Below are 144,179 nucleotides of genomic sequence, written 5' to 3' on the forward strand. Positions count from 1 at the left end.
ATGGCTAGCAACACTATCAGACTCCGGGTTAACGAGAGGAAAAACGGACACGACCGTTGTCGTGCAGAGATGGGTAGTAATAGAATCCTGGGTGATGCTGCATTTGAACCTCGATATAACAAAGCTCGACAAGGACCTCAAATGCGGCAAACTGGACAGCCTGAGAAGCGGTGGAGGCGTAACCGCTCCGAGAAGTGCGAGTGTAAGAGCCGGAATCGGAACTGGAGCGCAGAGTAACCACTGCGTGATACTCATACACTGAGTCTGCTAGATGCTCCTGGTACACACGGTAGACTGGTTTGTCTCTGTGAGGGTACAACCGACACCACACGTTGCGGAGAAGGTGCGGTGACGTGTACGGCATCAACTGCAACTGGCACGGATACAGCACCGGAGCCATCTACACTCACAACCATTAACAGGTTCGCATAAAAATAATAATCAAATGACTACAATGCAACAACCAGCTATAACTGCTACTGACACTCACATTTACTCATGTCTAGCGTCCAGTTAACACGTCATAGTCTAGCGTGTCCTACAGTCAGCGCGGCTCTGGTACCAACCGTTGTGGCACCTCGGCTCAGAGCGACCGGTTTACCCTGCATTGCCAGCCCAGAGATCATGTCTTCTGGCAACACACACCATATTGGTACAGAAAAGAACTGCTTTATTGATGCTAGCGGAACAGAGTTCATATTACAACAGTGGTCGAGGCCAAGCGGCACACTCGGTGCGGCGGAACAATATGTACATTATTTAGTGAACATAAAGGGGCCTCGACTCGAACAACTACGTGGCAGCGGAATAACGTCGTAGCGGAAGCACCATATCACAGGGACACTGATGTGGACACGATCTAGACTCGAACAGCGCTCCTTTCCAACGAGACTTTCCTGAAATCTGGCATGACACGCCAGGTCAGTACATTGAATGTACTTGCAAGCTCACAACAAGCATACTCATAATGACAAACAATATCATGATATTTAACCAATTATTAATAATGCAACATTATATGTCAACATGCTGTGATCAAGCCCGAACGTCCCTCAGGACAGCTTACCAACTGTGATCATCTCTGGACCACAAACACACCACCATAGTGGTCTTTCTCAAGAACAACTCGTGATCCTTACGGCGATCACAACCACGACCATCATTTGGTCCCAAATACCTCGATGGCCTTTCTACCATCCATTGACAATGCAAAGTTCATAGCTTAGTGTACAATTTTTATTAAACGTTGACTCATGGTGGGACCTAGTACGAGGTGTCCGTGACCGTGGATGCGGCTATCGATAGATTATACACTCTGCAGAGGTAGCACACTGTACCCACACCACGGAACCCATGGCCTCACATTCCCATTCGGGTGGACCAACGGCATTCCAACAAAACCCCTCCATTGCCACAGCACTCTCCCGGCCACTCCGACCCAAATCCCCAACGGGCTGGTCCTGGGTGGCCCCGTGTCTACCAAAGACACCCCGACCACCGTCGTGGTAAAAACACTCCCACTCGGGGACTCGGTACCATAATCTCATCAACGGGCACACAAAATTATGTGTGCTTACCGGGCCAGGGCAAACACGACATAATCTTCCCTAGATGGAGGCACCGACCAGAGGCCGTGTCAATGGACCGAATCAAGGCCTTCCCACAAGGAAAATGTGGTTGCACTGGAAAGAAACTAGATTCAGCGGCACCATGACCCAGTCAACGGTATATTCAAGTTGAGTTATATTCAGGATTAACTTTAAACTAAAAATGACCGGTGTCATAGCATGCCATGAAATGCAAAACAACACATGCATCACATATTGATAAAAATGACCGACGTCATCCATATGCACACCAAGCATAAACGTCAACAACTCATATTACTCTACTTGCTCAAAATGACTCACAACTTAACCAAAATATTTTGCAACAAGTTTTATTAATTTCCTACGCAAGAAGTAACTCCGATAAATTTTTCATATGCTTGACCCAAAGATATCATTATCAACAACTCTTAATTTCTTTATCACTAAGTTGGGTTCAAACATTCTGTAAGACAAGTAATATGATTAAACACATATTTAACAGAATATTTTCTCACAATTTTTTATCAATTTAAGAATGCAAACACAAAGCTTTAAATAATTACTAACATGCATAACAAAATTATTTCTAACATCACCTCAAATAAATTTTAACTTGCTTTACCCACTTAAACTAGTTTCAACTATTCTGTAAATCAAGCATAACAACTGACCAATACTTAACAGAATACAAATAATTCAATAATTATTTAAATGCATGGGTTAATCATTTTGTTTAAGTGAGAAAATCACAAATATTGAAATGGCATCATAAAAGTGTTGTTGTGGCTTGCCTTAGTGCAGATGAGGTTCACAAGCCTCCTGGTGATCCTCAAGACAAGCCTCACCTTCTGAAAATAATTTTAAACACAAAAAGAGAATATCAAGAACACTTCTGAAATTCACCAGAAATTCTAAACAGCTCAAAAAAATCTCATCTTTGGTGAGCTGTTAGATTTCCTTTCAAAGAACACAACGCAAAAAGAATCATCTCATTTGGACTTATGGTTAAAAAATTAAAATTGTTTGAAACTCTCTAGAATATAAATGAATTTGAATAAAAAGAAACAGCTGGGGGGGTGACGTCGAAGGCGTAAAGCCCAGGGCGCCACCACTCATACCGCTTCGCGCGTGTACTGAGTGCTTGACTAGCGGGCCCCGCTAGTCAGGTGGGGGAAGAGGGAGAGAAACAGAGAGGTCCGCGGCTTCGCCGGAGCTCTCGCCGGTGATGAGGGCTCCTTGGCCCAAATGAGAGGGAGGGATTGAGAGAGGGGACGATGGCGCACCTGCCCGTACCCGTAGTGTGGCTAGGGGTGGTCGAACGGCGTTAGAAACTAGCTCGCAATCGGAGGCAGAACATGGAGGTCGCCGGAGTTGAGGAAGACGGCGAACAGAGGTCACTCCAGAGGCTCCAAGCGGGCGAGATGGCCTCACCAGAGAGAGGCGGAGGCCTTGGAGGAGTCGCCCAGTCCTGGGAGGGGTGGAGCTACCGCGGCGACCAGAGGGGATCGCCGGCGAGCTCGAGCTCGGGGACGGCGGCCCGAGGCCTGCCCGGCCGGGCTACGGCTTCCTACTCGATCGTGGGGTGTGTGTGAGTGCTGGATGGTGCTCGAGGAGGCTGGGGTGGCTCTATTTATAGGCGAGCAGGGAGGGTGCTTCGGGCTCCACCGGTGGACACCTGTCCACGGCGCCCAGCGACAAGCGGTGTCAGTGAGAGGGGGAGAAGGCGACAGAGGTCACGCGGCCACTGTGGGCGAGCGGAGACGAGCACAGGATCAAGGGGATGGCGATGAGCACAGTGCGCTCCGCACTGTTGGGCTGGCCGGACCTTGCCCGTGCTCGCTGCGGCGAGCTCCGGCGTTGGCGAGTGCCAGGGAGGAGTTAAGGATGTCGAGACGATGATGGTGGCGGGGTTTGGCATGGTTGGGCAGGCGGGGGAAGCGAGCACGCTCGAACAGAGCACTCGGCGTCACCCAGAGCGCGTCGACACGCATGCCTGGCATCGTGGACACGCGTGGTCACCGCACGAACTCTCTCCTCAGGCCAGCCTTTGTCCAAAAATCATGTCTGGCATGTTGTTCGTGGTAGTTTTGAAGTTTACCACGGTTTCGTTTGGATCCAGGTGCAGTAGAGAAGATTTTACAAGCCAGGTAAGTTTCTGGTCAGTAACTTTGTGATGTTACTGTGGTCAAATGGCTGGGAGTTTGGGGCTGTGCTTTGGAGGCTAGTTATAAGTTAGTAAGGTAAAGATGCACAAGAAATTTCAGGTCAAATGGAGCAAGTAAAATGGTAGTTGCTGTAGAAACCACCATTTCTGTCCAGAACAGAAAAGATTTTCTGTAGCAAAAATGTTCCAAAAAGTGATGGAATATTTTTGCTCAGGGAGGTGCCCTAGGGTCCCTAGAATATTTGTGAATTATGTTAGAATTTTCTGAGCCATAAAAATTAGGGTTGCCTTGAAGCAAACAGATCTGGCTTAGGGTTTTGAGAGAAAATGAATATTTTTCATTTAAGAAAAATATTCCAAAGGTTATTTTGTGGTGGAAGAAGTGAAGTGATGGTTTGGGAGAGAAGTGAACACTTGGGTGAAAGCCAAGGATGCCCAAGTGTTGAAGTCCAAATGAAAAGATTCAGAAACTCCAACTTTCAAAAACTTTCGAATGAAATTTCAAGCAAATAAGAAAGGGCAAAAACCAGGCCGTCACAAGTAATAGTAGTAGATGCAGGCAGGAGTCGGTCTACTAATCTTGGACGTGATGCCTATATAATGATCATTGCCTGGATATCGTCATGATTATTTGAAGTTCTATCAATTGCCCAATAGTAATTTGTTTACCCACCGTTTGCTATTTTTCTCGAGAGAAGGCACTAGTGAAATCTACGGCCCCCGGGTCTCTTCTTTAATATATTGGCCTGTGTGATCTATTTTATTTGCCTTTTATTTTCAGATCTATTAAACTAAAAATACAAAAATACCTTGCTGCAATTTGTTTTATCTCGCGTTCCCGCGAGATCTATCTAACCAATTATTACAACTTTCTCACGTCCGTTTGCCAATTTCTGGCGCCGTTACCCGAAAGGGATTGACAACCCCTTTAACACGTCGGGTTGCGAGTATTTGTTATTTGTGTGCAGGTGTTGTTTACGTAGTGTTGCTTGGTTCTCCTACTGGTTCGAAAACCTTGGTCTCATCACTGAGGGTAATACCTACCGTTGTTGTGCTGCATCATCCTTTCCTCTTTGGGGAAATACCGACGTAGTTCTAGCAGACATCAAGGTCATGGTGAGATTCAGACCTAATTAAGTTTGAGCACATATATTATGCACGCATGCATGCATGAATCCCTGTCGTCGGCTTGAAGTGTGGTGCAACATACATATGCATCGTCAACCTAATAACCGTCACTCAGTGTGGGGATTTCTAGTACAAAATCATGGTGCCACATCAAAGTTGTTCCATCGTGTATTTGAAAACACACCTCTCCATACATATATATGTTAGGGCCACATGCATGCAGTGTTTGTCTTCGGGGACTAGCTACTTTCGTGATTATTGGCGAGCTAGCCCATCTCCAGGGTCGCATGGACGGCCATCACTTTCACCAACAACAACAGAGAGGTTGTACGACCAAGGTGGATTATTCTTGGTCCATTTTACGATCCACCTTGGTGAGATGCCTCTCTGGCCCGCCGACTGAAAGTGTGTGTGTGGGGTGGGGCTGCTACTTTGCACTTTGCTAGGTGAACCTCGGTTGGCGGGGCATGCATTCATAGCTTAGGATTCCCTTCGTGCCAACACGAGGGGGGCTTCTAGCTACTTCGCATTGTGCTAGGTGAACCTCGGTTGGGGGGCATGCATTCATAGCTTAGGATTCCCTTCGTGCCGACACGAGGGGGGCATGCATTCATAGCTTAGGATTCCCTTCGTGCCGACACGGGGGGGGGGGCATGCATTCATAGCTTAGGATTCCCTTCATGCCGACACGAGGGGGGCTGCTAGCTACTTCGCACTTTGCTAGGTTAACCTCGGGGGGGGGGGCATGCATTCATAGCTTAGGATTCCCTTCGTGCCGACACGAGGGGGGCAAGCAATATCGTGCACTTTGCGAGATAGGTGCCACATCGAAGTTGCATTTGGTAGTTGAACATCAAACCACCCTTTTCATACATAAATTTGGTCCACATGCAAGCGTGTTCGTGTTCTGACCCCCTCCCGCGTCATTTTTTGCCAAATTTATGAACATTAGACAAGTTGGATGACACAACAGACACAGTTCACTCAAACTAACCGTGTGCCACGCCCGTGCCCCTATCACGCACACATCCGCACAGTACATTGGGCTCCACGAGGGCACGAGGCTTCCCCTCTCAAAAATATCTACCCGCCTGCAGCTTTTTTTGTTTGATAACACACAATTATTGTGTCTCGACCGTGTGTGATGTTTCTTGTTCCCAATCCCGCCTGCATCCCTCTAAAATATCTGCCTGCCTCGAGGGTTTTTCTGTTTCATAACACACGGTTGTTATCTCAGGACCGTGTGTGATTTTTCTTGTTCCCAATCCGGCCTGCATCCCTCGGAAATATCTGCCCGCCTCGAGGCTTTTTCTGTTTCATAACACACGGTTGTTATCTCCGGACCGTGTGTGATGTTTCTTGTTCCCAATCCCGCCTGCATCCCTCAAAAATATCTGCCCGCCTCGAGGTTTTTTCTGTTTCATAACACATGGTTGTTATCTCCGAACCGTGCGCGATGCACCATCATCAAAATTTTCAATAGCCCCGGCATTTCACTCCCGCGTAGTAAAATTTTCAGTACCCGCATCATTCCTCAAACACACCCCGCCCCCCGCCCCCTCCACACACTGACACACACACACACACACCATAACCTCCTCGGGCGCGCACACACACACCCCCTCCCTCGCTCGAAACCATAGCAAGGTCCCCACCGCCGCCGCTGTCGCAAGGCCTCCATTGTCAACATCTGCTGGTTTGCCCGTGCAGCTTACCCACCGATCTCCATACCCAGGCCGCTCTGAGTTTCTTAGATGATGCCTGCCAAACGCCCCCTTTCCCACAGATCCCCATCCCCCACTCTAGAGCGTCGCAGCCTAAGCCCGGCTACGCTTCCTGTGGAGCTCGAGGAGTGACTGGACCAAAAGAGTTGTATCGCGGTCTCTTCGCCCGACGTCACCGAGGAAGCTGACAACCATTACTGGTCGTAGGCACTCAAGAATCGGGCTAGAGTATGCGGGTATGTCTCGGACGCCGGCTATGGCATCGAGGTCATTGACAGCGATGGCCTCGGGCGGGCTATCACAGGTTAAGTGGCCCACCCCCAACCCCTCGGGTTCAACCACCGTCGATCTCATCCATGGCCCCGCCGCTGATCTCCTCTGGCTCGCTGTCAACAATTTGCCATCCTACATTGCCATCGAGCCCCTTTTGTCATTTCTGAAGGACACGTTCTGCGACGCTGGCTTGGGATCCACAGCTTCCAAGTCAGACCTCATCGACGGCGACAACGAGGAGGGCACCCTCTCCGGCTCTTCCAAGGGGAAAGAGCCCATCTGCAACATCAGGGAGGGCACCCTACAGCCGTGGTCTTCCAATGGGAAGGAGCCCATCTGTGACAACATGGAGCGCATCCAGGGTCCGTGCTCTTCCCACGGGAATGAGCCCATCTATGACAAGTGAGGAAACCCATGATTTGTTTTGCCGTGCCTCTTCACAGGGGGAACCCATGATTTGTTTTGTCGAGTCCCTTTTGTAGTGTAGTGAGAATATGTCCCGTTTTAATTGCTATATTTGGTTATTTGCAGTATGCCTTGTTTATTTCAGTTGTTCACAATGTGATGCTCTATATGTGCAATTATTTACCGTGCAGTACATTTCATCAATCCAGTTTTAAACATATCGATAGGAATGCATATATTTGCTTGTTGTTAAGCATGTTATAGCTAGCATATGCCTCTCTTAAAGTTTTTTGATTGTTCGGTTGTTTGTAGTTAGCATATGTCCAGTTTCAAACGCTATCTTTGGTTGTTCGTAGTATGCCTTGTTTATTCCAGTTTTTCACAATGTGATGTTCTATATGTGCAAGTATGAACTGTGACGTTCAATTTCATCTGTACCAGTTTCAACAATACCACTATGAATGACTAGATTTGGTTGCTGCATCTTGTAGTTAACACGCCTTTCCATTTTTATTTAACAATAACAAGTGTACTTAGACCGGCACAATACTAGTTTGAATGACTATGTTTTCTTGTTGTTAAATGTTAGGCCTGTTGCAGTTAATACACCTTTCCACTTGTTTTGCTTTACTAGCATGCTTAAATCTGCACACCGAAGCTATCTTTTGGAGATTACTTTGTCTGCCATGGATAATTTTGGTTGATGTTTAGCCTGTTGTGCTTAACGTGCCCCTCGATGTACCTATACAGGACAATTTTGGGAACGACTGCTGTTTTCCATTGAGGTTAGTTTCATCCCATGGCTTATATATACTCACCGTTCAGGATATCGGTAGCTGGTACCATATAGGCCGGGGGCAGATAAGGGACTAATCGGTGAATCAGACTTTTATCTGAATGTATCTGTAACCCATTTATCGATAGGTTAACTAGGGCCATATGTAATATATTTGAGACTACATAGCAACAAGCACTGTACTTAATGTCTAATGCAATCCTAGGCTACATAGCAATAAAGAAGAGTGTTAACTTAATGTTCTGGTGATGTCTAGATATACGTATAAGAGCAGCAGCAACAACAACAACAACAACAACAACACAACCCTGTTTGGATACTCAACTTAGCTAGAGGTTAGAGTTAGTTTCTAGCTCATGACTAACCCTGAACTAACTCCATCCAAAGAGGTGTTTGGATGACAGGGTTAGATTGACAATAAATGCACTAGGAGAACTAGCTCCAATTAGCACCTCTTGGTTGGATATTTTTTTTGGGTGGGTTAGATGCAACTAGCTCCAACTAGCCCTCATGTTTGGGTATACTTTAGGGCTATTTGAGCCCGAACTAGCTCAAACTAACTCTAACCCATGGATACAGCAACAGCTAATCAACCGATAATTTGTAAGAATGCAATAAACTCCTTCCAACCCATAATATAAGATGTTAATTCAACTAATATGTGAGTATATTGGATGTTATAAGATATTATAAAAGAGTGTTGTACTACATCATTGTGCAATTGCTGTTTAGCTTCTAATATTAACTTGATGCTTTTAGGTACATATGTCGTTGGTAAAGATATGCGCATCTACCCTTTCTGCATATGGGGCAATGAGATATCGATGAACCAACATCAAGTGAGGAAGCTGATAAAGATTTTAGTAAAATGGGTCAAAAGATGGCAATTAAACTATTTATTTAAACTTTATCCAAGACAATAGCGAACTGCAGGATGGTAAGTAAGAACACTACAACCTTCTTTTTACTGCCCATAATGAGTTGTGTTAGATGACAATGTCTGAATCTTTTCCTTTCAGTGGTTGCCAAAGCAGTTTTCTCGAGATTACCTCTCAAACTACATGATTGGTGGGCATGCAAAGGTCAAAGTATTTCTACCAGAACACGATGATTATCTAGATGTTTTCATGAAGACTGTGAAGGATGGGCGGTCGGCCATCACAAGGGGTTGGACTAGAGTGGTGCGTGCCTTCTACATGGAGGAGGGCACTGCTACCTCTTGAGCTTGCGTTGGTTTTTCCCTTGAAGAGGAAAGGGTGATGCAGCAAAGTAGCGTAAGTATTTCCCTCAGTTTTTGAGAACCAAGGTATCAATCCAGTAGGAGACTACACACAAGTCGCCTAGTACCTACACAAACAAATAAGAACCTTGCAACCAATGCGATAAAGGGGTTGTCAATCCCTTCACGGCCACTTGCAAAAAGTGAGATCTGATAGAGATAATAAGATAAATATTTTTGGTATTTTTATGATATAGATTGGAAAGTAAAGATTGCAAAGTAAAAGTAGATTGGAAACTTATATGATGGAAAATAGACCCGGGGGCCATAGGTTTCACTAGTGGCTTCTCTCAAGATAGCATAAGTATTACGGTGGGTGAACAAATTACTACCGAGCAATTGATAGATAAGTGCATAGTTATGAGAATATCTAGGCATGATCATGTATATAGGCATTACGTCCATGACAACTAGACCGAAACGATTTTGGATCTACTACTATTACTCCACACATCGACCACTATCCAACATGCATCTAGAGTATTAAAAGAACGGAGTAACGCATTAGGCAAGATGACATGATGTAGAGGGATAAACTCAAGCAATATGATATAAACCCCATCTTTTTATCCTTGATGGCAACAATACAATATGTGGCTTGCTGCCCCTGCTGTCACTGGGAAAGGACACCGCAAGATTGAACCGAGAGCTAAGCACTTCTCCCATTGCAAGAAAGATGGGGCGCCGGCGGAGCGCCGGAAAAGGCCCCAAGATGGGATCTCACGGGTACAGAAGGTTGCGGCAGTGGAAATAGGGTTTCGTGGTGCTCCTGGATGTTTTTGGGGTATATGAGTATATATAGGAGGAAGAAGTAGGTCGGTGGAGCTGCGAGGGGCACACGATGGTTGGGGCGCGCCTAGGGGGGGCAGGCGCGCCTCCCTGCCTCGTGGCCTCCTCGCTTCTTTCTTGACGTCCACTCCAAGTGCTCTGGATCACGTTTGTTCCAAAAATAACTCTCCCGAAGGTTTCATTCCATTTGGACTCCGTTTGATATTCCTTTTCTGTGAAACACTGAAATAGGAAAAAAAACAGCAATTTGCACTGGGCCTTCGGTTAATAGGTTAGTCCCAAAAATAATATAAATGTGTATAATAAAGCCCATTAAACATCCAAAACAGATAATATAATAGCATGGAACAATAAAAATTTATAGATACATTGGAGACGTATCAAGCATCCCCAAGCTTAATTCCTGCTCGTCCTTGAGTAGGTAAATGATAAAAACAGAATTTTTGATGTGGAATGCTACCTAGCATAATTCTCAATGTATTTTTTTTTGTTGTGGCATGAATGTTCAGATCCGAAAGATTCAAGATAAAAGTTTAATATTGACATAAAAATAATAATACTTCAAGCATACTAACAAAGCAATCATGTCTTCTCAAAATAAAATGGCCAAAGAAAGTTATCCCTACAAAATCATATAGTCTGGCTACGCTCTATCTTCATCACACAAAGTATTTAATCATGCACAACCCCGAAGACAAGCCAAGCAATTGTTTCATACTTTTGATGTTCTCAAACCTTTTCAATCTTCACGCAATACATGAGCGTGAGCCATGGACATAGCACTATATGTGGAATAGAATGGTGGTTGTGGAGAAGACAAAAAGGTGAAGATAGTCTCACATCAACTAGGCGTATCAACGGGCTATGGAGATGCCCATCAATAGATATCGACGTGAGTGAGTAGGGATTGCCATGCAACGGATGCACTAGAGCTATAAGTGTATTAAAGCTCAACAAAAGAACCTAAGTGGGTGTGCATCCAACTCGCTTGCTCACGAAGACCTAGGGCATTTTGAGGAAGCCCATCATTGGAATATACAAGACAAGTTCTATAATGTAAAATTCCCACTAGTATATGAAAGTGACTACATAGGAGACTCTCTATTATGAAGATCATGGTGCTACTTTGAAGCAGAAGTGTGGTAAAAGGATAGTAACATAATTATTGCAAAAATCTATTAGTTATCGAAACGAAGTACTACGCGCATGCTCCTAGGGGGATAGATTGGTAGGAAAAGACCATCGCTCGTCCCCGACCGCCACTCATAAGGAAGACCATCAATAAATAAATCATGCTCCGACTTCATCACATAACGGTTCACCATACGTGCATGCTACGGGAATCACAAACTTCAGAACAAGTATTTCTCAAATTCGCAACTACTCAACTAGCATGACTAATATCACCATCTTCATATCTCAAAACAATCATCAAGTATCAAACTTCTCATAGTATTCAATGCACTTTATATGATAGTTTTTATTATACCAATCTTGGATGCAAATCATATTAGGACTAATTTTATAGCCAAAGCAAACTACCATGCTGTTCTAAAAGACTCTCAAAATAATATAAGTGAAACATGAGAGATCAATAATTTCTATAAAATAAAACCACCACCGTGCTCTAAAAGATATAAGTGAAGCACTAGAGCAAAATTATCTAGCTCAAAAGATGTAAGTGAAGCACATAGAGTATTCTAATAAATTCCGATTCATGCGTGTCTCTCACAAAAGGTGTGTACAGCAAGGATGATTGTGGTAAACTAAAAATCAAAGACTCAAATCATACAAGACGCTCCAAGCAAAACACATATCATGTGGTGAATAAAAATATAGCCTCAAATAAAGTTACCGATAGACGAAGACGAAAGAGGGGATGCCTTCCGGGGCATCCCCAAGCTTAGGCTTTTGGTTGTCCTTGAATTTTACCTTGGGGTGCCTTGGTCATCCCCAATCGTAGGCTCTTGCCACTCCTTATTCCATAATCCATCAAATCTTTACCCAAAACTGGAAAACTTCACAACACAAAACTCAACAGAAAAATCATATGAGCTCCGTTAGCGAAAGAAAACAAACCACCACTTCAAGGTACTGTAATGAACTCATTATTTATTTATATTTGTGTTAAACCTACTGTATTCCAACTTTTCTATGGTTCATACCCTCCAATACTAGCCATAGATTCATCAAAATAAGCAAACAACACACGAAAAACAGAATCTATTAAAAACAGAACTGTATGTAGTAATCTGGATCAAATGTATACTTATGGAACTCCAAAAATTCTTAAATAAATTGATGGACGTGAGGAATTTGTCTATTAATCATCTGAAAAAAGAATCAACCTAAAAACACTCTTCAGTAAAAAAATGGCAGCTAATCTCGTGAGCGCTAAAGTTTCTGTTTTTTACAGCAAGATCATAAAGACTTCACCCAAGTCTTCCCAAAGGTTCTAGTTGGCACAAACACTAATTAAAACATAAAACCACATCTAAACAGAAGCTAGATGAATTATTTATTACTAAACAGAACCAAAAAGCAAGAAACAAAAATAAAATTGGGTTGCCTCCCAACAAGCGCTATCGTTTAACGCCCCTAGCTAGGCATAATTTTCATTGATGCTCACAAGGATGATAATAATTGAAACACCAAGAGAGCATCATAAAACATGTGACAAACACCTCTAAGTCTAACATACTTCCCATGCATAGGCATTTTATAAGCAAACAAATTATCAAGGAAAGCAAAAACTAGCATATGCAAGGAAGAAGAAAGAAACAATAGCAATCTCAACATAACGAGAGGTAATTTAGTAACATGAAAATTTCTACAACCATATTTTCCTCTCTCATAATAATTACATGTGGGGTCATAAGAAAATTCAACAAAATAGCTATCACATAAAATATTTTCAACACGATCCACATGCATGCAAAGTTGACACTCTTCCAAAATAGTGGGATTAACATTAACTAAAGTCATGACCTCTCCAAACCCACTTTTATCAAAAATTTCATAAGATTGAACATTCTCCAAATATGTGGGATCTAAAGTTGACACTCTTCCAAACCCACTTTCAATAATATTGCAAACATTATTATCAATCTCATATTCATCATGGGGCTTAAATAATTTTTCAAGATCAGAAAAAGAATCACCCCAATCATGATCATTGCAACAAATAGTAGACATAGAAAAACTAGCATCCCCAAGCTTAGGGTTTTGCATATTATTAACACAATTGGCATTAAGAGAATTTATAATAACATCATTGCAATCATACTTTTCATCGAAGGAACTACCAAGTATGGGTGCAATAGCAACGATCTCATGTTTAACATGAGGAACTATAGCAAATTCATCTTCATAAATATTGGCATCATGGCCACAAGAATAGCAAGCATCATGTTCATCAAGGGATATTTCAATCAAAATCAGAATCATCATTATCTATAGATTCATGCATATCATTATTTTCTTCCAAAGCAATGGTCATTCTCTCAATAAATTCTTTGACATAGGAATTATGAGCACAGTTTTCATAGCAATAATTAAGTATGTCAAAAAAATTCAGATTCGTAGAGAGTAATATCATTCTTTTCAATCAAAGAAGCAACTTGATACGCACCCTTAAAAGCAACAAATTCTTCAATTTGTTCGATATCATAGTAACTAAAAACACCCTTTGCATAAGAAGATAAGATTTCATTATCATTAAACTCACATAGGTAGGGGAGGTGTTTTTTAGGGTTCTTAGAGCAACAAGTAAAATCATAAATTTCATAAAGATTCCAAGCATAACACAACAATCTGTTTATTTGATCCCAAAAGAGTCTCCCTTTTTCAGACAAATGGTGACGCACAAAATGAGCATGCTCATCTAAAGATTTCCCATCAACTAGGCTAGTTGGGGTTTCAGCACGAGCTCATAAGGATCGAAGATGATTCAAGTAGAACACTTTAAGTGGATCCATATCAATAGATTTTTAGCAAGCAAAGATGCAAGCAAATAGAAGGCACATAGTAACACAAGCAAACAATAGATCTAGCGAGAAAAAGGCAAACGAAAAAGAAGGCGAATAAAACAGCAAGGGTGAAGTGGGGGAGAGGAAAACGAGAGGCAAATGGCAAATAATGTAATGCGAGGGATAAGAGTTGTGATGGGTACTTGGTATGTCTTGACTTGGTGTAGATCTCCCTTGCAACGGCGCCAGAAATCGCGCGTTGGCGGGAGATCAAATCTTGACTCGACTTGGTGTAAGCCTCCCCGGCAACGGCGCCAGAAATCCTTCTTGCTACCTCTTGAGCTTGCGTTGGCTTTTCCCTTGAAGAGGAAAGGGTGATGCAGCAAAGTAGTGTAAGTATTTCCCTCAGTTTTTGAGAACCAAGGTATCAATCCAGCAGGAGACTACACACAAGTCGCCTCGTACCTACACAAACAAATAAGTACCTTGCAACCATCCCGATAAAGGGGTTGTCAATCCCTTCACGGCCACTTGCAAAAGTGAGATCCGATAGAGATAATAAGATAAATATTTTTGGTATTTTTATGATATAGATTGGAAAGTAAAGATTGCAAAGTAAAAGTAGATTGGAAACTTATATGATGGAAAATAGACCCGGGGGACATAGGTTTCACTAGTGGCTTATCTCAAGATAGCATAAGTATTACGGTGGGTGAACAAATTACTGCCGAGCAATTGATAGAAAAGTGCATAGTTATGAGAATATCTAGGCATGATCATGTATATAGGCATCACGTCCGCGACAAGTAGACCGAAACGATTCTGCATCTACTATTATTACTCCACACATCGACCGCTATCCAGCATGCATCTAGAGTATTAAGTTCATAAGAACAGAGTAACGCATTAGGCAAGATGACATGATGTAGAGGGATAAACTCAAGCAATATGATATAAACCCCATCTTTTTATCCTCGATGGCAACAATACAATACGTGCCTTGCTGCCCCTGCTGTCATTGGGAAAGGACACCGCAAGATTGAACCCAAAGCTAAGCACTTCTCCCATTGCAAGAAAGATCAATCTAGTAGGCCAAACCAAACTGATAATTCGAAGAGACATGCAAAGATAACCAATCATACATAAAATAATTCAGAGGAGATTCAAATATTGTTCATAGATAATCTTGATCATAAACCCACAATTCATCGGATCTCGACAAACAAACCGCAAAAAGAATTACATCGAATAGATCTCCAAGAGAATCGAGGAGAAATTTGTATTGAGATCCAAAGAGAGAGAAGAAGCCATCTAGCTAATAACTATGGACCCGAAGGTCTCAGGTAAACTACTCACACATCATCGGAGAGGCTATGGTGTTGATGTAGAAGCCCTCCGTGACCGATTCCCCCTCTGGCGGAGCGCCGAAAAAGGCCCCAAGATGGGATCTCACGGGTACAGAAGGTTGCGGCGGTGGAAATAGGGTTTCGTGGTGCTCCTGGATGTTTTTGGGGTATATAAGTATATATAGGAGGAAGAAGTAGGTCGGTGGAGCTGCGAGGGGCCCATGAGGGTGGGGGCGCGCCCAGGGGGCAGGCGCGCCTCCCTGCCTCGCGGCCTCCTTGCTTCTATCTTGACGTCCACTCCAAGTCCTCTAGATCACGTTTGTTCCAAAAATAACTCTCCTAAAGGTTTCATTCCGTTTGGACTCCGTTTGATATTCCTTTTCTGCGAAACACTGAAATAGGCAAAAAAACAACAATTTTCTCTGGGCCTTCGGTTAATAGGTTAGTCCCAAAAATAATATAAAAGTGTATAATAAAGCCCATTAAACATGCAAAACAGATAATATAATAGCATGGAACAATCAAAAATTATAGATACGTTGGAGACGTATCAGGCACAATATGGTCATTCTGCTTCACCTTGTTTAGCAACCAGAATATATTTCGCCTCTTTCTTTACCGTCTTTAATAGTACAAGATACAACTATGGTTCATCATTCTTTATTTGGTTCTTATGTTATTCTTGAACATATGTACCTATGAATCGAATAATGCATTGGTTGTTTGAACCTGATGGATATGAATAAAGCTACAACATACATTCAAATTCAAATCCAAATCCGGTACAATTTGAAATAGCAGCAAATAAATTATGGTGAAATTATGCCCTCCAGGTCGTTACGGCACACACGGTTGGTAAAACACAAACGTTTGCGATATACACCATAATCTGACATGGTTCACAGAGAGGAAACGTATGCAAGCATGGACACAGTTGCCGTTTGCAAAGCATGTGCAATGTCAAACAATATCACAAACGGTACAAGCAAACTAAACGTTTGTGTTAGTTGCCTTATCATACACGATTCGCAACCATGAACTGTTTCTGATGAAGTATGCATTGTAAACATTGCACCACAGAATAGCTTGTGTGATAGTTGTCGTGTACGACGATGTTACGATGGTCCGACGTTTCGTAATCATGTACGACACTCGTACGATGATTAGCTAATCTTCTTAATTAGTTATCGCATACGGTTTGGGAAAAGTGAATGTGTGTGATTGTATGCTTATCATACACATTCTATAATAGTGAACCGTTTGTGATGGGTTGCACATCGTAAACGTAGAAGCGCAAAATACCGACTGCGATGGCAATGTGAGCACAAACGAGTAGGAGTACTGTACATGGATCATGGCTCCCTATCCCTGACGGTTTTTGGGTCATGTGGGAAGGACCCCCTATCGCCCACACTCACTTGCCGACGGTTCCAAATGCCGTCACAGATAGGGGTTAAAAACCGTTTGTATAGCACCGACGCGTACCAGTGTTCCCTCATTGAGAAAACCAAGGTATCAATACGTGAAGGTACGAGGGACCTACAACAGTTGTATGCCCTACAACACAATAAAACCTTACTTTGTCCCCAACGATTCTAACAAGGGTGCCGCTCCCTGCTAGTATTGCTAGTTGAACAAGGATATTAAAAGATAATGTGTTATAAATATTTTTGTTATTTTTAGAATAAAATGAAACTAAAAATAAAACAAATGTATAAATGTTGTTGGAAGGTGATTCTCGTGGTGGAAATTCGATTGGGGTTCATAGGTTCACCAAGTGTAACTCTCTAGAGCATAAGAAGTGTCATGGATGATTTTCTCATATCTATAAATGCAACATGGAACACTCATATTCATGCCAGACAAGTAAATGTTGTGAGACATAATACTAAAGACCAAGACCCCTCATATATCTTTAGCTAAATAGTCTGTCCATTGACCGAGACACTCTGCATCATCTAGATGTTAAGTGTAAACACATGTAATTGCATTTAGAACAATGACATACTATTATTGTTAGGAAATTATTCATTGTCTACCGACCCTTAGCCTCAATTGATAATCATCTAGACTTTTATGTTTTCTGTCAGTATGGTAGATTATTTATAAGATCTGAACCCAACTAATGCACACCTCTTCCACTACTATCTACTAATCTAAACTGGCTAAGAGAAAACAAGCAACCAAAAAGAATTATTCATCTGTATATTCTCTATAGCACTACGCTGCGTAGTTTTAAGAGAGGATCAGTTGAAGCTATTGATTTCGATTTTGGTCCTTGATTTTGACCTGGTCAACACAACGGTTTGAAGGAGTTATCTGTCGATGTGTGGGCCTTGTTGAGTAAGGGACCGGGTCATCCACCTGCCCGTCCATGTGCGTCTGTGGCAAAAAATCTCTTCTTGCACGACCTCATCTCCCATAACCTGAGCCATGATACGTCTCCAACGTATCTATAATTTATGAAGTATTCATGCCATGTTTACAACAATTTTATATGGTTTTGGTATGATATGTATGGAACTAACCTCGTCTGACGCTCTTTTCAGCAGAACTACCGTGGTGTCATTTTTTGTGCAGAAATACAAGTTATTGGAATGGGCTGAAACTTTTTGGAGATTTTTTGGAACAAAAGAGACCCCCAAAGCTTCGTGGGAGGACTAGAATACATACGAGGGCACGAGAAGCTCGCTAGGCGCGCCCTCCCCACAAGAAGGGGCTGTTGGGAAACATTGCATGGAAAACAAAAAATTTCTACGCACATGCAAGATCTATCCATGGAGATGCATAGCTACGAGATGGGGAAAACATCTACATACCCTTGTAGATCGCTAAGCGGTAGAGTTTATCAACGCGGTTGATGTAGTCGTACACCTTCACGATCTGTCCCGATCAAGTACCGAACGTACGGCACCTCCGCATTCAGCACACATTCAGCTCGATGACATCCTCGCGTTCTTGATCCAGCAATAGAGGCAAAGTAGTAGACGAGTTCCGGCAGCACGATGGTGTGGTGCCGGTGGTGGTGAAACTATTCCACAGGGCTTCGCCAAGCACAATGGACGTGGACGGAGGAGGAACTAGAACTAGAGGGAAAGGGGGTGCCGCACACGGCTTGAGGATTCATGGTGTGTGGTGCCCCCTCCCCTCCTCACTTATATATAGGTGGAGGGGGAGGGGAGGCTGCCTAGGCGCACCCCCAAGGGGTCGGCGGCCGCCCTGGGCTCCTGCCCTAGGTGCCCCCTTTCCTTCTTTAGGGGGTGGAGGAGATGGCAGGGGAGGGGCCAGCGGCTGCCCTACCTTGGCCCCCCTTTCCTTCCTAGAGGGCCGGCGGCCAGCAGGTGGGCACGCCATCCCCCTTGTGGGCTGGTGTGCTCCCTCTCCCTTGGCCCATTTGGCCCAATAACTTCCTGGGGCCTCCTGGAACCCCTTCCGGCACTCCGATAAATATCCAGTGCATTCCGTAACCTTTCTGGAGACCAAATACCTTCATCCTATATATCTATCTTTACCTCCGAACCATTCCGGAGCTCCACACCGTGTCCGTGATCTCATCCGGGACTCCGAACAACATTCGTTCACCAACATCCATAACTCATATAATACTTTATCGTCAACGAACGTTAAGCGTGCAGACCCTACGGGTTCGAGAATGATATAGACATGACCGAGATGCTTCTCCGGTAAATAACCAATAGCAGGACCTGGATGCCCATATTTGTTCCTACATATTCTACGAAGATCTTTATCGGTCGAACCTTTATGACAACGTACGTAGTTCCCTTTGTTTGTCCGTATGTTACTTGCCCGAGATTCGATCGTCGGTATCTCAATACCTAGTTCAACCTCGTCACTGGCAAGTCTCTTTACTCGTTCCGTAATACATCATCTTATAACTAACTCCTTAGTCACTTTACTTGCAAGCTTCTTGTGATGTTGTATTACCGAGAGGGCCCAGAGATACCTTTCCAACATATGGAGTGACAAATCCCAATCTTGATCCATGCCAACTGCGCAAACACCTTCAGAGATATCTGTAGAGTACCTTTATGATCACCCAGTTATGTTGTGACATTTGATAGCACACAAGGTATTCTTCCGGTATCTGGGAGTTGCATGATCTCATGGTCGATGGAATATGTATTTGACATTAAGAAAGCAGTACCAATAAACTGAACGATCATATGCCTAGCTAACAGATGGGTCATGTCCATCACATAATTCTCCTAGTGATGTCATCCCGTTATCAAGTGACAACTCATGTCTATGGTCAGGAAACCTTAACCATGTTTTGATCAATGAGCTAGTCTAGCAGAGGCTTACTAGGGACTTGGTATTTGCTTATGTATTCACACATGTATTTAAGTTTCCGATCAATGCAATTATAGCACAAATAATAAACCTTCATCATGATTAAGGAAATCTAATAATAATCACTTTATCATTGCCTCTAGGGCATATTTCCAATAGTCTCCCACTTGCACTAGAGTCAATAATCTATATTACATAGTAATGAATCTAACACCCATGGAGTCTTGGTGCTGATCATGTTTTGCTCGCGGAAGAGGTTTAGTCAATGGGTCTGCCACATTCAGATCCGTATGTATTTTGCAAATTTCTATGTCTCCATCCTTGACCTTTTCATGAATGGAGTTGAAGTGTTGCTTGATGTGTTTGGTTCTCTTGTGAAACCTAGAATCCTTGGCTAAGGCAATTGCTCCAATGTTGTCACAAAAGATTGTCATTGGACCCGATGCACTGGGTATGACGCCCGGATCGGATATGAAGTCCTTCATCTATTCTCCTTCATGCGCTGCTTCTGAAGCAGCTATGTACTCCGCTTCACATGTAAATCCTGCCACGACGCTCTGCTTAGAACTGCACCAACTGACAGCTCCACCATTCAATATAAATATGTATCCGGTTTGTGACTTAGAGTCATCCGGATCAGCGTCGAAGCTAGCATCGACGTAACCCTTTACGACGAGCTCTTCGTCACCTCCATAAACGAGAAACATAACCTTGGTCCTTTTCAGGTACTTCAAGATATTCTTGACCGCTGTCCAGTGATCCACTCCTTGATTACTTTGGTATCTCCCTGCCAAACTTATGGCAAGGCACACATGAAGTCTGGTACACAGCATGGCATACATTATAGAACCTATGGCTGAGGCATAGGGAATGACTTTCATTCTTTCTCTATCTTATGCCGTGGTCAGATTTTGAGTCTGACTCAATTTCACACCTTGCAACACAGGCAAGAACCCTTTCTTTGACTGGTCCATTTTGAACTTCTTCAGAAATTTGTTAAGGTATGTGCTTTGTGAATGTCCTATTAAGTGCCTTGATCTATCCCGAGAGATCTTCATGCCCAATATATAAGCAGCTTCATCGAGGTCTTTCATTGATAAAAATCTTATTCAAATATCCTTTTATGCTATCCAGAAATTCTATATCGTTTCCAATCAGTAATATGTCATCCACATATAATATCAGAAATGCTATAGAGCTCCCACTCTTTTTCTTGTAAATACAGGCTTCACCATAAGTCTGTATAAAACCAAATGCTTGGATCACCTCATCAAAGTGTATATTCCAACTCCGAGATGCTTGCACCAGTCCATAGATGGATCGTTGGAGCTTGCACACTTTGTTAGCACCTTTAGGATCGACAAAACCTTCTGGTTGCATCATATACAACTCTTCTTTAAGAAACCTGTTAAGGAATGCAGTTTTGACGTCCATTTGCCAGATTTCATAATCATAAAATGCGACAATTGCTAACATGATTCGGACAGACTTAAGCATAGCTACGGGTGAGAAAGTCTCATCGTAGTCAACCCCTTGAACTTGTCAAAAACCTTTTGCGACAAGTCGAGCTTTGTAGATAGTGATATTACCATCAGTGTCCGTCTTCCTCTTGAAGATCTATTTATTCTCAATGACTTGCCAATCATCGGGCAAGTCCACCAAAGTCCACACTTTGTTCTCATACATGGATCCTATCTCAGATTTCATGGCTTCAAACCATTTATCAGAATCTGGGATCATCATAGCTTCTTCATAATTCGCAGGTTCGGCGTTGTCTAACAACATGACTTCCAGGACATGATTACCGTACCACTCTGGTGCAGTACGTGTTCTGGTCGACCTACGAGGTTTAGTAGTAAATTGATCCAAAGTTTGATGATCAACATCATTAGCTTCTTCTCTAGTTGGTGTAGGCATTACGGGAACAGTTTTCTCTGATGTGCTAGCTTCCAATTCGAGATAAGGTACAATTACCTCATCAAGTTCTACTTTCCTCCCACTCACTTCTTTCAAGAGAAACTCCTTCTCTAGAAATGACCCATTCATAGCAACAAAGATCTTGCCTTCAGATATGTGGTAGAAGGTATACCCAATAGTTTCTTGAGGGTATCCTACGAAGACTCACTTTTCTGCTTTGGGTTCAAGCTTATCAGGCTGAAGCCTTTTGACATAAGCATCACATCCCCACACTTTAGGAAACGCCAACCTAGGTTTCTTTCCAAACCATAGTTCATACGGTGTCGTCTCGACGGAGTTAGATGCGGTGCCCTATTTAACGTGAATGCGGCTGTCTCTAATGCATAACCCCAAAACCATAAATGCAAATCGGTAAGAGACATCATAGAACACACCATATCTAATAAAGTACGGTTACGACATTCAGACAAACCATTACACTGTGGTGTTCCAGGTGGCGTGAGTTGTGAAACAATTCCACATTGTTTTAACTGAAGGCCGAACTCATAACTCAAATATTCGCCTCCATGATCTGATCGTAGAAACTTTGATTCTCCACTTCACTCTGAAATTCTTTGAACTTTTCAAATGTTTCAGACTTGTGTTTCAACATGTAGATATACCCATACCTACTCAAATCTTCTTTGAAGGTTAGAAAATAACGATACCCGACGCGTGCCTCAACACTCATTGGACCGCATACATCGGTATGTATTATTTCCAGTAAGTCATTAGCTTCCATTGTTCCAGAGAACGGAGTTTTAGTCATCTTACCCATGAGGCATGGTTCGCAAGTATCAAATGTTTCATAATCAAGTGATTCCAAAAGTGCATCTGCATGGAGTTTCTTCATGCACTTTACACCAATATGACCTAAATGGCAGTGTCATAAGTATGTTGCACTACCATTATCAACTTTGCATCTTTTGGCATCAATATTATGAATATGTGTATCACTACGATTGAGATTCAACAAGAATAGACCATTCATCAAAGGTGCATGACCATAAAAGATGTTACTCATATAAATAGAACAATCATTATTCTCGAACTTAAATGAATATCCGTCTCATAATAAACAAGATCCAGATATAATGTTGATGCTCAACACTGGCACCAAATAACAATTATTGAGGTCTAAAACTAATCCTGAAGGTAGATGTAGAGGTAGCATGCCGACGGCGATCACATCAACATTGGAACCATTCTCGACGCGCATCGTCACCTTTTCATTAGACAATCTTCATTTATTCAGCAGCTCCTGTTCGAGTTACAAATATGAGCAATCAAACCAGTATCAAATACCCAGGCGCTACTAAGAGCATTAGTAAGGAACACATCAATAACATGTATATCAAATATACCTTTGTTCACTTTGCCATCCTTCTTATCTGCCAAGTACTTGGGGTAGTTCTGCTTCTAGTGACCATTTCCTGTGCAGTAGAAGCACTCAGTTTCAGGCTTGGGTCCAACTTTGGGCTTCTTCACGGGAGCGGCAACTTGCTTGCCATTCTTCTTGAAGTTCCCTTTCTTTCCCTTGCCCTTTTTCTTGAAACTAGTGGTCTTGTTAGCCATCAACACTTGATGCTCCTTCTTGATTTGTACCTCCGCTGATTTCAACATTGCGAAGAGCTCGGGAATCAATTTTGTCATCCCTTGCATATTATAGTTCATCACGAAGCCTTTGTAGCTTGGTGGCAGTGACTGAAGAACTTTGTTAATAACACTCTCAACTGGAAGATCAATTCCTAGATGAGTCAAGTGGTTATGATACCCAGACATTTTGAGTATGTGTTCACTGACAGAACTGTTCTCCTCCATATTACAGCTAAATATATTGTTTAAGACTTCATATCTCTCAACCCGGGCATTTGCTTGAAATATTAATTTCAGCTCTTGGAACATCTCATATGCTCCGTGGCGTTCAAAATGCTTTTGAAGTCCCGGTTCCAAGCTGTAAAGCATGGCACACTGAACTATCAAGTAGTCATAACATCTGCATCAACTCCCACAGCAGGTCTGTCACTGCTACTTCTTGAGCTTGTGTTGGTTTTTCCCTTGAAGAGGAAAGGGTGATGCAACATAGTAGAGATAAGTATTTCCCTCAGTTAAGAACGAAGGTATCAATCCAGTAGGAGAAGAACGCACAAATAACCAATACCTACAGAAACAATCAAACACTTGCACCCAACGCGATAAAGGGGTTGTCAATCCCTTCACGATCACTTGCAAAGGTGAGATATGATAGAGATAGATAAATAGAAGATAAAATATTTTTGGGTTTTTTGGTTTATAGATATGAAAAATAAAAGACTGCAAAATAGTACATCAGAAACTAATATGATGGAAAATAGACCCGGGGGCCATAGGTTTCACTAGAGGCTTCTCTCATGAAGGCAAATAATACGGTGGGTGAACAAATTACTGTTGAGCAATTGATAGAAGAGTGCAAAGTTATGCCGATATCCAAGGCAATGATTATGCAATATAGGCATCACGTCCGTGTCAAGTAGACTGACTCCTGCCTCCATCTATTGCTATTACTCCACACATTGACCGCTATCCAGCATGCATCTATAGTATTAAGTTCATAAAGAACGGAGTACCGCCTTAAGTAAGATGACATGATGTAGAGGAATAAACTCATGCAATATGATGTAAACCCCATCTTTTTATCCTCGATGGCAACAATTCAATACATGTGTCGCTACCCCTACTTTGTCACTGGGTGAAATCACACAAGATTGAACCCAAAGCTAAGCACCTCACCCATTGCAAGAAAAACCAATCTAGTTGGCCAAACCAAACCGATAATTCGAAGAGAAATACAAAAATACCAAATCATGCATATAAGAATTCAGAGAAGATTCAAATAATATTCATAGATAAGTTGATCAGAAATCCACAATTCATCGGATCTTTACAAACACACCGCAAAAGAAGATTACGTCAGATAGATCTCCAAGAACATCGAGGAGAACATGGTATTGAGAATCAAAGAGAGAGAAGAAGCCATCTAGCTACTACCAATGGACCCGTAGGTCTGAGGTAAACTACTCACGTGCTTCATCGGAAGGGTAATAGAGTTGATGTAGATGCCCCCCGTGATCGAATCCCCCTCCGGCAGGATGCCGGAAAAGGCCACAAGATGGGATCTCACGGGAACAGAAGGTTGGGGCGGTGGAAAAGAGTTTTCGTGGATGCCTCTGGTGTTTCTGGAATATATGTGAATATATAGGAGGAAGAGCTAGGTTAGGAAGGTCACGAGGGGTCCACAAGGTATGGGGGCGCGCCCTCCACCCTTGCCGCCGCCTCATGGCTCTTCTAACTTGCACTCCAAGTCCCCTGGGTGTCTTCTGGTCCAAAAAATCATCATGAAGTTTTATTCCGTTTGGACTCCGTTTAGTATTCCTTTTCTACGAAGCTAAAAAACCAGGAAAAAACAGAAACTGGCACTGGGCTCTAGGTTAATGATACGTCTCAATTGTATCTATAATTTTTTATTGTTCCATGCATTATATTATCCGTTTTGGATGTTTTATATGAATTAATATGCTATTTTATATTATTTTTGGGACTAACCTATTAACCTAGAGCCCAGTGCCAGTTTCTGTTTTTCCTTGTTTTTTAGTTTTACAGAAAAGGAATATCAAACGGAGTCCAAACGAGCTGAAAAATTACGGTGATTTTGTATGGACCCAGAAGAAGCCCCCAAAGCATGAGAGTTGGGCCAGAAGAGTCCCGAGTCAACGACAAGGGTGGAGGGCGCACCCACCCCCCTAGGGCGCACCCCCTGCCTTGTCGCTGCCTCGTGGACCCCCCTGACTTGTTCCCGACGCCAAAAATTCATATAAATATAGAAACCCCCAGAAATAAACCTAGATCAGGAGTTCCGCCGCCGCAAGCCTCTGTAGCCATGAAAAAGCAATCGGGAGCCCATTCCGGCACCCTGCAGGAGGGGGAAACCATCATCGGTGGCCATCTTCATCATCCCGGCGGTCTCCATGACGAGGAGGGAGTAGTTCACCCTCGGGGCTGAGGGTATGTACCAGTAGCTATGTGTTTGAGCTCCCTCTCTCTCGTGTTCTTGATTTGGCACGATCTTAATGTACCGCGGGCTTTGTTATTATAGTTGAATCATATGGCGTTTCTCCCCCTATACCTTCTTGTGATAAATTGAGTTTTACCTTTGAGGTTTCATTATTATTAGATTGAATACTATTATGGATTTGAGAACACTTGATGTATGTCTTGCGTGGAATACCCGTGGTGACAATGTGGTGTTCTATTGATTCACTTGATGTATGTTTTGGCACTCAACTCGCGGATTCCCGAGGTGACATTGGGGTAATCTATGCATAGGGGTTGATGCATGTTTTCGTCCTTGTTTCTCCGGTAGAAATCTTGGGGCATTCTTTGAGGTTCTTTGTGTTGGATTGAATATTATGAATCTGAAGTTGTTTGATGCATATCGTATAATTGACCCATAGATACTTGTGGTGACATTGGAGTATCTAGGTGACATTAGGGTTGATTGATGTGTGTCATATGGTGTTATTTTACTATGAACTCTAGGGCTGTTTGTGACACATATAGGAATAACTCAATGGATTGACTGGAAAAATACCTTTGAGGTGGTTTCGTACCCTACAAGCAATTTCATCTTATGTTCTCTGTGATAGGAACTTTGGAGTGACTCTTTGTTGCATGTTGAGGGATTGCCATATGATCTAATTACATTATCATTGTTGAGAGAACTTGCACTAGTGAAAGTATAAACCCTAGGCCTTGTTTCCAAGCATTGCAATACCATTTTCGCTCACTTTTGTTACTATTTACCTTGCTGTTTTTATATTTTGAGATTACAAAAACCTATATCTACCAGCCATATTACACTTGTATCACCATCTCTTCGCTGAACTAGTGCACCTATACAATTTACCATTGTATTTGGTGTGTTGGGGACACAAGAGACTCTTTGTTATTTTGTTGCAGGGTTGTTCGAGAGAGACCATCTTCATCCTACGCCTCCCACGGATTGATAAACCTTAGGTCATCCACTTGAGGGAAATTTGCTACTGTCCTACAAAACTCTGCGCTTGGAGGCCCAACACGAGTCTACAAGAAGAAGGTTGCATAGTAGACATCAAGCTCTTTTCTGGCGCCGTTGCCAGGGAGGTTAGTACTTGAAGGTATATCTTTATATCTTGCAATTGAATCTTTTAGTTTCTTGTTTTATCACTAGTTTAGTCTATAAAAGAAAACTACAAAAAATGGAATTGAGGTTGCCTCATATGCTTCATCTTTTTAATATCTTTCGTGAAAATGATGGAAAGGAAAATTTTGCTGAAGTGTTAGAAGAAGAAGTTCATAAAATGTTTGGCATAAAATCTTTGAATGATGAGCATGATTGCAACGTTGTTAGTATGAATTCTTTGAATATCCATGATGCTAATGATATGCAAAGCCATAAGCTTGGGGATGCTATGTTTTATGAAGATGATATTTTTTTGTCCCACAAGTTTTGATGAGCAAATTTATTATGATGATAGCATGCCTCCTATTTATGATGATTATGTTGATGAAAGTGGGTTTGGAAGAGTTTCAACTCTAGTTAATTATCCACTATTTTGGAGGGTGTTGAATCTTTTCACAATATTGATAAAAGTGGATTTGGAGAGGTCATAACTTTATTTAATGATGATTTCACTATTTCGGAAGAGGTTCCAATTGATTATGAGAACAAAGTTGCTATCTATGATGATTATTGTGATGAATGTATGCTACAAAGAATAATGATAACCATGAAACTTGTCATCATGATTTTAATTTTCAATTGGATTATGCCTCACATAATAATTATTTTGTTGAGTTTGCTCCCACTACTATTCATGAGTAGAAATTTGCTTATGTGGAGAGTAATAAAAATTATATGCTTATGCATCATGAAAAGAATGATTTATGTGATAGCTAATTATTGAATTCATTCATGATGCTACTGAAAATTATTATGAGGGAGGAATATATGCTTGTAGGAATGGCAATAATATTAAGTTTCTTATCTATGTGTTGAAAATCTTGAAGTTATGCTTGTTTTACCTACCTATGCTAGTTGATTCTTGTTCCCATAAAAAGTTTGCTCACAAAATCCCTATGCATAGGAAGTGGGTTAGACTGAAATGTGCTAGTCATATTCTTCATGATGCTCCCATTCTGTTTAAATTCTTATTTTTATGTGAGCATCATTGAAATCATCATGCCTAGCTAAAAAGGCATTAAAGAAAAGCGCTTGTTGGGAGACAACACAATATTTATACCTACTATTTTTTTCTATTCACATGATTATGCTACTGTAGTAATCATGTTTTATATCTTTTGTTTCAATAAAGTGCCAAGTAAGACCTTTGGGATGGTCTATGGTGATAGTTGATTTGATCTTGCTGAAAAACAGAAAGTTTTGCGCTCATTTTCCAGAATTGTTAAAAATCACAGAAGTGTGGAAAAACTCTGATTTTTTTACACAAGATCGACATACAAATTTCACAGGTTTTCCTATTTTTTTTAAGAATTTTTGGAGTTACAGAAGTATGGAAAGTTTCCAGATTACTACAGACTGTTCTGTTTCTGACAGATTCTATTTTCATTGTGTTGTTTACTTATTTTGATGAATCTATGAGTAATATCGGAGGGTCTGAACCATGGAGAAGTTGGAATACAGTAGATATGACACCAATATAAATTTAGAATGAGTTCACAATAGTACCGAAGTGGTGATTTCCTTTATTATACTAACGGAGCTTACGAGTTTTCTGTCGAGTTTTGTGTTGTGAAGTTTTCAAGTTTTGGGTAAAGTTTCGATGGACTACAGAATAAGGAGTGGCAAGAGCCTAAGCTTGGGGATTCCCAAGGCACCCCAAGGTAATATTCAAGGACAACCAAGCATCTAAGCTTGGGGATGCCCCGGATGGCATCCCCTCTTTTGTCTTCAAACCATCGGTAAATTTACTTGAGGCTATATTTTTATACACCACATGATATTGTTTTGCTTGGAGCATCATTTTATTTTATTAGGATTTGCTTGCTTATATTTAGAATAATGTTTTGCATCTTTTAGTTCAATAAAAAGGTTAAGTATAGCCTTTACCATGCTTATTTTTCAAGTCCATATGTTGCTGTTTTGAAAACAGAAAGTTTTCTATCATTGTTTGAATATTTGTGAATAGTCAGAACATGATAAAATCTTGAAATTTTCACACAATGAGTAACAACAAATTTTCTACAGTGTGGTAATTTTTCAGAATTTTTGGAGTTAGGGAAGTATGATTCCTCTTGCATTCTTTACTGACTATTCTGTTTAGACAGATTGTTGTTGTGTTTGCATATGTTTGCTTGTGTAATGATTCTATTTGAGGATAGGAGTATTAAATATGCAAATGCATTTAGTATGCAATGTGAAATTATAATTTTAGTGATTTTCTACAGTAGAGAATGATAAGGTTTTGCGTTGATTTATACTAACTTATCTCACGAGTTCTTGTTGAGTTTTGTGTGGATGAAGTTTTAAGAATTAGGGAGACTGTGATATGGGAGGAATTCAGGAGACACAAGAGCTCAAGCTTGGGGATGCCCAAGGCATCCCTAGTTAATGTTTCAAGAAGTCTCAAATCTAACCTGGGGGATGCCCCGGTTGGCATCCCGCCTTTCTTCATCAACAATGATCGGTTATTATCGGTTGAGCCTAAGTTTTTGCTTCTTCACATGATATGTGCTATCCTTGCAGTGTCATTTTATTTTGTTTTGCTTGCTATTTGAATAAAGTACTTAAGATCTGAAATTTTATTTATGAGAAGGAGTCTTCACATTGTTACATAATTATTCAACTACTCATTGTGCTTTGCTTATATCTTTTGGAGTAGTTTGTCATTTGCTCTAGTGCTTCACTTATATCTTTTTAGAGCACGGCGGTGGTTTTATTTTGAAGAAATTGATGAACTCTCATGCTTCACTTATATTATTTTGAGAGTCTCTAAACAGCATGGTAATTTTCTTAGGTTACGAATTTAGTCCTAATATGATGGGCATCCAAGAGGGATATAATAAAAACTTTCATATTAAGTGCATTGAATACTATGAGACGTTTGATTCCTTATGATTGTTTTGAGATATAAAGATGGCGATACTAGAGTCATGCTAGTGAGTAACTGTGGATTTTAGAAATACTTGTGTTAAAGTTTGTGATTCCCGTAGCATGCACGTATGGTGAACCGTTATGTAACGAAGTTGGAGCATGATTTATTTATTGATTGTCTTCCTTATGAGTGGCGGTCGGGGACGAGCGATGGTCTTTTCCGACCAATCTATCCCCATAGGAGCATGCGCGTAATACTTTGTTTTGATGACTAATAGAATTTGGAATAAGTATGTGAGTTCTTTATGACTAATGTTGAGTCCATGGATTATACGCACTATCATCCTTCCACCATTGCTAGCCTCTCTAGTACTGCGCAACTTTCGTCGGTGCATTACACCCACCATTACCCTTCCTCATAACAGCCACCATACCTACCTATTTATGGCATTTCCATAGCCATTCCGAGATATATTGCCATGCAACTTCCACCGTTCCGTTTATTATGACAAGCTTCATCATTGTCATATTGCTTTGCATGATCATGTAGTTGACATCGTATTTGTGGCTGCCTCGTGGATCTCCAAGAACATCGAGGAGAACATGGTATTGGGAATCGAATAGAGAGAAGAAGCCATCTAGCTACTAGCTATGGACCAGTAGGTCTGAGGTAAACTACTCACGCTTCATCGGAAGGGCAATAGAGTTGATGTAGATGCCCTCCGTGATCGAATCCCCCTCCGGCAGGATGCCGGAAAAGGCCCCAAGATAGGATATCATGGGAACAGAAGGTTGCGGCAGTGGAAAAGTGTTTTCGTGGATGCCTTTGGTGTTTCTGGAATATATGTCAATATATAGGAGGAAGAGCTAGGTCAGGAAGGTCACGAGGGGCCCACAAGGTAGGGGGCGCGCCTTACCCCCCTTGGCACACCCTCCACCCTTGTCGCCGCCTCGTGGATCTTCTGACTTGCACTCCAAGTCCCCTGGGTGTCTTCTGGTCCAAGAAAAATCATCGTGAAATTTTATTCCATTTGGACACTGTTTAGTATTCCTTTTCTGTGAAGCTCAAAAACAAGGAAAAAACATAAACTGGCACTGGGCTCTACGTTAATAGGTTAGTCCCAAAAAATATCATATTAATGCATATAAGACATCCAAAATAGATAATATAATAGCGTGGAACAATAAAAAATTATAGATACGTTGGGGACGTATTAGTCACCTAGTGGTGCATCAAGGACATAATTCTTCTGTGCAGCAATGAGGATAATCCTCAAGTTACGGACCCAATCCGTGTAGTTGCTACCCTCATCTTTCAACTTAGGTTTCTCTAGGAATGCATTAAAATTCAAGGGAATGGTAGCACGGGGCATTGATCTACAACATAGATTTGCAAAAACTATTAGGACTAAGTTCATGATAAATGTTAGTTCAAATAATCAAATTACTAATGAACTCCCACTTAAATCAACATCCCTCAGGTTGTCTAAGTGTACATGATCCAAATCAACTAACCCATGTCCGATCATCACGTGAGATGGGGTAGTATTCAATGGTGAACATCTCCATGTTGATCATATCTACTATATGACTCACGTTCGACCTTTTGTTCTCTAGTGTTCCCAGACCATGTATGTACATGCTAGGCTCGTCAAGTTTAACCCAAGTATTCTGCATGTGCAAAACTGGCTTACACCCATTGTATGTGAACGTAGAATCTATCACACCAGATCTTCATGAGGTGCTTCAACACGACGAACTTTAGCAACGGTGCATACTCGGGGAGCACACTTTTATCTTGAAATTAAGGGAAGGGATCATCCTATAATGCTACCGTCGTACTAAGAAAAATAAGATGCATAAAGGATAAACATCACATGCAATCAAAATATGTGACATTGTAGCGATCCGACCTCAAATGGTCAAATCTCTGTGTATAAGTGTCATCCCTGGATCGATAATGCTGAGACACACAATACTTGAAGGATTTATAACAGAGTGCAATCACACACTTATTACATCGAATGTCTCAAAACAGAACTTATTACAATAATATGGCTTATGGCCATCTAAATAAGATAACAGCGAAAGGCTTGGAAGATAAACTGAGTCCATCAACTCCAATGGCATAGCTGAGTGCACGACAACGACCTAGTGCACCTTACTCTTCGTTTGAAAAGTCTGCAACATGATATGTTGCAGCCCGAAACGAGTCAGCACATGGAATATGCTGGCAATATAACACAGTAGAGCAATGAACAGAATAAATGCTATCACTACATGCATATATGGCTGGTGGAGGCTCTATGGTTATATTTTTTGCAAAAACCAATTTTCCCCAACAACAAAGGAATATATTTTGTTTAACTATCATGGTAGTTGTTAAACATTGAGAAGGTTCCTCCAACTCAATCCCAATTAAAAATATTAATAACCCAACAAATTAATTTAGAGTGATGAGATCAACATGATAATCCAAGAACCAGATACTCAACATGTCCATAACCGGGGACATGGCTAACCATGATTAGTTTGTACACTCTACAGAGGTTTGCGCACTTTTCCCCACAAGACTCGATCTCCATGGTGTTTGAGAAACGGATGACCGAGACACAGTCTTTCAGAAGCACTAACTCTTTACTCTTGGTGGACAGTAACACCTACTTTCCCCTACATCTGCTAGCCCACCACTGAAAGAGATCATGCAACCTACTCAACTATGCTAGAGCCCATAATAGCTTGTGGCTGCACACGGAAGTTTTTAGCATGAATAATCTTATGATCCCTTTGAGCCTGGGTGGCGAACCATAGGATGATCACACGGGTACTCCGGGATATCCTAGGAGAACAATGGATTCTCCTGGTGCTCGCAACCACCACCCAGATGTGTATTTAAGTAGCCACCTTAAGTTAACCATTAATTAAGAATCTCACATCTGTCATGGATACACTCAAACCCAATCCACGTCAACGAGCATAGCATGGCAATATAAGCATAACGTAAAAGTAACTCCCAGGGTTTGATAACAAAGGACAATAGGTTCTACCTCATCATCTACTTCCCAGTACCCACAAGTTAATCACATCCTAATCATTGAGTGTTTGAGGATTGTAACTAATGCATAAAAACTGGGTAATAAAGGGATATGATCAATGTGTTACTTGCCTTGCTGATGATCCGCAAACCCTAGAGACTCGTAGTATCACGCTTCGCACTCCGGGAATTCTATCACAAACAAACAATAGCATACATAAGCACTCAAGCATAGATGCAAGGGTAAAACTCAAAGAAGAAGATCCAAATCTGAAATTCCAACTGAAGAACTTTGATTTGCAAAAAGAATCGATCAAAACGGAGCTACGGAACTGAAACTACGATCAAAAGAACTTCGAATTCAAATCTGCTTGAAACCAAATTTTAATTTGTCAAAATCATGCTCAAGTTGGTTAACCAGAAGGAGGGGCTCGAGATGAATATTTTGGCGTTGGTTTCACTGGATTTGGACAAACGGTTAAAAAGTTACGAGGGTTTGAAGATCAGGGGCTAATCCGCGATAAAAAAATCTTGGATAGGTCCCTGGTCGAAAATAAATGGAAAAAAATTATATCGCACGAACGTCCGCTAACAAAGACGAACGGGTGAATTCGTTCGTAAAAACGAACGAACGAACGGACGTTCACAAAGTAACCTAAACCGAAGCAAAAACCAAGAAAACGGAACCGATCTAAATAAAAAAAACCAATCTAGAGTTTAAAAAAACAGCGGTTTTACCTAAAAACCGGAAGAAAAAAACGGGCGGCAAGGTCAACGGCGGCGGCTCGGCGGCGCGGCGAGGCGACGGGGCGGCTCGGGGTGGCGAGAGGGGCCCGGGGCGGTGGCATATAACCCCCCCCCCTCGTGGTCTCTGACTTGGGAGAGGGGCAGCGGCGGCGGTGGCGACCCGGACTCCTGCCAGAGTCCGGCGCAGACACGGTGCGCGGAGGCAGCGCCCGAACGGGCCGGCTGGGCTGCGGCCCAGTACGATCTGGGAAAGTTTTTTTTAAATTAATTCCGCCGAAAGAAAAATCCTAAATAAATATAAAAAATTTCTCAGCATGGCACTGAACTTTGCAAAACTTGATAACCTTGCTGTGGGTAACTCGGCTGGCAAACTCTAGAATCTTGACTGGTTTCTCCTCATAGGTTAGATCACTATCCAATTGAATTGCTTCCAGGGGCACTATATCTGTCAGAGGAATATCGGCCATCTCAGCATGGCACTTCTTCAACTGGGAAACATGAAACACATCATGAACTCCTGATAGTCCTTCGGGTAACTCCAACTTGTAGGCCACTTCTCCCATACGTTCCAAACTCGGTATGGTCCTACAAATCTCGGGGCTAACTTTCCCTTAACTCCAAAACGTTTAACTCCTCGCAGAGGTGAAACTCGTAGATATGCTTTGTCTCCGATTTCATAGACTACCTCCTTGCGTTTTGAGTCTGTATAACTCTTCTGCCTGGACTGAGCTACATTCAGTCTATCTCGAATCAACTTAAGGTTCTCTTCGGACTCTTTGATCAAATCCGGTCCAAACAACTGATGGTCTCCTACTTCATCCCACATCAACGGTGTCCTGCACCTCCTTCTATACAAAGCTTCGAAAGGTGCCATCTTCAAACTGGCCTGGTAGCTATTGTTGTATGAGAACTCCGCGTCGGGCAAATTTTCATCCCAACTGGATCCATAATCTAGCACACAAGCTCTCAACATGTCCTCCAGAATCTGATTGACTCTCTCGGTCTGCCCATCTGTCTGCGGATGAAAGGCCGTACTGAACTCTAGCCTGGTATCCAAAGTCTGGTGCAACTGGTGCCAAAACTTCAAGGTAAACTGCGTTCCTCTATCTGATACGATGGTCCTCGAAACTCCATGCAGGCATACGATCCTGGTCATATATATCTTGGCCAACTTCGCACTCGTATAGGTGGTTTTCACTGGGATAAAGTGAGCTACTTTGGTCAAGCGATCCACTACTACCCAGATAGAATCATATCCCGATCGGGTACTGGGTAATCCGGTGATGAAATCCATGCCAAACTTGTCCCACTTCCATTCGGGTATTGTCATACACTACAAAAAAAGACACATCCGTGACATTTTGGGCCGAACGAAAAAAAATTCTGTCATACTTATGACACTTCTATGACAATAATTGTGACAAAACCCAGTATCATCATAGATGTGGTGGGGTTCTACTTCTATGACAAAAAATCATGATGGAAAATGGGCTTTTTGTGCTGGGCGGGCCGGAGACGCAGCTGCATGACATTCTTTGGGCCGTCCGTGACGGAAAAAACCGTGGTAGAAGGGAGGGCGCGGAAAATATCGGGGAGTCCCTGGTTACGATGGGTGGTCGGGGGCCGAGCGATGTGCGTTTCTCTCGTACATACGCGCGTGTGTGCGAGGCGTTGGGCTCTAACTGAACCCGAGCGAGGCGTTGGGCTCTAACTAAACCCAAGCGATTGCACTGCAGGCTACGCGTTACTGAACCCGAGCGATTGATCTATGGCTGTTAACTGAACCCGATCGAGCGATTCCTTCGCTACTGCTGCTAACTGAAGCCGGTCGATGCTGCCTCTGGATGAACAATGAGCGTTGTGGGGGGGTGGATGAACAGTTCCCGATGGGGGTGGATGACCAGGACACCGTGGCGTTGCCTCTGGATGAACAGTACCCCGATCGATCGAGCCGGTTGGGGCTGGATGAACAGGACCCCGTGGAGGGAAGGATGAACAGGACCACCCCGTGGACGGTAGGATGAACAGTAGACGGTGGAGGGCTGGATGAACAGTAGCCCATGGAAGGGTGGTTGAACAGGAGCCCGTGGAGAGGGTTGGTTGAACAGTAGCCGGTGGAGTAGCGCGCTGCGGAGGCGGGATGAACAGGAGCCCGTGGATGAACAGTCGCTGGTGGAGGCTGGAGGAGGTCGACGGTGGATGAATAGAAGCCCGTGGAGGCTGGAGGGGGTCGATGGTGGAGATGAACAGTGTCCCATGGAGTCCCGTTTTGTGGTACGCCACACCCCTCCTGATGAACAGGACCCCCGTTTCGACCGTAGCGCTCCAACACAAGTCTGTTTCCTCCGTTTTGCGGTACGCCACACCCTCCCGATCAACAGGACCCCCGTTTCGACTGTAGGAGGTCCGTTTCCTCCGTTTTGCGGTACGCCAGACCCCTTCCGATGAACAGGATCCCGTTTCGAACGTGGCCGGTCGAACACAAGGCCGTTTCCTCCGTTCTACGATACGCCAGGCCTCGTTTCCATCGGGTGTTCCGTCCAAGCCCTCCCGATGAACATGACGATGCATTCCATTCCGACCCAGCTGGTTGGCTCCCAATGAACACTACGACGACGCTGTTTCTCCATTCCGACCCAGCCATGTACACGAGCCCTGGTCGTACGTATGCGTGGGTAGGCATTCGAGACCCTCCCCGTATGTACGTACGTGGCCGTATTTTCTTTCTTGCACACTAGCCGCTGTACGTACGTGTACATGCTACGTGGGCGCCTCTACTACGACACGTGCGCGCCTCTACATCGACCAGTATGTACGTACACGTTCGCGACCAGAATGACAACGCTACGTATGCTTCGACCAGGTGTTTCCCGACTGTCATGCACTTCCTTGCCTGCGAAGATGTAGCTGGTGGGTCCCAGCAGTCAGGGGGCGAATCATTTTTTTGGCCGGACGCACTTCCTTGTGTGCGAAGATGTAGCTGGTAGGTCCCAGCAGTCAGGGGGAAACGTATTTTTTCATGAAATACAGTTGCTCATCCGGTGGTTCCCTGCTGTCAAGTGGAGGAATAAATATTTTGCACGTAATAAGGAGGCACTTCCTTGCGGCCGCCGTGGACCCAGCTGTCAGCCTCTCCACGTATAGTACTCTTTCGATGGAAGTCGTTCCTTGATCACGTTAACCATGCTGCGCCGAGAGCACCAGGGCGGTGGACGGCGGCGAGGCCTGGGAAGGGGACGACGCGTAGCCGGGGAAGACGCGGCAGTGGAAGCCCGCACGGAGAGGAGTACGAGGGTTCACTGGTTCGGCTGCGGTGTGAGCTGTCGTCGCCGCAGGGCCTGGCCAGCGGTGGGAATAGTAGGGGGCGGTGAGGCCTCCGCGGCAGCACAGCCGGCCACGGGAGGCAGGAGCATGCGGCACGACCGGCGCTGCTTTGGGCGGCTGGAGCAACAATACCAGAGGTTGAAGAAGCACTACGGCCGTTGGATGGACATCGTACGGTCACTGGAGCTAGAGTCGTTCATATTGACTAAGTTGACAAAGCACTCCGTCCCCGTCAACTTAGTAGGCCCACAAGTCAGCCTCCCACCAAGGTGGGTCCCAACCAGCAGGGGGAGTATTCATATTTTTGTGCGTAATAAGGAGGCACTTCCGGTGGGTCCGAGCTGATAGCGGGGGGAACTTTTTTCGCGCAATACGGTGGCCCGTCCGGTGGGTCCCAGCAGTCAGGGGGAAATGTTTTTTTTGCGGAATACGGTGGCCTGTCCGGTGGGTCCCTGCTGTCAGGTGGAGGAATCATTATTTTCCACGTAATAAGGAGGCACTTCCTTGCTGCCGTCGTGGACCCGGCTGTCAGCCTCTCCACGTGCAGTCCACGTCCGATGGAAGCCGTTCCTTGACCACGTTGACCACGCCGCACCGACAGCACCAGGGCAGTGGACGACGACGAGGCCTAGGAAGGGGACGACGCGGAGCCGGGGAAGACGCGGCAGTGGAAACCCGCACGGAGAGGAGTACGAGGGTTCACTGGTTCGCTGCGGTGTGAGGCTGCCGTCACCGCAGGGCCTGGCCAGCGGTGGGAATAGTAGGGGGCCATGAGGCCTCTGCGGCAGCACAGCCGGCCACGGGAGGTAGGAGCATGCGGCACGACCGGCGCTGCTTTGGGCGGCTGGAGCAAGAAGACCAGAGGTTGAAGAAGCACTACGGCCGTTGGATGGACATCGTACGGTCACTGCAGCTAGAATCGTTTATATTGACTAAGTTGACATAGCCCTTGGTACGCGTCAACTTAGTAGGCCCACAGGTCAGCTTCCGAAACGGTGCGCCCCAGATGTCAGGGGGAGGAATCATTTTTTGGGCAGGTGAAGCTAGAATATGCGAGATTAAAGAAGAAGCACGGCATCCATTGGATGGACATCCAACGGCCACTGCTGCTAGAACCGTGTGTTGACTATAAGTTAACAAAGCCTTGCATACGAGTCAACTCTCTTTTTTTAGGGGACGCGTCAACTTAGTAAGGCCACAAGTGTGTGGCAGAGAACTTATAGCCCATTTGTGATTTGTAAGAATGTGTAGCCAATTTTTGAATTCTAATGGAATTTACTACAGCCCATTTACAATTTGTTAAAAGTATAGCCCATTTCAACCAACCGTTCAAAATAGAATTCAATAAAGTTTCCCACATTTTGATGGGATCCGAAATATTTTTATCCCGAAACTTCTAGTCAGATTAAATACAATTTCAATATAAATTTATATTACGTAAAAATCCAACGAAACATTGCGCACACAACAATTAATGAAATTAAAATTTTCAATATCCAAAAATAATATTTGATAAAGTAATTACGTGTTTGGTGCATTTTTTATAGTTACTGCCCAGTTTTTATAATTACATCCCATTTATTATTTCTTAAAGCCCATTTTCTTGTTAAGCCTAATGCATCCGTCCTAGGAAAGATTTGTAGCCCAGCGGCGCGGAGAATAACAACTTGACCTTGCCTGGGTATTCCTAAAAAAAGTATAGCTGGGCTAGGCATTTTCAGCTTGAAAAAAATTAATATCTGGGCTGGATATCTGGTCTGGGATAGACAGGCCACAGCCCGCCCAGTTAATAGCTGCAGCGATGATTTCATTGTTGTTCAGAGGAGAAAAATTAATATCTAGGCTAAACATCGCTCAAGAAAAACTTTGAAGTGCTCACACCTCAAAAACACAAATACTGCTCGAGCTGCTTGGTCCCAGCCGTCGGCTGCTTCTTGTGCAATTCTCTCGTTTATTGACTACATAGGTTCACAATGGTGTGGGACTGTGATGTCAGGAAACCAGGAGGAAGCAAAAAAATTAGTTTTATATACTAATAAGGAGGCACTTGTTGTCATCCTCTCCAAGTAAAGTCATCTCCTCATCCTCATGTCCGTTGACCATGTTGACAACGCGAAACGGCGGCGCCACGGCGAGCGCGACAACTCGAAGGACGACGGAGAGGGCCTCGCGGGGCCTACAGATGGTCTGATACAGCGCCCGCTGCTCATTCGGGACGCCAGGGTATTGGGCCACATGTCCGCGATGGCATTGTCGTTCGCTTGTTCACCGGTGCTCGAGGAGATGGAGGTTGCAACACAGGTCCTCCTGCGCTGGTAGCTCTTCCGCCATTAGGGCGTCGAAGTGCAGCCGCACCTGCTCTATGGTGAGCATGGCATGAACCGGCTTGGACAGTGGCGCCGGCTCCTGGTCGGAAGCTACGTCCATCGTCTGATTGTTGTCTCTCAGCTCGGCAAGGTAGCTGGCGAGCCAGCATGTCCGGCTGCTGGACCGACCCGCTGCCAAGCACGAGTCTGACTGCCCTGGCCCACCCAGACCGCCTCCCTCGCCCGCTCGCGCTTTCCATCCGAAACGGTCAGCGCCGCCCACCCCGCTTCCCGGTGCATGTGATTGCTCCACCTTCAAACGACACAAATGTCGTCCGTCCGTCCTTCTGCCGCCCACATTAATGATACGCGGTTGCCGAGGAGGCTACTCCGGCGCCACACGTCCGTCCTTCACCCGCCCACCGTTGCTATATAAACTGTTGCGCCGGCCATAGCCGCAGTCATCCGCATCCGTTCCTATTCTCCTGTCCACACCACTACTGCCCACCATGGCTTCCTCGTGCTCCAGCGCTCTTCAGGACGGGCAGACGACGGACCACAAGGAGATGGCAGCCATTGCTGCTGACTGGCTGGCCGGCAGGCAGCCGGAGGACGACGACGTCCCAATGGAGAACATGGTAGTTGACGATCTGGCGCCAACCCCCTCCTCCGCGCCATCCTCGCCGGTGCATTGCACCATGACCATCGGCGAGGCCCGTGCCCCATATATGGACACGGTGAGGCAGAAGCGTGAGGAGCAGTTCCGGGAGGCGCAGGCCGACGCCGCCTACAACCACCATCTTCTCCAGGAGCACCTGCAGGCGGAGGAGCAGATCGCCGCGGAGCGGGCGGAGCAGGAGGCGCTGCTCGACTCGTACCGCTCCGCCCGCGAGGGCCGCCTCGAGCGCTGGCGATACCGCATGCGGGTGGCGGAGGCTGCGGTCGCCTACAAAGAGGGCGATGAAGCGGCCGAGGCGTTGTTTGGCGAGACCGAGGACGAGGCAGAGGACAATGCCAACTCCGACGAGTCCCCGCTCCGCTGGCGTCGACGAGGCCCTGCTCCGCCGAGGCCTCGCGGCGCCAACAAGGAGGCAGAGGACACCGCCGGCTCCACCGAGGCCCCACCCTGCCGGCAACGAGGGGGAGGATTTTCCCCCGCTCGGCCGAGGCGCCGCCCGCCGGCAACGAGACAGAGGACATCGCCGGCTCCGCCGAGGCCCCGCCCCGCTGCCAACGAGGCCGCGCCACACAAAAAACGAGGAAGAGTAGAACACGGTAGGTCGCCGCCGCTCGGGTCTAAGTAAGGCCACCGCTGCTACCCTCCGGTTGCTGGCACTGAGCTGTACATCATGGAGCAATTATATGATTACAGGCTGATTGAAGAGCGCTCTGTGGTTGAGCAAGCTCATGAGATACATTCATTTGCTAGAGAACTTGAGCACTTCAGTTGTATGCTACCAGACAATGTGCGAAGTAAAAAGGAACAGAAGGAGTACAAAGCGTTTGAGCAGCTTTTTAGCGTTCCTGTACATTGCAATCATAGCGATTCACATGTCATAGAGAACATTCAAAACAATCGATGATTATGCATCTCAGCGATTCACATGTCAGAGCCAATATTTACTTCACAACTAAAGAATAAAGAAAAATGGATCGACGCTGCTGACAGCAAAGGGCGTCCCATTCGAAAATATCAAACGCATGTCTTCTTGCTAAAATCAATGAGCAAAATTTGACAAGGTTTTCCCATTCCAAAATATCAAATGCCTACGATTGTGGAATGGGCAGGGTTTGCCATCAGTTCAGACATTGATGGCACCTCGTGCTAAATAAACCAGCTGTTCTTTTTGTGCAGTTCCACCAAAATCAACCAAATTCGCGCGTAGCTTGTATGATTTCGCCCTTATATGTTGCAACGCCTTGAACTTATCGGCACCTCCTTTCTTGTGGTGGAATGAATGATTCGATGTATTCATGAACATTTTGTGCAGTTCCCATAGAAATCAAGTTGAGCACCCCTGTTTGCACAAATACAAAAAAAGTGATTAGTATAAAGCAAACTGTACTATGAATTGACAGTTTAAACAGGCACCTACATGGTCCATGTAGAGCACACTTTTAGAAAAATGGAACTCACTGGAAAGAATCCTAGAACAACATTGTACTCGCGCATCACAGCAAGAAAATGGAGATTTGTCAGTCGTTCTGAGCTGAAGTTAGTTTGGTCTTGTGGGGGGTAATGTAACCATCCTTCAACTGCTCCTTCTGATGAGAAGATAGACAGGGCTTCTTCATCCTGGCATAATCGGAACTAGTCACTTCACGTACTCCATATTCTTCTTCAGAGGAGGATGATCCTGTTGTGCAAAGACAAGAGGATAACTAAATGCTAGCATCCTTGTTTGCTCGAAAAAAAGGAAAGGAAATACTCAAAACAGCACAGATGAAGCACTTCTCAAGGACAATATCACTTTTTGATGACAGCATCTAAACAGTAGCACAACACCAATAGAGATGACAAAGCTCAATCATATGGATGAAATCAGTGGGTGAGTACCAACCTTTGTCAGGAGGCTTATTGTGTAGAGCATACAGATGAAGCACTTCTCCGGAACCATCTGTTGCTATCTACTGTGGTGGCCATGCTTACTATATACTCCTCGATTAGATTAATGTTTCCAACATATTCTTGTGCAGTTCCACTAAAATATATGGTATCTTCAAAGAAGATCCCTGTTTGCACAAGTAGAGATAATTACGTATTACATTAAGAGTGGCATCAAATCAGTGGCAAAACAATTGCTCTTTCCAGCCATAGCAATAAATTAAGATGCAAAACTATATCATTACTTGTGTCATCACAGTTCCAGTGCTTCATTACAGCACCAGGAGTTGATTTTTGTTTTTCTTCCACTTGTTCTTCCCCTTCATCACTTGGTTCAATAACAGACAAGCTTCGCCTTCAATGTAAGATTTGGCATATCAATTAGGTTGCACAAGTATAGCACTAAACAATGACATTAATTTTCTGATGAAAGTGGCAAAATACAGGCCAACAGTTGTGAAATACCCTTATCTTAACTCAATGGGATATTACGGTGCACATACAGATTGGAAGTCTTGTCTCCATTTGTGTAGTTCACTAAAATCAAGCAACATTATTGTACAAGTAGCACAACATATGAAAGCACACTGCAGAATCATGTGAAAGAAGGCTAGTACTGACCTCTCATGACGTGGAATTCAAACAAGTCACAAGAAGAAGATTTGAACCAAATTTGCCAACAAGGATAGGAAGTAAGATCTCCTCTCGTGCAGTTCCACTAAGATCAAGCAATCAAGCAACGTTGTCGGTGTGACATTTTGGTTGAACTGCATAAAACACTCTTAAAACAAAAGTGTTTTGCGCAGTGCAACAAAAGGTCACAATGGCAACGAGGTGAAGTAGATAACCCTGTTTACACAGAGGTGCAAAGGAAACAACTAGTGGTCAATAACGGTGGATGACACAGAAGCCAACAAAAAGAAGCATCTACCTTATCTAAATGGGAAAGAAAGCAAGACAGTAGCATTTCTCAAATGGTGGCATTGATTAATGTTAACAGAGAGATTATATTAACAATAAAATTTGTTAAACATGTAATTTGCTTTTAACTGTGGCATTGCATCAATTTTCTAGCGGCATTATTAGAGGGTGTTTGTTTACAGGGACATTTTGGTGGAGGGACAAAAAAAACTCCGTGTCAGTCACATCTAAACCAAACAGGAGGGACTTTTAGGGACTAAAAGTGGGCATTTGGGACTAAAGAAAGAAGACCCCAAGGGAGAGTCTTTTTGGGACTTTTTCCAACAGTTGGCCTGGCACGCATCGCACCTTGTCTCTATTAGTTCACTAGGGGTAACATGGTCTTTTAGCATGTCATTTAATAACCTCTAGTCCATGTTTAGTCCCTGGAACCAAGCAGGTAGGGACTAGGGAGTTTTTAACCAAACAGGGTCTTAGATTAACAACAGCTAAAGAGTTGCACGGGACAGTGGACGCACCAGCACCATGTGCATCTACCGATGTACTGGGGTGATGCACAGTCTGTTGCAACAAAGAACAAACAACCAAGGAGCATATTTGTGTTGGTCCCAATTTTGTTATCTTTAGATACCTTTCCCTATGTGAGCGCAGCAAATCTAGTCCTGCTCAAACTCTACAGCCTTGTCCCCCAAAACAAAAGATCAGTTCGTTACAGATGTGCGTACTGCGTTTGTCATTGTTTTCCCTTTTCGACCAACGTAGGTGCTGGATAGCCAGTCTGTACTAGTACTTTCCCCACTTCCTTTCCTCTGTGAACCACGTCCTAGATTTATGCTATACAACTTTCCCCACTAGTTTCCCCCATTCCTGTCCTCTTTGAACCACGTCTCAGATTCATGCGATACAACTTTCCCCACTACTTTCCCCCTTCATTTCCTTTTTGAACCACGTCCTAGATTCATGCTATACAACTTTTCCCACTACTTTCCCCCATTCCTTTCCTCTTTGAACCACGTCCTAGATTCATGGTATACAACTTTCCCCACTACTTTCCTGTTTGATCCAACACCTAGATTCGAGTGTAGAAGCGGAAAGAGCCCACATGCAGCTAGAGCAATGCATGTGGAATAATTAAATTATACCTTAAGGTTCTTGGGGTGTGGTTCGGTGGGCGACCGGAGGCCGTTCGACCCACACTATGTACGGCGGCGAAGAAGAAGGGGTCGGAGGCCCTCCCGCGCCGCCGTTGGGTGAAAGTGAATAGCTGCGCTGGTAGTGGATTCCCTCCCTCGCCGACAGCGACAGCGTTAAGCCTCTTTCCCTTCCTGGCGGACGGATCCTGCCGGCTCTTTGACCAGCAGTGAGGGGAGAGAGATGCCAGCGAAGTCTTGTTTAGATCTGGAGAGGGTGAGAGAGTGTGAAGAGAGCAACTACAAGCAGACCAGCAGTGAGGGGAGAGAGAGAGGCCAACGAAGTCTTGTTTAGATCTGGAGAGGGTGAGAGACTGTGAAGATAGAAACTACAAGCGCTGAGGCTCCAGCGTGTATATATATACTGGAGAGAGTGTGAAGAGTGCAAACCCTAGAAAACAAGCGCCGAGGCTGCAGCTTATACGTGATGAGGTGATTATACGGTCACTACGAGATCGTATGGCTCCGTATCCATCCATTTTGACCAGTCAAAGAATCCTCCTGGCACGAATTATGCTCAAGTGTAGTTATCGAACCCGAGACCTCAAGTTTGATGAGCGAACAGGCTAACCAGCTACACAACCCTCCCGTTATGTTCAACGAGAGGAAAATAACCTTTTATACATTCCTGCATTCGTGTGACAAGCATGCCGTGTTTTTTTGTGTATGGGAGTCATTGGGATTTAAATCATAGTCGTTTCATGTGGCTTTGGTGGTAAGACTATCCACAATGGTGCAGAAATAATGCAGCCTTAGTCACCTTACCTCTCTCCACGTAGTACGTTGGGTCCCACCAATCAGAGGGTGAAACAAACAAATTAATAAGAAAAATTAAAAGCGCCAGTGGTGTATCTTACCTCACACATCTCGCTACTGCTCGGGAACACTGTCCAATTGATCCCTCTGTTCGCTCACGTACTATTTTAAGTGAATCCTTATTATAACATGCACACAATTTTGGTCACTTGTATTCGACCTAAGTCAGTGTACCACCGTATCTCATACGACTCCCTCCGTCTAGGTGTAATAAGTCACGTCAGAAGGTGCAGCGGGACCAAGGTGCAAGCAGATTGGAGGAGAAGGAGAAACTTGACCGGTCATTCCTCCAATCAAAGCCCTGATTTCTTTCTCTAAATGCAACAATTAATCCAAACAACTAAGAGATGCCTCTTCTCTTCTTGTACGTACTCCATTTGTATCTCACTTCCTGTGGCTTCGCACTCACACGATTTTCCTATTCTATGAACCTGTGTGTGCGTGAGCGTGTGCGTGTGTTGGTTTAACAGCATGTATGTGTTAGAGAGAGCGACAAATCGACCTACTCCTACAGAGAGATGGTGTGTAGTGTACGATTTTAGCCGCGAGAGTCGGTGCATCCTCTCGTTTCCGAGCGTCCGGTAGGGACAGGCGGACAGCTGCCACGCCCGCTCCGGACCAGCCTGGCCCACCCAAAGCCCCTCCATCGCCCCCGCGCGCTTCCCGCCCGAAACGGTCAGTGCCGCTCCAAAGAATCGGTGCCGCATTCATGCCCGGGCAGAGCGGACGCGACCTCTCACTGGCGCCAGCGTTGAAGGGAGAAGCGGATCCAAGAGTGATGGTTGCTTCATCCGTCCAACTTACTGCTGGGTCTATGTGATTTGACGGCTCATTGATCATTATTACTGAGGTAGTAGGATTGCTGGATGTCCCACGCTTTCGGCGAAAGGAGGTACTACTAGATTACAATTTTCTCCATTCTTATGGCGGAGGAGTGCAAGAGTAGTGAAAACACGCAGGCTCAGTGATTACATGGCCGACCTCACACTATCACAATATTTTCTGGACACCGTGCGACACCTAACTCTTTACATAGTACTCCCTCCGTTCCTAAATATAAGTCTTTGTAGAGATTCCACTAGGTGGACTACATACGGAACAAAATGAATGAATCTACACTTAAAATGCATCTATATACATCTGTATGCGATTCATGGTGAAATCTCTACAAAGACTTATATTCAGGAACGGAGGAAGTACTTGTATAGTACGTACTGTAATTTATCAGCGAGATAGTACAATGCTATGAAGCTTCCAGCTTCTGTTACATGTATCTTGCGTCCAAGGTTGCCCGTTGCAACATTTCATCAAATACAAAGGAGACTAACAAGCATGCTATTGCATCTCAATGATTGACAGATCATAGTAAATATGTACTCCCTCCGTTCCAAAATAAGTGTCTCAACTTTATGCTACATGCGGAGCAAAATGAGTGAATCTACACTCTAAAATACGTCTATATACATCAGTGTTTGGAGTATGTACTAGTAGTTCATATTCAAATCTACTAAAGGACATATATATTCCAAACAATATGATAATCTCTCTAACCAAGGTAGTAGGGACGAGGACTAAACGGAGGGAGTATAAAATTTTCTCCTCGTCCTGGGAGCCACCGCGCGCGTGGGCGAGGGAGCGGGCGTAAGGCGTACAGTACTACTACTACTCATGCAGTCCCTAGCCATTGAAACAGAGACAGCTAAAGAAAAAAATGATCCATGCAGTCCCTAGCCCTTGAACCATAAACCCTAACCAGGCTTTAATTTGCTTGCAACGTCGGCGCTTCCTAAGAAATGAAGTTTGCAACCCTTCGACCATCGGATCAGTTTGTGCAGTTTCACCAAAATCGAGATGAGCATCCCTATGGCAAAGAAATTAAAGAAGCGTGATTAGAATAAGATTACCGGGACTAGTTGATGAGACATAAACTCATCACAAATACAGTACGTAGAAGCCTATAGAGGTATGTGTGGGGCAAAGAAGTAGAGAAATATCCACATGGAGTGATGTGGGCAGCTGGAGCAGTGGTGCAAGCCGGCTGTAAAGGGAGTTGTACCTGAGGGATGTCGGGACGTAGCTCAACCTAGAGGAGGGCGGCGGGAGGAGGCATCTACCCACGTCGCGACAGTGAGCAATGGACGAAGGCAACCTCACCGGCTTTGTGAGAGAGAATGGCGGGGACCCCTGATCGGGACGTGCCGACAGTGGGTTTTCGCCGTCGGCGATGGCAACCGCATCTACACTAAGCATCCACCCCTTCCCCCGACAGACGTGATCCGCCGGGATGTTAGAGATGTGGCCACAGTGGTTTTGTGCGAGAGAGTGTGAAAACTGAAGAGAGCAACCCCAGCAAGCAACCGTGTAGGCTCGTCCTGCCTATGTATATAGTGGAGCGGTTTCCTTTTCTCTCCATATGAACCTATTTATATTGCGTACGTGCCACTAAAGAAAAAACACTTTATTTATAAATGACGCGGTACCTACTACTCGTTCTCCTATAAACCTTGCGCTTGGCATCTCCAAACTATTAACCTTGCGATTCGCTCTTCGCCTCTTCGGGAAGTCGAGCAATAATGGTACTGTAGTATATATCCTTCTGCTATATGAGACCGAATGAATTGTTGCACGTCCACCACGTGGCGAGGGTCGAGGGGCGAGGGAGAGTGCGTACTATTACGTCCGTTTCAATATGGACTACATACAAAGCAAAATGAGTGACTCTACACTCTAAAATACGTCTATATACATTAGTGTTTGGAGTATGTACTAGTAGTTCATATTGAAATCTACTAAAGGACATATATTCCAAACAATATGATAATCTCTCTAACCAAGGTAGGGACGAGGAGTAAACGGAGGGAGTACTAGTAAAATTTTCTCCTCGTCTTGCGAGCCACCGCGCGCGTGGGCGAGGGAGCGGGCGTAAGGTGTAGTAAGCAAGCTTCACCTCATCCTGCGAGCCACCGCGCCCGTGGGCGGGGGAGACGGCGTACTAAGCAAGCTTATCCTCGTTCTGTGAGTTGATGGGACACATCAAAAGTACTCCAGTGTATAGAGCCTTGCCTCTAAGGTAGGCCCCACATGGTTTGCCTCTTTTTTAACATAACGCGTCAGGTCGCAATTTGTTTGTTCACCGTCGTAGACGATCCTCCCTCCATCTAGTGGAAAACCAGTACACGTGTCAAGTTACCACGTGGGCTTCCTTTTCGTACAGAAATGAGCTCCACCGTGTACCCGCGCGGGTGTGGTTGGGAAAGAGACGGGAGTACGTGCGTCGTGCGTGCACCTCTTCTCTTCATGCACGTCCCCCACCTACGTGGGTGTGTGTGAGAGATACAAACCTAGACAAATGGCTAGTGCATTCGTGAGTGTTTCTTGTTTTGGGGGGGAGGTTGATTTTGTGAATGTATTTGTGGGAATATGTGTCGATGACATCTCAAACAAAATTTTGCATGCAATGTGTGTGAAATGGAGGCCTATCCATATCATATATAGAGGGTCGGGCGATCCACGAGAAGAGAGGGAGGGGTCATAGATATCGATAGAGTTGAAGAGAGGATCAAGTGGGTGGGTGCGAGATCGATGAAGAGAGCCATCGAAATTGTGTGTGTGTGCAAGTCAAAGATATAGGGCGACTGACCTAGCTACCGGAACGTCAGAGGGCACAGGTCAAGTTTGTGTGTGGTAGGGAGACATGACTAGAGCGCTCGACGTATCGGTGTGTGTGTGCGAGGGGGTGGGGGGAGGGGTAGGCAGAGGCCTAACTATAGAGGTAGAACGACTCATATATGTGTTGAGAAGGAGAGACCCAGCTATGTCTTGAGGGAGATCGGTCGACATCCATACATAACTGAAGGACGGGAAATAGGATGGAATAGAGAGAGAGGGAGGGAGAGGGGTAGAGTGCTGGATGGGTGATGGAGTTGCTTCTCGAAGATGGTGGGAGAGGCCTACTAGACAAACTGAGGGTGGAACTGCAATATTATGAATAAGAGTGGGGATGTGTTTCTGTGTGTGCCTGTGCGTGATAGATCTGTCGGGACACATCCATGGATGATGAAGGGGAACCATGTGTTTGGTAAGCAAACCTAACTAGATTGGTAGATCAATTGTTGTTTGTCGGAGGAAGGGAGAGACATAACTAATTAGGTAGATCGATCGACGCGTGGGGAAAAACGAGTTATAAGGACCTAGCTAGCTATATGTATAGCGGGAGATCGGTCGGTGTATGTCCATTTGTTAGAGGCAAATAAGGCCCGGCGATACGGATAGACAGAGAGAATGGAGCTAGGAGGTGGTGTGAGAGGCCCAGCTACTAGCTAGATAGGGGGAGGAGTGTGCGGTTGTGAGATCGATGAAAAGAGGGGCGAGAGTTTAGACGTGAGTGGGACCGTATGAGAGACACGAGGCAAGGACACATAAAGGAGGAGATTGAAGGTGCGTGTGTATGTTGTAGGCAGACATCGCTGGAGAGGTTTATCGATCGGTGTGTGTCGGAAAGGAGTTATGGAGACTATGGGAGAACGACCTAAAGAAGAAGAAAAAATGAATGTGCGCGATGGATAGAATGCTGAGGGAGGGGGAGGGCGGGGAGGGTGTGTGCATGCACGAGAGAAAGTTAGTGGTAGCTACAAAGGTTAGAGGATTGTGTGGGTGTAAGAGACTAACAAAGATCATAATTTGACATGAAAGTGGATTCATATATTTGAATAGGAGATCATAGTGTTTTAAACATATGCATGCATGAATATAGCGGTGATACGCGTGTTGTGGTTTTGCACATGTTATACCATAATGTGATAATGCATGGCGTTTGCAACTCACAACTAAATGTCGAACAATCTAAACCATACTATACATCGAACAATCTCACATTTTATTTGAATTTGTGATAATGTGTGGCGTTTTCAGCTTACAACTAAATATCGAACAATCTAAACAATACTATATATCGAACATTCTCACATTTTATTTGAATTTGTGGTAATGTGTGGTGTTTGCAACTCACATCTAAATACTTGTAGGCGTAGGGGGCGGGGCACCATACATAATGTGATAAACACATTATACATATGAGACATGGTTTAGTTTGTGAAGATCTAGCTAGAGCTTGAAATGTACTATGATTTGAAATCAACATAAAGTGGATTCAAAAAATCGAGTTCGAGTTCATATAGTACACATAGTTCATATGTAACTCGAGACTAATCATGTGGTGTGTTGTGAAGATAATACACAAACGATGGTTTAACTTGACAATAATGACGATTGTAGATCTTATTAAAACAGAGAAACAAATTCAAACACTTTGACTTCACAACAATCATTATTGTAGATCTTATTCAAATAGAGAAACGAATTCAAATTTAGTTCATATTGAAGCGGTAGTATATACGTTTGGAATGCACTAAAACGTTCATTTGAGTACTAGGTTGCATGCATTATACACATAGCAAAATATTTTAATTGAACATAACATGAATTCAAAGTTTTGAATGAATTTGTAGTGCGAATTGATTTGGTACAGCACACGTTAGGCTTGTCCGGAAATTTCAACCCGCGCCTTGTTAGCCCGAAATATTTAAGATATATCTTTGTCTCGTTGTGCTCCGACAACTCCCTCCATCTCAACCCGCGCCGTGCTATTCCAAAATTACAACGCGCGCGAAAACTCCCACCTCCTGTGAAATCCCGACACGCGAAATTCCTGTGATACCCCTGAACCAAAAGAACCGCCTCAAATCGGTGGGGGTACTTTCGTAACTTACCCCACATTTCGGACAAGCGCGTCCCTAAGCCATGGTTCCCCACTCCCATCCCATCCGCCCACCCATTCATACACCGAGGGTGGGAAAACCCGCGAAGCCCCACACCCTCCTCCGTCCGCCACCCAGCCGGAGCCTCTTCCCCGACAACGTCGTCCATAGCAACACCTCGACGTCCCTCATCCACCGTACCGGATGAGGATCCGTTGTCGATCTGGTCGTCCCGCCGGTTCAGCCACCCCGTCCTCCACCTCCAAGGAGCTGCCCCGATGTTCCCCTCGTCTTTCGCGCCACCTCCATTCCCACACAGCCGTCTTCACCAGCACCACCGGAAGAGCATCAGCATCACCATTTCCTCAGATGAAACTGCGGCCTAATCGCCACCAAAGAGGTTGTACACTAATCGCCGCATTTTCTTCTTCATTCGATCTCACGGTGCTGCCGGCGCTCGGTCTCGAGCCGACACGGCGCGGCTCCATCCACCGCGACATTGCCGGCCACTTCCTCCACGGCATCGCTCCCTCGGTGGCGACGTCCACATCAGTAGGAGATGTTGCTGCTTTAGCTCTCGGTCGCGCTGCTGCTCTGCTCTTGCTCTTGGTCCCCTGCCTGGTCTGCTCTTGCTCTTGCTCTTGCTCGCGCTGCTGCTCTCGCTCTTGCTCTTGCTTGCGATGCTGCTCCGATTTACCTACACTTCACTCGACTGAATCAACTTTTGGGTCAGTCGATTTTCAGGGGGTGGGGGGCTCGCCGGAGTTAAGGAAGAACCAGCCGCAGCGGGGAGGGGGGCTCGCCGGAGAAGTACCCCACTATCTATCTTAGGGTTCAGGGTGGGGGCGGTGGTCGCCGGCGGTGGTGGGGAGGTGGCGTGGGGATTGCCGGAGAAAAAGCTTGGCACGGGGGGGCCTAGAGGGATGGCCGGGGCGGCAGCGGACCAGCGGTGGGGAGTGTTTTCGGGGCGGGGGTGGAGGTTGAAGATGAACTGCAGGCCCTTGATTTCGTATCCAACAGCTGCAAAATCGACTTACTAGAGATGAAAAAGTCAGTCGACTGACATGTAGCCTCACCTCTAGTGCGTTCAGTTTCGACAGTAAAATTCAGTTTCGACAGCAAAATTTAGTTTGGACAGTTAAGTTCAGTTTCGACAGTTAAATTCAATTTCGACAGTTAAGTTCAGAGATGAGCCGCTGATGTATACATCTAGCACTTTGTGGTCATGTATTTTACGTCATCTATTGGAGATGCTATTAGAATTCCACTCAGGTTAACGTTGTCTCTCTTGTCTTGCTTCAGCCTCGGTGTCGTACAATTCACCGGAGCTACTCCAACGACGAAACCCTCCATCATAGCGGAGCAGTACCTCGGGCTCCATCTCATAACACCTAAGATCTTCTTCCCCTCCTCCGATAGCCAAGTCAGCCGGAGCATCCTCACCGGCCAACCCAATCTCGCTGAGATAGACATGGCTTCGCCAAAGAGGTTGTACACTTCTTGTGGTTTGACTTAATCTCACCATGCTTCTTTGCATCCTGTGATCTTCCAATTCTTGTGAACCAAACACCCAGATTGGCAGAAATCCTGTGTTTTTAAATTCTCTGTTTTGCACGTGCATTCCTATCCTATTGTTGTCTATTTCCTATCCCTGCATTGTTAGAATCCTCAAATTCAAACAAGCCCTTACACAATTACTTCTGTTACAGATATGTGTCGAAGAAAACCTTGTGTGGTTTGTCCTGCTCCTGCGGTGCTGTGTTCCACCCCAGCTCAGCTGCTCCAACGACGGAAGGGTTCACCACAGCAGGGAGCCGCTCTCTAGACTGTCTTTCGCTGCCTTAGATCTTCTTCCCCGCCGCCGGCAGCCACGACAACTTCATTACCATCATCAACTGAGCAGATGACCTTGAGGACTACACAGGTCCGCAAGAGAGGTCGCACTCTTTCGTGTCTGCTTACGTTATGCATCGCTTAATATGATGACATGCTACTTTATCATCGTGTTCACCTATTAGACTCTGGCTCAGGTCCAAACTTATGCTGAAACTTGAGTTTTTAAATGGTTGTGGGGTACATATTGGGGCAGCAATCAGTACTATCTGTCTACTATCTGGTTAATCTCAGGTGTCTACTATGAGTTTCATGTTGGGTGCAAACAAACATTAAAGGAGCCATTATCTGTATACTTTAACTAAAGCTATTATCTGCCTGCTATCATTGGTTTTGGGTCTATCCACAGTTTGCTACCATCACTCTGGATTTGTGCATGCACTCCTTACATAATCTCACTATGTTTTATTCCTATGCATGTCAGTTATTGTACACAATGGAACTGAACATGTAGAGCAAAAGAGACGAGCCTTGCGTGGCAATAAAATTTCATGCAGACGTCGCTCCATGGTGGGTGCAAAGGCAGCCCCCCACCACCCATTTCGGATCATAATCAAGAGGAAGATAACTGTTCTGAGGGGGATTCAGAAGCAGAAGACCACTCCTATTTACTCCATGAGGTCTTCGCTCTAACTTGGCATGCTGATGTTGGTTATATCATGCATATGGTGCCTTGCATTGCTAACTTTATACATCAAATATGTTAACTGCTTAGTTTAGACATGCTTTGTGTGAATGCCATCTGTTTAGTTTATTCATCGTTTATGTGAATTATGCAATGCCATCTTGTTTAGCCAGGCATCATATATGTGAATTTTGCAATGCCATCCTGCTTAGCAAGTAATCTTATATATGAATTATATCAGACCATCCTTTTTTTTGTTACGTACTAAATTTTTCAACAATGTTAGTACATTCAACTACTCTTCGTGTGCATCAGCCATTTGACACGGTGATGGAAAATTCTGGCGTGAAAACAAGGTCTTCAGAGCAGACTATGCTATCTGACGAAGCACATATCTCGCTGGTTATGGATAGCTCCTCAGAGGAGGATTCAGAGACAGATGACCAGTCCTATTCCACCCCCCCCCCCCCCGAGGTGCATGCTCTAACTTGGTAGGGTTATGTTGCTCATATCGTGCGTATGGTATCTTGCATTGCTATGTCATTTGCTTAGTTTAGACATGATTTCTGTGAATGCCACCTGTTTAGTGTCTAATTACCATATGTGTGAATTATGCAATGCCATCTTTTTGCAAGACATTATATATGTGAATTATGCAATGCTATCTTGTTGCAAGGCATTATATATGTGAATTATGCAATGCCATGCTGTTTAGCCAAGCGTCATATATGTGAATTATATCATGTCGTCCTTTTTTTGTATTTCTCATTGCTTTTGTCGACAATGTTTGTATATTCAACTGCTCTTCATGTGCATCAGCCATTTGAATTGGTGATGGAGAAATCTGGAGTGAAAACAAGGTCTTCAGAGCAGACAATGCTACCTGGTGAAGCAGATATGTTGTTGGTTACAGATAGCTCTTCAGAGGAGGATTCAGAGGCAGATGACCAGTCCTATTATTCCCCTGAGGTGTATGCTCAAACTTGGCAGGGTTATATTACTCATATCATGCATATGTTGTATTTCAATGCTTAGTTTTTACATCATATACACGATATTGAATGCCATCTCCTTAGTTGACACATCATATATGTGATTGCCCTCTGCTCACTTCCTTAGTATATAAATCATATATTTGAATTATATCATGCCATGATGTTTACATAGACAGCATGTATCTGAATTATAGCATGCCAACCCAGTTTCTAAAGACATAATATAGTTATATCATCTCATCCTGTTCACATAGTCATCATATTTTGAATTATGTCATTCTATCCGTGAATTATATCATGCCATCATGTTTCCATCGACGGCATGTTTGTGATTTATGGCATGCCAACCACTTTAATAGACACATCGTATAGTTATATCATGTCATCCTGTTTACATAGTCATCATATTTTGAAGTATGTCATTCTATCCTGTTTAGTTAGCCATCATACATGTGAAATTGTGTCATGCTATCTTGTTTAATTAGCCATCATATATTTGAAATTATGTCCTGCTATTCTGTTTGGTTACACAACATAAATGTCAATTATTTCATGCCCTGTTTTCTTCCCTACTATCCATTGCACCTGTCTACCTTACAATGTCTGTACATTCAATTACTTTTCTTGTTTATCAACCATTTCAATTGGAGGGGGTGATGGCAGTATCTGTGGGACTAAAAACACGGTCTTCAGAAAAGATCGTGCTACCTGTCGATGGAGATAGAACCACGGTTGTACTTGCCCAAGAACCAGCCCCACAACACATAACCTAGACTCATGCAGATTCTACCCCTACCCAGTTGGACAGAGAACCAGCTACACCCCTTCTAACCCCAACCCCAGCACATAGTAACCCAGTTCCCATTGACACAGCACCGTCTCCACCATAGAGCACCCAAACACGAACAGTTAGTAAGGCAACTGCAGTGCCCAAAGCAGGAGGACCACCACTCCGAACCCCAAGTCAACGCTTAAAGCATAAGAAGAATTGTTCTCAGGTCAGGTTCCGTAGCTATGGTTCATACTACTTTGCTCTTGCATCACTATATTTACTCATACCAACTAATTTCAAATTTGAAGGATGCAATTGAAACTCCAATGTCGCAACAGGTATGTTTTAAACCTGTTTATTAATGTGTTTGCTGTTGTAACTTGCTCTATGTTGATTTCAGTTTCAATTGAATAAACAGCTATGTTCTCATGCCATGCTCATTACAAGTGTTGTTATTGCTGTGTAGTTTCCCACACTTATATTCTGTCTATGCTTCTTTGTCTTAAATAGATATGATCCGAACTGTATCTATCTTGATTTGGCAACATAAACTAGAACGATATAGACCATACAGTGACCATAATACATAGATATATGTTTGTTTCAGGTTGTTATCCTGTCCACCTTACTACTGAACTGGTTTACCAAAATGAGTTTCATATACTACATTGTAAACATGTGATGTGTTTGTTTGTTTCTCCTTTAGAACCCGGATAAAATATTGGAGAAGAGTACCCCGTTATGCAATGGTAAAGGAAGTAATGCAGATCAGGTTCAAGATAGTGAGACATCCCTGTTGTTCTCCAAGAAAGTTGATAAAAACTATATTGAAGACACTGAGACAACCCCAAAGTCCTGTCTTGATGTAGTGTTCGAGTTACTGGCTACTACTGCTGGCACCAGTTCTTCGTACTCGCTGCCTGAATTAGTTTGGCTTCTTGAGTCTCAACTTCAAGTTGAAAGACATCGATCAGATGTTATGCGACAGGAAACCGAAGGACTGAGGAAGTCCCTGCAGAATTCAGATGCATACTTTCTGGTGCAACAACAAGTGCTGGAGGATTTAAGCGCCAAACAAGAGAAAGTTAATAAGCTTGCTAAGCATCTTGCTAGCATTATGGGTACCCATGATATTGTTTCTTGAGCTCTTTTGAAGTGGTTTCAGTTCTGGACTTGTTTTGTTGCGGCGTTTATATGCTGCATTGTTCCCTATATTTGCATTTGTGGCGAACTTTGATGCCCAGTGGATCTAATATGTGTAATAGCCGTGATAGCCTAGCGTAAGTTACTTGCTTATTTACTTCCATTGTCTTGTTTATTTGTTTTCTTGTAGTCAGTGCAGTTCTTTTTCCGCGGTTTGCTAGTGGCCGGAATAACCTATTTTTTAAAACTAGGCCACATTAACAATGGGCTACATATTTACTGTAGTTAACATGGGCCTCCTACGGGCCGTAGAAACAATGGGCCTTCTAAGGGCCGTAGAAACAATGGGCCTTCTACGGGGCGTAGACACAATGGGCCTTCTACGGGGCGTAGACACAAAGGGCCTTCTACGGGCTGTATCATCAATGGGCCTTCTACGGGTCGTATGATCGGTTGGCCAAACATGGGCCAATAACAGACCACATTATGGTCGTAAATGGGCTAGAGTTGAAATCATCCGTTCATGGGCCGACCATAACGGGTCGTCGTTAATAGGCCGTATTTGATGACGCTATGAAAACGGCCCAACGTATTAACGGGCCATAAACGGGCCGACTGTAACCACGGGCTGTATTTGGCCCACAAGCAGAAAATCACAGTAACGGGCCGAAAGTAAATGAATGCCGGAAATGAGCCCAAGAATAAATGGGCCCTAAGAAGGCCGAAAGATAACATGGGCTGGAAACGGCCAACGGAATAATGGGCGATTAATGGGTATAAAGTGATACACTGTTCATTACGGGCCAATTTTACCACAGGCCGTTAATGGGCCGAGGGTTACTAAGGGCCTCCTATGGGCCAAAAGACGTCATGGGCCATACATGGGCCGGAAGTTAAAACAGGCTGGAATTATATTGGACGGCCCAGATGACGCTACTGGGCCTAATTCGGATAGGCCGTAAACGGGCCCTGGGTTAGCGGGCTATAAATGGGCTATATGCGAACAGGCCGTTAACAGGCTTGCCGTGGGCCGGCCCGCCACCTTTTGACCAAGTCAAACGGGCCAGCCTTTTCACAGGAATGGGCCTCTGTTGGGCCGTGCCACGTGTCGACGTATCATAGGCGCTTTGGGTCCAATGAGTGGATGACGTCTGTCCCAACGGTGAGCTGACACGTGTTTCCTCTAGCCAATGATGATTTTACACGTGGAAAATCCCCATTGTTCGGGGCTGTTAACGGGTTATAGGATCCAAAATCGGACCCGATAGCTTAACGGCGTTCCGTTACGGTGGATGCCATGTGTCGGTCACCCTTGACGAAAGCACTTCTATGACGCGCGATTTATCGTCATGGAAGTGGACACTTCCATGATGATAATTTGGTAATGTCATGGAACACTTCTATGACAGCACAGGTATGACTATCTTGATTCTGTCATAAATTTGTCATGGATGTACATGCATGACAGAAAATGTGACCTACTGTGACATCATGGAAGTGTATTATTTTTTGTAGTGATAGGCTGCAGTAATCCTATTGGCTTTTGATGTTCTGCCTTCACTCTCTGACACACATCACATACGGCTACATACTCGGCAATATCCTTCTTCATGCCTGTCCACCAGAAACGCTCCTTCAAATCCAAATACATCTTGGTATTTCCAGGGTGTATCGAGTATGGCGAGTCATGGGCCTCCTGAAGTATTAACTTCCTGATCTCTACATTATTGGGTACATAAACACGGTCCTCGAACCACAAGGTGTCGTGCTCATCTTCACGAAAACCTTTGGCTTTACCTTTACTCATCCTCTCCTTTATCTTGGCAATCTCTTTGTCATCCTTCTGAGCTTCTCGAATCTTTCCCAATAATGTTGACTAAACCTCCATTGCTGCGACAAAACCTCTAGGGACTATCTCCAAATGAAGCTCCCTGAGATCTTTGGCCAACTCCTTTGGTAATCCTCCGCTTATGAGGGTATGGGCATAACTCTTCCAGCTCAAAGCGTCTGCTATGACATTGGCCTTGCCTGGATGATAGTGCAACTTCATATCATAATCCTTTATAAGCTCCAACCATCTCCTTTGCCTAAGATTCAGCTCCTTCTGTGTGAAAATGTACTTCAAACTCTTATGATCTGTGTACACATCACAATGATTTCCAATAAGAAAATGTCTCCAGGTCTTGAGTGCATGAACTACAGCTGCTAAATCCAAATCATGTGTGGCATAATTCAACTCATGCGGTCGAAGCTGACGTGAGGCATATGAACCCACTCTTCCATCTTGCATAAGTACACCTCCAAGTCCTAAGAGAGAAGCGTCGCAATACACTTGGAAATCCTTGCATATATCCGGCAGAATCAGCACTGGTGTTGTAACCAGACGTTTCTTCAGTTCCTGAAAACTTGCCTCACATTCATCTGTCCATTTGAACTTAGTGTCTTTCTTCAACAACTACGTCATGGGCTTCGCAATCTTAGAAAAATTCTCAATGAATCTCCGATAATATCCCGTGAGTCCAAGAAAACTGCAGATCTCTCCTACTGAGGTGGGTGCCAACCACTCAGTGACAGACTGAACCTTGGTAGGATCTACTGCTATACCTTCTCCTGATATAACATGGCCAAGAAATCTAACTTCCTTCAACCAAAACTCACATTTGCTGAACTTGGCATACAACTAATGTTCCCTGAGTTTCTCGAGAACTAAACGCAAATGCTCCTTGTGTTCCTCTTCATTCTTCGAGTATACCAAGATATCATCAATGAACACCACAACAAACTTATCCAAGAACTCCATGAACACCTTATTCATCATACTCATGAAATAGGCAGGGGCGTTAGTTAATCCAAATGACATAACCGTGTACTCATATAGCCCGTACCTTGTGGTGAAGGTTGTCTTAGGTATATCCTGTTCTCAGATCTTCAACTGGTGGTATCCTGATCGTAGGTCGATCTTGGAAAATACTTTAGCTCCTTGCAGCTGGTCAAACAAATCATTGATCATCGGTAGTGGGTACTTGTTCTTGATCGTCACTTCATTCAATGCACGATAATCAACAGCCATTCTCAACGATCCATCCTTCTTCTCAACCAAGAGCATTGGGGCTCCCCAGGTGACAAACTTCGTCGAATATAACCTTTCTCCAATAACTCCTTAATCTGCTTCTTAATCTGCTCCAGATCATTTACGGGCACCCGGTATGGTCTCTTCGATATTGGTCTGGTGCCGGGCAACAGCTCTATCAAAAACTCAATGTCTCGATCCGGCGGCATGTCTGGCAGTTCCTCTGGAAATACATCCGGGTAATCCTTCACTACAGGCACTTCCTCCTGAACAACTCCTGAGAGGGAATTTACTTGGGTCCTCCTTGGTGCATGCCTGGATACATACTTAATCCTTTTTCCCTCTTGGGTGGTGAGCAGAATTGACTTACTGGCGCCATCGATGTTTCCTCCATACATCGATAGCCAATCCATGCCTAGTATCACATCCAATCCTTGCGACTCCAGAATTATTAAATCTGAGGGGAACACGTGCCTACCTATTGTCAATGGCAACTGAAAACATCCTTGGCTTGCCATATACTCCGCTACTGGCGAGCTTACTAACATAGGTGTCCTAAGAACTTTAGTGGGCAACTTATACTTATCCACAAATCCCCTTGAAATGTATGAATGCGATGCACTAGTATCAAAAAGAACAATTGTAGTAAAGGACTTAACCAAAAACTTACCTATAACTGCATCTGGCTGCTCTTCGACCTCCTCCATGTTCATGTGGTTCATTTGTCCCCTGTTAGAAGGGTTGGGCTTCTTCCCAGAGCTTCCATTATCATTACCGTTCTTTGCTTCAGATCACTCGGTGGCGTAGTGTCCAGTCTTCCCGCACTTGAAACAAGTAATGTGACTTAGATCCTTCTTGGTGGGTGTGGCTGAGTTAGAGCGGTTTTGATTGCTGCCTGCTCCGTTCCCGTTTCCAATCTTGGGGCCACTGTGGTTATGTGAACTTCCTCCATTGTGGGTATGGCCTCCATGGTTATGAGTATATCCTCCTGAGTTCGGGGTAAAACAAGGCTTCTGCTGAGCTCCTGAATTGTACTTCCCTTGTCCATACTTCCTTTTGCGGCTATCAATCTGCTACTGCTTCCCTTCAATCATAAGAGCCCTATCTACCAAGTCCTGGTAGGTAGTAAATGTTGCTACCATTAACTGCATACTCAGCTCATCATTCAGCCCTTCCATAAACTTCTCCTGCTTCGCGGCATCGGTGGCCACATCATCTAGGGCATAGCGAGCTAACTTACTAAACTCATCCACGTACTGCCCCACAGTACGGTTTCCCTGGCGTAAGTTGCGAAAATCACGCTTCTTCATGCTCATAGCTCCAGTTGAGACATGTGCTGTGCGTAAAGCTTGCTGAAATTGCTCCCAAGTGACATTGGCTATGGGGAAAGTGGATGTGTAATTCTCCCACCATGAGGCTACGGGTCCATCCAATTGATGTGCGGCAAAACGCACCTTCTCAGCATCTGTGCAACCCGTGGTGGTCAACTCCCTTCCAATCCTGCGTAACCAGTCATCAGCAACTATCGGCTCGGTGCTATTGGAAAACACCAGCGGCTGTAACCTCAGAAAACGGGCTAAGTTGTGAACTGGAGGTGGTGGCGGTGGGTTGTTGTTGTTGTTTTTGTTGTTGTTGTTGTTGCCTTAATTCTGGACTAGTAACTGCATCAAGGCATTCTGCTGTTGGATCAACTGAGTGAGCTCCGGTAGGAAGACAAATCCGGGGTCACGTCTTGGAGGCATCTGATGGGTTTATAGGGGAGAGATTAGAATAGAATGAGGTATAGTGAGAAAGCACTACCCATATGCACATGAGACAAACACATTCATATCACACCAATCAATTCAAACAAGGGCATACAATCGATCTAACTATTGTTACAGAAGTGCTCGGACTGCTACTATATACATGGGGGAATACTACTAATAATATGGTGGTCGACTAGAAATTTTGATCGGTGGAAGACTCCATGATATCCACTCCAGCTTCGTCTTCATAGTCATCATCACTACTGTCGGGGTCGTCGACGATGATGTAGTCCTTGGGATGGTCGTCATCTCCTCCTGGCGCGGGGTCTCCCATGAACACTCCTAGCTTCCTTGTCAGGTCGTCATTCTTCTCTGCTAGTATTGCGATTTCCTCCTCGTATCCGTCGCGTGTAGACTTGAGTTCCTCTTCTAGCTCCGTGTTCCTGGTCATCACCTTCTTCAATTCTATCATGCTTGCGCACATCTGGTTCTCCTGTCGACGAATGTGCTGGTTTAACTCCTGGATGAAAGCTGCAATGGACATGTCCCTTCTGGTGCTGATCATCTCCCATTACTCATCTCGCCGCCCACATATCTAGTAGATGGTGTCCTTAAGATCCTTCTGATAAACTTCGCTGATGCGTCCCATGGCGATGTGGGCTGCCATGTTCTTTCCTAGACTCCAGGTTGGTGCATCAAAGGAAAACTCTATGGGCTCAGTAACTTGCGTGAATGTCCTTCCCGGAACTTGAACTCGAATCATCCAACACTCCTCTTCTGGTAAAGTGGCGGTGTAGGTCCCAGTGAAGCTTGGTATTCCGATGTACAGGTACCTAGTGACTTCCTTCAAGTGTCGTCCAAAAGGTGTGTCCTCATCTAGTTGTGCAAACTTGTTCCTCGAGTCCGCCATCCTATAGTGTGGAAAATGGAGAGGAGTCAGAAATGAGTAGAGAAGAGTGACCTATGGCTCATCTTAGTGGTCGTGTCCTACAATCAGCGTGTGCTAAGATACCATCTTGTAGCGATCAGACCTCAAACGGTCAAATCTCTGTGTATAAGTGTCATCCCTGGATCGGTAATGCTGACACACACAGTACTTGAAGGATTTATAACAGAGTGCAATCACACACTTATTACATCGAATGTCTCAACAGAGAACTTATTACAATAATATGGCTTAAGGCCATCTAAATAAGATATCAGCGGAAGGCTTGGAAGATAAAGTGAGTCCATCAACTCCAACGGCATAGCTGGGTGCACGACAACGACCTTGCGCACCTTACTCTTCGTCTGAAAAGTCTGCAACATGATATGTTGCATCCCGAAACGGGTCAGCACATGGAATATGCTGGCAATATAACACAGTAGAGCAATGAACAGAATAAATGCTATCACTACATGCATATATGGCTGGTGGAGGCTCTATGGTTATAATGTTTTGCGAAAAGCCAATTTTTCCCTACAACAAAGGAATATATTTTGTTTAACTATCATGGTAGTTGTTAAACATTGAGAAGGTTCCTCCAACTCAATCCCAATTAAAAATATCAATAACCCAACAAATTAATTTAGAGTGATGAGATCAACATGATAATCCAAGAAGCAGATACTCAACATGTCCATAACCGGGGACACGGCTAACCATGATTAGTTTGTACACTCTACAGAGGTTTGCGCACTTTTCCCCACAAGACTCGATCTCCTCCATTGGATTTCTCGCACTACATGGTGTTTGAGAAACGGATGACTGAGACACAGTCTTTCAGAAGCACTAACTCTTTACTCTGGGTGGACAGTTACACCTACTTTCCCCTACATCTGCTAGCCCACCACTGAAAGAGGTCATGCAACCTACTCAACTATGCTAGAGCCCATAAAAGCTTGTGGCTGCACACGGAAGTTTCTAGCATGAATAATCTTATGATCCCTTTGAGCCTGGGTGGCGAACCATAGGATGATCACACGGGTACTCCGGGATATCCTAGGAGAACACTGGATTCTCCAGGTGCCCGCAACCATTCCACCCAGATGTGTATTTAAGTAGCCACCTTAAGTTAACCATTAATTAACAATCTCACATCTATCACGGATACACTCAATAACAATCCACGTCAACGAGCATAGCATGGCAATATAAGCATAACGTAAAAGTAACTCCCAGGGTTTGATAACAAAGGACAATAGGTTCTACCTCATCATCTACTTCCCAGTACCCACAAGTTAATCACATCCTAATCATGCAGTGTTTGAGGATTGTAACTAATGCATAAAAACTGGGTAATAAAGGGATATGATCAATGTGTTACTTGCCTTGCTGATGATCCGCAAACCCTAGAGACTCGTAGTATCACGCTTCGCTCTCCGAAAATTCTATCGCAAACAAACAATAGCATACATAAGCACTCAAGCATAGATGCCAGGGTAAAACTCAAATAAGAAGATCCAAATCTGAAATTCCAACTGAAGAACTTTGATTTGCAAAAAGAAACGATCAAAACGGAGCTACGGAACTGAAACTACGATCAAAAGAACTTCGAATTCAAATCTGCTTGAAACAAAATTTTAAATTGTCAAAATCATGTTCAAGTTGATTAACCAGAAGGAGGGGCTCGAGACGAAGATTTTGGCGTTGGTTTCACTGGATTTGGACAAACGGTTAAAAAGTTACGAGGGTTTGAAGATCAGGGGCTAATCTATGATAAAAATAATCGCAGATAGGTCCCTGGCCGAAAATAAATGGAAAAGGAAAAGTCTATCGGACGAACTTTCGCTATCAGAGACGAACGGGCGAATTCATTCATAAAAACGAATGAACGAACGAACGTTCGCAAAGTAACCTAAACCGAAGCAAAAACCGAACCGATTTAAATAAAAAACCAATCTAGGGTTTTAAAAAACCGGCGGTTACCTAAAAACCAAAAAAAATCAGGGCGGGGAGGTCAACGGCGGCGGCTCGGATCCGGCGGGCGGCTGCTCAGCGGGGCGGTGAGGCTAGGCGACGACGCGGCGCGGGCGGCGGCTGCGCGGCGGCGGTGTGTGGCGCAGGCGACACGGCGACTCGGGGTGGCGAGAGGGGCCTGTGGCGGCGGCTTATAAAGGCCCCCCCTCCCGCCCGCACCCCGTGGTCTCCGACTTGGGAGAGGGGGCAGCGACGGCGGCGGCGACCCGGACTCCTGCCGGAGTCCGGCGCGGACACGGCGCGCGGAGGCGGCGCCCGAACGGGCCGGCTGGGCTGCGGCTCAGTGCGGTCCGGGAAAGTTTTTTTAATAAATCCGCCGAAAGAAAAATCCTAAATAAATATAAAAAAATCTAAAAATGCCAAAAGCAATTTTCGCCGTGTAAATAAAATATTTAGAACATAGTGAACATTTTTCTGGCCTAAAAATGCATATTTGTCTAATTCAAATAAAATAGCAATAAAATTATTTATTTGATTTTAATATTTTTCCTCCAATATTTCTTTTATTTTGGAGAAGTCATATTGTCTCCTCTCGTTTATTTTTATATTGGAAATATTTCAGAGAGAAAAATTATTAAAACCAAAATGATCCTCTTTTCAAATTTGAGAAAATTCAAATATGAAAATAATGAAATCCCCAACTCTCTCCGTGGGTCCTTGAGTTGCTTAGGATTTTCTAGGATCGCAAACGAGATGAAAATAAAATATGATATGCATATGATGACCTATGTATAACATTCCAAATTGAAATTTGGGATGTTACATGACATGATATGGCCATCATCATCTTATGCATTTGATCTCCATCTCCAAAGCATCGGCATGATCTCCATCGTCACTCGCACGACACCTTGATCTGAATTGTTGCATCGGGGTCGTCTCGCCAACTATTGCTTCTACAACTATTGCTAACACATAACGATAAAGTAAAGCAATTACATGGCGCTTAGTGATTGACACGCAGGTCATACAATAATTAAAGACAACCCTAAGGCTCATGCCGGTTGTCGTACTCATCGACATGCAAGTCATGAACTTATTACGAAACATGATCATCGCATACATCAACATATATCATATCACGTCTTGACCATATCACATCACAACATGCCCTGCAAAAACAAGTTAGACGTCCTATACTTTGTCGTTGCAAATTTTACGTGGCTGCTATGGGCAACTAGCAAGAACCATTCTTACCTACGCAAAACCACAATAGTGATTATCAAGTTGCTATTTAACCTTCTGCAAGACCGCCGTAGTCAAATAAGATTCAACTAAAGTGGGAGAGACACACACCCGCTAGCCACCTTTATGCAAAACAAGTTGCATGTTAGTCGGTAAAACCGGTCTCATGTGCCTGGACATGTAAGGTTGGTCCGAGCCGCTTCATCCCACAATACCGCCGAATCAAAATAAGACATTGGTGGGAAGCAATATGAACATCATCTCCCACAACTCCTTTGTGTTCTACTCGTGCATATCATCTACGCATAGACCTGGCTCATGATGCCACTGTTGGGAAACGTTGCATGGAAAACAAAAATTTATACCCACACGCAAGATCTATCCATGGTGATGTATAGCTACGAGAGGGGGAGAGCATCTACATACCCTTGTAGATCACTAAGAGGAAGCTTCATCAACGCGGTTGATGTAGTCGTACACCTTCACGATCCGTCCCGATCAAGTACCGAACGTACGACACCTTCAGCACACGTTCAGCTCGATGACATCCTTGCCTTCTCGATCCAGTAAGAGAGGAGAAGTAGTAGATGAGTTCCGGCAGCACGACGGTGTGGTGACGATGGTGGTGAAACTATTCCACAGGGATTTGCCAAGCACAACGGAAGTGGACGAAGGAGGAACTAGAACTAGAGGGAGAGGGGGCGCCGCACACGGCTTGGGGATTCGTGGTGTGTGGTGCCCCCTCCCCTCCTCACATATATATAGGTGGAGGGGGAGGGGAGGCTGCCTAGGCGCGCCCCCAAGGGGCCGGCGACCGCCCTGGGCTCCTGCCCTAGGCGCCCCCTTTCCTTCTTTAGGGTGTGGAGGAGATGGCATGGGAGGGGCTGGCGGATGCCCTGCCTTGGGCGCCCCCCTTTTCTTCCTAGAGGGCCGGCGGCCAGGAGGTGGGCGCGCGAGCCCCCTTGTGGGCTGGTGTGCTCCCTCCCTTGGCCCGTTTGGCCCGATAACTTCCCAGGGCCTCCCGGAACCCCTTCCGGCACTCCAATAAATATCCGGCGCATTCTGAAACCTTTCTAGAGACCAGATACCCTCATCCTATATATAAATATTTACCTCCGGACCATTCCGGAGCACCTCGTCATGTCCGTGATCTCATCCGGGACTACGAACAACATTCGCTCACCAACATACATAACTCATATAATATTATATCGTCAACGAACGTTAAGCGTGCGGACCCTACGGGTTTGAGAATGATGTGGACATGACCGAGACGCTTCTCCAGTCAATAACCAATAGCGGGACCTGGATGCCCATATTAGTTCCTACATATTCTACGAAGATCTTTATCGGTCGAACCTTTATGACGACATATGTAGTTCCCTTTGTCTGTCGGTATGTTACTTGACCGAGATTCGATCGTCAGTATCTCCATACCTAGTTCAATCTCGTCACTGGCAAGTCTCTTTACTCGTTTCGTAATACATTGCTACTTCTGGAGCTTGCGTTGGTTTTTCCCTTGAAGAGGAAAGGGTGATGCAGCAAAGTAGAGATAAGTATTTCCCTCAGTTAAGAACCAAGGTATCAATCCAGTAGGAGAAGAACGCACAAATCAACAATACCTGCACAAACAATCAAACACTTGCACCCAACGCGATAAAGGGGTTGTCAATCCCTTCACGATCACTTGCAAACGTGAGATCTGATAGAGATAGATAAAACTAAACAAAAGATGAAGTAAATATTTTTGGGTTTTTGATTTATAGATCTGAAATTAAAAGAGTGCAAAATAGCAGATCCGAAACTGATATGATGGAAAATAAACCCGGGGGCCATAGGTTTCACTAGAGGCTTCTCTCTTGAAGGCAAATAATATGGTGGGTGAACAAATTACCGTCGAGCAATTGATAGAAAAGCGCAAAGTTATGACAATATCCAGGGCAATGATTATGCAATATAGGCATCACGTCCGTGTCAAGTAGACCGACTCCTGCCTGCATCTACTACTATTACTCCACATCGACAGCTATCTAGCATGCATCTAGAGTATTAAGTTTATAAAGAACGGAGTAACACCTTAAGTAAGATGACATGATGTACAGGAATAAACTGAAGCAATATGATGTAAACCTTGATACGTCTCCAACGTATCTATAATTTTGTATTGTTCCATGCTATTATATTATCTGTTTTGGATGTTTAATGGGCTTTACTATACACTTTTATATTATTTTTGGGACTAACCTATTAACCGAAGGCCCAGTGCAAATTGTTGTTTGTTTGCCTATTTTAGTATTTCGCAGAAAAGGAATATCAAACAGAGTCCAAACGGAATGAAACCTTTGGGAGAGTTATTTTTGGTACAAACATGATCTAGAGGACTTGAAGTGGACGTCAAGAAAGAAGCAAGGAGGCCACGAGGCAGGGAGGCGCGCCCCCACCTTCGTGGGCCCCTCGAAGCTCCACCGACCGACTTCTTCCTCCTCTATATACCCATATACCCCGAAAACATCGAGGAGCACCACAAAACCCTATTTCCACCGTCGCAACCTTCTGTACCCGTGAGATCCCATCTTGGGGCCTTTACCGACGCTCCGCCGGAGGGGGAATCGATCACGCAGGGCTTCTACATCAAGACCATAGCCTCTCCGATGATGTGTGAGTAGTTTACCTCAGACCTTCGGGTCCATAGTTATTAGCTAGATGGCTTCTTCTCTCTCTTTGGATCTCAATACAAAGTTCTCCTCGATTCCCTTGGAGATCTATTCGATGTAATTCTTTTTGCGGTGTGTTTGTCGAGATCCGATGAATTGTGGGTTTATGACCAAGATTATCTATGAACAATATTTGAATCTCCTCTGAATTCTTTTATGTATGATTGGTTATCTTTGCAAGTCTCTTCGAAATATCAGTTTGGTTTGGCCTACTAGATTGATCTTTCTTGCAATGGGTGAAGTGCTTAGCTTTGGGTTCAATCTTGTGGTGTCCTTCCCTAGTGACAGCAGGGGAAGCAAGGCACGTATTGTATTGTTGCCATCGAGGATAAAAAGATGGGGTTTATATCATATTGCTTGAGTTTATCCCTCTACATCATTTCATCTTGCCTAATGCGTTACTCTGTTCTTATGAACTTAATACTCTAGATGCATGCTGGATAGCGGTCGATGTGTGGAGTAATAGTAGTAGATGCAGAATCGTTTCGGTCTACTTGTCGCGGACGTGATGCATATATACATGATCATGCCTAGATATTCTCATAACTATGCACTTTTCTATCAATTGCTCGGCAGTAATTTGTTCACCCACCGTAATACTTATGCTATCTTGATAGAAGCCACTAGTGAAACCTATGGCCCCCGGGTCTATTTTCCATCATATAAGTTTCCAATCTACTTTTACTTTGCAATCTTTACTTTCCAATCTATATCATAAAAATACCAAAAATATTTATCTTATTATCTCTATCAGATCTCACTTTTGCAAGTGGCCGTGAAGGGATTGACAACCCCTTTTATCGCGTTGGTTGCAAGGTTCTTATTTGTTTGTCTAGGTACGAGGCGACTTGTGTGTAGTCTCCTACTGGATTGATACGTTGGTTCTCAAAAAATGAGGGAAATACTTACGCTACTTTGCTGCATCACCCTTTCCTCTTCAAGGGAAAAACCAACGCAAGCTCAAGAGGTAGCAAGAAGGATTTCTGGCGCCGTTGCCGAGGAGGCTTACACCAAGTCAAGTCAAGATTTGATCTCCTGCCAACGTGCGATTTCTGGCGCCGTTGCCGAGGAGATCTACGCCAAGTCAAGTCAAGACATACCAAGTACCCATCACAAACTCTTATCCCTCGCATTACATTATTTTCCATTTGCCTCTCGTTTTCCTCTCCCCCACTTCACCTTTGCCATTTTATTCGCCTTGTTTTTCGTTTGCCTTTTTCTTGCCATATCTATTGTTTGCTTGTGTTACCATGTGCCTTCTATTTGCTTGCATCTTTGCTTGCTAAACATCTATTGATATGGATCCACTTAAAGTGTTCTACTTGGATCATCTTCGATCCTTTTGCGCTCATGCTGAAAACCCAACCAGCATAGTTGATGGGAAATCTTTCGATGAGCATGCTCATTTTGAGCGTCACCGTTTGTCTGAAAAAGGGAGACTCTTATGGGATCAAATAAATAGATTGCCATGTTATGATTGGAATCTTTGTGAGATTTATGATTTTACTTGTTGCTCTAAGAACCCTAAAAAACACCTTCCCTACCTATGTGAATTTAATGATAATGAAATCTCATCTTCTTATGCAAAGGGTGTTTATAGTTACTATGATATCAAAAAAAATTGTAGAAATTGTTTCTTTTAAGGGTGCTTATGAACTTGCTTCTTTGATTCAAAAGTATGATATTACTCTCTATGAATCTGAAAATTTTGACACACTTAAATATTGCTATGAAAACTATGCTCATAATGTCTATGTCAAAGAATTTATTGAGAGAATGACTGTTGCTTTGGAAGAAAATAATGCTATGCATGAATCTATAGATAATCATGATTCTGATGACTTGATTGAAATATCCCTTGATGAACATGATGCTTGCTATTCTTGTGGCCATGATGCCAATATTTATGAAGATGAATTTCCTATAGTTCCTTATGTTAAACATGAGATCGTTGCTATTGCACCCATATTTGGTAGCGTTGGGGAATGTAGTAATTACAAAAAAATTCCTACGCACACGCAAGATCATGGTGATGCATAGCAACGAGAGGGGAGAGTGCCGTCCACGTACCCTCGTAGACCATAAGCGGAAGCGTTATGACAACGTGGTTGATGTAGTCGTACGTCTTCACGATCGACCGATCCTAGTACCGAACGTACGGCACCTCCGCGATCTGCACACGTTCGTCTCGGTGACGTCCCACGAACTCACGATCCAGTAGAGCTTCGAGGGAGAGTTCCGTCAGCACGACGGTGTGATGACGGTGATGATGATGCTACCGACGCAGGGCTTCGCCTAAGCACTTCTATGATATGACCGAGGTGGATTATGGTGGAGGGGGGCACCACACACGGCTAAAAGATCAATGATCAACTTGTGTGTCTATGGGGTGCCCCCCTCCCCCATATATAATGGAGAGGAGGAGGGGGAGGGCCAGCCCTCTATGGCGCCCCCTGGAGGAGTCCTACTCCCACCGGGAGTAGGATTCCCGCCCCCCTTCCCTAGTTGGACTAGGAGAGAAGGAAAGGGGGGAGAGGGAGGAAGGCAAGGGGTGCGCCCCCCTCCTAGTCCAATTCGGACCAGAGGGAGAGGGGGCGCGCGGCCTGCCCTGGTCTCTTCTCTCTCTCTCCACTATGGCCCAATAAGGCCCATACACTTACCGGGGGGTTCCGGTAACCTCCCAGTACTCCGGTAAAATCCCGATTTCACCCGAAACTATTCCGATGTCCAAATATAGGCTTCCAATATATAGGTCTTTATGTATCGACCATTTCGAGACTCCTCGTCACGTCCGTGATCATATCCGGGACTCCGAACTACCTTCGGTACATCAAAACACATAAACTCATAATACCGATCGTCATCGAACGTTAAGTGTGCGGACGCTACGGGTTCGAGAACTATGTAGACATGACCGAGACTCATCTCCGGTCAATAACCAATAGCGGAACCTGGATGCTCATATTGGTTCCTACATATTCTACGAAGATCTCTATCGGTCAAACCGCATAACAACATACGTTGTTCCCTTTGTCATCGGTATGTTACTTGCCCGAGATTCGGTCGTTAGTATCTCAATACCTAGTTCAATCTCGTTACCAGCAAGTCTCTTTACTCGTTCCGTAATGCATCATCCCGCAACTAACTCATTAGTTACATTGCTTGCAAGGCTTGTAGTGATGTGCATTACCGAGAGGGCCCAGAGATACCTCTCCGACAATCGGAGTGACAAATCCTAATCTCAATTTATGCCAACTCAACCAGTACCATCGGAGACACCTGTAGAGCACCTTTATAATCACACAGTTACGTTGTGACATTTGGTAGCACACAAAGTGTTCCTCCGGTATTCGGGAGTTGCATAATCTCATAGTCATAGGAACATGTATAAGTCATGAAGAAAGCAATAGCAATATACTAAACGATCAAATGCTAAGCTAACGGAATGGGTCAAGTCAATCACATCATTCCCTAATGATGTGATTCCGTTAATCAAATGACAACTCATGTCCATGGTTAGGAAACTTAACCATCTTTGATTCAACGAGCTAGTCAAGTAGAGGCATACTAGTGACACTTTGTTTGTCTATGTATTCACACATGTACTAAGTTTCCGGTTAATACAATTCTAGCATGAATAATAAACATTTGTCATGATATAAGGAAATATAAATAACAACTTTATTATTGCCTCTAGGGCATATTTCCTTCAGTCTCCCACTTGCACTAGAGTCAATAATCAAGATTACACAGTAATGATTCTAACACCCATGGAGTCTTGGTGTTGATCATGTTTTGCTCGTGAGAGAGGCTTAGTCAACGGGTCTGCAACATTCACATCCGTATGTATCTTGCAAATCTCTATGTCTCCCTCCTTGACTTGATCGCGGATGGAATTGAAGCGTCTCTTGATGTGCTTGGTCCTGTTGTGAAATCTGGATTCCTTTGCCAAGGCAATTGCACCAGTATTGTCACAAAAGATTTTCATTGGACCCGTCGCACTAGGTATGACACCTAGATCGGATATGAACTCCTTCATCCAGACTCCTTCATTTGTTGCTTCCGAAGCAGCTATGTACTCCGCGTCACACGTAGATCCTGCCACGACGCTTTGCTTAGAACTACACCTACTGACAGCTCCACCATTCAATATAGACACGTATCCGGTTTGTGACTTAGAGTCATCTGGATCAGTGTCAAAGCTAGCATCGACGTAACCATTTATGAAGAGCTCTTTGTCACCTCCATAAACGAGAAACATATCCTTAGTCCTTTTCAGGTATTTCAGGATGTTCTTGACCGTTGTCCAGTGATCCACTCTTGGATTACTTTGGTACCTCCCTGCTAAACTAATAGCAAGGCACACATCAGGTCTGGTACACATCATTGCCTACATGATAGAGCCTATGGCTGAAGCATAGGGAACACCTTTCATTATCAGGTTGAAGCTTTTTCACATAAGCATCGCAGCCCCAAACTTTAAGAAACGACAACTTTGGTTTCTTGCCAAACCACAGTTCATAAGGCGTCGTCTCAACGGATTTAGACGGTGCCCTATTTAACATGAATGCAGCCGTCTCTAAAGCATAACCCCAAAATGATAGCGGTAAATCAGTAAGAGACATCATAGATCGCACCATGTCTAGTAAAGTACGATTACAACATTCGTACACACCACTATGTTGTGGTGTTCCAGGTGGCGTGAGTTGCGAAACTATTCCGCATTGTTTCAAATGAAGATGAAACTCGTAACTCTAATAGTCTCCTCCACGATCAGATCGTAGAAACTTTATTTTCTTGTTACGATGATTTTCCACTTCACTCTAAAATTCTTTGAACTTTTCAAATGTTTCAGACTTATGTTTCATCAAGTAGATATACCCATATCTGCTCAAATCATCTGTGAAGGTGAGAAAATAACGATACCCGCCGCGAGCTTCAACATTCATCGGACCACATACATCTGTATGTATGATTTCCAACAAATCTGTTGCTCGCTCCATTGTTCCGGAGAATGGCATTTTAGTCATCTTGCCCATGAGGCATGGTTCGCAAGTACCAAGTGATTCATAATCAAGTGATTCCAAAAGTCCATCAGAATGGAGTTTCTTCATGCGCTTTACGCCAATATGACCTAAACGGCAGTGCCACAAATAAGTTGCACTATCATTATCAACTCTGCATCTTTTGGCATCAATATTATGAATATGTGTATCACTACTATCGAGATTCATCAAAAATAGACCACTCTTCAAGGGTGCATGACCATAAAAGATATTACTCATATAAATAGAACAACCATTATTCTCAGATTCAAATGAATAACCATCTCGCATCAAACAAGATCCAGATATAATGTTCATGCTCAATGCTGGCACCAAATAATAATTATTCAGGTCTAAAACTAATCCCGAAGGTAGATGTAGAGGTAGCGTGCCGACCGCAATCACATCAACTTTGGAACCATTTCCCACGTGCATCGTCACCTCGTCCTCAGCCAATCTTCGCTTAATCTGTAGTCCCTATTTCAAGTTGCAAATATTAGCAACAAAACCAGTATCAAATACCCAGGTGCTACTGCGAGCATTAGTAAGGTACACATCAATAACATGTATATCACATATACCTTTCTTCACCTTGCCATCCTTCTTATCCACCAAATACTTGGGGCAGTTCCGCTTCCAGTGACCAGTCCCTTTGCAGTAGAAGCACTCAGTCTCAGGCTTAGGTCCAGACTTGGGCTTCTTCACTTGAGCAGCAACTTGCTTGTCGTTCTTCTTGAAGTTCCCCTTCTTCCCTTTACCCTTTTTCTTTAAACTGGTGGTCTTGTTGACCATCAACACTTGATGCTCCTTCTTGATTTCTACCTCCGCAGCCTTTAGCATCGCGAAGAGCTCGAGAATTTGTCTTATCCATCCCTTGCATATTATAGTTCATCATGAAGCTCTTGTAGCTTGGTGGCAGGTGTCGGATTTCGGGTTCCGGCAAAACCCTTGAGGTTCGAACACTAGGGTGCGCATGAAGATTTCCCCCTACCTAATCACGCCCTCAACCTCGCCGCAATCTCAAAGCCTAGCTCGACGAACTCGCAACACAGGAGACACGAGATTTATACTGGTTTGGGCCACCGTTGTGGTGTAATACCCTACTCCAATGTGGTGTGGTGGATTTCCTCTCGGGCTGAGGATGAACAGTACAAGGGGAAGAACAGCCTCCGGAGGCGAGGTGTTCTTGTGCTTGGCAAGTGTGAGGATGATCTGAATCAGTTGCCTCCTACTGTGGTGGCTAGTCCTATCTATAGAGGCCCTGGTCCTCTCCCCAAATATTGAGCGGGAAGGGAGCCAACAACGGCCAATTTGAAGGGGGACAGCTAGTACAAGCTATCCTGACTAAAGGTGGTCTTCGCCTGCCAAAGGCTCTGGTGGTGACACCATCTTGGGCTCCACGGTGACCTCCGTCCTGCCGTCCTACTGGTCTTGGTCTCATTGCACCGATATGGAAACCTTTGCCTGATGCCTCGGTACTCCTCGCCTGCACTTGCCTCCTTAGCACCAAAGAGGAAACAAGGACACTCTACGTGCTGGCACCCGCCTGGTCTTGGTCATCATGGCTGACGTCGTAGGAACCTCGCGAGGTTCGCCTTGCCTTGATCTCTCCGCCCCTCATGAGCCAGCCTGGTGAGGCCGCTCCCGAGGAGGTCTTGTGTCGTCCGCCTCGCGAGGCTTGGTCCCTCGCGAGGGTCTTGAGTGTTTGTTGGTGAAGACGGGCTGTACTGGGCCGTGAGTGGAGCCACGTCGTGGGCCACAGGCAGGCAAGTCTGGGGACCCCCTGTTCCCAAAACGCCGATAGTAGCCCCCGGGCCCAAGGCGCGCTCGGACTTGGCTTAGAGGCGAAGCCAAAGGGCAGGTGCAGAGCGCCGCGGACCCCAACAGCCCGCGGCCTTGGTCGACGCGTGGCGATTGATTGGACGTGGGCGTCTCCGCTTCCCCACGCTGCCTCGGCAACTGCCCGACTTGACGTGTCCCTGCTTCATGCAAGGAAAAACCATCATTACCTATGATCATGGGAGGCGCTGGTTGGCCTTCTCCTACTATAAATGAGGAGGGGCGCAGAACCGTCGTCATCCATCTCTTCCCATTCCGCTCGCTTCTCCTCCCTTGCTCCATTGCCAGTAGTGACTCCATGGCACCGATCCGAAGATTCTCGGCCATGGAGAAGGGAAAGACTCCCCGCGATGAGCCCGGGCCTCTTCCGCCGAAGAAGAGGCGGGCCCACCGTCATGACGTAGTCGTGAGGCAGGAGGTGACAAGGCCTTGGTATGAGCGGCCACCTCCTGGGTATCTGCTGCCCTTATATGCCCAAGCCGAGGGCTCAAGAGGAAGAGGCGGCGAGCGGCGTCGCCCACGCCGCAGCCGTTGTCGCCGCGCAATGGTGGCGCACGCCTTCGCCCCAGGGGCCCACGCCGTGGACTCCTCGCGCGAACTCGTGCTGTGGGCGGCGATGCCTCCGCGCTCCTAGATCCGCTTCCCCCAGTTCTTCTCCGCCAAGATGCCGCCGAGGGGGCCCCTCGAGCTATGGCTGCAGCACGCCGACTGCGATGCTCCGGTGGCCGGAGCGGAAGTGGAAGCTGTCTCCCCGGGCAAGATCTTCATGACCCGCGACTGGGGCGAGGTTGCCCGGGTTTGCCACGCAGAAGGCGCCCTTGCGATCCACTTCAGGTACGACGGCGCCTCCACCATGTTCTTCAAGGTCTTCAACGCGGAAGGCCGTTGCTTGGAGTGCTGCCCCGGAGAGGGCCGCCTGAACGGTGCCACGGCAGGAGCTGGGCCTGCCGCCCAACTCGCCAGTGACTCATCCAGCTGCAGTGGCGCCGCTTGGGAGTCCAGCGATTCTCCCGAGCCCTACGAGACTCCGGAGACGAGCGACGACAGCTGCGTGCCCCCGAGCTCTCGCCGAGCTCGGAGCAAGGCTCAGCATCCGGCCGCCGTCGTCGCTGAGTGGCGCCGGCCTCCCGTGGCCCACTGTTGATGATGGTGTCAGCTGCGCTGGCGTGTGTAGATAGGGCTCCTTGAATTTCCCTTCTTTTGTTCCCTGCGAGGAATCGAAATGAACCCCGTGGGGGTGTGTAAAGAACCTGTCATGTCTTTTGTTGGCATTATCCTTATTATAAAATTGTGCGAGCGCGTGTCCTGCTATGGCTCAGTCTCCCCTTTCTATCCTCGCGACGGCTTGGTGCTCTACGCTGACAGGTCCCGGTCCCCAGGCAGGCTGCTGGCGTCGCTGGTATGCTAGGTCGCGATGTCGTGGTCAAGGCCAGGAGGTGAGCAGCCCGAGGTCTAGTAAGAGCTCCTGAGACACGATGCTCAGGAGGTCCCTTTTAGCGCGCAAGCGGCCACCGGGGGGTAAGAAAGGGAGGCGACGTTGCCGTGGCAGGGCTGCAGCAAGTGAGAATCCCGTGTCGCGGCAATTAGTTGGTCCGAGCGTGAAACTTATCTTGGCAGTATTGAGTCGTTTCCTTGCGTTGCACCAGACTTGTGCATCGGTGGTCGTGGCGCAACTAGGTTAGGCCCGTGCGTGCTTCCCCTTCCTCCCCACGCTCTCCTTCGTGCTCGACGTCCTCAGGTCCCAGCCCTCGAGCGAGATCAGCTGCCGCTGGTATGCCAGGTCGCGGTGCCGTGGTCAAGGCCAGGGGGTGAGGGTTGGAGAGCCAGTAGGAGCTCCTGAGTCGCGATGCTGAGAAGCCCCCCTTTTAACGCGCAAGCGAATCGCATGGGAGAAGAAGGAGCCCACGGTACCGCCCGCTGTTGTCCTCGGGAGGTTCCTGCAAGTCAGCGCGAGGAGGGGCACAGATTGCCATTATGATTGTCGGCCGGCCATTGGTCGCTCCGTAAGAGATGAAGGCACTGAGGGTCTGATGAGGTGACGCGCGAGGGGCATGCCGCGGGCCAGAGCTCGACCGCTCAGATTTATTGATGTTGCAGGGACGGACCCAAGCACAAGAGCCGTGCCAGCGTGAATAGCTCCCGTGGTAGGTGACAACCAAGCAGGTGATAACCATGGATAGATTATTCATGAGAAGCAAACTAGCTTAGGTAAATGCAAGAATGATACACGCCACTGGGCTGGACCCGAGCGGCTTGGGGATGATGCAGCCCAAGGGGCGCCCCCAACAGAGTAAGCTAAATATGTAAAGGGATACATGCCATAGGGACGGACCCACGCGGCCTGGGAATGATGCAGCCCGAGGGGCACTCCCAACTAAATAAACATGAAAAATGTCACCTGGTTCTGTTGTTGAAGGAATGTCGGGGCAGCTGAAGACGCGTGGTGAAGGGGTTGCTCCTCACGAGCCCCCGGGACCCTGAGCCTCGGGAGGCTGTGGGGGTCCAAGCGGTTCCTTGAGGACCGTCTCCATCTCCGCCAAGACGGCATGGTGCCTGGCCTCCTGAGCCGCCAGGATGCTCCGCAAGTTGCGCTGGAAGGCGGACGCTATCGGCGTTCTGGGAACGCGGGTCCCCAGACTTGCCTGCCTGCAGCCCATGGCGTGGCTATGTTAGCGGGCCTGTACGGCCCATTCTCGTCAACGAGGCATTCAAGACCCTCGCGAGGGGCCAAGCCTCGCGAGTCGGATGACGCAAGACCTCCTCAGGAGCGGCCTCACCAGGCTGCCTCGCGAGGAGCAGAGAAATCAAGGCAGGGCATACCTCGCGAGGCTCTCGTGACGTGAGCCATGACGATCAAGATCAGGCGGGTGCCAGCGCGCAACGTCCTTGTTTCCTCTTTGGTGCTAAGGAGGCAAGCGCAGGCGTGGGGTACCGAGGCATCAGGCAAAGGTTTCCATACCAGTGCAACGAGACCAAGACCAGCAGGACGGCAGGACGGAGGTCACCATGGAGCCCAAGACGGCGTCACCACTAGAGCCTTTTGCAGGCGAAGACCACTTTTGTCAGGATAAGTTGTACTAGTTGTCCCCTTTCAAATTGGCCGTTGTTGGATCCCTTCCCGCTCAATATTTGGGAAGAGGACCAGGGCCTATATAAGTAGAACTAGCTACCAAAGTAGAGGCAACTCATCGGGTAACCCATTGAGAAGCACCTCACACCCACAAGTTCGCAAAGCAAAAGAACACCTCAACCTCAGGAGGCTGTTCTTCCCCTTGTACTGTTCATCATCAGCCCAAGAGGCAATCCACCACCACCACACTGGAGTAGGGTATTACACCACAATGGTGGCCCGAGCCAGTATAAATCTTCTGTCTTTGTGTTGCAAGTTCGTCGAGTTCGTCCACGAGATCTTAGCGAGATAGGGCATAGATCGGTATGGAGGAAATCTCCGCGCGCACCCAAGTGTTCGAACCTTGAGGGTTTTGCCGGAACCCGAGATCCGACATTTGGCACGCCAGGTAGGGGTGCATCGGAGCTTCCTTTCCGTCGTTCGCGTCCAGTTGCTCCATCGTCTCCATGGCGGACGCTCGCCGTGCTCGTGCCGAGCGCCGGGCTGCCCTGGCCACCCACGTCGCTCGGACGGCTCCCGTCGGTGGGCCACCTCGTTGTTCTCCGTCTCCTGCCGCCACCGCCGCCACCGTCCCGGCGGGGAACGAGCAGCAAGCGTCCTCGCTGCAGCCCTCGGTGCGGCAGGTCAGCCGCATCGTCACTCCATCGCTGACTCCCGCTGGTTCGTCGTCCCACGCTCGTCGCGCTCCCATGGACGCACGGGTCGCGCTCCTCATGGCGCACGAGCTCCTGCGCTACCGCCCGGTCGACGACCTCTACGAGGACTGGCTCGACTGCATCGCCGAGCTCGTCCGCACCGTAGGAGGCTCCCCTGTGCCATCCCTCTCTCCGCCGGGCCCACCGCCAGCTTCAGGCGACGTAGCTCACGGAGCGCCTCCACCACCTCTGCCCCAAGATGGCTCCTTGGCGCCAAGGCGTGCGGCTCCGCGACGCGATCCTCCGTGTCCGGCGCCCGCGCGTGAAGAAGGAAGCTGCCAAGAAGTTCCTCGACCGCAAGAGAACGCCTCGCCACTCCTCGCACCACCGCGCCAGGATCGTCTGCCGCGGCAGGCCCCCGCGCCACTTGCCGTGGCGGCGCGTGAGCGCCAAGACCAAGCTCAGCCTCCAAGACGGGCCCCAGCGACCACGGTCGGCTGCCGCGCCTTCACCCCCGAGCTGCGTAGCGTCGCCTGGCCGGGCAAGTTCAAGCCAGATCTGCCTCCATGCTACGACGGCACCCTCGACCCCGCGGAGTTCCTGCAGCTCTACGAGCTAAGCATCGAGGCGGCCAACGGCGACGAGAAAGTCATGGTGAACTGGTTCCCTATGGCACTCAAAGACGGCGCTCGTTCGTGGCACCTGAACCTGCCACCAGGCTCGATCTCCTCCTGGGACAAGATGTGCGACCGCTTCGTCGCCAACTTCTAGGGCACTCGCGACCGCCCGCCGACCGCGGGTGACCTGCGCCGCATCAAGCAACAACCAGGAGAGACCCTCCAGAAGTACATCCAGCGCTTCAACAACACTCGCCTCAAGACCCCCAAGGTGACAGATGAGGCCATCATCTCCGCGTTCTCTAATGGCGTCCACGACATCAAGATGAAGGAAGAGCTCGCTATCAACGAGGAGCTGTGCACATCTCAGGAGCTGTTCAACCTGGCGACCAAGTGCAAAAGAGCTGAGGAAGGGCGCCTCTTCCTCCTCGAGCTGCCAGCTGTAGGCCCGGAGGAGAAGAAGGCCAAGGCCAAGGACGTGAAGCGCAAGGAAGCAGCCGTGCTCGCAGCGGAGCCGGACACCAAGCGAGGCAGAGATCAGCCCGAGTCATCCAAGAGCAGCCGACCGTTCTGCGCCTTCCACAACCTGAACACCCACAACACCAGCGACTGTCAAGAGCTCAGAGCCATTCATGAAGGACGCTTCGGTCGACACCCCGCGCGCAGCGACCGGGGCTACGGCCGAGGAGGAGGACGTGGTGGCGGGCGCTGGGACGACCGTGGCCCGCGCCAGGAGTGGCGCGACAGGCCTCGTGAGGACCGCTGGCAGGATCATCCTCGCGAGGGCGTCTGGAGGGACCAGCCTCGTGAGGATCGTCCTCAGGGCAACGCCGGTCTTCCCCCGCTGCCGCCACCGCCAAGAAGGAATGACGACCACCATCAAGACGAGGGGGCTGGGGGCTTCCAGGAGCCGCGCGCTATCGCCTGCATCTTGGGAGGAGCCCAGGCCCCAGCCTCGCAGCGTATCTTCAAACAGTTTGCTTGTGAAGTGAATGCAGTCCTCCCCAAGCTTGAGGCCACGCGCCCGCTCAGGTGGTCCCAGTGTGCCATCACCTTCAACTCGGCAGACCAGCTCAAGTGCGCGGCCACCGCTGGCGCTCTCCTGATGCTTTGTTCACCAGTCATCAGCAACGTGCAAGTTACCAAGACCCTCATCGACGGTGGCGCAGGGCTCAATGTCCCGTCCATCGACAGGTTCGACAACCTTCAAGTGCCATATGACCAACTTCAGCTTACCAAGCCTTTCTCAAGAGTGACCGACGGCTCCACCACACCGATAGGGCAGGTCCGCCTCCCTGTCACCTTTGGGGAACGCAAGAACTACCGCACCAAGCTCATCGACTTCGACGTCGCACACATCCGTCTGCCATACAACGCCATCCTTGGGTATCCAGCCTTGGCCAAGTTCATGGCGGTGACACACCACGGCTACAACGTCCTCAAGATGCCAGGAAGCGGTGGAATCATTACGGTCCCACGCGAAGAAAGAGACGCGGTGTGCTCCCTCGAGCGTGCCTTTCAAGCTGTAGCAATCGACGACCCCGACAGCAAGGGCGAGGGCCCTCCAGAGACCATCCCCAAGAAGAAGAAGCAGCTACGCCACGCCGGACCTCAGGAGGGTGGCGTCGCGGCTGGAACCTCGTCAGGATCAGCGCCCGCTCCAGGGGCGCCTCCCTCCATCGCATAGGAAGGCGCGCTCAGCACCCTCCTTGGGCAGGGCTCAGGGGCTCTCTTCTGGAGGGCCTCAGATCTTGCCAACATCACGAGGGAGGCGCTCGGGCACCACTTGGAGGCGTGCGTCATGGCACGTTTCCCTCAGGAGAACATAGGGCAAGGAGTGCCCACCGCTCAGGAGTTCATCACGAAGACCAATCAGGAACTGCAAGACGCAAGAGCCATGCGCGGCGACCGCCACTCACGAGGCGCAGCTCCCCATCCAGGCGAGGATGTCGGGCTGCGTGTCTGCATCGACGTCCCAGGGCTCAACAGGGCCGCTTCTCAGGAGCTTTTCTGGCCTTCTCGCGTGGGCCGCTGCGAGGGTCCACTGCACAGCTACGTTCGCATGCCTTTTGGCTTGCCGAATGTGTCGTTCGTCTATCAGCGCAACCTGCGGCGCACCCTGGCGACTCAGGAGGCCAGGCACCGCGTCGTGCTAACAGAGATGGAGACGGTCCCCAAGGAACCACCTGAGCCCCCAGAGCCTCCTGAGGCTCAGGGCCCCGGTGGCTCGTGAGGAGCAATCCCTTCGTCGCGTACCTTCAGCTACCCGACATCTCTTCATCAACAGAGCCAGGTGACATTTTCCAAGTTCATTCAGCTGGGAGCGCCCCTCGGGCTGCATTATTCCCAGGCCGCATGGGTCCGTCCCTATGGCATGTATCCCTTTTGCTTATGTCTTTAGCTTACCTTGCTGGGGGCACCCCTCGGGCTGCATCATCCCCAAGCCGCTCGGGCCTGACCCAGTGGCATGTATCTTTTTGCATTTACCCAAGCTGATCTGCTCTCCATGCTTAATCTACCTGTGATTGTCACATGCTCGATCGCCACCTGCCATGGGTCCATCCCTCTCTTGCAATTCGCTTGCGCGTTAAAAGGGGGGCTCCTGAGCATTGCGATTCAGGAGCTCTTACTGGCTCTCTAGCCCTCACCCCCTGGCCTTGACCACGGCATCGTGACCTGGCATACCAGCGGCGGCTGAGCTCGCTCGAGGGCCGGGACCTGAGGACGTAGAGCAGTTGTACCTAACCGTCTCGCAGGAACACACAGCTATCAAAGACCCAAGACCAGGCGCAACCCGCCTTGAGGTAGGGCCTCGTGAGTCCCGCGCTGGCTCACGAGTGCCCAGATACACCTCGCAGCCCTGTCGTGCAAGCCACGTGTCAGGGCGGGGCTGTACACTCCCCGGGGGCTCTCCTCAGAGGGAGCCCCCCTCCCACGCACAAGTGGAAGCACCATGCTCCGCGCTGGCCGTCGACACTGCCGAGGAGCGGCTATGCCCGTGCACAAGCGGAAGCACTATGCTCCGCGCTGGTGATAAACAACTGAGGGCGGCTTCACGGCTGTACCAACCTCAGGGAGCCCCAGAGCTCAACGTCCAGCCTCACCGCAATGCCTCCCCTCGGGAGAGCCGCGCAAGGGGGCTGGGCACGGGGGCTGCGCTCGGGTCACGCCCAAGCGTACGCCACCCAACCAGGTCTCCCGAGCCTGGGGGCTACACTCGAGTCACGCCCAAGCGCACGCCGCCCAAATAGGTCTCCCGGACCTGGTCGTCGCGCGCCCCTCCCGAGCCGAGCCTCGGCGAGGACAAAGGTATGGAGATTGTTTGCACGTCAAGGGGGACTCCTGAGCATCGTGACTCAGGAGCCTAACTGGTCACGTAGCCCCTCACTCCTTGGTCCGTCCTGGTCGCCGGTCGGCCCAACGGCGGTTGAGGTATACGTGGGGCCGGGCTCTGCCGACGTAGAACATTAACTTACCCTCGCGTACTCTTCCTATAAGCTGTTTGCGCGTCAAGGGGGACTCCTGAGCATCGCGACTCAGGAGCCTAACTGGTCACGTAGCCCCTCACTCCTTGCTCTGTCCTGGTCTCCGGTCGGCCCAACGGTTGTTGAGGTATGCGCGGGGCCGGGCTCTGCCGACGCAGAACACAAAGCAGATAGGAAGAAAATCGCAAAATCCTGAAGCAAATATTACAAGACATATTGTTTTCACAATATCAAATGCAAGTTTAACGCCTCCACGAGGCCTGATACATGATTGCAGGAATAAAACAGGAAAGGAGCCGCAGGTCACCCCTGAACACCATCAATGCCTGTGGGCGGCACTCCTACCTTGGTGGTGTTTCCTTCACCTTGGTCACCAGCCGGAGCTGCAGCAGTGGTGTCGCCCCTGGTCAAGGGCACGGAAGCAAAGCCGCGGGAACTTCCTCAGCAGGGCCTCCACCTGACCTTGCACGGCTGCGGCGGCAGCCGTGGAGTGTTCGTCAGCCACAGGCTCCAGCAGCTCGTCAAGATGAGCACTGGGGTCATGAAGGTGCAGGTGGCTGAAGACGCGAGTTAACAAAGCTGAAGAAAGAACACGAGCCTCCGCCTCTGCCATGGGACTGACGCCCTCCACAACTTCCTCGAGCGCCTTCACCAAGAAGGGAAGCAGCTGGGCAGGGCCGTCCTCATTGGTTGCCAGCGGCCTCTCCAAGCCGTTCTCGTAGAGTGTCTTCAGTGCCACGCGAGACCTCTCCTTGAGATCAATGAAGGCCGCGCGGTCCTCCGCCAGGACCTTCGCCTTGGCGTCAAGATCGGCCTCCTTCGCCTTCGCCTCCCGCTCCAGCTCTTCCAGCCGGCTGCGCTCAGCAGCCTGCGTCTTCTCCAGCTCCTTCAACTCGGTGTCGCGGTTCTTGATGGCGTCCTCCCGAGCCATCATCTCCTCCTCTTTCACCTGGCGGCCGCGTGCTTCTCCGCGTGTTGGTCACGCAGACGCTTCAGCTTGTCCTCCAGCTCTTGGCAGCGGCCGGGGGCGGCCTCGGCGTCCTTTAGCGCCGCGTCGCGATCGGCCGCGGCATTGACGGTGCTCTGCTTCTCCTTATCCAAGGACGCCGCGGCCTGGCTCAGCGTCGCCCAAACCGCTGAGTCAGAGTGAAGCCAGTCGGAGGCCAGTTCCAGGCGCCCGGCTACCAGGCGCGGGTCCGTGCCCAGAAGATCTTCCCGCAGTTGAGCCATCCCTGAAAGAACGTGCTCCAGGGCGGTGGAGGAAACAGAGGAGCTTGGAGCCGGAGGCGCAGCGGAAGGAGGGGGCAGCGTAGTCATTAGAGCCTGGGGGATCAAGGGCCCCTGAGCCTTTGGGACCTCGTGAGCCAAGCCAGGCGCCGGCACTTCCGGAACCAGCGGGGCCACGGGGGCTGACTCCTCCCGACAATGCTCCCCTTGGCCTCGCGAGGGCGACCGGGCTGGGGAAGTGTGAGTGCTGCCGTCCCCTTTCTCCGCAGAGGGGGGCGCGACCGCTGCATCCTCCTTCCTTCTCTTCACCGAAGGCGCCGGCCTGGTCAACCAAGGGTGAACGTCAGGAAATTGCAAGTACGAGCAGGAACAAGACGAAACCCGAACACTTACTGATCCACCGCGGCATACTCCACCCTCCGCTTGGGAAGCTTGAAGCCTAAAAGCCTCGAACCCTGAGGCGTGGGCGCGCGGACTCCGGGAGCGGAAGACGGCGCAGCAGAAGGGCCGGAAGCAGCTTCGGGCGGTGTCAAGACAGAGGCAGCATCCCGAGGAATCAGTGACGACCTGCTCCTTGTTGGGATGACGAGAAGTTCTCCCCCCTCCTAGCGGGCATCGATCTCGGCATCGTCAGGAAGGGTGCGGTGGATTTCAGCTTTGCTCAAGGGGGAGGTTTCCCCCATCTCCTCCGGAGTCGCCTCCGAGTCCACCTCCTATTCCTCCCTTTCGCGGGACCCGTCAGAAGATAGCTCCACTGGCTTCGGCGCCGCGGGGGCTCCGGAGAGCAGAGGCGGCACCAGCCCGCGCGCGTCAAAGGTCGGCCTGGAAGCCACGAGTGACTCCCTGTCCTTGCGGAGGAACAAAGGAGTGAAGGCGCTCGGCGGGTACTCCTGGTTGTCCGAAGCCAGGAGGCGCAGAATAGCAGCCAGTTCATCGTCAGGCAGGGCCCTCGGCCTCAGGGGGGTCTTGTCTTCTTCGTCTCCAAGCTTCCACAAGGGGCGCGCACGCGCCTGGAGCGGGGCGACGCGCAACATCAGGAATTCCCACAGGAGCATGGCCCCTGTGACCTTCGCCGCCTTCGCGTTGCCCAGCTTCAGGTCGGTCTGCATCTGCTCCAACACCAACGACGCCCGCTCGTCAGTAAGCTCTGCGCGAGGCCAACCCTTGTTAAACTGGGGCGCCTCCGTCGGCAATGCCAAGCGCGGGTGGTCGCGCTTGGCGTCCATCATGACCCATTTGGCCCGGATGTTGTCGGCTCTCTTCCCGGTGTTCGAGATCGAGTTGGCCTTGCCGGATGCGACGAAATTGGCGCACCCGGAGATGTGTCCATCGCTGACGCGAAGGAAGAAGAGGTGGCGCAGAAGAGCCACGGACGGCATCACACCCAGATACGCCTCACATTAGTAGGCGAAGATGGACAGGAGAAGGATAGAATTGGGATGGAGATGCAACGCATGCAGCCCGTAGTGGTTGAGGACATCATAAAAGAAATCGGAGAAGGGAGGAACCAAGCCGACGGAGATGCTGCTCGAGAAGAAGGGGAAGAAGGTGCTTCCCTCAGGCTCCGGCACGTCGGAGGCAAGCCGTAGCTCCATCTTCCCCCATTCATGCTCTCCCCCGCCGTCAGCAAGCACGCGGAGGCGAGGCTCTTCTCTGTGATGTTGGGCGCCTCAAGAACTGGCTCGTACCAAGTCGGCGCCGAGGAGGACTTGACCTTGCGCGGCGCCATTAGTCGCAGATGCGGAGCAAGATAGAAGCAGATCTGGAGGTATCGATAGCGAGGAGCGAGAAAGGGGATCTGAGGCAAGGTGAATGGGAACAGTGAAGGCAAGCGCTATCCGCGCCAGCCTTTTGTCAAGTCGAGCAGTTGCCGAGGTAGCGTGGGGAAGCGGAGACGCCCACGTCCAATCAACCGCCATGCATCGACCAAGGCCGCAGGCTTTTGGGGCCCGCGGCGCTACGCGCTTGACCTTTGGCTTCGTCGCGAAGCCAAGCCCGAGCGCACCTTGGGCCCCGGGGCTACTGTCGGCGTTCTGGGAACGGGGGTCCCCAGACTTGCCTGCCTGCGGCCCACGGCGTGGCTATGTTAGCTGGCCTGTAGGGCCCATTCTCGTCAACGAGGCATTCAAGACCCTCGCGAGGGGCCAAGCCTCGCGAGGCGGATGACGCAAGACCTCCTCAGGAGCGGCCTCAACAGGCTGCCTCGCGAGGAGTGGAGAAATCAAGGCAGGGTAAACCTTGCGAGGCTCTCGTGACGTGAGCCATGACGATCAACATCAGGCGGGCGCCAACGCGCGCAACGTCCTTGTTTCCTCTTTGGTGCTAAGGAGGCAAGCGCAGGCGCGGGGTACCGAGGCATCAGGCAAAGGTTTCCATATCAGTGCAATGAGACCAAGACCAGCAGGATGGTAGGACGGAGGTCACCATGGAGCCCAAGGCGGCGTCACCACCAGAGCCTTTTGCAGGCGAAAACCGCTTTTGTCAGGATAAGCTGTACTAGATGTCCTCTTTCCAATTGGCCGTTGTTGGCTCCCTTCCCGCTCAATATTTGGGAAGAGGACCAGGGCCTATATAAGTAGAACTAGCTAACACAGTAGAGGCAACTCATCGGGTAACCCATTGAGAAGCACCTCACACCCACAAGTTCGCAAAGCACAAGAACAGCTCAACCTCAGGAGGTTGTTCTTCCCCTTGTACTATTCATCATCAGCCAAAGAGGCAATCCACCACCACCACACTGGAGTAGGGTATTACACCACAACGGTGGCCCGAACCAGTATAAATCTTCTGTCTTTGTGTTGCGAGTTCGTCGAGTTCGTCCGCGAGATCTTAGCGAGCTAGGGCGTAGATCGGTAGGGAGGAAATCTCCGCACGCACCCCAGTGTTCGAACCTTGAGGGTTTTGCCGGAACCCGTGATCCAATAGACGCCATGCTTAGCAGGCCAAAAGGCATGCGAACGTAGCTGTGAGGCGGGCCCTCGCAGCGGCCCACGCGCGAAGGCCAGAAAAGCTCCTGAGATGCGGCCCTGTTGAGCCCTAGGATGTCGATGCAGACGCGCAACCCGTCATCCTTGCCTGGATGGGGAGCCGCGCCAGGTGAGCGGCGGTCGCCGCGCATGGCTCTTGCATCCTGCAGCTCCTGAGTGGTCTTGGCAATGAACTCGTGAGCGCTGGACGCTGCTCGCCCGGTGTCCTCCTGAGGGAAACGTGCTGCGAAGCATGCCTCCACGTGGTGCCCGAGTGCCTCCCTCGTGTTGTTGGCAAGGTCGGAGGCCCTCCAGAAGAGCGCCCCCGAGCCCTGCCCGAGGAGGGCGCTAGGCACGCCTTCCTATGCGAGGGAGGGAGGCGCCCCAGGCGCGGGCGCTGATCCTGATGTGGCTCCACTTGCGGCGCCACTCTCCTGAGGCCCTGAGCGGAGCAGCTGCTTCTTCTTCTTGGGGACGACTTCAGGAGGCTACTATGCTGCATTGCTGTCGGGGTCTTCGATTGACGCTGCTTGGAAGGCGCACTCGAGGGAGCAGACCGCATCTCTTTCTTCGCAGGGGACTGTGATGATCCCGCCACTTCCTGGCATCTTGAGGACGTTGTAACCGTGGTGTGTCACTGCCATGAACTTGGCCAGGGCCCGGTACCCGAGGATAGCATTGTATGGTAGACGGATGTGGGCGACGTCGAAGTCGATGAGCTCGGTGCGGTAGTTGTCGCGCTGTCCGAAGGTGACAGGGAGGCGGACCTGCCCTATCGGCGTGGTGTAACTGTCGGTCACTCCTGAAAAGGGCTTGGTAGGCTGAAGCTGATCGTAGGGCACTTGAAGGCTGTCGAACATCTCGACGGACATGACGTTAAGTCCTGTGCCGCCGTCTATGAGGGTCTTGGTGACTTGTACGTTGCTGATGATGGGTGAGCAAAGCATTGGGAGGGCGCCAGCAGTGGCCGCGCACTTGAGCTAATCTGCAGAACTGAAGGTGATGGCGCACTTGGACCACCTAAGCGGGCGTGTGGCCTCGAGCCTGGGGAGGACTGCGCTCACCTTGCGAGCAAACTGCTTGAAGATCGCTGAGAGGTTGGGGCTTGAGCGCCGCCCAAGATGCAGGCGATAGCCCGCGGCTCCTGGAAGCCCCCAGCCCCCTCGTCCTGATGGTGGTCGTCGTCCCTTCTTGGTGGTGGCGGCAGTGGAGCAAGACCAGCGTTGCCCAGGGGGCGGTCCTCACGAGGCTGATCCCTCCAGGCGCCCTCGCAAGGCTAATCTTCCCAGCGGTCCTCATGAGGCCGGTCACGCCACTCCTGGCGAGGGCCACGGTCGTCCCGGCGTCCTCCGCCACGTCCTCCTCTTCGGCCGTAGCCCCAGTCGTTGCGCTCGGGGCGTCGACCGAGGCGTCCATCTCGAATGGCCCTGAGCTCTTGACAGTCATTGGTGTTGTGGCTGTGAACGTTGTGGAAGGTGCAGAACGGCCAGCTGCTCTTGGATGATTCGTGCTGGTCCCGGCCGCGCTTCGTGTCTGGCTCCGCTGCGAGTACAGCCACTCCCTTGCGCTTCACGTCCTTGGCCTTGGCTTTCTTCTCCTCCAGGTTGGCACCTGGGAGCTCGAGAAGGGAAAGGCGCCCTTCCTCAGCCCTTGCACACTTGGTCGCCAGGTTGAACAACTCCAAGGACGTGCACAACTCCTCGTGGATGGCGAGATCCTCCTTCATCTTGACGTCGCGGACGCCATCAGAAAACGCGGAGATGATGGCCTTATCCGTCACCTTGGGGATCTTGAGGCAAACATTATTGAAGCGTTGTATGTACTTCTGGAGGGTCTCTCCTGGCTGCTGCTTGACACGGCGCAGGTCACCCGCGGCCAGAGGGCGGTCGCGGATGCCCTGGAAGTTGGCGACGAAGCGGTTGCGCATCTCGTTCCAGGAGGAGATGGAGCCTGGGGGCAGGTTCAGGAGCCATGAGCGGGCACCATCCTTGAGAGCCATGGGGAACCAGTTCGCCATGACTTTTTCATCACCGTTGGCCGCCTCGATGCTCAGTTCATAGAGCTGCAGGAACTCCGCAGGGTCGGGGGTGCCGTCGTAGCGCGGAGGCAGGTCTGCCTTGAACTTGCCTGGCCATGCGACGCTACGCAGCTCAAGAGTGAAGGCGTTGCAGCCCGCAGTGGCCACCAGGACCCTTTGCTGATGCGGAGCCTGCCCTTTGATGTCCGCGCACCGCCACCGCAGGCGGCGCACGGTCTTGTCGTAGTGGTGCTGGGAGCGCGGGAGCGTTTTCTTGCGGATGAGGAACTTCTTGGAAGCTTCCTTCTTCGCGCACGGCCGCCCGACGTGGCGGGTCGCGCCGGGGGGCCGCACGCCTTGGCGCCAGGATGTTGTCTTGGTGCGGAGGTGGTGGAGGTGGCGCTCCATGAGCCACATCGCCCGCAGCTGGCGGAGGGCGAGGCGGCGAGAGGGAGGGCGCAGGGGAGCCCCTTGCAGCACTGACGAGCTCGGCGATGCGGTCCAGTCAGTCCTCGTAGAGGTCGTCGGCGGGGCGGTAGCGCAGGAGTTCGCGTGCCATGCACAACGCGGCCTGCGCGTCCGTGGGAGTGCGACGAGCGTGAGACGATAAGCCGGCCGGGGTCAGCGACGGAGTGGCGGTGCAGCCGTCCCGCCGCACCGAGGGGTGTAGTGAGGATGCTTGCTGCTCGTTCCCCGCTGGGCCAGTGGTGGCGTTGGCGGCAGGTGACGGAGAACGATGGGGAGGCCCGCCTACGGGAGCCGTCTGAGCAACGCGGGCTCGGCGAGCGTCCGCCATGGATGCGACGAAGCGACGGGATGCAGATCGATGGAAGGAAAGCTTCGGCACACCCCTACCTTGCGCGCCAAATGTCGGATTTCGGGTTCCGGCAAAACCCTTGAGGTTCAAACACTGGGGTGCGCATGAAGATTTCCACCTACCTAATCACGCCCTCAACCTCGCCGCAATCTCAAAGCCTAGCTCGACGAACTCGCAACACAAGAGGCGCGAGATTTATACTGGTTCGGGCCACCATTGTGGTGTAATACCCTACTCCAGTGTGGTGTGGTGGATTGCCTCTCGGGCTGAGGATGAACAGTACAAGGGGAAGAATAGCCTCCGGAGGTGCGGTGTTCTTGTGCTTGGCGAGTGTGAGGATGATCTGAATCAGTTGCCTCCTACTGTGGTGGCTAGTCCTATCTAGAGAGGCCCTGGTCCTCTCCCCAAATATTGAGCGGGAAGGGAGCCAACAACGGCCAATTTGAAGGGGGACAGCTAGTACAAGCTATCCTGACTAATGGTGGTCTTCGCTTGCCAAAGGCTCTGGTGGTGACGCCGTCTTGGGCTCCACGGTGACCTCCGTCCTGCCGTCCTGCTGGTCTTGGTCTCGTTGCACCGATATGGAAACCTTTGCCTAATGCCTCGGTACTCCTCGCCTGCGCTTGCCTCCTTAGCACCAAAGAGGAAACAAGGACACTATGCGCGCTGGCGCCCGCCTGGTCTTGGTCGTCATGGCTGACGTCGTAGGAACCTCGCGAGGTTCGCCTTGCCTCAATCTCTCCACCCCTCACGAGCCAGCCTGGTGAGTCCGCTCCCAAGGAGACCTTGTGCCGTCCGCCTCGCGAGGCTTGGCCCCTCGTGAGGGTCTTGAGTGTTTGTTGGTGGAGACGGGCCATACTGGGCCGCTAGTGGAGCCATGGCATGGGCCGCAGGCAGGCAAGTCTAGGGACCACCGTTCCCAGAACGCCGACAGCAGTGATTGAAGAATTCTGTCAATGACACTATCATCTGGAAGATTAACTCCCAGTTGAATCAAGTGATTGTTATACCCCAGATATTTTGAGTATATGCTCACTGACAGAACTATTCTCCTCCATCTTGCAGCTGTAGAACTTATTGGATACTTCATATCTCTCAATCTGGGCATTTTCTTGAAATATTAACTTCAACTCCTGGAACATCTCATATGCTCCATGACGTTCAAAACGTCGCTGAAGTCCCGGTTCTAAGCCGTAAAGCATGGCACACTGAACTATCGAGTAGTCATCAGCTTTGCTTTGCCAGACGTTCATAACATCTGGCATTGCTCCTGCAGCGGGTTTGGCACCTAGCGGTGCTTCTAGGACGTAATTCTTCTGTGCAGCAATGAGGATAATCCTCAAGTTACGGACCCAGTCCATGTAATTGCTACCATCATCTTTCAACTTTGCTTTCTCAAGGAACGCATTAAAATTCAACGGAACAACAGCACGGGCCATCTATCTACAACAACATACACATGCAAAATACTATCAGGTACTAAGTTCATGATAAATTAAAGTTCAATTAATCAAATTACTTAAGAACTGCCACTTAGATAGACATCCCTCTAATCATCTTCGTGATCACGTGATCCATATCAACTAAACCATGTCTGATCATCACGTGAGATGGAGTAGTTTTCAATGGTGAACATCACTATGTTGATCATATCTACTACATGATTCACGCTCGACCTTTCGGTCTCAGCGTTCCGAGGCCATATCTGCATATGCTAGGCCTGTCAAGTTTATCACACCCGATCATTATGTCCCTGAGTATTCTGCATGTGCAAAACTGTCTTGCACCCGTTGTATGTGAACGTAGAGCTTATCACACCCGATCATCACGTGGTGTCTCGGCACGACGAACTTTCGCAACGGTGCATACTCAGGGAGAACACTTATACCTTGAAATTTAGTGAGAGGTCATCTTATAATGCTACCGTCGATCTAAGCAAAATAAGATGCATAAAAGAAAAACATCACATGCAATCAATATAAGTGATATGATATGGCCATCATCATCTTGTGCCTTTGATCTCCATCTCCAAAGCACCGTCATGATCACCATCGTCACCGGCGTGACACCTTGATCTCCATCGTAGCATTGTTGTCGTCTCGCCAACTATTGCTTCTACGACTATCGCTACCACTTAGTGATAAAGTAAAGCAATTACATGGCGATTGCATTTCATACAATAAAGCGACAACCATATGGCTCCTGCCAGTTGCCAATAACTCTGTTACAAAACATGATCATCTCATACAATAAAATTTAGCATCATGTCTTGACCATATCACATCACAGCATGCCCTGCAAAAACAAGTTAGGCGTCCTCTACTTTGGTGTTGCAAATTTTACGTGGCTGCTACGGGCTGAGAAAGAACCGTTCTTACCTACCCATCGAAACCACAACGATATTTCGTCAAGTATGTGCTGTTTTAACCTTGACAAGGACCGGGCGTAGCCACACTCGATTCAACTAAAGTTGGAGAAACTGACACCCGCCAGCCACCTGTGTGCGAAGCACGTCGGTAGAACCAGTCTCGCGTAACCGTACGTATAATGTTGGACCGGGCCGCTTCATTTAACAATACCGCCGAATCAAAGTATGACATGCTGGTAAGCAGTATGACTTGTATCGCCCACAACTCACTTGTGTTCTACTCGTGCATATAACATCTACGCATAAACCTGGCTCGGATCATGGTAATTTCAAAAAATATCCTACGCACATGCAAGATCATGGTAATGCATAGCAACGAGAGGGGAGAGTGTCATCCACGTACCCTCGTAGACCATAAGCGGAAGCGTTATGACAAAACGGTTGATGTAGTCGTACGTCTTCATGATCGACCGATCCTAGTACCGAACGTACGGCACCTCCGCGGTCTGCACACGTTCAGCTCGGTGACGTCCCACGAACTCACGATCCAGTAGAGCTTCGAGGGAGAGTTCCGTCAGCACGACAGTGTGATGACGGTGATGATGATGCTACCGACGCAGGGCTTCGCCTAAGCACCGCTACGATATGACCGAGGTGGATTATGGTGGAGGGGGGCACCGCACACGGCTAAAAGATCAATGATCAACTTGTGTGTCTATGGGGTGCCCCCCTCCCCCGTGTAAAAAGGAGTGGAGGAGGGGGGAGGGCCGGCCCTCTATGGCGCGCCCTGGAGGAGTCCTACTCCCACCGGGAGTAGGATTCCCCCCTCCCCTTCCCTATTTGGACTTGGAGAGAAGGAAGGGGGAGAGAGGGAGGAAGGAAAGGGGGCGCCGCCCCCCCTCCTATTCCAATTTGGACCAGAGGAAGAGGGGGCGCACGGTCTGCCCTGGTCTCCTCTCTCTCTCTCCACTATGGCCCAATAAGGCCCATACACTTACCAGGGGTTCCGGTAACCTCCCGCACTTCGATAAGATCCTGATTTCACCCGGAACTATTCCGATGTCCAAATATAGGCTTCCAATATATCAATCTTTATGTCTCGACCATTTCGAGACTCGTCGTCATGTCGGTGATCATATTCAGGACTCCGAACTACCTTCGATACATCAAAACACATAAAGTCATAATACCGATCGTCACCGAACGCTAAGCGTGCGGACCCTACGGGTTCGAGAACTATGTAGACATGACTGAGACTCATCTCCGGTCAATAACCAATAGCGGAACCTGGATGCTCATATTGGTTCCTACATATTCTACGAAGATCTTTATCGGTCAAACCGCATAACAACATACGTTGTTCCCTTTGTCATCGGTATGTTACTTGCCCGAGATTCGATCGTCGATATCTCAATACCTAGTTCAATCTCGTTACCGGCAAGTCTCTTTACTCGTTCCGTAATGCATCATCCCGCAACTAACTCATTAGTTACATTGCTTGGAAGGCTTATAGTGATTTGCATTACCGAGAGGGCCCAGAGATACCTCTCCGACAATCAGAGTGACAAATCCTAATCTCGATTTATGCCAACTCAACAAGTACCAGCGGAGACACCTGTAGAGCACCTTTATAATCACCCAGTTATGTTGTGACGTTTGGTAGCACACAAAGTGTTCCTCCGGTATTCGGGAGTTGCATAATCTCATAGTCATAGGAACATGTATAAGTCATGAAGAAAGCAATAGCAATATACGAAACGATCAAATGCTAAGCTAACGGGATGGGTCAAGCCAATCACATCATTCTCTAATGATGTGATCCCGTTAATCAAATGACAACTCATGTCCATGGTTAGGAAACTTAACCATATTTGATTCAACAAGCTAGTCAAGTAGAGGCATACTAGTGACACTTTGTTTGTCTATGTATTCACACATGTACTAAGTTTCCGGTTAATACAATTCTTGCATGAATAATAAACATTTATCATGATATAAGTAATTATAAATAACAACTTTATTATTGCCTCTAGGGCATATTTCCTTCAGGTAGTTCTTCGATGAAAAGCATGATTGCAACGATTTTACTATAAATTCTCTTGATGTCAATTGTGCTAATAATATGCAAAACCCTAAGCTTGGGGATGCTAATTTTGCTGTCTACTACTTGTTGCAATGATCATGATTGGGGTGATTCTTCTTATGATCTTGAGAATTTATTTAAGCCCCATGATGAATATGTGATTGATAATAGTGTTTGCAATAATATTGAAAGTGGGTTTGGAAGAGTGTCAACTTTAGATCCCACATATTTGGAGAATGTTCAATCTTATGAAACTTTTGATAAAAGTGGGTTTGGAGAGGTCATGACTTTAGTTAATGTTAATCCCACTATTTTGGAAGAGTGTCAACTTCGCATGCATGTGGATCGTGTTGAGAATATGTTATGTGATAGCTATTTTGTTGAATTTTCTTATGATCCTACATGTAATTATTATGAGAGAGGAAAATATGGTTGTAGAAATCTTCATGCTACTAAATTACCTCTCGTTATGTTGAGATTGATATTGTTTCTTTCTTCTTCCTTGCATATGCTAGAGCTTGCTTGTCTTGCTAATTTTTTTTCTATAAAATTCCTATGCATAGGAAGTATGTTAGACTTAGATGTGTTTGCCACATGTTTCATGATGCTCGCTTTGCGCTTCAATTCTTGTCTTTCATGTGAGCATCATCGAAATCTCAATACCTAGCTTAGGGCGTTAAACGATAGCGCTTGTTGGGAGGCAACCCAATTTTATTTTTGTTTCTGGATTTTTGATTCAATTTAGTAATAAATAATTCATATATCTTCTGTTAAGATGTGTTTTCATGTTTTAAATTAGTGTTTGTGCCAAGTAGAACCTTTGGGAAGACTTAGGTGAAGTCTTTATGATCTTGCTGTAAAAAACAGAAACTTTAGCGTTCACGAGATTAGCTGTCATTTTTACTGGAGAGTGATTTTAGGTTGATTCATTTTTCAGATGATTAATAGATAAATTCCTCACGTCCAGAAATTTATTTCAGAATTTTTGGAGTTCCAGAAGTATACGTTTGATCCAGATTACTACAGACTGTTCTGTTTTTGACAGATTCTGTTTTTCATGTGTTGTTTACTTATTTTGATGAATCTATGGCTAGTTGAACCATAGAGAAGTTGGAATACAGTAGGTTTAACACCAATATAAATAAATAATGAGTTCATTACAGTACCTTGAAGTGGTGGTTTGTTTTCTTTCGCTAACGAAGCTCATGAGATTTTTCTGTTGAGTTTTGTGTTGTGAAGTTTTCAAGTTTTGGGTAAAGATTTGATGGATTATGGAATAAGGAGTGGCAAGAGCCTAAGCTTGGGGATGCCCAAGGCACCCCAAGGTAAAATTCAAGGACAACCAAAATCCTAAGCTTGGGGATGCCCCGGAAGGCATCCCCTCTTTCGTCTTCGTCTATCGGTAACTTTACTTGAGGCTATATTTTTATTCACCACATGATGTGTGTTTTGCTTGGAGCGTCTTGTATGATTTGAGTCTTTGCTTTTTAGTTTAACATAATCATTCTTGCTTTACACACCTTTTGGTAGAGACACACATGAATCGGAATTTATTAGAATACTCTATGTGCTTCACTTATATCTTTTGAGCTAGATAATTTTGCTCTAGTGCTTCACTTATATCTTTTAGAGCACGGTGGTGGTTTTATTTTATAGAAATTATTGATCTCTCATGCTTCACTTATATTATTTTGAGAGTCTTTTAGAATAGCATGGTAGTTTGCTTTGGCTATAAAATTAGTCCTAATATGATAGGCATCCAAGATTGGTATAATAAAAACTATCATATAAAGTGCATTGAATACTATGAGAAGTTTGATACTTGATGATCGTTTTGAGAAATGAAGATGGTGATATTAGATTCATGCTAGTTGAGTAGTTGTGAATTTGAGAAATACTTGTTCTAAAGTTTGTGATTCCCATAGCATGCACGTATGGTGAACGGTTATGTGATGAAGTCGGAGCAGGATTTATTTATTGATCGTCTTCCTTATGAGTGGCGGTCGGGGACGAGCGATGGTCTTTTCCTACCAATTTATCCCCCTAGGAGCATGCACGTAGTACTTCGTTTTGATAACTAATAGATTTTTGCAATAAGTATGTGAGTTCTTTATGACTAATGTTGAGTCCATGGATTATACGCACTCTCACCCTTCCACCATTGCTAGCCTCTCTAATACCGCGCACTTTTCGCCGGTATCGTACACCCACCATATACCTTCCTCAAAACAGCCACCATACCTACCTATTATGGCACTTCCATAGCCATTCCAAGATATATTGCCATGCAACTTACCACCGTTTCGTTTATTATGACACGCTCCAGTTGGGGAACGTAGTAATTTCAAAAAAATTCCTACGCACACGCAAGATCATGGTGATGCATAGCAACGAGAGGGGAGACAGTCATCCACGTACCCACATAGACCATAAGCGGAAGCATTATGACAACGAGGTTGATGTAGTCGTACGTCTTCACGATCGACCGATCGTAGTACCGAACATACGGCACCTCCGCGATCTGCACATGTTCAGCTCGGTGACGTCCCACGAACTGACGATCTAGTAGAGCTACAAGGGAGAGTTCCGTCAGCACGACGGTGTGATGATGGTGATGATGATGCTACCGATGCAGGGCTTCGCCTAAGCACCGCTACGATATGACCGAGGTGGATTATGGTGGAGGGGGGCACCGCACACGGCTAAAAGATCAATGATCAACTTGTGTGTCTATGGGGTGCCCCCCTCCCCCGTATATAAAGGAGTGGAGGAGGGGGGAGGTCCGGCCCTCTATGGCGTGCCCTGGAGGAGTCCTACTCCCACCGGGAGTAGGATTCCCCCCCTTCCCTAGTTGGACTAGGAGGGAAGGAAGGGGGAGAGAGGGTGGAAGGAAAGGGGGGCGCCCCCCCTCCTAGTCCAATTCGGACCAGAGGGAGAGGGGGCGCGCGGCCTGCCCTGGTCTCCTCTCTCTCTCTCTCCACTATGGCCCAGTAAGGCCCATACACTTACCGGGGGGTTCCGGTAACCTCCCGGTACTCCGGTAAAATCCCGATTTCACCCGGAACTATTCCGATGTCCAAATATAGGCTTCCAATATATCGATATTTATGTCTTGACCATTTCGAGACTCCTCGTCATGTCCGTGGTCATATCTGGGACTTCGAACTACCTTCGGTACATGAAAACACATAAACTCATAATACCGATCGTCACCGAACGCTAAGCGTGCGGACCCTACGGGTTCGAGAACTATGTACCCATGACCGAGACTCATCTTCGGTCAATAACCAATAGCAGAACCTGGATGCTCATATTGGTTCCTACATATTCTACAAAGATCTTTATCGGTCAAACCGCATAACAACATACGTTGTTCCCTTTGTCATCGGTATGTTACATGCCCGAGATTCGATCGTCGGTATCTCAATACCTAGTTCAATCTCGTTACCGGCAAGTCTCTTTACTCGTTCCATAATGCATCATCCCGCAACTAACTCATTAGTTACATTGCTTGCAAGGCTTATCGTGATGTGCATTACCGAGAGGGCCCAGAGATACCTCTCCGACAATCGGAGTGACAAATCCTAATCTCGATCTATGCCAACTCAACAAGTACCATCGGAGACACCTGTAGAGCACCTTTATAATCACCCAGTTACATTGTGACGTTTGGTAGCACACAAAGTGTTCCTCCGGTATTCGGGAGTTGCATAATCTCATAGTCATAGGAACATGTATAAGTCATGAAGAAAGCAATAGAAATATACTAAACGATCAAATGCTAAGCTAACGGAATGGGTCAAGTCAATCACATCATTCTCTAATGATGTGATCCCGTTAATCAAATGACAACTCATGTCCATGGTTAGGAAACTTAACCATCTTTGATTCAACGAGCTAGTTAAGTAGAGGCATACTAGTGACACTTTGTTTGTCTATGTATTCACACATGTACTAAGTTTCCGGTTAATACAATTCTAGCATGAATAATAAACATTTATCATGATATAAGGAAATATAAATAACAACTTTATTATTGCCTCTAGGGCATATTTCCTTTAGTCTCCCACTTGCACTAGAGTCAATAATCTAGATTACACAGTAATGATTCTAACACCCATGGAGTCTTGGTGCTGATAATGTTTTGCTCGTGAGAGAGGCTTAGTCAACGGGCCTGCAACATTCAGATCCGTATGTATCTTGCAAATCTCTATGTCTCCCTCCTTGACTAGATCGCGGATGGAATTTAAGCGTCTCTTGATGTGCTTGGTCCTCTTGTGAAATCTGGATTCCTTTGCCAAGGCAATTGCACCAGTATTGTCACAAAAGATTTTCATTGGACCCGATGCACTAGGTATGACACCTAGATGGATATGAACTCCTTCATCCGGACTCCTTCATTTGTTGCTTCCGAAGCAGCTATGTACTCCACTTCGTACGTAGATCCTGCCACGACGCTTTGCTTAGAACAGCACCAACTGACAGCTCCACCGTTCAATATAAACACGTATCCAGTTTGTGACTTAGAGTTATCTGAATCAGTGTCAAAGCTTGCATCGACGTAACCATTTATGGCGAGCTCTTTGTCACCTCCATAAACGAGAAACATATCCTTAGTCCTTTTCAGGTATTTCAGTATGTTCTTGACCGTTGTCCAGTGATCCACTCCTAGATTACTTTGGTACCTCCCTGCTAAACTACTAGCAAGGCACACATCAGGTCTGGTACACAGCATTGCATACATGATAGAGCCTATGGCTGAAGCATAGGGAACACCTTTCATTTTTTTCTCTATCTTCTGCAGTGGTCGGGCATTGAGTCTGACTCAACTTCACACCTTGTAATTTAGGCAAGAACCCTTTCTTTCCTTGATCCATCTTGAACTTCTTCAAAACTTTATCAAGGTATGTGCTTTGTGAAAGTCCAATTAAGCGTCTTGATCTATCTCTACAAATCTCGATGCCCAATATATAAGCAGCTTCACCGAGGTCTTTCATTGAAAAACTTTTATTCAAGTATCCTTTTATGCTATCCAGAAATTCTATATCATTTCCAATCAAAAATATGTCATCCACATATAATATTAGAAATGCTACAGAGCTCCCACTCACTTTCTTGTAAATACAGGCTTCTCCAAAAGTCTGTATAAAAGCATATGCTTTGACCACACTATCAAAACGTTTATTCCAACTCCAAGATGCTTGCACCAGTCCATAGATGGATCGCTGGAGCTTGCACACTTTGTTAGCATCTTTTGGATCGATAAAACCTTCAGGTTGCATCATATACAACTCTTCTTCCAGAAATCCATTCAGGAATGCAGTCTTTACATCCATTTGCCAAATTTCATAATCATAAAATGCGGCAATTGCTAACATGATTCGGACTGACTTAAGCATCGCTACGGGTGAGAAAGTCTCATCGTAGTCAACTCCTTGAACTTGTCAAAAACCTTTCGCAACAAGTCGAGCTTTGTAGACAGTAACATTACCGTCAGCGTCTGTCTTCTTCTTGAAGATCCATTTATTCTCGATGGCTTGCCGATCATCGGGCAAGTCAACCAAAGTCCACACTTTGTTCTCATACATGGATTCCATCTCAGATTTCATGGCCTCAAGCCATTTTGCGGAATCTGGGCTCATCATCGCTTCCTCATAGTTCGTAGGTTCGTCATGGTCAAGTAACATGACCTCTAGAACAGGATTACCGTACCACTCTGGTGCGGATCTTACTCTGGTTGACCTATGAGGTTCGGTAGTAACTTGATCTGAAGTTACATGATCATCATCATTAGCTTCCTCACTAATTGGTGTAGGAGTCACAGGAACAGATTCCTATGATGAACTACTTTCCAATAAGGGAGCAGGTACAACTACCTCATCAAGTTCTACTTTCCTCCCACTCACTTCTTTTGAGAGAAACTCCTTCTCTAGAAAGGATCCATTCTTAGCAACGAATGTCTTGCCTTCGGATCTGTGATAGAAGGTGTACCCAACAGTCTCCTTTGGGTATCATATGAAGACACATTTCTCCAATTTGGGTTTGACCTTGTCAGGTTGAAGCTTTTTCACATAAGCATCACAGCCCCAAACTTTAAGAAACGACAACTTTGGTTTCTTGCCAAACCACAGTTGTCGGAGTAAATGGCCACGGGTAGCCATTCCGACTACCCCTGGCTCTTCGGAAAATTTATCAGGCCTTTGGGCCTTCAGGCACTCCAAGCATTTGGGCCGCCTTCCCTGGCCGGCTACCACCAAAGCCGACTCCCGGAAAGCGACACAGCCTCACCGACTCCTCCCTAGGACGACTACGGGGTGGCCGACTCCAAGAAGCCGACCAGGAAGGACGCCGACTCCTAGGAGCCGGCCAAGATCTCAACCACCCCTCCATAACGGTGACGTGACGGGGTGTGGCCACAGTGCGGCCCATGACCCCCGAAGCCCGAGGCGGGCATGGCTACAGGAGGCCGTACGGGAGGGACGTCTCCCGTGTGGCTCGGCACTGTAGCCACGCTAGCCTCGACGTCGTCCACGACCCACTCCTGTACGGCCCAAGGACTGCGGGCCCCTTCAGCCAGAGAGAGGCGTGAAGGCGGGCCGGCTTTTCCTAGTCGGCCAAGAGTATAGCCGGCCTCCAGAAGCCGGCTACTCCCTTCCTCGAAGCAGGAGCCCCATTAAGGAGACAAGACGAGGTGAGGCTACAGTGATAGCCCCGGAGGCGGCCCACTGTAGCCATGCTCACCTCGACAAAGCCCTCATCATCAGAGGCGCGGCTACAGTAAGCAGCCGCCGACAAAACCCTCGGCGATGGGACCGGCCTGTCGACCAAGTAGCCGGCAGCCGGCGGGACCCACCACCCGGCGGGACCCACCAGCCGGCGGAGAAGCCGGCGAGCGTAGACACTGACGGCTGGGACCAGTTCCCAGTCGGATTACCATTGTACCCCCGGGGGGTAGGCCTATATAAACCCCCCGGAGCACCCATGCAAAGGGTTGGCTTCTAGGTTAACACCCACGCATAGCACACACACCATAGATAGAGAGAAGCAAGAGCTAGCCTTGTTCTTCTTCTCCCTTGATCTCAACAGCTCTAGGAGCGATTGTAGCTACCCTTTATCGATCTAGTGATCATGCGGAGACCCCGCAGAGCAGGACTAGGGGTGTTATCTCCTCGGAGAGCCCCGAACCTGGGTAAGATTCGCCGGCGTGCATGTCTTCGCCTCATCCCGTTTCCGGGCACCGGCGACATTTTATTGGCTCCCACAATGATAAGCCATCCCTTGGCATATGTCGCACCAACCACCCGACATTTGGCGCCCACCGTGGGGCCAGGTGCACCGTCGTCCGGAGACCTGTTCTGGACAGGAACCCTCTTCCTTCCCCGCGAGCGCAGCCAGCCTGCTGCGCCCGATGGCGTTTGCCCCGACGCGCTGCAAGGCGTCGACGACGCCTGCGCAGCGAGCCGTCTCGCTGATCTGCTCGGCAAGACTCGCATCTCCGACGAGCCTGCGTCCGATACAGGCACCGACTACCCCGAGAGCCGCCTCGTCAGCCTCCTCGACCAACTTCACGTCTCCAGCGAGCCCGCTGCGGACATGGAGTCGGTCGGCTCCACCGACCCGATGCGCATCGACTCTGACACCGCGTCGCATGACGCCTACCCCTCCGACGTGGTGGTCTTCGACGACCCCCTTCCTCGAGCTGACAGCGGCAGCAGCGCTGTCACCGAAGTGCTGGTCATCAGCCACGTCTCCAACTCGGGCGAGAACGCCCGCGACGCTCAGCAAGCGGCGATGCACGACCTCTCCGTCCCCATCCCGGCCGACGCCGACGCCGAGACCCTGGAAGCACGCCGCCTTGCCCTCATCGCGGAGGGCAAGAAGATAGCCTCGATGAGACGCCTCACCGAGGCCCACCAGCGCGAAGTCGACCGCGCCGCCTTCGGGACGCCGCCGCCTAGCGGCCCGAGCCGAGCCGGCTTCGTCCAGAAGCGCGGCGCAGCCGTTGCCAGCATGCTGGGCGCAGATCGCCCCGTCTATGCCACCCCGCTCGAGAATCTGCGAGCCGCTCAGGCGGCTGCAGAGGAGCTCAATGGGCTGGGAGCCGATGAGCTCCCCTACATGACGAGACGGATCCAGCAGCTGATCGACGCGGCTGCAGAACGGCACGAAGCCGGCGCCCGAGCTGATAGCCATCCCCCGCGCCGGGAGCACGCCGCGACGTCCCGCTCGCCGACTGCGAGCGGTGCGCGCCAGAAGAAAGACAAGGAGCCGGCTGCCAGCCGCAGCCGGACTCGCATTACCATCGAGCGCGACGCGGATGGCCGCCCTCGAGCTGTAGAGCACCAGGGAAACCTGCCCCCTCCCCCGCCTCGAAGAGAAAGACGCCTCACTCCACCGCCTGTCACCCATCCGACTCTTGGCGACCGACTCGGCCGCCGAGAAGGAGTCGCCGAAAACGACGCCCGCCACAGGATCGACCGCCTTGCTCGATCCTTGGCGCTAGAAGAAGAAGACGATGTCAGCCCGCCATGCTTTGGCCCCCGCATCCGCGACGAGCCCTTCCCCAAGGGGTTCTCGCTCCCCAGAGACACACTCAAGTACAACGGCTCGGTGAAGCCGGAAGATTGGCTCATCGACTACTCCACAGCCGTCAGCATCGCCAACGGCAATCGGCGCGTCGCCGTGAAGTACGTCCCCTTGATGCTGCAAGGCACGGCGCGCACATGGCTCAACAGCCTCAAGACCTACAGCATCAACAGCTGCCTGGACTTCACCGAAGTTTTCGTCCGCAACTTCACCAGCACCTACAAGCGGCCTCCCAAGCCTCGCCAGCTCTCCCTCTGCGTCCAGGGGCCCAACGAGTCGACCCGCAACTACCTCACGTGATGGGCCGAGCTCCGCAACTCCTGCGAGGGAGTGCACGAGGTCCAGGCCATCGAGTATTTCACTGCCGGGTGCCGAGAGGGCACCCTCCTCAAGCACCGACTCCTCTGCGACGAGCCGGCTACCCTCGATGAGTTGCTGATCACCGCCGACAAGTATGCCACTGCCGACTCCTCCATGAAGACCGAGCTCCGAGTGGACGCCTCGGGGAAAGTAGTTGCTCCGGCTCCCAAGACGCCGGCTGGCGACCCTAACCGGCGCCCCTACCAGAACGACCACAAGCGCAAGGGCCCCATGCCGACTTCCTCCAGTCGGCAGGTGGCCACAATTGAAGACGAGCAGCCCGAAGAGCGGCCCGCTCCCAAGAAGAAGGGTGGCCGGCCGCCTTGGCAGCCGTCTTTCTCCTACGAACAAGCACTCGATGCTCCCTGAAAGTTCCACAGCGGCGCAAAGCCGTCCAACCATACAACACGGAAATGCCACTGGCTCACCCGCATCACCAAGGGCGAAGGGATGGTGCCGCCTCCGCCCCCCGGCCCACCGCCTCCAGCTCCCCAGCAGCCGGCGGCCCGGCCGGCAGTCGGCGCCATCCAAGATGAGTTCCCCGAAGCGCACGACGCCTACGTCGTCTTCACAAGTCAAGTCGACGACAAGCGCAGCCGACGCCGGCAGCACCAAGAAGTAAACGCAGTCGCCTCTAGCACCGCCGAGTTCATGCACTGGTCGGAAAAGCCCATCAGCTGGAGCCAGGCCGACCACCCAGAGGTGATGCCTTCGCCTGGCTCCTATGCTATGGTCTTGGACGTCACCCTTGCGACGGAGAGGCGAGCTGCCAGATTTTCCCGCGTCCTGATAGACGGCGGAAGCAGTATCAACATACTGTACCGCGATACCATGGACAAGCTGAACATCAAAGCGAAGCAGCTCATGCCGAGCCGCACCGTCTTCCATGGTATCGTACCCGGCCTATCTTGCTCTCCAATCGGCAAGATCAAAATGGATGTTCTCTTCGGAGACAAAGATCACTTTCGCCGGGAAGCAATATGGTTCGAGGTGGTGGATTTGGAGAGCCCCTATCATGCACGACTTGGCCGACCTGCTTTGGCCAGGTTCATGGCTGTGCCCCACTATGCCTACCTGAAGATGAAGATGCCGAGCTCGAAGGGGATCATCACGGTAGCCGGCGACTACAAGAAGTCCATCGAGTGTGCCATGGCCAGCAGCCGGCTGGCCAAGTCCCTCGTGGTGGCAGAAGAGAAGAAGATGTTGGAACGGGTTGTGGCCATGGCCGGCAAGCAGCCGGCCTTGTCCCCCAACCCCAAGGACTGTGATGCTCAGGGCTCCTTCCAGCCTGCCAAAGAGACGAAGAAGATACCTCTAGACCCGGAGCACCCGGAGAGGTTCGCCGTGATTGGGGTGAACTTGGACAGTAAATAGGAAGGCGAGCTCGTCGACTTCCTCCGTGAGAATCGAGACATCTTTGCGTGGTCCCCAAAGGACATGCCGGGTGTCCCGAAGGATTTCGCCGAGCACAAATTACATGTCCGAGCTGATGCGAAGCCGGTCAAGCAACCCCTCCGCCGACTATCAGAAGAGAAGCGAAGAATCGTGGGAGAAGAGATATCCCGGCTCCTTGCAGCCGGCTTCATCATGGAAGTGTTCTTTCCAGAATGGCTTGCCAATCTAGTTCTGGTTTTGAAGAAGAATAACAAGTGGCGCGTGTGTATAGACTACACAAGTTTGAACAAGGCCTGCCCAAAGGATCCGTTTGCTTTGCCACGGATTGACCAAGTGATAGACTCCACAGCCGGATGCGAGCTGTTAAGTTTTTTGGATGCATACTCAGGGTATCATCAGATCAAGTTGGACCCGGCTGACCGCCTGAAGACTGCCTTCATCACACCCTTTGGAGCTTTCTGCTACCTGACAATGACATTCGGCTTGAGAAACGCCGGTACCACTTTTCAGCATTGCATGCAGAAATGTCTCTTGAAACAACTCGGCAGAAATGCCCACGTCTACGTAGACGACATTGTGGTGAAGACAGAGAAGCGCGGTACCTTGCTGGAAGACCTGAAGGAAACATTTGCCAACTTGCGCCGATTCCAGATCAAGCTTAACCCCGAGAAGTGCGTGTTCGGAGTGCCAGCCGGCCAGCTGCTAGGCTTCCTGGTCTCCGAATGCGGCATCGAGTGCAACCCTGTCAAGATCAAGGCCATCGAGAGGATGGAGATTCCCACCAAGCTGTGGGATGTGCAGAAGTTCACTGGCTGCTTAGCCTCCCTGAACCGTTTTATCAGCCGACTAGGAGAGAAGGCTCTCCCCCTGTACCGACTCATGAAGAAGTCCACTCACTTTGAGTGGAATGATCAAGCCGACCAAGCCTTCCATGAGTTGAAGAAAATGTTGACCACTCCGCCTGTCCTGGCTGCGCCGACTGAGAAGGAGCCCATGCTCCTCTACATCGCCGCGACAAGCCGAGTCGTCAGCACTGTTGTTGTGGTCCAGCGCCCGGAGGAAGGCCGAGCCCAGCTGGTCCAGAGGCCGGTCTACTATCTCAGCGAAGTACTGTCCAGCTCAAAGCAAAACTACCCGCACTACCAGAAGATGTGCTATGGGGTGTACTTCGCTGCCAAGAAATTGAAGCCCTACTTCCAAGAGCACCCCATCACGGTCGTGTGCACTGCCCCGCTCGCCGAGATCATAGGCAGCCCGGATGCATCCGGCCGAGTGGCCAAATGGGCCATTGCCTTGGCGCCCTACACGATTTTCTATCAACCCCGCACCGCCATCAAGTCGCAAGCATTGGCCGACTTCCTCGTCGACTGGGCCGAGACCCAGTACTTACCACCGGCTCCCGACTCTACCCATTGGCGGATGCACTTTGACGGGTCCAAGATGCGCACCGGCTTGGGAGCCGGCATCGTCCTCACCTCTCCCAAAGGCGACAAGCTCAAGTACACGCTGCAGATCCACTTCGCCGCCTCCAACAACGTGGCCGAGTATGAGGCGCTCGTACATGGGCTCCGGCTAGCCAAAGAACTCGGCATACGCCGGATCCTATGCTACGGTGACTCAGACTTGGTGGTCCAGCAATCATCTGGCGACTGGGACGCCAAGGACGCGAACATGGCGAGCTACCGTTTCCTCGTCCAGCAGATGAGCGGATACTTCGAAGGGTGCGAGTTCCTTCACGTGCCCAGGGCCGACAACGACCAAGCAGATGCCCTAGCACGGATCGGCTCCACCCGACAAGCCATACCGACTGGCGTCTCCCTCCAGCGCCTCCTCAAGCCGTCCATCAAGCCGTCTCCAGAGTCGGATTCCATCTTCGTACCGCCTACGCCAGAAACAGCCGGATCCGGCTCAAGAAATCCCGCAGGCGGCACGGGGACTTCGACGACTGCCCCGGGGACTGACGTAGTCGCACCTGGCCCAGGGACTTCAGAACCCGGCCCGGGGACTGCAGCAGTCGGCCCGGGGACTGCAACGACACAAGAAGCGGTGGTCGACTCCAACGCAACACCCAACCCACCCACCCGAGTCATGGTGGCCACATTAACAGCAGAAGAAGTCACAGCTCCCTCATGGGCCCAGCCCATCCTCAAGTTCCTAGTCAGCAGAGAGCTGCCGGCTGATGAGATCGCAGCAAGACTAGTGCAACGACGAGCCGCAGCATACACAATAATCAACAGGGAGCTCATGAAGCGCAGCGTCACTGGAGTCTTCCAGCGTTGCGTCGAGCCAGAAAAAGGAGTGGCAATCCTCAAAGACATCCGCCAAGGCGAATGCGGCCATCACACCGCCTCAAGATCCCTCGTGGCCAAGGCTTTCCGCCATGGGTTCTTCTGGCCGACTGCCTTGGAGGATGCTAAAGAAATAGTCAAGAGCTGCAGAGGATGTCAAGTCTTCAGTTCCAAACAACACCTGCCGGCTTCTGCCCTCAAGACCATTCCCCTCACCTGGCCCTTTGCCGTCTGGGGACTGGACATGGTGGGCCCTTTCTAGACAGCCCGCGGTGGCTTGACACATCTACTCGTTGCAATGGACAAGTTCACAAAGTGGATTGTAGCCAAGCCAATTAAGAAGCTAAACGGGCCGACTGCCGTGACATTCATCACCGACATCACTACTCGGTACGGCGTGCCGCACAGCATCATCACCGACAATGGCACGAACTTCGCCAAAGCCGCACTGGCACGTTTCTGCGTGATGCAGGGCATCCGACTGGACTTAGCGTCCATTGCCCACCCGCAGTCAAACGGCCAGGTCGAGCGAGCAAATGGACTTATCCTCTCCGGCATCAAGCCCCGACTGGTTGTACCACTGGAGCGATCGGCCGGCTGCTGGCTCGAAGAGCTGCCGGCTGTCCTCTGGAGTCAGCGCACTACACCCAACAAGTCAACCGGCTTCACTCCATTCTTCCTTGTGTACGGTGCCGAGGCTGTCATCCCAACAGACATCGAGTTCGACTCGCCTCGGATCACCATGTACACGGAGGAGGAAGCCAAAGAAGCAAGAGAAGACGGTGTCGACCTACTGGAAGAAGGCCGGCTGTTGGCCCTCAGCCGGTCCGCCATCTACCAGCAAGGCCTGCGCCGCTACTACAACTGCAAGGTCAAGCCAAGATCCTTCCAAGAGGGCGACCTTGTGCTCCGGCTGATCCAGCGAACAACCGGCCAGCACAAGCTCTCGGCCCCTTGGGAAGGCCCTTTCGTCGTCAGCAAGGCACTCGGCAACGACTCCTACTACTTGATCGATGCGCAAAAGCCAAGAGCACGCAAGAGAGACGACTCCGGCAAGGAGTCGGAGCGACCATGGAACGCAAACCTCCTCAGACGATTTTACAGCTGAAAAGCAGTATGTATCACGCTACCCTTTTGTATTAAGTACAAACCAACTGGCACCCCGAACAGTACTCGGGGACTGCCTTTTATTTATCTATGAATGACGAGTATCATATCCATGAATGTATTATTACATTTTGAATTCTTGTCCGGCACCGGGTCCGACTAGTCGGCCCGGGGACTGGCCGCCTTGAGCTATATTCAAAGTTCTTCCCGAAGTCAGCAAAGTAGTGCGCCGGCTCCCAAGTCCTCTCTTGTTGAAAGTCGTAGCTCAAAGAACTGACTGTCCGACTAGCAAGAGAGAAGACAGAAAGGACGCCCACACGAAAAAGGCTAAGGAACAACTAACCTATATAGCAAAGAGACGGCCTCCAAATATGCCTGCCGGCTGTCAAGGCAGCCGGCTGGCCGGCTTCCTAAAAAACTTAGCTTAAGTCCGGCAGAACTAAAAGTACTTCCCCCTCCCCAATCGGCCAGGCACTCCCCGGCTACAGATTGCAGAGCAACTGTTTGACTAGGGAGGCGGCAACCAAGGGAGGGCGGCAAAGGAAAAAAGCAGAAGGACAAAAAGCGAAAGTACAAGGAAAGACCGATTGCATAACTTATATACATAAAGCCGCCCATAGGCTGGCAACAGACTTGAGTTTGAATACACCCAGTGGGTGGAATTGTGCAGACTTAACCAAACATTGTTCAAAAGTAACAAGACAGGAAAACAAAAGAAGGAAGACTAAGGCGTGACTTGGAGGCCGAGCTGGTCGGTGAAGGCGGCTCGCCGGCTGAAGGAGTGGCCGCCTAGCTGGTCCCGGCTTGACCACCTCCCGCGGCAGGAGACGCACTCGCACGCGACGTAGTGCTGGAGGCGCGGTCAGGCTGGCCGGCCACTCCACCAGCCGGCTCGGTGTCTTCACCCTCCTCCTCCTCCTCTTCGCCCTCGTCGCTGGAGTCGATCTCCTCCGCCGAGTCCTCGCCGTACGCCGGGTCCAGCCCGAACCAATCTTCCGGCTGGGCGACTCCATTGTCGTCCACCTCGGGGGCGAAGACGTTGGTGTCGGTGTAGTCGGCGATCGCCGAAGCCCGCCGAATGATGGCCGGCCGTGCCGGCTCCAGCTCCGTGTCGGCCTGCTACCGCCAGGTAGCCAGCTGGTCTAGGTTCAGGCCAGGGTACCAGGCCTTGACGAACTCCAGCGCCCGCCTGGCACCGGAGCGAGCCGCTGACGCCTTCCAAGCCTCGAAGCGGCCGACGGCCACCTCCAGCCAGTCGGCGGTCCGACTGGGAGTGCGCGGGACCACTTGGCCGGGCCAGAGGGCGGCCAAGACCTGCGACCCGGCACGCTGAAGCCGGCGGAGCAGCCTGTGAGCCGGCTGGATGCGAGCCTGGATCGCCAGGAGCTGTTCCTCCAGCGAGCGGCCGGCGGTTGGCGAGATCTCGAAGCCGGCCTGCCTCTTCGCCTGGCGACGGGCTTCGATAGCCTGGTTGGCAGCAGTTGAATAGCCAGGGAAGTACTCTGCGCGAAGAAAAAAAGAAAAGAAAAACACCAAAATCAGAAAAGCAAGTCAAAGTAGCAGATGGCAAGAAAGGACGAAGGGGTAGATGACTTACCGTCAACCAAATCCTCAATCTGGCCATAGCCGGAGACCAGAGTCTGCCTGGCCTCTGCCCAGCCGGCCGCCTCCGTCTCGAACTCGGCCTGGAGGGTGGCTTCGCGATCCTGTGCAGCCTTCAGCGCCGCCTTGTGGCCTTCCTCCTGGTCGGCCAGCTTCTTGACCAGGCGATCGCGCTCCTGCACCAAGGCGGCGAGCTCCGCGTCCTTGGCATGAAGAGCAGTCTGGGACTCCCCCAGCTGTGCCCTCAGACCGGCGTTGGCCGCTGCAGAGATAGAAGAAGAAGAAGAAGAACAATGAGAAATCATCAAGGAAGATCCGAGCCGACTGCTCAGCAGTCGGCCCGAATCTCGGGGACTACACCCAGTGGGTGCGCTGACGCGCCCCCACATGAGATAAAGACCAAGTCACATACCTCGGCTCTCAGTAAGATCGGCGGTCTTCTGGGTCAGCTCCCGAGCCTGGGAGTTGAAGGCGGCCGCTCGGAGGTTGTGGTAGTCCTGCAAGACGGACAGAAGGCCGAAGTGAGAACAAAAGCAGCAAAGACAAAATCTCCAAGAAGTTCCAAGCCACCTGCTGAGCAGCCGACTCAGCACTCGGGGACTACACCCAGTGGGTGCGCTGACGCGCCCCCACGAGAGAAATCAAGATCAAGAAGAGAAATCAAGATTAAGGAAGAACAAGATAGGAATGCTAACCCGGATGGCTGCCCGTGTTGCGAGGAATACGTCGGTGAACTGCCTCAGCGCCACGGCTTGGCTTTGGAGCCGGGTCCGGACGTCTTGTGCAGCGACGTTCACCACGGCTGTTCCTCCGCCCGGCGTCCACCCCGAGGTAGCGCTGGCCGCCTCCGCGTCTTGGGCCGACGAGCTGGAGCCCACGGCCGGCTGTGGCTCCGACGCAGCCTTCTGCGGCTCCGATGCGGCCTTCCCTGCACGCCGACTTGGCGGAACCCGGACCGCCACCTCAGCTCCCGCGGCCGGCTCGCCCTCCGCCGACTGTGCGGGCGCAGGCTCAGGCTGGCCGCCTTGGGCCGCCCTAGTCGGAGGAGTCGGCCCCGGCGCCTCCCCCAAGATGATGACGTCGTCGCCGCTTCCTCCCAGCCCCGGCTGGGAACCACTGGCTCCCCCTGGCGAGGGATCCACGTCCCCTGGCGCCATGGTGCGCAGGGGGGTGACCATCAAAGCGTCCCCTGCCGCCGCCTCGGCCTCGGCCTCTGCCTGGGCATTGGCTGCGGCCTCGGCGAGCGCCTTCGCCGCCTCCTCCTCCCGAGCTGCCTGGGCGGCGGCTGCCCTCCGTGCCTCCGCCTCCCGCGCTTCCTGCTCCTCCCGCACCTCCCGCGCGTTCCTTTCCGTCGCCTCCAGGAGGGCGGCGCGGGGATCTACGCGGCGGGTGGTGCTCCCAGAGCCCCCTGGCGACTCGACGACGGAGCCGGCAGCCGCCCGCTCAAGTGACAGCAGAGCTTTGACCGTTGAAAAAGAAGACGAAGGTTCAAGAACCACCCAAGAAGAGAAAGAAGGAGAGTACATAAAAAGAGAGAACTTACGCCGACACAGTCTGCGGCTGCTTCACCACTTTGCGGAAGCGAGCCGCCTTCGCGGTCGCCTCTTCCCGCCTGGTGGCTGCCGCCCCACCCCTGGGCTTCTTCGTCCGGCTGCCGAACATACCCTGGGTGGCGCGACGTTTCTGGCCTCTACCCCGAGCAGGCTGCGCGCCGGAGGAGCCCGCGCCGCGTCCGGATGCCGGCTGGCGGTGCGGGACGGCTTCGGCTTCGTCCTCGTCCGGCCAGTCGTCGAAGGTAGCGGTGAACCCGGAGCCGCCTGCTTCGCCGCCGGCTTGGCTACCGGCCGGCTCGACGGCATCCTCCATATGGACCGCCCCCAGGTCGGGGTCTTCCTGGTCGTGTTCGGTCCGGTCGGGGACGAAGCGGCGCTCCACGTCTGTCCCGCCGGCCGGCCGAAGCAGAGGACTCTGTCAAAAGAGCAAGCCGACTGAGTTAGAGTCGGCCCAGAGGAACTCGGCGACAAAGCTGAGAGAGAGAGAAAAAGAGACGAGGGGAGCGTACCGTCGGCGGAGGATTGGCACGGCTGTATGGCTATTTGCCGAATTGCCAGTCTTCTGAAAGTTGGCAGTTGGCGAGGTAATTCACCATGTCGGCGGCGTCGTGCTGCGGCATCTCCTTGGTGCACATTCGGCTCGGATCAAGCTGGCCGCTCATCTGACAGATCAGATGAGGCCGGCTCTGGAGCAGAAGGACCCGGCGCGTGACGAACGCGGCCAGGAGGTCGGGCCCCGTCAGGCCCTCCGACTGGACCATCACCCGCAGGCGGGCGATGGCGGCGTTTCCTCCCTGCGACAGCGTCACGGCCCGGAAGGACCATTGGGGCAGCCTGCCCGCCGGTGGGCCGGCTACGTAGGCCGGCAAGTTGAGGTAGTCGCCCCGGGGAGCGATGCTCCGCACGTAGAAGTATGACTTCTGCCACTTCTTCACCGATTGGATCAGCGTGATGATGGGGAAGGGTTTGTCGGCGCCTGATCTCCGCGACGCGATGAAGGCGCCGGTCTGAGCCGGCACGCCCCGCACGCGCGTGCCCAGCTTCGACTGGAAGAACTCCCCCCAGAGCTCGAGGGTGGGGAGGACGCCAAGATAGCCCTCGCACAGGGTGACGAAGGCCGACAGCAGCACCACCGCGTTGGGGGTGAGGTGGTGCGGCTGGAGCTGATAGAATTCCAGCCAGGAGCGGAAGAAGGCGCTCACTGGCAGGCCGAAGCCGCGCAGGAAGTGCGAGCGGAAGACCACCCGCTCGCCCTCCCGTGGCGCCGGCCTGATTTCCATCTCCGGCGCGAGGCGGACCTCCACTTTCTCCGCGCTAGGCAGACGCCGGGTGTCGCGGAGGAAGTCGATGTGGTCGTTATGGACGATGGAGCCGTCCCAATCCCCGCCAAGCTGCTCTACATGGGGAGGCATAGCGGAAGCTAGCACGGCGGCGGAGGAGCGTGCGGAGGAAGAGCGCGGCGGCGAGGCGCTGTCGCGAGAATGAGCAAGGCAAGAAGACGATGGAAGTAGGAGGAGCGTGCGAGGACCTGCCGCCCTCCACCTCCCCCTACTTATAGCCTCACGCGGCCGAAGAGGCCGGACGTGGGGGGAGACGTGGGATTAACTGCGCCCACTCCCCCCACGTCTCGCGTTTATTACGCATAAGTGCGAGCCGAAACTGCCGCACGGAACGCGCGTGCGGTTTCGGGATACAAAGGATCCGCGCCTAGGCCGGGGCGCGGACGTGGCGGGCCCCCTCCCTGCGGCGACGTCCCATCGCGCGCGTGGGCTGGCAGGTTTTCCGGCCACGTGGCACGCCGACGGCCCGAGGCCGGCCCGCGGCCTAGTGCGCGTGCCTGCGGGTTCCCGCCCCCCGACTCCAAAAGAATTCGACTAAGGCGGCGCGCCTGACCAAGGCCGGCTCCCAGCTGCCGGTTTGTCACGATAGGAAGCTGATCGAGCTTCTTGAGCCCCACTCCACCTCGAAGCCCAATCAGCTTCGGGGACTACTGTCGGAGTAAATGGCCACGGGTAGCCATTCCGACTACCCCTGGCTCTTCGGAAAATTTATCAGGCCTTTGGGCCTTCAGGCACTCCAAGCATTTGGGCCGCCTTCCCTGGCCGGCTACCACCAAAGCCGACTCCCGGAAGGCGACCCAGCCTCACCGACTCCTCCCCAGGACGACTACGGGGTGGCCGACTCCAAGAAGCCGACCAGGAAGGACGCCGACTCCTAGGAGCCGGCCAAGATCTCAACCACCCCTCCATAATGGTGACGTGACGGGGTGTGGCCACAGTGCGGCCCATGACCCCCGAAGCCCGAGGCGGGCATGGCTACAGGAGGCCGTACGGGAGGGACGTCTCCCGTGCGGCTCGGCACTGTAGCCACGCTAGCCTCGACGTCGTCCACGACCCACTCCTGTACGGCCCAAGGACTGCGGGCCCCTTCAGCCAGAGAGAGGCGTGAAGGCGGCCCGGCTTTTCCTAGTCGGCCAAGAGTATAGCCGGCCTCCAGAAGCCGGCTACTCCCTTCCTCGAAGCAGGAGCCCCATTAAGGAGACAAGACGAGGTGAGGCTACAGTGATAGCCCCCGAGGCGGCCCACTGTAGCCATGCTCACCTCGACAAAGCCCTCATCATCAGAGGCGCGGCTACAGTAAGCAGCCGCCGACAAAACCCTCGGCGATGGGACCGGCCTGTCGACCAAGTAGCCGGCAGCCGGCGGGGCCCACCAGCCGGCGGGACCCAGCAGCCGGCGGAGAAGCCGGCGAGCGTAGACACTGACGGCTGGGACCAGTTCCCAGTCGGATTACCATTGTACCCCCGGGGGGTAGGCCTATATAAACCCCCCGGAGCACCCATGCAAAGGGTTGGCTTCTAGGTTAACACCCACGCACAGCACACACACCATAGATAGAGAGAAGCAAGAGCTAGCCTTGTTCTTCTTCTCCCTTGATCTCAACAGCTCTAGGAGCGATTGTAGCTACCCTTTATCGATCTAGTGATCATGCGGAGACCCCGCAGAGCCGGACTAGGGGTGTTATCTCCTCGAAGAGCCCCAAACCTGGGTAAGATTCGCCGGCGTGCATGTCTTCGCCTCATCCCGTTTCCAGGCACCGGCGACGTTTTATTGGCTCCCACAATGATAAGCCATCCCTTGGCATATGTCGCACCAACCACCCGACAATAGTTCATAAGGCATCATCTCAACGATTTAGATGGTTCCCTATTTAACATGAATGCAGCCATCTCTAAAGCATAACCCCAAAATGATAGCGGTAAATCAGTAAGAGACATCATAGATCGCGCCATATCTAGTAAAGTACGATTACGACGTTCGGACACACCATTACGCTGTGGTGTTCCGGGTGGCATGAGTTGCGAAACTATTCTGCATTGTTTCAAATGAAGACCAAACTCATAACTCAAATATTCTCCTCCATGATTAGATCGTAGAAACTTTATTTTCTTGTTACGATGATTTTCCACTTCACTCTGAAATTCTTTGAACTTTTCAAATGTTTCGGACTTATGTTTCATCAAGTAGATATACCCATATCTTCTCAAATCATCTGTGAAGGTGAGAAAATAATGATACCCGCCGCGAGCTTCAACATTCATCGGACCACATACATCAGTATGTATGATTTCAACAAATCTGTTGCTCGCTCCGTTGTTCCGGAGAACAGCGTTTTAGTCATCTTGCCCATGAGGCATGGTTTGCAACTACCAAGTGATTCATAATCAAGTGATTCCAAAAGTCCATCAGAATGGATTTTCTTCATGCGCTTTACACCAATATGACCTAAACGGCAGTGCCACAAATAAGTTGCACTATCATTATCAACTCTGCATCTTTTGGCTTCAATATTATGAATATGTTTATCACTACTACCGAGATTCATCAAAAATAGACCACTCTTCAAGGGTGCATGACCATAAAAGATATTACTCATATAAATAGAACAACCATTATTCTCAGATTTAAATGAATAACCGTCTCGCATCAAACAAGATCTAGATATAATGTTCATGCTCAACGCTGGCACCAAATAAAAATTATTCAGGTCTAAAACTAATCCCGAAGGTAGATGTAGAGGTAGCGTGCCGACCGTGATCACATCGACTTTGGAACCATTTCCCATGCGCATCGTCACCTCGTCCTCAGCCAATCTTCGCTTAATCCGTAGTCCTTGTTTCGAGTTGCAAATATTAGCAACAGAACCAGTATCAAATACACAGGTGCTACTGCGAGCATTAGTAAGGTACACATCAATAACATGTATATCACATATACCTTTGTTCACCTTGACATCCTTCTTATCCACCAAATACTTGGAGCAGTTCCGCTTCTAGTGACCAGTCCCTTTGCAGTAGAAGCACTCAGTCTCAGGCTTAGGTCCAGACTTGGGCTTCTTCGATTGAGCAGCAACTTGCTTGCCGTTCTTCTTGAAGTTCCCCTTCTTCCCTTTGCCCTTTTTCTTGAAACTAGTGGTCTTGTTAACCATCAACACTTGATGCTCCTTCTTAATTTCTACCTCCGCAGCCTTTAGCATCACGAAGAGCTCAGGAATTGTCTTATCCATCCATTGCATATTATAGTTCATAACGAAGCTCTTGTAGCTTGGTGGCAGTGATTGAAGAATTCTGTCAATGACACTATCATCCGGAAGATTAGCTCCCAGTTGAATCAAGTGATTGTTATACCCAGACATTTTGAGTATATGCTCACTGACAGAACTATTCTCCTCCATCTTGCAGCTGTAGAACTTATTGGAGACTTCATATCTCAATCCGGGCATTTGCTTGAAATATTAACTTCAACTCCTAGAACATCTCATATGCTCCATGACGTTCAAAACGTCGTTGAAGTCCCGGTTCTAAGCCGTAAAGCATGGCACACTAAACTATCGAGTAGTCATCAGCTTTGCTCTGCCAGACATTCATAACATCTAGCGTTGCTCCTGCAGCGGGTTTGGCACCTAGCGGTGCTTCCAGGACATAATTCTTCTGTGCAGCAATGAGGATAATCCTCAAGTTACGGACCCAGTCCGTGTAATTGCTACCATCATCTTTCAACTTTGCTTTCTCAAGGAACGCATTAAAATTCAACGGAACAACAGCACGGGCCATCTATCTACAACAACATAGACATGCAAAATACTATCATGTACTAAGTTCATGATAAATTAAAGTTCAATTAATCAAATTACTTAAGAACTCCCACTTAGATAGACATCCCTCTAATCATCTAAGTGATCACGTGATCCATATCAACTAAACCATGTCCGATCATCACGTGAGATGGAGTAGTTTTCAATGGTGAACATCACTATGTTGATCATATCTACTATATGATTCACGCTCGACCTATCGGTCTTAGTGTTCCGAGGCCATATCTACATATGCTAGGCTCGTCAAGTTTAACCTGAGTATTCTGCGTGTGCAAAACTGGCTTGCACCCGTTGTATGTGAACGCAGAGCTTATCACACCCGATCATCACGTGGTGTCTCGGCACGACGAACTTTCGCAACGGTTCATACTCAGGAAGAACACTTATACCTTGAAATTTAGTGAGAGATCATCTTATAATGCTACCGTTGATCTAAGCAAAATATGATGCATAAAAGATAAACATCACGTGCAATCAATATGAGTGATATGATATGGCCATCATCATCTTGTGCCTTTGATCTCCATCTCCAAAGCATCGTCATGATCACCATCGTCAGTGGCGCGACACCTTGATCTCCATCGTAGCATCGTTGTCGTCTCGCCAACTATCGCTTCTATGACTATCGCTACCGCTTAGTGATAAAGTAAAGCAATTACATGGCGATTGCATTTCATACAATAAAGCGACAACCATATGGCTCCTGCCAGTTGCCGATAACTCTGTTACAAAACATGATCATCTCATACAATAAAATTTAGCATCATGTCCTGACCATATCACATCACAGCATGCCCTGCAAAAACAAGTTAGACGTCCTCTACTTTGTTGTTGCAAGTTTTACGTGGCTGCTACGGGCTGAGCAAGAACCGTTCTTACCTACCCATCGAAACCACAACGATAATTCGTCAAATATGTGTTGTTTTAACCTTCACAAGGACCGGGCGTAGCCACACTTGATTCAACTAAAGTTCGAGAAACTGACACCCGCCAGCCACCTGTGTGCGAAGAACGTCGGTAGAACCAGTCTCGCGTAAGCGTACGTATAATGTCGGACCGGGCCGCTTCATCCAACATTACCGCCGAATCAAAGTATGACATGCTGGTAAGCAGTATGACTTGTATCGCCCACAACTCACTTATGTTCTACTCGTGCATATAACATCTACGCATAAACCTGGCTCGGATGCCACTATTGAGGAACGTAGTAATTTCAAAAAATATCCTACGCACATGCAAGATCATGGTGATGCATAGCAACGAGAGGGGAGAGTGTCATCCACGTACCCTCGTAGACCGTAAGCGGAAGCGTTATGACAACGCGGTTGATGTAGTCGTACGTCTTCACAATCGACCGATCCTAGTACCGAACGTACGGCACCTCCGCGGTCTGCACACGTTCAGCTCGGTGACGTCCCACGAACTCACGATCCAGTAGAGCTTTGAGGGAGAGTTCCGTCAGCACGACAGTGTGATGACGGTGATGATGATGCTACCGACGCAGGGCTTCGCCTAAGCACCGCTACGATATGACCGAGGAGGATTATGGTGGAGGGGGGCACCTCACACGGCTAAAAGCTCAATGATCAACTTGTGTGTCTATGGGGTGCCCCCCTCCCCCGTATATAAAGGAGTGGAGGAGGGGGGAGGGCCGGCCCTCTATGGTGCGCCCTGGAGGAGTCCTACTCCCACCGGGAGTAGGATTCCCCCCCCCCTTCCCTATAAGGACTAGGAGAGAAGGAAGGGGGAGAGAGGGAGGAAGGAAAAGGGGGCGCCGCCCCCCCCCCCTCCTACTAGTCCAATTTGGACCAGAGGGAGAGGGGGCGCGCGGCCTGCCCTGGTCTCCTCTCTCTCTCTCCACTATGGCCCAATAAGGCCCATACACTTACCGGGGGGTTCCGGTAACCTCCCGTACTCCGGTAAGATCCCGATTTCACCCGGAACTATTCCGATGTACAAATATAGGCTTCCAATATATCAATCTTTATGTCTCGACCATTTCAAGACTCCTCGTCATGTCCGTGATATTATCCGGGACTCCGAACTACCTTCGGTACATCAAAACACATAAACTCATAATACTGATCATCACCGAACGTTAAGCGTGCGGACCCTACGGGTTCGAGAACTATGTAGACATGACCGAGACTCATCTCCGGTCAATAACCAATAGCGGAACCTGGATGCTCATATTGGTTCCTACATATTCTACGAAGATCTTTATCGGTCAAACCGCATAACAACATACGTTGTTCCCTTTGTCATCGGTATGTTACTTGCCAGAGATTCGATTGTCGGTATCTCAATACCTAGTTCAATCTCTTTACCGGCAAGTCTCTTTACTCGTTCTGTAATGCATCATCCCGCAACTAACTCATTAGTTACATTGCTTGCAAGGCTTATAGTGATGTGCATTACCGAGAGGGCCCAGAGATACCTCTCCGACAATCGGAGTGAAAAATCCTAATCTCGATCTATGCCAACTCAACAAGTACCATCGGAGACACCTGTAGAGCACCTTTATAATCACCCAGTTACGTTGTGACATTTGGTAGCACACAAAGTGTTCCTCCGGTATTCGGGAGTTGCATAATCTCATAGTCATAGGAGCATGTATAAGTCATGAAGAAAGCAATAGCAATATACTAAACGATCAAATGCTAAGCTAACGGAATGGGTCAAGTCAATCACATCATTCTCTAATGATGTGATCCTGTTAATCAAATGACAGCACATGTCCATGGCTAGGAAACTTAACCATCTTTGATTCAACAAGCTAGTCAAGTAGAGGCATACTAGTGACACTTTGTGTTGTCTATGTATTCACACATGTACTAAGTTTCCGGTTAGTAAAATTCTAGCATGAATAATAAACATTTATCATGATATAAGGAAATATAAATAACAACTTTATTATTGCCTCTAGGGCATATTTCCTTCAGCTCCATCATTGTCATATTGCTTTGCATGAACATGTAGTTGACATCGTATTTGTGGAAAAGCCACCTTTATAATTCTTTCATACATGTCACTCTTGATTCATTGCATATCCCGGTACACCGCCGGAGGCATTCACATAGAGTCATATTTTGTTCTAAGTATTGAGTTGTAATTTTTGAGTTGTAAGTAAATAAAAGTGTGATGATCATCATTATTAGAGCACTGTCCCAAGTGAGGAAAGGATGATGGAGACTATGATTCTCCCAAAAGTCGGGATGAGACTTCGGACGAAAAAAAGAAAAAAAGAGGCCATAAAAAAAGAGAAAAAGGCCCAAATAAAAAAATGAGAGAAAAATAGAGAAGGGACAATGTTACTATCCTTTTACCACACTTGTGCTTCAAAGTAGCACCATGATCTTCATGATAGAGAGTCTCCTATGTTGTCACTTTCATATACTAGTGGGAATTTTACATTATAGAACTTGGCTTGTATATTCCAATGATGGGCTTCCTCAAAATGCCCTAGGTCTTCGTGAGCAAGCGAGTTGGATGCACACCCACCTAGTTTCTTATGTTGAGCTTTCATACACTTATAGCTCTAGTGCATCCGTTGCATGGCAATCCCTACTCACTCACATTGATATCTATTGATGGGCATCTCCATAGCCCGTTGATACGCCTAGTTGATGTGAGACTATCTTCACCTTTTTGTCTTCTCCACAACCACCATTCTATTACACATATAGTGCTATGTGCATGGCTCACACTCATGTATTGCGTGAAGATTGAAAAAGTTTGAGAACATCAAAAGTATGAAACAATTGCTTGGCTTGTCATCGGGGTGGTGCATGATTAAATACTTTGTGTGATGAAGATAGAGCATAGCCAGACTATATGATTTTGTAGGGATAACTTTCTTTGGCCATGTTATTTTGAGAAGACATGATTGCTTTGTTCGTATGCTTGAAGTATTATTATTTTTATGTCAATATTAAACTTTTATCTTGAATCTTTCAGATCTGAACATTCATGCCACAACAAAGAAAAATACATTGAGAATTATGCTAGGTAGCATTCCACATCAAAAATTCTGTTTTTATCATCTACCTACTCGAGGATGAGCAGGAATTAAGCTTGGGGATGCTTGATACGTCTCCAACGTATCTATAATTTTTTATTGTTCCATGCTATTATATTATCTGTTTTGGATGTTTAATGGGCTCTATTATACACTTCTATATTATTTTTGGGACTAACCTATTAACCGAAGGCCCAGTGCAAATTGTTGTTTTTTGCCTATTTTAGTATTTCGCAGAAAAGGAATATCAAATGGAGTCCAAATGGAATGAAACCTTCGGGAGAGTTATTTTTGGAACAAACGTGATCCAGAGGACTTGGAGTGGACGTCAAGAAAGAAGCGAGGAGGCCATGAGGCATGGAGGTGCGCCTGCCCCCATGGGCGCGCCCCCACCCTCGTGGGCCCCTCGCAGCTCCACCGACCTACTTCTTCCTCCTATATATACCCATATACCCCGAAAACATCGAGGAGCACCACGAAACCCTATTTCCACCGCCGCAACCTTCTGTACCCGTGAGATCCCATCTTGGGGCCTTTTCCGGCGCTCCGTCGGAGGGGGAATCGATCACGGAGGGCTTCTACATCAACACCATAGCCTCTCCGATGATGTGTGAGTAGTTTACCTCAGACCTTCGGGTCCATAGTTATTAGCTAGATGGCTTCTTCTCTCTCTTTGGATCTCAATACAAAGTTCTCCTTGATTCTCTTGGAGATCTATTCGATGTAATTCTTTTTGCGGTGTGTTTGTCGAGATCCGATGAATTGTGGGTTTATGATGAAGATTATCTATGAACAATATTTGAATCTCCTCTGAATTCTTTTATGTATGATTGGTTATCTTTGCAAGTCTCTTCGAATTATCAGTTTGGTTTGGCCTACTAGATTGATCTTTCTTGCAATGGGCGAAGTGCTTAGCTTTGGGTTCAATCTTGCGGTGTCCTTTCCCAGTGACAGCAGGGGCAGCAAGGCACGTATTGTATTGTTGCCATCGAGGATAAAAAGATGGGGTTTATATCATATTGCTTGAGTTTATCCCTCTACATCATGTCATCTTGCCTAATGCGTTACTCTGTTCTTATGAACTTGATACTCTAGATGCATGTTGGATAGCGGTCGATGTGTGGAGTAATAGTAGTAGATGCAGAATTGTTTCGGTCTACTTGTCGCGGACGTGATGCCTATATACATGATCATGCCTAGATATTCTCATAATTATGCACTTTTCTATCAATTGCTCGGCAGTAATTTGTTCACCCACCGTAATACTTATGCTATCTTGAGAGAAGCCACTAGTGAAACCTATGGCCCCGGGTCTATTTTCCATCATATACGTTTCCAATCTACTTTTACTTTGCAATCTTTACTTTCCAATATATATCATAAAAATACCAAAAATATTTATCTTATTATCTCTATCAGATCTCACTTTTGCAAGTGGCCGTGAAGGGACTGACAACCCCTTTATCGCGTTGGTTGCAAGGTTCTTACCGCGTTGTGTGTAGTCTCCTACTGGATTGATACCTTGGTTCTCAAAAACTGAGGGAAATACTTACGCTACTTTGTTGCATCACCATTTCCTCTTCAAGGGAAAAAACAACGCAAGCTCAAGAGGTAGCAAACCCATCTTTTTATCCTCGATGGCAACAATACAATACGTGCCTCGCTACCCCTACTTTGTCACTGGGTGAGGACACCGCAAGATTGAACCCAAAGCTACGCACTTCTCCCATTGCAAGAAAAACCAATCTAGTTGGCCAAACCAAACCAATAATTTGAAGAGAAATACAAAGATACCAAATCATGCATAAAAGAATTGAGAGAAGATTCAAATAATATTCATAGATAAGTTGATCATAAATCCATAATTCATGAGATCTCGACAAACACACCGCAAAAGAAGAATACATCGGATAGATCTCCCAGGACATCGAGGAGAACATGGCATTGAGAATCAAAGAGAGAGAAGAAGCCATCTAGCTACTAGCTAAGGACCTGTAGGTCTGTGGTAAACTACTCACGCTTCATCGAAAGGGCAATAGGGTTGATGTAGATGCCCTCCGTAATCGAATCCACCTTCGTCGGGATGCTGGAAAAGGCCCCAAGATGGGATCTCATGAGAACAAAAGGTTGCGGCGGTGGAAAAGTGTTTTTGTGGATGCTTTTGGTGGTTTGGGAATATATGTGAATATATAGAAGGCAGAACTAGGTCAGGGGAGTCATGTGGGGCCCACAAGGTAGGGGGCGTGCCCTCCACCCTTGTCGCCGATGGCTCTTCTGATTTGAACTCCAAGTCTCCTGGGTGTCTTCTGGTCCAAGAAAAATCATCGTGAAGTTTTATTCCGTTTGGACTCCATTTGGTATTCCTTTTCTGCGAAGCTCAAAAACAAGGAAAAAACAAAAACTGGCACTGGGTTCTAGGTTAATAAGTTAGTCCCAAAAATAATATAAAATAGCATATTAATGCATATAAAACATCCAAAATAGATAATGTAATAGCATGGAACAATAAAAAATAATAGATACGTTGGAGACGTATCAAGCATCCCCAAGCTTAATTCCTGCTCGTCCTCGAGTAGGTAAATGATAAAAACAGAACTTTTGATGTGGAATGCTACCTAACATATTTATCCATGTAATTTTCATTATCGTGGCATGAATGTTCAGATCCATAAGATTCAAAACAAAAGTTTATTATTGACATAAAAACAATAATACTTCAAGCATACTAACAAGGCAATTATGTCTTCTCAAAATAACATGGCCAAAGAAAGCTATCGCTACAAAATCATATAGTCTGGCTATGCTCCATCTTCATCACACAAAATATTCAAATCACGCACAACCCCGATGACAAGCCAAGCAATTGTTTCATACTTTTGATGTTCTCAAACTTTTTCAACTTTCACGCAATACATGAGTGTGAGCCGTGGACATAGCACTATAGGTGGAATAGAATATGGTGCTTGTGGAGAAGACAAAAAGAAGGAGATAGTCTCACATCAACTAGGTGTATCAACGGGCTATGGAGATGCCCATCAGTAGATATCAATGTGAGTGAGTAGGGATTGCCATGCAACGGCTGCACTAGAGCTATAAGTTTATGAAAGCTCAAAAGGAAAACTAAGTGGGTGTGCATCCAGCTCGCTTGCTCACGAAGACCTAGGGCAATTTGAGTAAGCCCATCACTGGAATATACAAGCCAAGTTCTATAATGAAAAATTCCCACTAGTATATGAAAGTGACAACATGGGAGACTCTCTATCATGAAGATCATGGTGCTACTTTGAAGCACAAGTGTGGAAAAAGGATAGTAACATTGCCCCTTCTCTCTTTTCTCTCATTTTTTATTTTGGTGGGCTTCTTGGCCTCTTTTTTGTGGTCTTCTTTGGCCTCTTTTATTTATTTCCTCACATGGGACAATGCTCTAATAATGAAGATCATCACACTTTTATTTACTTCCAACTCAAGAATTACAACTCGATACTTAAAACAAAATATGACTCTATATGGATGCCTCCGGCGGTGTACCGGGATGTGCAATGACTCAAGAGTGACATGTATGAAAAAATTACGAAGGGTGGCTTTGCCACAAATACTATGTCAACTACATGATCATGCAAAGCAATATGAAAATGATGGAGCATGTCATAATAAACGGAACGGTGGAAAGTTGCATGGCAATATATATCGGAATGGCTATGGAAATGCCACAATATGTAGGTATGGTGGCCGTTTCGAGGAAGGTGTATGGTGGGTGTATGGTACCAGGGAAAGTTGTGCGTTACTAGAGAGGCTAGCAATGGTGGAAGGGTGAGAGTGCATATAATCCATGGACCCAACATTAGTCATAAAGAACTCACAAACTTATGGCAAAAATCTATTAGTCAACGAAAAAAGTACTATGCGCATGCTCCTAGGGGGATAGATTGGTAGGAAAAGACCATCGCTCGTCCCTGGCCGCCACTCATAAGGAAGACAATCAATAAATAAATCATGGTCCGACTTCATCACATAATGATTCACCATACGTGCATGCTACGGGAATCACAAACTGTAACACAAGTATTTCTCCAATTCACAATTACTTACTAGCATGACTCTAATATCACCATCTTTACATCTCAAAACAATCATAAGGAATCAAACTTCTCATAGTATTCAATGCACTTTATATGAAAGTTTTTATTATATCCCTTTTGGATGCCTATCATATTAGGACTAAATTCATAACCAAAGCAAATTACCATGCTGTTTAGAGGGAATCTCAAAATAATATAAGTGAAGCATGAGAGTTCAATAATTTCTACAAAATAAAACCACCACTGTTCTCTAAAAAGATATAAGTGAAGCACTAGAGCAAAAATTGCCTAGCTCAAAAGATATAAGTGAAGCACATAGAGTATTCTAATAAATCAGATTCATGCGTGTCCCTCTTAAAAGGTGTGTACAGCAAGGATGATCATGGCAAACTAAAAAGTAAGGACTCATATCATACAAGATGCTCCAAGCAAAACACATATCATGTGGTGAGTAAAAATATAGCCTCAAGTAAAGTTACCGATAGACAAAGACGAAAGAGGGGATGCCTTCCGGGGCATCTCCAAGCTTAGGCTCTTGGTTGTCCTTGAATATTACCTTGGGGTACCTTGGGCATCCCCAAACTTAGGCTCTTGCCACTCCTTATTCCCTAGTCCATCAAATCTTTACCCAAAACTTGAAAACTTCACAACACAAAACTCAACAGAAAATCTCATAAGATCCGCTAGTATAAGAAAATAAATCACCACTTTTGGTACTGTTGTGAACTCATTATTTATTTATATTGATGTAATATCTACTGTATTCCAACTTTTCCATGGTTCATACCCCCCCCCCCCATACTACCCATAGATTCATAAAAATAAGCAAACAACACAAAGGAAACAGAATCTGTCAAAAACAGAACAGTCTGTAGTAATATGGATACTTCTAATACTTCTGTGACTCCAAAAATTATGAAAATTTAGGAAAAAGAGGCAATTCGTATATCAATCTTGTGTAAAAAATTCAGAATTTTATCACACTTCTGTGATTTTTTAAAAATTCTAGGACTGGGCGCAGAAGTTTCTGTTTTTCAGCAAGATCAAATCAACTATCACCATAAGCCATCCCATAGGTCTTACTTGGCACAAACACTAATTAAAACACAAAAACACATCTAACCAGAGGCTAGATGAATTATTTATTGAAAAACAGCTAGGAGATATATTGGGTTGTCTCCCAACAAGCGTTTTTCTTTAAAGCCTTTTAGCTAGGCATTGATAATTTTAATGATGCTCACCTGAAAGACAAGAATTGAAGCACAAAGAGAGCATCATAAAACATGTGGAAAACACATCTAAGTCTAACATACTTCCTATGCATAGGCATTTTATAAGCAAACAAATTATCAAGGCAATAAAAACTAGCATACGCGAGGAAGAATAATAAAACATAGACAATCTCAACATAACGAGAGGTAATTTATTGACATGAAAATTACCACAACCATATTTCCCTCTCTCATAATAGTTACACGTGGGATCACATTCAAATTCAACAATATAGCTATCACATAACATATTTTCTACATGATCCACATGCATGCAGAGTTTACACTCTTCCAAAATAGTGGGATTATCATAAAATAAAGTCATGACTTCTCCAATCCCAATTTTATCAAAAATTTCATATTCATCATGAGGCTTAAATAAATTTTCAAGATCAAAAGAAGAATCACCCCAATCATGATCATTACCATAAGTAGTGGACATAGCAAAATTAGGATCCCAAAGCTTAGGGTTTTGCATATTATTAGCACAATTGACATTAATAGAATTTATAATAACATCATTGCAATCATGCTTTTTATTCAAAGATCTATCGTGAATCACTTCATAAAGCACTTCATCACAATTTTTAGATTCACGGATTTCAAGCAAAACATCATAAAGATAATCTACTGCACTCAACGCACTAGCAATCGGTTCATCATAGTTGGATCTTTTAAAAAGATTAGCAAGTGGATGGGGATCAATAAACTCTTTGCTTCTCTGATTTTCAATAAACACACAATTACACCAAGCGAACAAGAAAATGAGCCAAGTAAGACATAAAGGCGAACGGAAAGAAGGCAAATAAAAAGGAAAATATTTTCAAAAATCATTTTAGAAGTGGCGGAGAGGAAAATGAGAGGCGAATGGCAAATATTGTAATGCAAGAGATGAGAGTTTTATGATGGGTACTTCGTATGTCTTGACTTGGCGTAGATCTCCCCGGCAACAGTGCCAGAAATTCTTCCTGCTACTTCTTGAGCTTGCGTTTGTTTTTTCCTTGAAGAGGAAAGGGTGATGCAGCAAAGTAGAGATAAGTATTTCCCCCATTTAAGAACCATGGTATCAATCCAGTAGGAGAAGAACGCACAAATCACCAATACCTGCACAAACAATCAAACACTTGCACCCAACATGATAAAGTGGTTGTCAATCCCTTCACGGTCACTTGCAAAGGTGAGACCTGATAGAGATAGATAAAACTAAACAAAAGATAAAGTATATATTTTTGGGTTTTTGGTGTACAGATCTGAAAATAAAAGATTGCAAAATAGTTGATCGGAAACTAATATGATGGAAAATAGACCCGGGGGCCATAGGTTTCACTAGAGGCTTCTCTCTTGAAGGCAAATAATACGGTGGGTGAACAAATTACTGTCAAGCAATTGATAGAAAAGCGCAAAATTATGACGATATCCAAGGCAATGATTATGCAATATAGGCATCACATCCGTGTCAAGTAGACCGACTCCTGCCTGCTTCTACTACTATTAATCCACACATCGACCGCTATCCAGCATGCATCTAGAGTATTAAGTTCATAAAGAGCGGAGTAATGCCTTAAGTAAGATGACATGATGTAGAGGAATAAACTCAAGGATTATGATGTAAACCCCATCTTTTTATCCTCGATGGCAACAATACAATACATGCCTCGCTGCCCCTACTTTGTCACTGGGTGAGGACACCGCAAGATTGAACCCAAAGCTAAGCACTTCTCCCATTGCAAGAAAAACCAATCTAGTTGGCCAAACCAAACAGATAGTTTGAAGAGAAATACAAAGATACCAAATCACGCATAAAAGAATTCAAAGAAGATTCAAATAATATTCATAGATAAGCTGATCATAAATCCACAACTCATCGGATCTCGACAAACACACCACAAAAGAAGATTACATCAGATAGATCTCCGAGAACATCGAGGAGAACATGGTATTGAAATCAAAGAGAGAAAAGAAGCCATCTACTACTAGCTATGGACCCGTAGGTCTTTGGTAAACTACTCACGCTTCATCGGAACGACAATAGGGTTTATGTAGATGCCCTCCATGATCGAATCCCCCTCCGACAGGATGGCGGAAAAGGCCCCAAGATGGGATCTCACTGTAACGCCCACGATGCGGCTATATCTCCCACGTGTCGAGGCACGACTTAGAGGCATAACCGCATTGTGGTTTTGTCGCAAGAAGGGTCATCTTCACACAATCCCATGTAATGAACAAGAATGGGATAACGAGAGTTGACTTACAATCGCCACTTCACACAATACATAAATATAATTCATACATCATCCAAAATACACACACAGACCGACTACGGTCAAATCCAAATGAAAATAAGATAACCCCAAATGCTAGATCCCCGATCGTCCCAACTGGGCTCCACTACTGATCATCAGGAAAAGACACATAGTAACGACCACGTTCCTCGTCGAACTCCCACTTGAGCTCGGTTACATCATCTGCACTGGCATCGTCGGCACCTGCAATTGGTTTTGGTAGAATATGTGAGTCGCAAGGACTCAGCAATCTCACACCCGCGAGATCAAGACTATTTAAGCTTATAGGAAAAGATGGTGTAAAGGTGGAGCTGCAGCAGGCACTAAGCATATATGGTGGCTAACATACGCAAATGAGAGCGAGAAGAGAAGCAACGCAACGGTCGCGAAGCTAGAAATGATCAAGAAGTGATCCTGAAACTACATACGCTCATGCATAACTCAAACCGTGTTCACTTCCCGGACTCCGCCGAGAAGAGATCATCACGGGTACACACGCGGTTGATGTATTTTAATTAAGTCAAGTGACAAGTTCTCTACAACCGGACATTAACAAATTCCCATCTGCCTCATAACCGCGGGCACGGCTTTCGAAAGATAATACCCTGCAGGGGTGTCCCAACTTAGCCCATCATAAGCTCCCACGGTCAACGAAGGATAAACCTTCTCCCGGAAAGACCCGATCAATCTCGGAATCCCGGTTTACAAGACATTTCGACAATGGTAAAACAAAACCAGCAAAGCCGCCCGAATGTGCCGACAAATCCCGATAGGAGCTGAACATATCTCGTTCTCAGGGCACATCGGATAATTCAAGCTACGAGTAAAACCAGGCCTCGAGTTTCCCCGAGGTGGCCCCGCAGGCTGCTCGGTTCGGACCAACACTCGAAGGAGCACTGGCCCGGGGGGGTTAAATAAAGATGACCCTCGGGCTCGCGAAAACCCGGGGGAAAAAGGCTTAGGTGGCAAATAGTAAAACTAAGGTTGGGCCTTGATGGAGGAGTTTTATTCAAGGCGAACTGTCAAGGGGGTCCCATAAATCACCCAACCGCGTAAGGAACGCAAACTCAAGGAACATAATACCGGTATGACGGAAACTAGGGCGGCAAGAGTGGAACAAAACACCAGGCATAAGGCCGAGCCTTCCACCCTTTACCAAATGTATAGATGCATTAATTAAATAAGAGATATTGTGATATCCAAAATATCCTTGTTCCGACATGGAACCAACTTCAACTTCACCTACAACTAGCAACGCTATAAGAAGGGCTGAGCAAAAGCGGTAACTTAGCTAAACAACGGTTTGCTAGGAAATGATGGTTAGAGGCTTGACATGGCAATATGGGAGGCATGATATAGCAAGTGGTAGGTAGCGCAGCATGGCAATAGAACGAACAACTAGCAAAGCAAAGATAGAAGTGATTTCGAGGGTATGGTCATCTTGCCTGCAAGGTTCTCAGAGTTGTCGAAACCTTGATCCTCGTAAGCGTACTCAACAGGTTCCTCGTTCACGAACTCGTCTCCCGGCTCTACCCAAAACAAGAACACAAGCAACGGAACCACAATCAATCACGGGAAATGCACAAGCAACATGATGCAAAACATGTATGATATGCGGGATATGATATGCGATGCATATGCGTGCTCCGGAAGAAAAATGATGAACAAGGCAGTAACTTGGCAAACCAAGCATGCCACTGGAAATACGAGATGATTTCGGTCGGAATCGATATAAAGATCACCAGAAACGGATGCACGGTTTGCAAATGGCAAGCAAAACAAGAATGTCACGAATCTGTGATTAACAGCATGATGGCACTTAGAATGCAACAAGTAACAATGCTACAGCACTCCAACATAGCAACAAAGCATATGACAGTAATCCACAGGTGATGCTTGACAAAAGATGAACACTGAGCTACGGCTAGATCACAACACAACAGGTTCAAACAAGCATGGCAAAAATGCAAAAGATATCAGGTTCACAGACTTGGTGAAATTACTGGACATGCCTGAAACAGCATCAGGTAGCAATGTTCAGAGCACGAAATCAACATGCTACAGGAACTTAACATAGTAAAACAAGGCATGACAGTAATCTACTAAATGCATATGAAAAAAGTCCCTTACTGACCATAGGCCAAAAAGGAACAGAAGATATGATGGCAACCATGTAAACATAGCAAGTTTCGTTAACAGGTTTCAGACTTAGCAGAAAACAGAGCATGACAGAAACAAAAAAATGAAGGCATCTTGGTGAGCTTGATGCACTCACCACAAAGCAATGCATGACAAAACAAGCATACCTACAGCAAGATGGCATGTTTATGAAGCTATCCAAGGCAAGAGCAAGTACATAGCATGTATGGAACAACTACAACAAGCTTGGCAAAATTGAATATCATGTTAACAATCTGCCAGAAATATTGTATAGCAAAAGTAGAGCAAGATTGAGTCATGCTAGGGCACTCCATAATCGCAAACAAGGGCATGGATGGATCAACGACAACAATATATACAAAACATCCTTACGGAACATCACCAAAATAAGCATGGATCTCTCTGTAGCCACATGGATATATAGCAACAAAATAACAGCAGTCACAGACAGTAAAATTACTGTCCCTGAAATCAGAAACATCACGAAGCCTAGTTTGCATGCTTGTGCTAGTCACCACAGAGATCACAAAATACATGGCATACACCTCTGTAAAGATGGCATGGCATACATCAAAACACATGTAGAGCTCATGCCCATAAGATGCACACATAAATAGAAACAAAAATAACAAATCCTCAAGTTCTGATAAGTAACAGCAGTTAACAGCAACTAGCACTCTTGCACCAGAGATTTGGGCATCGAGATGGACTCAAATGAACATCGCGTAATGGAACAAAATGAAGAGAAGCTCGAGGCGACCATTTCGATATCTTACACACGCGAAACGGATCTACATGTAGAGAGTTATGCCATGAGGAAGTATGCAACTGAATGTAAGAAATAAAGACTTGGAGCAAATCGGAGGAGGAAGAAAAAGTCAACCGACGTGCTGGATCTGGATCGGGCTCGGGCTCATCGGCGCGCGAGCTCGCCCGAGCTACTGCTGCCCGGAGCGGAGGAGGGACGGGGCCGGAGGAGAGGGCGACGAGGCTGGCGAGGGAGAAGACGCGGGGGTCGCGGGCGACGGGCGGCGGAGGCGGTGGCCCGCGGGGACGGCGGCGATGGCGGCGGGGCGGCGCCGGTGGAGTCCGGCAGGCGGCGGGGGTCGAGGGCGCTCGGGCTCCGCGGGCTGGAGGAGGAAGAAGGTGCCCGCGGGGGCGGCGGCGGCTCGGGCCGCGGGGGCCGGATGCGGGCTCCCGGGCCACGGGCGGTGGGGCGGCGGCGCTACCGCGTGGCGGGCGCGGAGTGGCTGCGGGGCGGCGGCGCGATTCGTCCGGCGGCGGTGGACGTTTCCGGTGGCGGCAGTGGCGATTTGATCTAGGGTTTAATCCGGATTTCGGAGGGGGAGGTGTTTTATAAGTAGAGGGAGCTAGGAGACTCCAAATGGAGTGCGGTTTTCGCCCACACGATCGTGATCGAACGACCCTGAGCATGGAAGTGACTAAGAGGGGTTTTGGGCTGATTGAAGGGGGTTTTGGGCTGATTGAATGGGGTTTTGCTGCAACACACAAAAGAAATTTGCGGTTACCCGGTTAACCGTTGGAGTACCAAACGACCTCCAAATGGAACGAAACTTGACAGGTGGTCTACCGGTGGTATACCAAGGCCACTTGACAAGACTCGGTCCATTCCGAGAGCGTTCAACACCCACTCATGAAAAGAAAACAAGAGGGGTGCGCCGGAGGAGGTGGGAGTGCCGGATTGCAAAACGGACAACGGGGAAAATGCTCGGATGCATGAGACGAACACGTATGCAAAATGAGATGCACATGATGACATGATATGAGATGCATGACATGAACAAAATGCAAAACGAAAGACAAAACCCAACCACGAAGGGAATATCATAACACATAGCCGAAAATGGCAAGAGTTGGAGTTACAAATATGGAAAGTTACATCCGGGGTGTTACAACACTCCACCACTACGAGAGGATCTCGTCCCGAGATCTAGGACTGAAAGAACTCCGGATATTTGGAACGGAGGTGGCCCTCGCGTTCCCAGGTGGCTTCTCGGTCGGAAAGATGCGACCACTTCACTTTCAGGAATTTGATAGACTTGTTGGGAGTCTTGCGCTTAGTTTCTTCAAGAATAGCAACGGGGTGCTCATGATAAGACAAATCTTCTTGAAGGTCAATCTCTTCGAAGTTGATGGTGCGCTCAGGCGTCTTGAAGCACTTCCGGAGCTGTGACACGTGGAACACATCGTGCAAGTTCGCAAAGTCGGAAGGAAGCTCAAGTTGATAGGCGAGGTCGCCTCTTTTGCCAATGATCTTGAAAGGACCCACGTATCTAGGGGCAAACTTCCCTTTGATACCGAAGCGACGAGTGCCTTTCATTGGAGAGACGCGGAGGTAGACATGGTCTCCGATCTCGAAAGCCACATCACGGTGCTTACTATCATAGTAACTCTTCTGGCGCGATTGTGCGGCTTTGAGATTTTCACGGATGACTTTACACATTTCTTCAGCCTCTGTGATTAAGTAATTGCCAAGAAGTTGGCGTTCACCAGTCTCTGACCAATTGAGAGGAGTACGGCACTTTCTGCCATAGAGAATCTCGAATGGGGCCTTGCCCGAACTCGCTTGGAAGCTGTTGTTGTAGGAGAATTCGGCATATGGAAGACAATCTTCCCATTTCATGCCAAAAGAAATGACACAAGCCCTGAGCATATCTTCAAGAATTTGATTGACTCGCTCGACTTGGCCACTAGTTTGAGGATGGAAAGTTGTGCTGAAGCGAATGTTGGTGCCCATGGCCTTCTAGAAGGAGTCCCAGAACTTAGAAGTGAAGATGCTTCCACGATCTGAAGAAATCAATTGTGGAATGCCGTGCAAGGAGACAATTCTGGAGGTGTATAGCTCTGCCAACTGAGCTGCTGTGATAGATTCTTTGATTGGAAGGAAATGAGCCACTTTAGAAAGCTTGTCGATGACAACGAAGATAGCATCATTTCCACGCTTGGACTTTGGAAAACCAGTCACGAAGTCCATTTCGATATGATCAAACTTCCACTCTGGGATAGCAAGAGGTTGAAGGAGACCAGCTGGTCGTTGGTGTTCTGCTTTCACTCTTCGACAGACATCACATTCATTCACGAATTGAGCGATTTCTCGCTTCATTCGAGTCCACCAATACGACTGCTTGAGGTCATGGTACATCTTCGTACTTCCAGGATGAATGGAAAGAAGAGAATTGTGCGCCTCATTCATAATGACTTTCCTTAGATCACCTTTAGGAACCACAAACCGGTCCTCTAAGAATAAAGTGTCTCTGTCATCAGTGCGATAGCACTTGTATTTGGAAAGACCCTTGTCGATACCACGTTTCACCTTCTTCACCACGGTATCCAGGAGTTGTGCCTCACGAATTTGATATTCCAAAGTAGGAGAGACTATGAGGTTGGCAAGAAAGCCTTGAGGAACAACTTGGAGATTCAGCTTGCGGAAAGCTTCACAAAGATCCGGTTGGAATGGCTTGAGAATTAAGCTGTTGCAATAAGCCTTCCTGCTCAAAGCATCTGCAATGACATTGGCTTTGCCTGGAGTATATTCAATACTCGGATTGTACTCTTGAATCATTTCGACCCATCGAGTTTGCCTGAGGTTGAGATTGGGCTGAGTGAAAATGTACTTGAGACTCTTGTGATCGGTGAATATGTCCACTTTTCTTCCCAACAAGAGATGTCTCCATGTTATTAATGCATGGACAACTGCCGCCAACTCAAGATCGTGAGTGGGGTAGTTCTTTTCCTTGGGCTTCAACTGACGAGAGGTATAGGCCACAACTTTCTTCTCTTGCATTAACACAGCACCGAGACCTTGGAGAGAAGCATCACAGAAAACTTCGAAAGGCTTGGATTCGTCAGGAGGAGTTAAGACAGGAGCTGTGACGAGTTTCTCTTTGAGAGTGTTGAAAGCAACGTCACACTCAGGAGACCAGACATACTTCACATGCTTCTGTAGGAGGTTGGAAAGAGGCTTTGCAATCTTAGAGAAATTCTCAACGAATCTTCGGCAATAGCTTGCAAGACCAAGAAAACTGCGGAGCTGCTTGACATTCTGAGGAGGTTCCCAATTCACAATTGCAGACACCTTCTCGGGATTAACAGCGATGCCCTTGGCAGAGATGATATGACCAAGGTAAAGAACTTCATCGAGCCAAAACTCACATTTTGAAAACTTCGCATAAAATTGATACTCTCTAAGCTTGTCGAGCACCAATCGCAAATGTTTGGCATGATCCTTCTTATTCTTGGAGAAGACCAAGATATCATCGAGATACACCAGGACGAATTCATTGGTATAGGGGTTGAAGATGAAGTTCATCATCCGAGAGAATGTTGGAGGAGCATTGACAAGGCCGAAAGGCATGACAGTATATTCATAAGAACCAAAGCTTGTTCTGAATGTTGTCTTGGGAATATCTTCTTCACGAATGCGAATCTGATGATAACCCATACGAAGGTCAAGCTTGGAGAATACTTTAGCACCTTTAAGTTGCTCGAATAGCTCATTGATGTTGGGAAGTGGATACTTGTTCTTTATTGTCTTCTTGTTCAATGGACGGTAGACGACACAAAGTCGTTCCGTGCCATCCTTCTTCTGGACAAAAAGAACACCACAACCCCATGGAGAAGAACTCGGTCTGGTCAAACCCAGACGCTCTTGTTCATCGAGCTGTTTCTTCAATTCCTTCAGCTCCTTGGGTCCAAGCTTGTATGGACGCTTGCAAACGGGTTCAGTGCCGGGCTCAAGATCGATAACGAACTCAACTGGCCGGTGAGGAGGCATACCCGGAAGCTCTTCTGGAAAGACATCTTGATACTCACAAACGACTGGAATCTGAGAGCTGGCATTCAATTCGCCCTTCTCATTGAGAGAAAACAACCGAATGGTTTCATCACGAGCGGCATAAATAATCACATCCTCAGAAGAGTGTGTCAATTGAATTTCCCTGGCAGCACAATCAAGTTGAGCCTTGTGCTTAGAAAGCCAGTCCATCCCGAGAATAAGATCAATATCCGAGTCACCAAGAACAATTGGAGAAGACAGAAATTTATAGTTTCCCATCTTGATGGAAACATCCGGAACCACCAAACTAGAACTCAAACGTTTACTCGGAGAAACGACATCCATGGGTTTACCCAGATGTGCACAAGTGAATTCATGCTTGGCAAAAAGGTCTTGACATGAAACAAAGCGAAGCACCAGTATCAAATAAGACTTTAGCAGGAATATCATTAACTGAGAGATTACCCATTATCACATCAGTAGATTCCTCTGCTTGAGCTGCATTCATCATGTTCACCTTTGCAGACTTGGGATTATGCTTGACCACTGCATTGCTGGAAGATCTGACAGGAGGAGGAGGCGGAAGGCGCCTTTGGTTGAAGCACTTGTTAGCATAGTGACCTTTCTGCTGACACTTGTTGCAAGTCACCTCTGAGAGTGGACGATGATAAGGAGCATACGACTTTGGAGCTTGATTCTGAGACTTGTTCTGATAGCCAGAGTTGGAAGAGTGGGAAGATCCATGGCCACCTTTGTTCTTCTGCTGGTAAGGCTGACGAAACGGAGGAGGAGGAGGCAACCAGAACTTCTGTTGCTTAGCAGCCACTAGTGAGGAAGAAGAAGACTGGACTGCGTCCCTGACTCTCTTCTTAGAAGCCTCACACTTGAGTTGAGCAGCTTCTTGCTTCAGTGCCATGTTATAGAATTGATCAAACTGAGTAGGCTCAACCAGAACGAGAGCTGACTGCATATCCTCTCTAAGGCCACCTCTGAAGTGATAGATCATGCTCTTTTCATCAGGAACGTCTTGTTTAGCGAAGCGAGCAAGTTTCTGAAACTGGATGTTGAATTGATACACAGACATGTTGCCTTGCTTGAGATTGCGGAACTCCTCACGCTTGCTCTCAACAACACTTTGTGGAATGTGGTGCGCTTTGAAGTCCCGACAGAAGTCAGTCCAAGTGATCACACGACCTCCTCTGGAATCTTTGTATTGTTGATACCAATCAGCAGCTTGGTCCTTGAGCTGAAAAGAAGCGAACTTGACAAAATCCTCAGGCCTGACATTGCTACATTCAAAATGCTTGTTGATGTCCACGAGCCAATCATCGGCATCTGTGGCCTCGGCACAGTAGCTGAAAGACTTGGGCTGATTTGCGAGAAACTGGTTGAGGGTAGCGAAATGAGGCTGATTGTTGCCTTGGCCTTGATTTCCTTGATTGCCTTGCCCTTGGGTGCGTTCTTGCAAGAGTTGCAGAATCATCTGAGCATTGGCGTTGGTGGCTGCCATGATAGCTTGCCATGCCTCCGGAGGCAGAGGTGGTGGTGGAGGGTTCGCCTGACTCCCTTCATTGCGTTCCGGATTCTGACGCGTTGGCGGAGCCATCCTGAAGAGGGTGACATCCGTTAGCATCTTGATAGACAAATAGACAAGTTGAATCAACGGATAGAAATTGCAACATATAGTCTTCACAATAAACATTCGAACGAGGATGAACGAATGAATTCCATAGTAAATCATCACACTTCCATTAAGTTGAGAAGCCACTTAGAAAAAGGTATGGAATCAACATTTGACTTCGAAGAAACTCGAATACCACAATTCAAAACGAAACAAAGTATTGGCTTGCAGAATAAGCCGGAACAAACATATGATAGAGATTTCATCCGAAGTTTTCGTGGTGGGGCCCACACGGGCTTAATCGTACAGCACCATCATGTACAAGGCAGTGCACATGACATACGAAGCATCCCCGAGTCGGCATAGCCAAGGACTCTTTAAGACACTACGAGACCACTGTAAAACCAACCGTGGAAAGGCGGACCACTAGACGTCGAACCCCAATCTCATATCATGCGTCTATCGGAAAGATATCCTAGGAGCTACTTGAATTCCCACTTATAAACTCCCGAAACTTTCTGGTTATGCAATCTGGTGTTGGGGATACAGGGGACACAAAATATATCACCCAAACTAGCAATCCCTAGATCCAGTTGTATCCATCCGTCAACACATAACCAAGAAACCTTCGGAAATTGTGTACCTCAACCTTCGAAAAGCATCCGTTATACGAGTTATGGCAATAATCCCGAACTCCCACCCCAGTACTGGGTGGCGTCGAGGTGATCTCACCGACAACTGCATAAAAGAGATTTCGATGTCGGCGAAACTCAGGTATTCCAGAACTGCAACGATAAAATTGTGACGACAACACCTCGGAGCTCAACTCCCCGGGACACTGCCACAACCCCTAAATGTCAGGAGGCACCAAGAACAATGTTCTCGTCACAAAACCATCGGAACGATTTTAAGATACCCGCGTGATCCTAAAAAAATTTTTGTGAAATTTGAGGAGAGAAGAGTCAAAACTTCTACGTCAGGAGGCCTCACCAGAGCGACGAAGGGACTGAGGAGTAAAAAGAATCCTACTCTCCGATATATATAATCCTAAGACTCAAAACATTTTTGTTCTAGACTCAACAACACCAGCGATTCGATCAAGCAGGGGGGCTCCTAAGTCGGGGATGGCTCTGATTACCAACTTGTAACGCCCACGATGCGGCTATATCTCCCACGTGTCGAGGCACGACTTAGAGGCATAACCGCATTGTAGTTTTGTCGCAAGAAGGGTCATCTTCACACAATCCCATGTAATGAACAAGAATGGGATAACGAGAGTTGGCTTACAATCGCCACTTCACACAATACATAAATATAATTCATACATCATCCAAAATACACACATAGACCGACTACGGTCAAATCCAAATGAAAATAAGATAACCCCAAATGCTAGATCCCCGATCGTCCCAACTGGGCTCCACTACTAATCATCAGGAAAAGACACATAGTAACGACCACGTTCGTCATCGAACTCCCACTTGAGCTCGGTTACGTCATCTGCACAGGCATCGTTGGCACCTGCAACTGGTTTTGGTAGAATCTGTGAGTCGCGAGGACTCAGCAATCTCACACCCGTGAGATCAAGACTATTTAAGCTTATAGGAAAAGATGGTGTAAAGGTGGAGCTGCAGCAGGCACTAAGCATATATGGTGGCTAACATACGCAAATGAGAGCGAGAAGAGAAGCAACGCAACGGTCGCGAAGCTAGAAATGATACAGAAGTGATCCTGAAACTACTTACGCTCATGCATAACTCAAACCGTGTTCACTTCCCGGACTCCGCCGAGAAGAGACCGTCACGGCTACACACGCGGTTGATGTATTTTAATTAAGTCAAGTGACAAGTTCTCTACAACCGGACATTAACAAATTCCCATCTGCCTCATAACCGCGGGCACGGCTTTTGAAAGATAATACCCTGCAGGGGTGTCCCAACTTAGCCCATCATAAGCTCTCACGGTCAACGAAGGATAAACCTTCTCCCGGAAAGACCCGATCAGTCTTGGAATCCCGGTTTACAAGACATTTCGACAATGGTAAAACAAGAGCAGCAAAGCCGCCCGAATGTGCCGACAAATCCCGATAGGAGCTGCACATATCTCGTTCTCAGGGCACATCAGATAAGTCAAGCTACGAGTAAAACCAGGCCTCGAGTTTCCCCGAGGTGGCCCCGCAGGCTGCTCGGTTCGGACCAACACTCGAAGGAGCACTGGCCCGGGGGGTTAAATAAAGATGACCCTCGTGCTCGCAAAAACCCGGGGGAAAAAGGCTTAGGTGGAAAATAGTAAAACCAAGTTTGGGCCTTGCTAGAGGAGTTTTATTCAAGGCGAACTGTCAAGGGGGTCCCATAAATCACCCAACCGCGTAAGGAACACAAACTCAAGGAACATAATACCGGTATGACGGAAACTAGGGCGGCAAGAGTGGAACAAAACACCAGGCATAAGGCCGAGCCTTCCACCCTTTACAAAATATATAGATGCATTAATTAAATAAGAGATATTGTGATATCCAAAATATCCATGTTCCAACATGGAACCAACTTCAACTTCACCTGCAACTAGCAACGCTATAAGAAGGGCTGAGCAAAAGCGGTAACTTAGCCAAACAACGGTTTGCTAGGAAATGATGGTTAGAGGCTTGACATGGCAATATGGGAGGCATGACATAGCAAGTGGTAGGTAGCGCAGCATGGTAATAGAACGAACAACTAGCAAAGCAAAGATAGAAGTGATTTCGAGGGTATGGTCATCTTGCCTGCAAGGTTCTCAGAGTTGTCGAAACCTTGATCCTCGTAAGCGTACTCAACAGGTTCCTCGTTCACGAACTCGTCTCCTGGCTCTACCCAAAACAAGAACACAAGCAACGGAACCACAATCAATCACGGGAAATGCACAAGCAACATGATGCAAAACATGTATGATATGCGGGATATGATATGCGATGCATATGCGTGCTCCGGAAGAAAACTGATGAACAAGGCAGTAACTTGGCAAACCAAGCATGCCACTGGAAAGACGAGATGATTTCGGTCGGAATCGATATAAAGATCACCAGAAACGGATGCACGGTTTGCAAATGGCAAGCAAAACAAGAATGTCACGAATCTGTGATTAACAGCATGATGGCACTTAGAATGCAACAAGTAACAATGCTACAGCACTCCAACATAGCAACAAAGCATATGACAGTAATCTACAGGTGATGCTTGACAAAAGATCAACACTGAGCTACGGCTAGATCACAACACAACAGATTCAAACAAGCATGGCAAAAGTGCAAAAGATATCAGGTTCACACACTTGGTGAAATTACTGGACATGCCTGAAACAGCATCAGGTAGCAATGTTCAGAGCACGAAATCAACATGCTACAGGAACTTAACATAGTAAAACAAGGCATGGAAGTAATCTAATAAATGCATATGAGAAAAGTCCCTTCTTGACCATAGGCCAAAAAGGACCAGACGATATGATGGCAACCATGTAAACATAGCAAGTTTCGTTAACAGGTTTCAGACTTGGCAGAAAACAGAGCATGACAGAAACAAAAATATGAAGGCATCTTGGTGAGCTTGATGCACTCACCATAAAGCAATGCATGACAAAACAAGCATACCTACAGCAAGATGGCATGTTTATGAAGCTATCCAAGGCAATATCAAGTACATAGCATTTATGGAACAACTACAAAAAGCTTGGCAAAATTGAATATCATGTTAACAATCTGCCAGAAATATTGTATAGCAAAAGTAGAGCAAGATTGAGTCATGCTAGGGCACTCCATAATTGCAAACAAGGGCATGGATGGATCTACGACAACAATATCTACAAAACATCCTTACGGAACATCACCAAAATAAGCATGGATCTCTCTGTAGCCACATGGATATATAGCATAAAAATAACAGCAGTCACAGACACTGAAATTACCGAGTCCCTGAAATCAGAAACATCACGAAGCCTAGTTTGCATGCTTGTGCTAGTCACCACAGAGATCACAAAAATACATGGCATACACCTCTGTAAAGATGGCATGGCATACATCAAAACACATGTAGAGCTCATGCCCATAAGATGCACACATAAATAGCAACAAAAATAACAAATCCTCAAGGTCTGATAAGTAACAGCAGTTAACAGCAACTAGCACTCTTGCACCAGATATTTGGGCATCGAGATGGACTCAAATGAACATCGCGTAATGGAACAAAATGAAGAGCATCTCGAGGCGAACATTTCGATATCTTACACACGCGAAACGGATCTACATGCAGAGAGTTATGCCATGAGGAAGTATGCAACCGAATGTAAGAAATAAAGACTTGGAGGAAATCGGGGGAGGAAGAAAAAGTCAACCGACGCGCTGGATCTGGATCGGGCTCGGGCTCGTCGGCGCGCGAGCTCGCCGGAGCTGCCGCTGCCCAGAGCGGAGGATGGACGGGGCCGGAGGAGAGGGCGACGAGGCCGGCGAGGGAGGAGACGCGGGGGTCGCGGGCGACGGGCGGCGGGGAAGCCGCGGCGCCGGGCGGCGGAGGCGGTGGCCCGCGGGAACGGCGGCGATGGCGGCGGGGCGGCGCCGGCGGAGTCCGGCAGGCGGCGGGGGTCGAGGGCGCTCGGGCGCCGCGGGCTGGAGGAGGAAGAAGGTGCCCGCTGGGGCGGCGGCGGCTCGGGTCGCGGGGGGCGGATGCGGGCTCCCGGGCCGCGGGCGGTGCGGCGGCGGCGCTGCCTCGTGGCGGGCGCGGAGTGGCTGCGGGGCGGCGGCACGATTCGTCCGGCGGCGGTGGACGTGTCCGGTGGCGGCAGTGGCGATTTGATCTAGGGTTTGATCCGGATTTCGGAGGGGGAGGTGTTTTATAGGTGGAGGGAGCTAGGAGACTCCAAATGGAGTGCGGTTTTCGCCCACACGATCGTGATCGAACAACCTAGAGCATGGAAGTGACTAAGAGGGGTTTTGGGCTGATTGAAGGGGGTTTTGCTGCAACACACAAAAGGACTTTGCGGTTACCCGGTTAACCGTTGGAGTACCAAACGACCTCCAAATGGAACAAAACTTGACAGGTGGTCTACCGGTGGTATACCAAGGCCACCTGACAAGACTCGGTCCATTCCGAGAATGTTCAACACCCGCTCACAAAAAGAAAACAAGAGGGGTGCGCCGGAGGAGGTGGGAGTGCCGGATTGCAAAACGGACAACGGGGAAAATGCTCGGATGCATGAGACGAACACGTATGCAAAATGAGATGCACATGATGACATGATATGAGATGCATGACATGAACAAAATACAAAATGAAAGACAAAACCCAACCACGAAGGGAATATCATAACACATAGCCGAAAATGGCAAGAGTTGGAGTTACAAATATGGAAAGTTACATCCGGGGTGTTACACTCACGGGAACAGAAGGTTGCTGTCTTGGAATTGTCACGGCAGATGTCCTCGAGCTAGGACTTAGTCGTGGAGCCATCGCAGCTAGGAAGCTTGAAGGGGTTAAGTGGGACAAGGAACACGAGGGTTTATACTGGTTCGGCCCCTTACGGTGAAGGTAAAAGCCTACGTCCAGTTTGAGGTGGTATTGATTAGGGTTTCGATGACCAGGGAGCTTAACTGCTATGCCTGGTTCTCGATGAGATCTTTTCTTCTCTTTAAACCGCTGCCGGGTCGTCCCTTTATATAGGGAGGCCGACGCCCAGCAGCTCTCAGAGTCCCGGCCGGCTCATAAGAGTGTTCGGCTCGGACTCTCAACTATTCTTGCCTTACACTACAAGTTCTACCATAATAATGATTGTAACTACGGGCCTTAAGCCATATCCGGGTCTTAAGCCCATCTTTGGCCCACCGTCTTCAAGCTTGGCTCCGGGCTTCTGGCGATGACCATTATGAGTAACCCGGCCCCTTCTGGCGGGTGACTCTAAGGTCTATATCCTCAACATTAGGCCCAGATTGATTTGAGCCGGCTCATGTCAATCTTCAATTCTTTCGACAGAGAAAATCTCCGGCTTACCATTTGTGTGAAGGCCATAACCCGGCGTGACGTCATCCTCTGGACTCCGGGTAATCCGCCGTGACGTCATCTTCCATTAAGCCCGTTTTTTACTCCACCAGATCCGCAACGGATCTTAACTTTACTGCCATCCCAAAAATCGAGGCGTTTTATGGGGAGATAACCACGCCACGGTCTCCTCGTTTCTCGCGCCCACTTATGAGCTCGCCCTTATAAATAGCCTGGCCCGACGGGCCTTCAGCCACTCTTCTTCCTCCTCGCGCCACTGTTCCTCCGCTCGAGCTCGAACTCCGCCGCCGCCGCCGCGCCCCCGGTCTTCGTCAACCTTGGCTGCTGCATCACCCTGACTCGGTCCAGACAAACGGCGGCAACCTCCGCATTTCTTCAGCACCGGTAAGTTCTCGCTACCCCGTAGAACAGATCTGCAGTAGGGTTCGTCCGTGTTCGTCGCCGTCCTCCACAAGCTCCGGTAGTTTTCATTTTTACTACCCTTTTTTGATCTTAGCCCTGTATAGAACCACTGCGGTAGATGTTTTATCACCCATTTCACACGCAAGTAGACCTCTTTTCACTGCATAAAGGCCTCGTTCGAGCTCAAGAACTCCCTCGCGTCTGTTTCTAGGTCTAGAAATTTTCTTTTTCAGCTGACCACTTGATCCAAATTATTTACCGCAATGTGTGAAACTTGTTTTCACCACACTTAGTAAAAAACTGCACTCGCTGAGCCATGGCGGCTTACATTTCTGGCTTAAAGAAACCACACGCCGTAGAACCTTTCGACTCAAAGGAGACCACGCGCCATAGAATTTTCCGGCTCATCTGTGATAAGGCCGTAGATAATCGAATTACTCTCAACACCTTGGGCGGCTTAAATAACCTGATGCACCTAGATATATGTCATTAGTCCCCTCCATAAGCCGCCACTTTAACATTGAACTGTAAATTTCCTCCGGCTTATAATTAAACCGGCCATTTCCTTTTATCATAGGCTGCCGACTTTCACCATGCCTCCCAAAGCTCCTAAAGCCTCCATCACTTGCAATTGGATGAGGTCCAATGTCACCAACGAGACGTTAGCAGATTTTGTCAAGTCAGGCTACCTGCCCAAGAAGGATGTCATGTCCTACCGTGCCCCTGACCCGTCAGAGGAGAGACCACAGCCAAAGGACGGGGAGGTGGTCATTTTTGCGGATCACATGAGCCGGGGCTTCGCACCGCCCGGCTCAAAGTTTTTTAGAGACGTGCTGAACTTCTTTGACCTGCGGCCACAAGACATAGGACCCAACTCGGTGTCCAACATCTGCAACTTCCAAGTGTTCTGCGAGGTCTACCTTGGAGAGGAGCCCAGCCTGCTGCTCTTCAGAGAGCTCTTCCACCTGAACCGTCAGAATGAGTGCGCCAATGGGCCAAGTTTGGAGCTTGGTGGCATCTCCATTCAGCGGCGAAGGGACTGCCTTTTCCCTTACGCAGAGCCGCCAAGCCACCCCAAAGACTGGAACCAGACGTGGTTCTATTGCCAAGACACGTCGCCGGCTGATGAGAGTCCGTTGCCCGGCTTTCGCCCCTCGCGGCTGGAACCAACACACCCACTGTCAGACAAACTGACTCAAGCGGAGCGCCAACCTTTGCTCCCCACCATCAACAAGATCAAGGCTCTCCTGGGCAGTGGTCTCAACGGAATCGATCTGGTCTGGGTCTGGATCTCGTGGCGGGTGATCCCATTGAGCCGCCGCCCCGGCTTAATGTGCGAGTACACGGGCCGAAAGGATGACCCCCGGAGACACAGCCGCAACGATCTTCCTGAAGATGTTGCAGAGGATATGACCAAGGCTCTCTTGAACAAGAGCCTGGCAGACTGCGGGAGGACCGGGTTATCCCCCTTCTGCAGGACCAACCCAGCCCCAGCGGTAAGCCACCGATCTGAACATCTTATCTTCTTCTGTATATAACTTTCATCTGAATCGTTTTAAGAAGTCATCATTGTATTTTTCAGGCTGATGACAAGTTCT

The sequence above is a fragment of the Aegilops tauschii genome, chromosome 3 (assembly GCF_002575655.3).
Source record: "Aegilops tauschii subsp. strangulata cultivar AL8/78 chromosome 3, Aet v6.0, whole genome shotgun sequence".
Taxonomy (NCBI): domain Eukaryota; kingdom Viridiplantae; phylum Streptophyta; class Magnoliopsida; order Poales; family Poaceae; genus Aegilops; species Aegilops tauschii.